Source organism: Rhinoderma darwinii, chromosome 1 (assembly GCF_050947455.1).
Source record: "Rhinoderma darwinii isolate aRhiDar2 chromosome 1, aRhiDar2.hap1, whole genome shotgun sequence".
Classification (NCBI taxonomy): Eukaryota; Metazoa; Chordata; class Amphibia; order Anura; family Rhinodermatidae; genus Rhinoderma; species Rhinoderma darwinii.
The window spans coordinates 606755147-606894761 of record NC_134687.1 but is presented as its reverse complement, the minus strand read 5'-3'; the positions used below and the strand labels follow the sequence as shown (position 1 = coordinate 606894761).

At 45.5% G+C, this 139615-nt stretch overlaps 1 protein-coding gene and 1 long non-coding RNA gene across 2 annotated transcripts; one reads left to right on the top strand and one right to left on the bottom strand.

Moving 5' to 3' along the window:
* Positions 1-74057: 74057 nt before the first annotated feature.
* Positions 74058-135029, top strand: PMAIP1 (phorbol-12-myristate-13-acetate-induced protein 1). The gene is made up of 3 exons (XM_075854972.1): positions 74058-74195; positions 132355-132526; positions 134368-135029. The coding sequence occupies exons 1-3, from the start codon at positions 74145-74147 to the stop codon at positions 134478-134480; spliced, it is 336 nt and encodes a 111-aa protein (XP_075711087.1). The 5' UTR covers positions 74058-74144; the 3' UTR covers positions 134481-135029.
* Positions 83309-86268, bottom strand: LOC142747303 (uncharacterized). The gene is made up of 3 exons (XR_012881713.1): positions 86195-86268; positions 84429-84562; positions 83309-83512 (listed from the first exon to the last, which is right to left on the bottom strand). It is a non-coding gene; the product is annotated as an uncharacterized LOC142747303 (long non-coding RNA).
* Positions 135030-139615: the final 4586 nt, after the last annotated feature.

Below are 139615 nucleotides of genomic sequence, written 5' to 3'. Positions count from 1 at the left end.
GCAGCCTGGCCAGACGGAGCTAGCTCCCGCCCTCTGTCTATTTATACCTGCTTTTCCTGTTCCTCCTTTGCTTGTGATTCTTCTCGTGTGGTTTCCTGGCCCAGCTACAGCTTCTATCTATTTGATCCTGCTCCATACTTACCCTGGCTTTCTGACTACTCTCCTGCTCTGCGTTTGGTACCTCGTGCACTCCTGGTTTGACTCGGCTCGTTCACCACTCTTGTTGCTCATGGTGTTGCCGTGGGCAACTGCCCCTTTCCCTTTGCTTTGTGTTCCCTTGTCTGTTTGTCTCGTGCACTTACTGAGCGTAGGGACCGCCGCCCAGTTGTACCCCGTCGCCTAGGGCGGGTCGTTGCAAGTAGGCAGGGACAGAGATTAGGGCTAACTTGTCCGTTTCCCTACCCCCGTCATTACAGTTTCCTTTCTAAATCAACCAGCGCTGGATCAAATTTCTTCTGTTCTGTTTACATAGTCAATAGTCATACAGCAATATAGGAATAGGAGGGTATCACTAGGCAGGTTTGCTCTAGAGGTCTAGGAAAGTTGGGTGACAAACCCATTAGGAATCTCTATCCCCTTTCCGACATTTGACATACATTTACATCATAGTTGGTAGGGGAGGGTATGGAGTGAGTTCACGAGGTGGGCCTGCTCCATACAGAGAACGTGTCAGCTGTATATTACAGCTGAGACCTCACTCTACCGGTTAGGATCGGAGATAAACCGATCTTGGGCATTTAACCACTTAGATGCTGTGGTCAATGGCAATCTAAGCAGTTAAATATAGAAGCGGTACCCTCACCACATCAACCACTCCCCCTGTGATGTGATCACGGGCTGCCGATGGTTGTCATGGCAGTCCGGGCCTAAAGAAGGCCCCAAGGTCTTCCATGTTTTTCCTTCTTCCTTCTTTAAGCCAGCCAGAGGCAGGGCTTAAAAGGAGGACACAAAATGCACTATACACTGCAATTGCAGTGAACCGTACCAGCGATCTAACGATCGCATATTCAAATCCCCTAGTGGGGGGGGCGTGGCCAGCAGTCGATGGCGCCGGTCGCATAAACTGAGAGCTCCGCGCCCTGCCACGCAGATCCAGCAGCCTACAGCGGGGAAAGGTGCCTCATATGGGGAAAAAAAGACCCCAAGGGTCTAGACTCACCCCTGCAGCACAGCACCAGGTCGCCGCCGCTCCACCAACGATCGACGGCTACTTTCTTCGGCGGCAAGCCACGCCGCTCCCTCAGCCGCAGCCATCTTGGACAGCCTCGTGTCAGAAGGAAGGGGAGATGTCCGAGCAGGGAGAGGAGACAGTGCCCCACGTACAGGGTAAGCTGAATAGCCGGATGGCTAAAGTTCACCCTCCCAGCTCCCCTAAGCTGTCCTCCACCTCGTCCTGTGAACAGCAGGGAAGGGGGTCCCCTATCCCAGGAGCAATGGAGGCCAGGCCACGAGGAGCATCAGCTCAGTCAGAGGCCCCAGTACACCTGCTTGAACCACCAATGTCACAGCCCTCAGCACAAATGGCCCTACAGATTTGGCCTGCACCTAAACCCCAACGGCCCACGATCCAGCAGCCGGGGAGGAGAGACGATCTGGGGGATACACCATCTTTGACCCCCTATGCCCAGGCCCCTGTATATGCCTCAGATTCTGACCTGGAGGATTCAGCCTCACTTCCTTCAGATGTGCCCCCTATGTGGAGGGAATGTTTCTCACAGTTGCCCACTAAAGAGGACTTTAAGAGTATGATACAAGAAGTGAAGGCAGCTTTTCGTTCAGAATTGGCGGGGGTGTCGCAGCATATACAGCAGATTGCTACGAGGGTGGAGGCTCTAGAAGATGACCACGATGCCACTAGGCGCCATGTCTCTGTGATACAGTCTTCAGTGTCCTCCCAGCTGGCGTCCATTAGAGATATGCAACTGCATCTAGAGGATTTGGATAACAGAGGTCGCCGTCATAATATAAGGATAAGGGGCATACCGGAGCCCTCGGGGTCTGAAGATCTTCCCATCGTGTTAGAGACTATCTTTAACGACCTTTTGGGTGCACCCCCGTCTAATCGGATACCGCTTGACAGAGCGCATAGAGCACTGAAACCAAAATCCATTACATCTCAGCCCAGAGATATCATCTGCTGTGTCCAGGATTTCCGCACTAAGGAGGACATTATGCTTAAAGCCCGTCAGCGTAAAGACCTGGAGTATGCCGGTGTGCCGATTCAGTTATTCCCGGCTCTCTCCTGGATTACGTTACAGAAAAGACGTCTGCTTCGTCCGCTTCTCGCAGCCCTACGGGACCACAATATTATTTATCGATGGGGGTTTCCGTTCTCCCTTACAGCCCGAAGAGATGGTGTTTCTGCAACCCTGAGGTACCCAGGGGATTTGCCTCATTTCTGTGACTCCCTTGGTATACCAACGCCCAAGATGCAGAATTGGGAGACTCCTTTGCCGCCTTCGTCTCCACCTCCAGTCTGGCAGTCGGTCCGAAATAAGCGGAGGACCTCTCCAAGACGACAGTCTAACCGAAGTTCACCAAGACCTGATTTGAATTGATGGACGCTGCGCAGATACACGGCACCTCCGTAATATATGTGAAGGAGCCTGGTCACCCATACCAGCTGCTCCCTTCGCCAGTTGCACTATCCTAGGCTAAAAATGCATTTAGGATTATATTTCTGATTTTATGTTGTTTCTCTTTAATTCGTTAACGTAAATTGTGGCAGGGCGCGATTGCCCGGGATACACTTGGCTCTTTCACCCCCTTTTTGTTTTTTCTCGGCCTGTACGTATTTATACGTACTTTTGTACTAGGTTCCTCGACTGTTGAGACCCGACCTCTTTTTTTGATAGGGGTAATTTGTTTTGCAGTTCTCCCTCTGTTTTTAGAGAGAGTTGCAAAGGGTAATATTGTATTACCAGTTTTCTTTTGCTTTAATATCACCCGCCCCAGGGTATAGTATTCTCCCTGGTAGTATTTTCTGAGTGTGTTTGAAATTCATTGATCTCATGCATTTCTTTTTGTTCTCACTGCAGATATGTGTATTGTCTCCCTGGTACGTCTTTACCCCAGTGTCTTTCCCTCCCCTCCTACTTTCATCCGAAATAACACTTGAGACGACAGTGAATCCTCCAAGAACCTCCAAGGTAGAAGGACGCCGTAGAACACTGCTTGCTTTGAAACCGACAGGGGACTGGCCCCGACATAACTGTGAGCTGTATACATCCGCACTTTCCACATCATTCTTTGCTCTTTCATACATCTTTGACCATGGTTAAATTTGTCACACTTAATGTCAAGGGTCTCAACTCCAATGTGAAGAGACGCTTGCTTCTCAGGGAGTTGAAATCGCTTGGAGCGGAAGTTGCTTTTCTGAACTTTCCAATTTGCCCGAGGGGCGTATCCTGCTGTGTACTCTGCCTCGTCAGGTCGCAAAAGGGAGGGGGTGGCCATTTTGATAGCAGCTTCCTGCCCCATACAAGTTCACACCTCACATCTAGATCCGAAAGGCAGATATGTTATAATAGAGGGGACTTTGCTTGGACAGCCCATTGTTTTATGTAACGTTTACTCTCCTAATACCGCACAGATTCCATTCCTACGTAGACTCCTTTCTAAACTCCAGAAGCTTCCTAGGGGGGCATGGCTGGTGGGAGGAGATTTTAATGTCCCGTTCTCCACGTCCATGGATAGGGTCTCTCTTACACACGCTACTCCGACGCCCACCCTTACAGGACTTTCTACACGTTTTAGGCAACTAATTAGAGAGCACCAGCTCTATGATTTGTGGCGAGTGGATCACCCAGGTGATAGGTCTTATACCTTCTTCTCCCATACGCACAGCACTCATACACGCTTAGATTACTTTTTTGGTAATGTCCCTGCCCTCCGTGCGCTCCAGGGGGCGAATATAGACCCCATCTCTTGGTCAGATCACGCACCAGTTTCTGTGTCCCTACAGATAGGGAAACCAAATACGAGAGTATGTCATTGGCGCTTAAACGAAACTTTGATTAAGTCCCCCGCTCTTAGGGACAGCCTGGCCGGACATATGCGGGAATTTTATGCACTTAATGAGGGATCGGTTCCTTCAGTATCCACTCTTTGGGAGGCGCATAAGGCGGTGATGAGAGGGCAATGCATAGTAATGGGATCTAGATTGAAAAGAGACTCTCGGGCCAAGCGGGTGGCTCTCCATCGGACAATTACTAAGTTGGAGAGAGAAATGGGGATTAAACCGGCAGTCCCGACACTACGGAAATTGATAGAGGCTAGAGCACAACTCAAGGACTTAGCTATGAAGGGGGTAGAAAAGTCATTACTATACACAAAAAGGAAATATTACGACAAAGGTAATAAGGCGCACTCGCTTCTGGCCAGACTATTGCGGGATCAGGCGACTGTTCGTACTCCACAGGCGGTTCGGGATAAGGCGGGCATACTCCAGCATCACCCAGACACGATAGCCACACTTTTTCATGACTATTATAAATCCTTATACCACCTGCCAAATACCTTACCACCTGATCCGGCTCGTCGGAGGGAAACGCTGCAAGCATATCTCTCTTCCTGTGCTCTCCCTAAACTGAAAGATGAGGAGCTTTCATCCCTGAATGCCCCGATCTCTGCGGAGGAATTGTTTGATATATTGAAGGACCTCCCTAGTGGTAAGGCCCCTGGACCAGATGGCTTTACATATGGGTATTATAAGACCTTTGCAGAGATCTTGGTTCCACGGATGGCTTCCTTATTTAATGAATTCCTACAGGGTTCTCCCATCCCTCAAACATTCCTGCATTCTCATATCACGCTGATCCCTAAACCGGGTAAAGACCACGCAGAGTGCTCCAATTACAGACCCATAGCCCTTCTGAATTCGGATCTAAAAATTTTCACCCGTCTTCTAGCTAATAGACTCAATGTTTGGCTCCCTTCTTTGATTCACAAAGACCAAGTGGGCTTTGTGCCTCTTAGGCAAGGAGGAGACAACACACGAAGGGCCCTTGACCTCATTGATGCCCTCCAAAAGCAAAAGGAATCGGCGATCCTTCTTAGTCTAGATGCAGAGAAGGCGTTTGACCGCTTGGGATGGCCATTTATGTTCGAAACTCTAAATTCATTTGGGATTTCGGGCCCTTATTTGACAGCACTGCGTGGTCTCTACTCCAAACCAACAGCGGCAATTAAACTCCCACACTCCACCTCCCCTCCGTTTCAAATCTGGAATGGTACACGTCAGGGGTGTCCCCTATCCCCACTTTTATTTGTGCTATGCATAGAACCTTTAGCAGCTCAAATACGGAAATCCAGGGATATAGCGGGGGTCCAGATACAAGATAAAGAGTTTAAGGTTTCCCTGTTTGCAGATGACGTCCTCTTGACTATCACTAAACCTCATACCTCCCTCCCTAACCTTACTACAGTTCTCCGTAGGTATGGGAGGCTGTCAGGATATAAAACTAATACATCTAAAACGGAAGCGCTCCCTCTTAATGTCCCACACCAGGAGCTCCAGCTACTCAAACACAACTACACCTACAACTGGAAGGAAACCTCCCTGACTTACTTAGGAGTTCAACTCACTCCCTCCTATACGTCGGTTTACAAGGCTAATTTCCCCTCTCTGTTTGTAGAGCTACGTCAGCTAATGGCCAGGTGGGATCCTCTTCCCATGTCATTTTTTGGGCGCATAGCGGCGGTCAAAATGACCTTGCTCCCTAAATTACTGTACTACTTTGAGACTTTGCCGGTAGCAGTACCTATGAAGGAATTGCGGGCCATGCAGTCTTCTATCCTCAGGTTCATATGGCACTCCGGCAGACATCGAATTCCGAAATCAGTTTTATTATCGGGTCGATCTGCGGGTGGGCTATCGGTCCCTGATGTGGTGAAGTACTACTGGGCGGCACACCTCCGTCGCATACCCAGCTGGGTGTCTTTAAGGGCGTACAATAAATGGACCGAAATAGAGAAGCTATGGATGGCCCCGGTCCACCCAAACTCCCTGTTATGGGGTGACCCACTGGTAATGCCGACTGCATCTTTATTGGGTCCCATGAGATTTCAAAGGGAGGTGTGGGAAACCTGTAAAAACCGCTTCCATTTGGCATCGGGTTGCCCGCCCTTGACTTCGGTACTCTACACTCCCACTATTCCGGGGGGCACTACCTCCCGAATAGTCCGATTGTGGACGGGAATTGAGGTATTTCACCTGGCTGATATGGTTGATCCCCACACGCAAGAGCTTCACCCGTTTTCATACTTTCAAAAACATCATAATATTCCCTCCGCTGCGTTCTTTCACTATCTTCAGGTTAGACATTACATGCAGCAAACTTTTAGATCCACGCGGGTTACTGCACCTACAAGCTTCGAAAGGTTATGTCGGTATGCTACCACCACTAGGGGGCTTATCTCAGCCATTTATGCATTATTGCTATCCCCGGAGGGTTCCCCTCCGCCTGGGCATAGATACATGTTGAAGTGGGAGGCCTTACTGAATAAATCCATCCCGCTCTCATTGTGGCAGATTATTTGGTCGCAAGCAGCTAAAACCTCCATCTGCACTGCATATAAGGAAAACCAATATAAAATCCTTATGTTTTGGTACCATACCCCTGCCTTTCTGCATAGCTTCAATCCGGGTATTCCGTTGGATTGCTGGCGATGTAGAGGTCAGAGAGGTGATCTGTTCCATATTTTCTGGAGCTGTTCACTGGTACAACAGTATTGGTTGGAAGTTAAGAACTTGGCATTGGCGGTGTTGCAGCAGGATATTCCCTTAGACCCTCTTCATTACCTCCTAAATGTTCCCCCTAGGTCTTTGGGGAAATCACCAGCTCGACTCTTTCGACACTTTCTCACAGCCGCTAAGACGTTGATAGCATGGAAATGGAGACAGACAACCCCTCCCTCCCACATCGACTTAGTAACTAGAATTAGGGAAATACGTACAATGGAGCATATGACGGCCTCTATGGACAATGAACTGGACAGGTTCAAAGTGGTGTGGGACCCGTGGGACAAGTATTGGATACAGGGAACTCAAGATTAGGTGGTAGGTGGAGCTCCGACTATCCCCCCCCCCCCTCACCCCCTTAAACCCCTGTGTTTTTTCCCAGATGTTTTGTCTGTCTATTGAAAGTTACTGTCTTACTATGTGAATTGCATGGCCCTTCATGCTGCTCTAAGTTATATGTATATTTTTGAAAAACTTTCAATAAAAAACACAGTTGAAACCAAATCCCCTAGTGGGGCTAAAAACAATGTAAAAAGTAGTTTAATAAAGTTTTTAAGAATATAAACGTTTAAAAAATGCCCCTTTTCCCATTTCAAAAAAAAAATTATGTCAAATTGGGGTACGTGGAACCACTAGGCCGCTCCGCCATACCAGAGAGGCAGCTGGCCAAGTCACAGCCTATGCAAAGTCTATACTAAAGTTCGTAACACAAGATTACCTGATATTGCCCAGATAGTGGCAGAGGCTTAGGCACGGATGGGGCTAGATTTGGCAGCTTGCACCAGACGTGGCGGATGATACCAGGGCTGGCAGATGACACCAGACATGGTGTATACCAGCAGGCGTGGCAGGTTGCGCCAGACGTGGTGGATGATGCCAGGGTTGGTAGATGACACCAGATGTGGTGTATACCAGCAGGCGGCACAACACGACTCCAAAACTAGTCAGGCTCAAGAACTACAGCACGGGAGACAGGATACAGTTAGCAGGGTACGGGAAACACTGGGAGAAGGATAACACTAAGGGACCATTTGCAATACGAACATGGGAAAACTACAAAAACGCTCAGGCAAGGAGTGAAAGGGCAGGGCCCTTTTTATAGTCCAGGGTGATCTGGGAAATAATTAATTAATTACATATGCACGCGCTGGTCCTTTAAGGCTGGGAACCAGCGCACGCCGCCTCGTGGAAATTGCAGGACAGAGCGGCCAGATGTGCTGACGTCTCTGGGGAAGGAGACGTCGGCTACACGAAGGAGGTCTGCGGATGCCAGCAGGTAAGGGGCGGCGGCTGCGGTCCACTACCTCGGCCATTATAATATCATTGCGTCCGTAACAAACCAAATTTATTTATCCCGCATGACGGACTCTGTAATAAATAGAAAATGGCAGAATTACTTTTTTTGGTCACTTCACCTGCTTCTCACCGCTCCTACGGAAAAATCTAAAGTTATCGTCTCAGAATATGGCAACACAAAACTTTTTTTTTTCAACAACTAGTTTTTATTTTGTAAAAATAGTAAAACATAAAAAATCTATATAAATTTGGTGTTACCGTAATTATATTGACTCTAAGAATAAAGTTAACATGTCGTTTTTACCACACGGTGAACGACCTAAAAACAAAACCTCCAAAAAACAATTGAGGATTTTTTGTGTTTCTCAGTACATCATATGGCGCCATTAAAAACGACAACTTGTCCCACAAAAAAAATTATACCATTATATTATTCTTATGTAGAATGCAAATATATAGGCCTAAATGGGCTGTCTACAGTGGACATTCACTTTTGTTAGAAGAATAACTAGCTGATTAAAAGATGTCGGGCTGTTGAGACCCCCAGTGATCATCTGTAACCTGTGGTGGAATTCCAGCAAGTGTTTAATTCCCCTACAGCGCCACCACAGGGGAAATAAAGCATTACGCAGTTCACATTGAAAACATTGAAAGCATGTAATGCATAGATGTGTAGGGTCCTCCAGAGCAAGAGGCGCTTTTTCTGGCTAACAGATGAGGGTCTAAGATAGGAGACACTCTCCCCTATTCTATATCGGTTGCATACTTTCCAAAATTACAGTTGTTGCGATTGGAGGCCCCATTGTATAGGACACCTCCAATAGAGATTAGATTGCTGCGATGACAAAAGCTGACGAGAGTGTACAACCCCTACATGCCAAGGCTTGGGCTTTTCATGGCGACCAATATGATTTCAATTGTCATATGTTAGAAAATTGAAGCAAATATCTGATTTCTTGCCTCAACCAATACAACAAATTTTCTAAAATTTTTATAACTCTTACAGTGTTTTGGTTTACCCCCTTCTGGAGAAAACAATGTACTGCAGCACATTCTAATAATTGTAAATTCAATACAGTATTGATGTTAGGTACCAAAGAAAAATGTTTTATCATCTATTTGTCTTTTAGATAAAATATCTTCTCGATAACACATTCGCTTTTGTTTTTTACTTCTCTTTGAGATTTGGTCTCATAATGGCACATTCATCTATTCCACCTCTATGATCAAGTTCACTAAAGCAGCCCAATGATATTTGTTTGAACTGAATGGCGTGACCATCTTTTCAATATATTAATAGGTGCCTGCAACTTTCTATTTGTCCTTCATCGCCTCACTATTTTCAAGATCTCTGCTTGCTGTCAGTAAATGGGATCATTCTTGCTTACATCCAGGCTGAAAAGGTCTGCAGACCTAATATGTCTCACAACTCAGGGTTTGTTACAATTGTATCCAGACAACCATCTTTGAGCTAAACAGCCTGGACTCCAAACTGATACATTGTAACAAACTATCAGGACACAAGAGAAATGTTTGCTGCTGATGTATTTAAAGGGATTTTAGGACATTAAGTAATGTCATAATCAGTTGGCCCTCCACAGCGTCTGCATGGGAGCAGCAGTGTGCAGAGAAAGTGCTGAAGGGGTCTAGATCCCTTTACTTTAGGGATCAGTGGGAGTCCTATCCCGGACAGACCCCCATTAATCGTGAATATATGGCATATCCTAGTGATCATAAAATTTAAATACTGCTTTGTTTCACAGAGGATTACCTACCGTGTTTCCCCGAAAGTAAGACAGTGTCTTACTTTCTTTTTATCCCCAAAAGCCCCACTATGTCTTACTTTCGGGGTATGTCTTATATTGGAAAAAAATTGTCGAATTATTATTTATTTTTTTTTCACAAACTTTATTTAACTGTTTTACATTTTTTTTTTTAGTCCCACCAGGGGACTTCACTATGCGATGTGCCGATCGCATATATAATGCTTTGGTATACTTAGTATACCGAAGCATTATTGCCTGTCAGTGTAAAACTGACAGGCAACCTATTAGGTCATGCCTCCGGCATCGCCTAACAGGCAGATGCTGAAGGCAGACCTGGGGGTCTTTGTTAGACCCCCGGCTGTCATGGAAACCCGACGGCGACCCGCGATTTGTTTGCGGGGGCGCCGATCGGGTGACAGAGGGAGCTCCCCCCTCTGTCAAACACATTAAATGCCGCTGTTACTATTGACAGCGGCATTTAATGGGTTAAACTGCCGGAATCGGCGCACGCTTCGATTCCGGCAGTTGCAGCAGGAGCCAGGCTGTGTATAACAGCCGTGCTCCTGCCGCTGATCGCGTGGGTACAGTCTCAGTACCCGCGCCATCACAGGACGGCGCGGTGACGTATGGAGAGGGGGGCGGCGCGGAAGTGGGCAGGAGGCGGCAATACCCCCGTGTTTCCCCGAAAGTAAGACATATGTCTTACTTTCGGGGTACGGCTTATATTAGCCGACCCCCCTGAAACCCCCGATACGTCTTACAATCGGGGGTGTCTTACTATCGGGGAAACACGGTAGACTGGATATAATTGAAGAGGAAATGAAGTATTACACACAGGGTCAGACTTTGATTGGTGTGTTCTGCAGTACCTTCTATTAACCCCCCCCCCCACCCCACCCCATGGTATACTATATACTGTAGTGCCCAAATCACACTGCCTAATCAATAAATGTAGAAAATTAGGCTGCGTTTTCATGGCTCTTGGCATCAAGTGCGGGATAAATGGTAAAAACTTTAGGTGCCCAGGCCATCGGGGCCAATGGCGACCCCTTTAATAGTGATAGTCAATGCCCAAGAGCACTGATTATTTAGCACCCATGCAGTCCTGACTGTAGCCATTCTTTACACTGTCTTATAGTGGGGGGTTCTGAGCAGGAGTTTACCTAAGGGGCACACCACTAAATTCTTCATTAGGGGGAACCCTACCTTGGTTGCGGATCACCAGGCTCCAGTGTGCATCCTGTGAGCTCCTCATTAAGCTGAGACGTCTAGCTCCCCCTTCAGCTCTTGTTTTCTTTTTTTGCGCCTGTCTGGAATGTTTTGGAAATAAAGCGAAGTTATTCATGGAATCTGTGATCCAATGTGACTTAAAGACATGAATAAAATATCCTGCAACATCTGCACATAGTATACTCGAGGTTTTACTACTCTGTGAGTATTATTCACACATATAAGGTTCATCTTCCTGTACGGAGCAGCTGCTTACAATATATAATACATTCCTTATCTGTGGCAGTAAAGACGCATGTGTTTTTTTTTTTAAATGAATCCCAACATATTCACTCGCGCAAGAGCTCTGTCTCTGAGCTCTACAGGCAGTTCATTACCACCTCAGGGCTTGGTTTTTGCTCTGATATGCATTGTCAGCTGTGAGACCTTATATAGACAGGGGTGTGTCTTTCCAAATCATGTCTAATCAAATGAATTTACCACAGATGGACTCCAATCAAGGTGTAGAAACATTTCAAAGATTATCTAGAGAAATGGGAGGCCCCAGAGCTAAATTTCAAGTGTCATAGCAAAGGGTCTGAAGACTTACTGAATGCACTGTACATTGTAGAATTTATTTTATATACATTTTTTTATATGAAATAATTTTATTTTAATTTCATTGTTTTTTTTTATCATTGACCTTAATAGGTGGCATAACTTTATTGTACAGATCATTAAGTCCACACGTAACAGAAATGCCACGTTTTTTTCCGGCCGGAAAAAACATAGAATATAGTAGCAGCATAGTGGATGAGATTTAACAAATCTCATCCAGACGCTGCGTAAAAATTCAGAGCAGAAGTTGACCTGCGGTGCGTATTTTTCAGACCGCAGCATGTCAATTCCTGCTACAGAAAGTGTGCAGAATTGCTGCGTTTTTCATAGATTTCTCCATCTTCTAACATTGGTAAAAATGCAGCAATTTACACACCGTTTTCTGCCGCAAAAACAACAGGAAATGGTGCGTTTTTTCGGTAGCGGAAAGCCTTTTACTTTCAACAGAATTGCTGCAGAAATTTTTTGCACCAATTCCGTTGTGTGTGGACAAGCCCTAAGAGTATGGGGGATACCAAATATGTATAGTATATGTTTTAACTGTTTATTGACATTCATTTAATACAAATTATTTCTATAAATACATATTTATTTTATTGCATTTTTTGTTTGTAAGGTCCCTTGTACACATAATTGCTGCAGATTTTCCATCCGGCTTTGCAAACAGAAAATGAATCATATCACAGTAGCAGCAAAGTGGATGAGATTTCTCATCCACATGTTCCTTCAATTTTCTGTGTAGACATTGACCTGCGGTGCGGATTTTTAAAAATACAGAATTTCATTTTATGCTGCAGAATGGTTGCATATTTAGTCTGGAATTTACCTATTGAGTTCAATAGGGAAGTAAAATTCTGCAACAAATAGCAAGCCTTGCGAGTTCGCAGCAAAAATCGCAAGTAAGACGTTCTACTGTCATACGAAAAAAAAGTCTATACTTAGCGCTCCTGGCGTTCCTATAGCGACTCTTCCCTCCTCCCCAGTCAGGTCTCAGTGCTGCCAGCCTACTGGGATGACTATCATCCCATGTGACCGCTGCAGCCAATCACATGCTGCAATGGTGGTCCCAATGGAGAAAGCGTCATCCCAGGAGGCTGGCAGCACTGCGACCTGCCCTGGGAGAAGTGATGCGATGCTATGGAACACCAGGGGGAGGTAAGTATTTTATTAAAAAATGTTTCCCCTCATCTGGTGTCCACAGCAGCAAATCTGACCCGTGTGCAGGAGACCTTAATATTAATTTTAAACTTTTTTTTAACTTTAATGTAATGTTATAATTTGCATATGACATTAAACTTTCACCTGTACATGTAAATTGCACAGGCATCTGTTAGGGCACTAATACTGGACAGCTATGGGGGCCTTTGTTTAGCCACAGGCTGTCAGTATAAAACCCTTCAGCATTGATCTGGATGCAGGAGTTAAACCTCCGGGCTTGGAGTTTTGTCTGATCCTGCCACAAATGTCTGTAGTGGGAAAACATGTGTCTAAGCTGTGTACGTTTTAGACAGCATAAACTTATGCAAGGCAGGAAATGCGCCAAATTAATCAAAGTGGTGCATGCTGTATGATAAATTTGGCACATCTAGCTAGACATGTTAGACACTTTTCTCTTCCTTATACCACTTATTGGTTGGCTTAGTTTAAACCAGTTTTTTAAGCCAAAACTTTGGCGCAATTTTAGTGCACGGGGGGGGTCACATTTTAAGCCATGCCCATTCATGCTATGCCATGACCCCTTTCCCACTAAGTCACTCCCCCTTGATGGGGTTGTGCTAACCCTCTATTGATAATGAAATGACTCTGCTCACTCTGTCCCTGTATATACAGCAAACTACAGAAAACAGGAAATATCAGCTTATTGCAATAAATTTCACTGGGTGCGTGTAAACCGCGACGGCACACGGACACACTTCCGTGTGCCGCGCGTGATGCGAGCTACAGTAGTCAAAACTATGAATGAAAACAGAAAAGCACCACGTGCTTTTCTGTTTACAAACATACAGACAGAGTGTCATAATGATGGCGGCTGCGCGAAAATCACGCAGCCACGCATCATATGCCGCTGACACCCACGGAGCTTCTATGGACCTTTTGCATGTGCAAAACACCGCGTTTTTTGTGCGCGCAAAATGCACACGCTCGTGTGAATCCGGCCTTAAAGTAATTGACCACCTCATGTTTCTCAGTCATAATGGACAACAATTAGTTGTGCAGGTTATTACGGCTGCGCCAATACCAAATACATTGAGACTTATTTTAATGTTTATTGTATAAAATGTGTATGTCTATATACAGATAGTACACAGGCAGTTGTTAGGACATACCTAAGTATACCCTAACAACAGGAAATATGGTAAGACCCTGGGCTGTCTGCTCATATATAGTATGTCACTCAATCGCGCCACAGGGAGGCGATCCAAGGGGCATCCCACCCTTCTCATTTTCCCCTTGAATCCTGCTGCCAGATTTGATCACAGCATTCAGGGGAATAGCGGCGAAGATCAGAGGTTTCTCTCATCTCCGTCGGGGATGCGGCTGTGTAATACAGTCATCGCCCCGTTCCTGACAACAAGTGCGCACGCGGTCAGCATGAGGTGACGTGGCCGGCGCTGCACTAATGAGCGGCGGCGCAGGCACTGAAGACAGATCATGGGGGTGTTTTGCGATGCGCCCGCCATGTTCTGTCTTCAGTGCCGCCGCTCATTAGGGCAGCGCCGGCCGCATCACCTCATGCTGACCGCGCGCACTTGTTGTCAAGACTCAGGAGCGGGCCAATGGTTGTATCACACAGCCGCAGCCCCACTCTCATACATTCATGTGTTACAATATTGAGCTGTGCGGCCGCACAGCTTAGTATCGAAATATATGAAATAACGGTATCGAACCGTTTGAGGGTGCACGGTATCGAAACAGTATCGAAGTTTCGATGCATCTTGCATCCCTAACAACAACACATGGCCATTAACAGCCTATTTGACAGTTGTGCCGAACATGGTGCCTGGCGCGGTTGTTGGCCACGTCACTGCCGGTGTTGCTCCGTGTGGCCTTACTCTAAGTGGGAATGATCTGATATTCAATATAAAATGTTTCTTTAGTACAGAGCACAATTCCACTATTCCCAGATACGCTTGTAAAAATATCAGCTGTTTTTTGTCCCCACTAGAGGGCTGATCTGTATATATATTTCCTGTTCAGGTCAATGGGAGGAATATAAAGCCATATACAGCTCGCCCCCTACTGGTGACAGCAGGTAGCAAAGATTTTTAGGCAGGTTTAGTAGACTTACTGAGCACCAGAGCCTCTGAAAAAATATTAGGAAAACTCTGCCAACAATTTATACTGTTAGTCTTTTAGAAACACATTGTAATTGCAAGTACACTGGGGGCATCTACAACTTTTCAGGGAGGGATGCCAATATCGTCCACCACCTTCCGTCTGTCCAGCCCAAATATATATATATATATATATATATATATATATATATATATCACCATAGAATGAAGCTGCAATGCTTCAGCCAAATTCCATTTACGGGTCAGAAGCAATAATCACTAAATATAGCGAGATAACATGAACCAGCTGCTCCAACCGTAATCATTTCAACACAAAAGAGCTGATAGAAGTAAATTCACCCTCAGTGTCATGCAAGTAACTCCTATGTATTGAGTTCAGACCTCATCCTAGCAGATAAGCTATGAATAGCTGCATTTCTTAGTTTCCCCATGGGGTAGTACACGTGTACATGTGGTTTATGTTGTCTATAGTGTATATTTATATACGTATGTAGTAATATTGTTTTTGGGGAGATGAGGAGAAAAAGTGATAAAAACACCAAATTTTTCTACTGGAATTTCATGTAGTCGTAAACAAATTCCTCCATGCTTTATACTGCAGGTCTGTGTAATCAGATTTATTGCTGTGTGTCAGATTTCCTATAATAGATATCTATGAGTGGTTAAAGGAACAGTGTTACCACAATTTTTTTTTTAATATGTTAAAGATATTAGTGCTTTATTAAAAACGTTTGGATTAATTTGTGTGTTTGTGTGTTACTTTTTCTTATTTTTACACTTTTTCTTCCCTATGGGGGCTGCCATTTTTTTTTCCATTTCTGTATGTGTCGATTAACGACACATACAGACATGGAATACGGCAGCTCCAGTCCCATAGGGATTGCGAACGGGGCCCGTTCCATCCACTAACAAGTACGCTGCTGTGTGGGAACGGCGCATGCGCCGCTCCCACACAGTTTAATTTGAAATGCGCGCCGTCCGGCGCCATTTTCCTGTGGACCGGAAGTCGCGGCCGGACAGTAAGATTACTACTTCCGGTCGCGGCTTCCGGACTTGTGCACATGGAGCAGCGGCAGCAGACGGAGCGGACGGGCCGGAGGGAGCGGCGGCGACTGGAGCAGGTAAGTGATTTCTATGTATGTTTGTGTTTCAGTGTGTGTTTACTACTGTATGTAAACCTACTACACTGTGTGTTAGCTGAAAAAATGGTTACACACAGTGTAGGAGGTTAGACCGTTCAAACCCCTCGTTTCTCCCGGCACTAGCCAGGATAAAGGAGGGGGGGATGCTGAGAGCTCACTAGAGCGAGGGATTTTTACCCAATTTTGCAGCATAAAGCAATGTGGTTGCTTTACCACATGCAATGCTGCAATTTTGGGAATGGCTCCATCTAGTGACCAGCAATGGGAAATTAGAATCCAATTGAATCCAATTTATAATATTTCCTGACTCGTGAAAAAAAAAAATAAATTAGAACAATGTTTAATCACCTACACACTACATGTTTAACTAAAAAAAAAAAAAACATGTTTTGCTGGCAACACATTCCCTTTAAAGCTCTGTATTCATGAGGAGCACTCTCCTCCAGAATACATTGGACACATACAGTGAAGGAAATAAGTATTTGATCCCTTGCTGATTTTGTAAGTTTGCCCACTGTCAAAGACATGAACAGTCTAGAATTTTTAGGCTAGGTTAATTTTACCAGTGAGAGATAGATGATATTTAAAAAAAAACAGAAAATCACATTGTCAAAATTCTATATATTTATTTGCATTGTGCACAGAGAAATAAGTATTTGATCCCCTACCAACCATTAAGAGTTCAGCCTCCTCCAGACCAGTTACACGCTACAATTTAACTTGGTGCCTGCATTAAAGACAGCTGTCTTACATGGTCACCTGTATAAAAGACTCCTGTCCACAGACTCAATTAATCAGTCTGACTCTAACCTCTACAACATGGGCAAGACCAAAGAGCATTCTAAGGATGTCAGGGACAAGATCATAGACCTGCACAAGGCTGGAATGGGCTACAAAACCATAAGTAAGACGCTGGGTGAGAAGGAGACAACTGTTGGTGCAATAGTAAGAAAATGGAAGACATACAAAATGACTGTCAATCGACATCGATCTGGGGCTCCATGCAAAATCTCACCTCGTGGGGTATCCTTGATCCTGAGGAAGGTGAGAGCTCAGCCGAAAACTACACGGGGGGAACTTGTTAATGATCTCAAGGCAGCTGGGACCACAGTCACCAAGAAAACCATTGGTAACACATTACGCCGTAATGGATTAAAATCCTGCAGTGCCCGCAAGGTCTTCCTGCTCAAGAAGGCACATGTACAGGCCCGTCTGAAGTTTGCAAATGAACATCTGGATGATTCTGAGAGTGATTGGGAGAAGGTGCTGTGGTCAGATGAGACTAAAATGGAGCTCTTTGGCATTAACTCAACTCGCCGTGTTTGGAGGAAGAGAAATGCTGCCTATGGCCCAAAGAACACCGTACCCACTGTCAAGCATGGAGGTGGAAACATTATGTTTTGGGGGTGTTTCTCTGCTAAGGGCACAGGCACTGGCGTAGCTATAGGGGTCGCAGCGGTCGCAATTGCGACCGGGCCCCGAAGCCAGGGGGGCCCACGGCTCCCCGCACCACATCAATAAAAAGTTACTATAGTAACTCGGGTCCCGGGCCCCTGTTACTATAGTAACATACTTTACTTACCTTCCTGGTTCCGGATCGCAGCGGAGGTCCTGACGTCAAGCGCTGTGCGCAGCGCATGACGTCACAGCGCTATGCCGCCGCGCACAGCATCGAGACTACAGAACTCCCGCCGCGGCCGAAGAGGAAGGTAAGGTTATCCCTGACTGGCGGGACCCGCCAATCAGCTGTTTTGAAGGGGCCGCAGCACTCGTACGAGAGCTGCTCCCCTTCATTCCTGTCACTTCATTCCGGTCACACTGTGAATCGGTGTCGGCGATTCACAGTGTGGGCGAGTAGTGAAATGAAGGGGAAGCAGCTCTCGTACTGCGGCCCCTTCAAAACAGCTGATTTGCGGGTCCCGGGCGACACATCAGCTATTGATGGCCTATCCTGTGGATAGGCCATCAATGTTTAGGGACTGCACAACCCCTAAGCCTACGATGTAGCAGGCTTAGGGGGCCCATGAGACAGGATCACAGATTGTGTGATCCTGTCTGCTGGGCCCTGTATCTAAGCCAATCACATGGTAGGCTTAGATACATGGCCCATGTGTGATCCTGTCTGCTGGGCCCTGTATCTAAGCCTACCACACTGTAGGTTTAGATACAGGGCCCCAGCACACAGTAATCTTATACTGTATAAGATTACTGTCTGCTGGACCCTGTATCTAAGCCTACCTTGTGGTAGGCTTAGATACAGGGTCCCACAGACAGTATCACACATGGGCCCTGTATCTAAGCCTTAGAGTATGTGCACAGACACTAATTACGTCCGTAATTGACGGACGTATTTCGGCCGCAAGTACCGGACCGAACACAGTGCAGGGAGCCGGGCTCCTAGCATTATAGTTATGTACGACGCTAGGAGTCCCTGCCTCTCTGCAGGACAACTGTCCCATACTGTAAACATGTTTTCAGTATGGGACAGTTGTCCGGCAGCGAGGCAGGGACTCCTAGCATCGTACATAAGTATAATGCTAGGAGCCCGGCTCCCTGCACTGTGTTCGGTCCGGTACTTGCGGCCGAAATACGTCCGTCAATTACGGACGTAATTAGTGTGTGTGCACATACCCTAACACATGTGTTACTAATCGATTTTTGTGTGTTTTCTTACAGGTTCGGTCGTTGGACTACGGCGGATTCCAGGACTACTTCGATGACAGCTTTTTTTTTTATTAATAAAATGGTTAATGAGGGTTGTGTGTTTTTTATTTTTATTTCAATAAAATATTTTTTCTATGTCTTTGTGGTTTTTTTTAAACTATATTACTACCGCCTTAGTAATGGCCGCCGGCTGATTGACAGCTTCCATTACTAAGGCGGGGCTTAGTGTTAGCGGATGCAGAGGCTAACACTAACCCCCTTTATTACCCCGGTACCCACCGCCACCAGGGGTGCTGGGAAGAGCCGGGTACGATCCAGTACCTGACCATCTGTAGTGATGGTCGGCCACTGGGGTGGCCGCAGGCTGGTATTATCAGGAGGGGAAAGGACAAAAACAGTGGCCTTTCCCACCCTGGTAATGCTAGCCTGCTGCTGCTTTATTGTATCTGGCTGGTTATGAAAATGGGGGGGACCCCACGTCATTTAAAAAATAATTGGAAAGAACGATGTCGGGTCCCCCCCAATTTTCATAACCAGCCAGATACAACACAGCAGCAGCAGGCAGCATTACAAGGGTGGGAAGGGCCACTGTTTTTGGCCTTCCCCAGCCTAATACTACCAGCCTGCGGCCACCCCGGTGCCTGCCCGTCACTACAGATGGACGGGTACTGGTTCGTGCCTGGCTCTTCCCAGTACCCCTGGTGGCGGTGGGTACCGCGGTAATAATGGGGGTTAGTGTTGGCCTCTGCACCGGCTAACATTAAGCCCCGCCTTAGTAATGGAGGTTGTCAATCAGCCAGCGGCCATTACCAAGGCGGTGATAATAAAGTTTAAAAAGATACAAGCACATAGAAAAAATATTTTATTGAAATAAAAAAACACAACCCTCATTAACCATTTTATTGAGAATAAAAAAACGCCGTCATTGAAGTCCTCGTATCTGAAGTCCAACAACCGAACCTGTAAAAAAACACAAACACACAAAAATAATCAGTAACACATAAAGAAGCAAAATTATTATTCTTGCCTATCCTGGTCCAGCGCTGGAACCGCAATGTCAGCGAGCTGAGCCCTGTATCTAATCCTATCATGTGTGATACATTCTGCTGAGCTGTGTATCTAATCCAATCATGTATGATACTGTCTGCTGGGCCCTATATCTAATCCGATCATGTGTGATACTGTCTGCTGAGCCACTGTATCTAATCCTATCATGTGTGATACTGTCTGCTGAGCCACTGTATCTAATCCTATCATGTGTGGTACTGTCTGCTGAGCCACTGTATCTAATCCTATCATGTGTGATACTGTCTGCTGAGCGACTGTATCTAATCCTATCATGTGTGGTACTGTCTGCTGAGCCACTGTATCTAATCCTATCATGTGTGGTACTGTCTGCTGAGCCACTGTATCTAATCCTATCATGTGTGATACTGTCTGCTGGGACACTGTATCTAATCCTATCATGTGTGATACTGTCTGCTGAGCTGTGTATCTAATCCTATCATGTGTGATACTGCCTTCTGAGCCACTGTATCTAATCCTATCATGTGTGATACTGTCTGCTCAGCCACTGTATCTAATCCTATCCATAGTTTATAGGGTCGTAGTGCTATAGATATGCTATGCTGTCTCATATACACACTTTTTTTGGGGCGGACACATATGTATTGGGGCTATTTCCCGGACATTTTAAGCCCAGAGGGTATGTTCACACGGCAGCGTCCGTTACGGCTGAGATTACGGGACTGTTTTCAGGAGAAAACAGCACCGTAATTTCAGCCGTAATGGCTTGTACTGGCGTCTTTTGCTGCGTCCATTACGGAAGTAATTGAAGCTGGTTTTCCATGGAGTCCATGGAAAACGGCTCCATTTACGTCTGAAGAAGTGACAGGCACTTTTTTACGCGCCGCCTTTTGACAGCGGCGCGTAAAAAAAAAGACCATCGGCACAGAACATCGTAAGACCCATTCAAATGAATGGGCAGATGTTTTCCGACGCTTTTGAGCCGCATTTTCTGACGTAATTCAATGCTAAAACGCCCGAATTACGTCCGTAAATAGTGTGTGTTTGAACCCAGCCTTAGTGACGCCCCGGCTGCTAGTGCTGCATTGTTGGGTCACTTAGGAGACCCAGCGATGCAGCTGAAAGCGGACCGTCGGCCATGAGAAGTTTGCGGGGGGGGGGGGCCCAGTAAGAATTTTTGCATCGGGGCCCATGAGCCTCTAGCTACGCCCCTGGGCACAGGACTACTTCACCCAGTGGCGGATCCCCATATGGGCGTTTCGGGCGGTCGCCCGGGGCCCAATGCTTGCAGGGGGCCCATAGCTTCCCACACCGCACACGAGTGAAACAAAACTCTCCAGGGCGCAGGGGGAGTCAATTGCGGCCAGGGAACCGGGCACAGCACATCAGCTGTAGAGAGCAGACTGTCAGAGAATGTGATGGGCAGGTGCTGGAGTCTCCCTGACAGTCTGCTCCTCTGTGTAGCTGTACACTGTCCCTCCTGTCTAAACCTCCAGCAGCTGCCTGATAACGGCAAAACTGAAACTAGAGGGTGAAGGACCTGTGGTGACGTCACAGTCACATGATTAAGGTCCTGGAGGCTGCCAGAGACAAGCACCGCAGAGGAAGAGACTGGTAAGTAAGTGTGTGTGTGTGTGTGTGTGTGTGTGTGTGTGTGTGTGCGTGTGTGCGTGTGTGTGTTAATGTAAGTCTATATAGTGTGTGCTGTGTATATAGTGTCTATAATGTAAGTCTATGTAGTGTGTGTGTGTGTTTATGTGTGTGTGTGTGTCATAATGTAAGTCTATATTGTGTGTGCTGTGTATATAGTGTGTGCTGTGTTTATAGTGTCTATAATGTAAGTCTATATAGTGTGTGTGGTTTGAATATATAGTATTTGGTGTTAGTGTGAATTGTATATAGGGTGTTTAATCTCACATTTTTTGTGTGCAAAATAATTTTCCACCCATAGAGCCCTCTGCAGTAAGTCAGATGCTCAGAACCCCCCCCCCCCCCCCCTGCAGTATAATCTCCCCCATGGAGCCCTCAGTAGTTATTATACTGCAGGGGGGGGGGGGGGCAGAGCGTTTGATTGACTGTTCAGGGTTCTATAGGGGAATAACTCCTTCCCCCCCAAGAGCCATAAGGGCAGATTTACACGAACGTGTAATACGTCCGTGCAACGCGCGTGCTTTTCACAGACCTATGCAAGTATATGGGGCAGTGCAGACTGTCAGTGATTTTTGCACAGCGTGAGTCCGCTGCGTAAAACTGACGACATGTCCTATATTTCTGCGTTTTTTGCGCATCACGCACCCATTGAAGTCAATGGATGCGTGAAAATCACGCATGCCACACGGAGGCACCTCCGTGGGACGTGCGTGATTTGCTCAACAGCAGTATAACTATGATTGCAAACAGAAAAGCACCAGGTGCTACAAACATACAGAGTGTCATACAGAGTGTCATACAGAGTGTCATAATGATGGCGGCTGCGCGAAAGGCACGCAGCCTCGCATCATATGGTGATGACACACGGAGCTGTTAAGTGCCTTTTGCGCGCGCAATACGCCGCATTTTTTGCGTGCGCAAAACGCACACGCTCGTGTAAATCCGCCCTAAGTGTCAGACACTTAGACCCTCCCATAGGGCACTCAGCAGTCAGTCAGATGCACTGGGGAGGGGTGTCTGACTGCTTAAAGGGTAACTAACGAAACTTTTTTAAAAAAATTACATGTCATATTGACATGTCAAATGTTCTAATCGGTGGGGGTCTGGGCACTGAGACCCCACCAATCGCTGAAACAAAGTGGCAGAAGCGCTCAGGTGAGTGCTTTGCCACTTTGTTTCTGATCGTCTTTCCTCTGATAGCCAAGCATGCGGTGTATGGGCACAACAGAAAGTCTATGAGTCCGTACACCGCGCCGAGAAAAGACAGTCAGAAATTAAGTGGAACAGCGCTCACCCAAGCACTCCCGCTGCTTTGTTTTAGTGATCGGTGGTGGTCTCAATGCTCGGACCCCCATCGATCAAAATTTCTGACATATCACTCTCACTATGACACGCCAAATGTTTTTTAAAAGTTTAGTTACCTCTTGGGGACTGAATTTATTGGTTTGAGTTAATGTATGGGCCTGGGTCTTAATTTGCTTAGGGGTCTGGGGTATAAGACAATTTATGGTGTTTATTTCTGAATTTTTATGTTGCTATAGACGCTGAAAATGGCTACAGAATCAAGGGGAAAAGATTTCTCATCAGGAAACTCTGCAGTCATCAGGAGAAGTCGCCATAGCGGTCTGTGTCAGATGGAGAAGAAAAGAGAACGACCCATCAGTGAAGACATCTCCTGTGAGTCATTGCATTTATAGATCTGTCACCTCTCCTGACATGTCAGTTATCGGAAATCCTTGTATTCCACATAAAGTCTTTGTGTACCCAGGACTAATAGACAAATGCGTATTACCATTCCCCTTGTCAGGAGGATGTGTCCCTACACAGTGTGATACTGTCAGCGATGGTTGGAGACTGTCAATATGTAGGGACACAGCCCTTTGACAAGGGGAATCGTAGCACTCATTTGTCAATGCTCACACAGAAAGGTGGTGTTTAATATAGACATGACGTGGCAGGGCGGTGGTGGACAAGGGGGCCCAAGCTTGTGGAACAGCCCAGGGCCCATGGTTTACTTAATCCGCCACTGACTTCACCGCATCAATGGGAGAATGGATGGAGCCATGTACCGTCAAATCCTGAGTGACAACCTCCTTCCCTCCACCAGGACATTAAAAATGGCTCGTGGCTGGGTCTTCCAGCATGACAATGACCCGAAACATACAGCCAAGGCAACAAAGGAGTGGCTCAAAAAGAAGCACATTAAGGTCATAGAGTGGCCTAGCCAGTCTCCAGACCTTAATCCCATCGAAAACTTATGGAGGGAGCTGAAGATCCGAGTTGCCAAGCGACAGCCTCAAAATCTTAATGATTTACAGATGATCTGCAAAGAGGAGTGGGACAAAATTCCATCTAACATGTGTGCAAACCTCATCATCAACTACAAAAAACGTCTGACTGCTGTGCTTGCCAACAAGGGTTTTGCCACCAAGTATTAAGTCTTGTTTGCCAAAGGGATCAAATACTTATTTCTCTGTGCACAATGCAAATAAATATATATAATTTTGACTGTGATTTTCTTTTTTTTTTATATATATAATCTATCTCTCACTGGTAAAATTAACCTAGCCTAAAAATTCTAGACTGTTCATGTCTTTGACAGTGAGCAAACTTACAAAATCAGCAAGGGATAAAATACTTATTTCCTTCACTGTAACTATCGGAGGGATTTTTCACATGTCAGTCTAAATCTCAACAACATTAGAGTAAATGGCGCCTAATTTATTAACAGACGCTAGTCAGTGTGCCAGAAAGTCAAATCTACACAAGCTATGAGATGGAGAAAGATTTGCGTCATAATTTCCGCCAGCTTCTGGTGTAAATTATAGTAAATTTGTCTAGCTGTATATAGCCCTGCCCCTTTTGCTAAGCCACGTTCCCTTTTAAAAATGCAGTTAAAGTGGAAAAAGGTTACATTTTTGGCACAAAATAAGCGTGCGTCAAAATTTGCGACTATTTCATGCCACTAAAGTGTTATACACATGATAAAAGATTCCCATGAGTCTGGTATATACTTTGGTTGCTCCTATTAGCCAAACGGCACAATATTTTTTGTGTCATTTTGACTAATAGAAGGATGGTCCTGTCTCTGTAATATACTGCCCTTATGTAGGGCAGTATATTTAGCTGACAGATCTACTTTTATCAACAGAAATTGTACTTAGAGCATATATCAAACCATCAGGTATGACAATGATTAGAAGAAATCCAAAAATATACCTGATGTAAAAAATAACACCAAGTAGACAACAAAATAAAATATGTAAATCTTTATTATCCCATACGGAAGAAATTACCCACAAAAAACATACATTTAAAATACACAGAACTAAAAACACCCCAGATGGGAATGTGCACCAAGTCCCATGAAAATGACCATATGTTATAACAAGATGACAGCATAAGACATACTAGTAGAATAGTCAGAAGATCCAATATCTAGAATGATCAACTATAAACGGCAAGATATGCCTCAATAATTATGCAAAAGTGCATCAAAGTCTATCAAGGTCTAAATAGATCGTCATTTACCTGAAGTGGACATGGTAAAAGGAACACACTCCGATCCGAGGACCACCTCGACGCGCGTTTCGCTTCCTTCGTCAGGGATAATAAAGATTTACAGATTTTATTTTGTTGTCTACTTGGTGTTATTTTTTACAACAGATCTACTTTTAGTCTGGAAAAAATTTCCAAAAAAACAATTGCATTTTTTTTCTGTTTTGTGTAATCTAACAGGGAAATTTAATCATGCGACAATCCCTTTAACCCCATAACGCTTTGGCCACTTTTGACCTTCCTGAGAGAGCCTCATTTTTTAAAATCTGACTTCGGAATGCTTTTACCTATCCAAGCGATTCTAAGATTGTTTTATCTTTACACATTGGACTTTATGTTACTGGCAAAATTTGCTCGATACATTTAGTATTTAATTGTGAAAAACATCAAAATGTAGCGAAAAATTGCAAAAATTAGCATTTTCTAAATTTAAATGTATCTGCTTATAAGACAGGCAGTTATATCACACAAAACTGTTGCTAAATAACATCCCCCACATGTCTACTTTAGATTGACATCGATATTTTGAACATCCTTTTATTTTTCTAGGACGTCACAAGGCTTTGAACTTTAGCAGCAATTTCTCACATTTTCAGGAAAATTTCAAAAGGTTATTTTTACAGGGGCCAGTTCAGTTGTGAAGTGGCTTTGAGGGCCTTATATATTAGAAATCCACAAACTTCACCCCTCAAAGTATTCAAAACAGCATTTAGAAAGTTTCTTAACCCTTTAGATGTTTTGCAGGAATTAAAGCAATGTAGAGGTGAAATGTACAAATTTAATTTTTTTTTAAATTCATTTTTAATCCATTTTTTTGGCACACAGAAAGTTTTACCAGAGAAATGCAACTCAATATTTATTGCCCAGATTCTGTCGTATTTAGAAATATCCCACATGTTGCCCTAGTGTGCTAATGGACTTAAGCATCGGCCTCAGAAGCAAAGGAGCACCAAGAGGATATTAAGGAAATTATCTAGAGGTATAGTGAGCATTTTGACCCCACAGGTTTATTGCAGAAATTATTGGAATTAGGCCGTGAAAATTAAAATCTAAATTTTTTCAAAGAAAATTTAGATTTAGCTAATTTTTCCACAAGGACTAAAGGGGAAAAAGCACCGCAGCATTTGTAAAGCAATTTCTCCCGTAGTAAAACAATACCCAACATATGGCCTTTCATGGCTGTTTGAACACACGGCATGGCTCAGAAGGGTAAGAGCGCCATTTTGCTTTTCGTGCTCAAATTTAGCATGAATGGTTTGCGGAGGCCATGTCACATTTGCAAAGCCCCTGAGGGGACAAAACAGTGGAAACCCCCCACAAGCGACCCCATTTTGGAAACTACACCCATTGAGGAAATTATCTAGAGGTATAGTGAGCATTTTGACCCCACAGGTTTTTTGCAGAAATTATTGGAAGTAGGCCGTGAAAATGAAAATCTAAATTTTTTCAAAGAAAATGTGGGTTTAGCAAATTTTTTCTCATTTCCACAAGGACTAAATGAGAAAAAGCAGCAATACCCCACATGTGGTTATAAATGGCTGTTTGGACACACAGCAGGGCTTAGAAGGGAAAGAGCACCATTTGGCTTTTGGAGCTTAAATTTAGCAGGAATGGTTTGCGGAGGCCATGTCACATTTGCAAAGCCCCTGAGGGACCAAAACAGTAAAAAAACAAAAAGTGACTCCATTTAGGAAACTACTCCCCGTGAGGAATTCATCTAGTGGTGTAATGAGCATTTTTACCCCACAGGTGTTTCATAGAATTTATTAGAATTGGGCAGTGAAAATAAAAACAATCCCTTTTCTTCAATAAGACGTAGTTTTAGCTAATTTTCTCAACAAATAAAGGAAAAAAAGAACCCCTACAATTGTAAAGCAATTTCTCCTGAGTATGGCAATACCCCATATGTGGTCAAAACTGCTTTTTGGGCACATGGCAAGGATCAGAAAGAAAGGAGCGCCATTTGCCTTTTGGAGTGCAGATTTAGCTGGATTGGTTTCTGGTCGCTATGTCGCATTTGCAAAGCCCCTGTGAGACCAAAACAGTGGAAGCTTCCCAGAGGTGACCCCATTTTGGAAACTACACCCCTCAAAGTACTCACCTAGGGGTGTAGTGAGCATGTTAACCCTGCTGGTGTATTGCAGAAACTAGTGTGTACTCGATGTTGCCGAGTGAAAATGGGATTTTTTTCCATAGATATGCCAATATGCGGTGCCCAGCTTGTGCCACCATGAAAAGACAGCTCTTTAATTATTATGCTGTGTTTACCGGTTTTAGAATCACCCTACATTGGGCCCTAATCTTTTGCCTGGACATTTGACAGTACTCAGGAGTGAAAGTGTACCATGTAAAATTGAGGCCTAATTTGGCGATTTACAAAGTATTGGTTCTCAATTGCAGAGGCTCTGATGTGAAATAATAAAAGAAAGCCCTGAGAAGTGACCCCATTTTGGAAACTGCACCCCTCATGCATTTATTAAGGGGTGTAGTGAGCATTTTCATACCTTTCATTCCATAAATGATTGCGCTGCGCATGGTGCAAAGTAAAAGTTTCAAATTCTGCCTAGATATGCCAATTCAGTGGCAAATATGTTGTGCCCAGCTTATGCCACTGTAGACACACACCCTAAAAATTGTTAAAAGGCTTCTCCCGGGTATGGTGATGCCATATATGTGGAAGTAAACTGCTGTTTGGGCAATCTGTAGGGTTCAGAAGGGAGGGAGCACCATTTGGCTTTTGGAGCGTGGATTTTCCTTGGTAGTAGATTTGTTTGAAATTTTACTGATATTTCAGTTTATAATGTGGGGGTACATGTAAGCTGGGCAGAGTACATCAGGGGCATAGTGAGGTGGTATAATAATGGGGTAAACAATAAAATGATCCATAGATGTGCTGTACGCTGTGAAGCAATCCTTTCTGCAAAGACCAGTGTCGCTCTGATAAATGTCCTTCCTTATCCCCCTTTTGGTCCACACTCCAAACCTTTGCAATTTGGGTAATTTTTGGAAGTGTTGTCCTGGTATAATACAGGCGCCCTCGCTTCCAGCAGATATGTTTGGGCCCCCCCTTCCTGGTTCCCTAATTTTAGGGCCTTGATAATTCGCCTTTTGAAACAGAAGAAATGTTCCCCTTAGAACCGCATATTTTTTATTTCCTGACTTATTGGAGCCTTAACTAATTTTATTTTTTCATAGACGTAGTGGTATAAGGACTATTTTTTTGCGGGACGAGCTGTAGCGAGATGTTGTGAGAACCATAACGTTTTAATTTTTTCATCGATGGAGCTGTATGAGGGATTGTTTTTTGAGAGACGAGTTTTAGTTTATAAAGGGACCTTTTTTGGATACATGCAATTTTTTTGATCACTATTTATTGCATTATTTGTACAGCGAAGTAACCAAAAAACAGAAATTCTGGTATCGTTTTTTTTATTTTTTTTACTCCATTCACCGCTTGGAATAAATAACAATATTTTTATAGCTCAGGCCATTACGATTGCGGCAATACCAAATATTTATGGTTTATTTATTTTTTTCAATAATAAAGGACTTGATAAGTGAACAAGGCGATTGTGTTTTATTTTGTTACTTGAAACTTTTATTACATGTTTTAAAACTTTTTTTACACTTTTTTTTTATACTTTTTTTGACACATTTTTCTAAGTCCCACTAGGGGACTTGAAGCTCCAACTGTCTGATTTTTTTTTTCTAATACATTGCACTACCTGTGTAGTGCAATGTATTAGATCTGTCAGTCAATCACTGACAGCAAGCCAGATAGCCTTCGCCTCCCGGCGGGGCCTAATCGGCTTGCGTAATGGCAGAGCAGGAGGCCATTGTTAGGCCTCCTGTTGCCATAGCAGCAGTCGGCATCCCTCATTGCATGGCAGGGCTGCCGAGCTGCTAGCCACCTCTAAGATGCAGCGATCGCTTTTGATCGGTGCATCTAAGGGGTTAATGGCAGGGATCGGAGCTAGCTCCGGTTCCTGCCATTACAGGTGTATGTCAGCTGTAACATACAGCTGACATCCACCGCTGATGACGCTGGCTCAGCTCCTCCGGGCGGGGCCTGAACGTCTTCCATGCTAGGCAGCCTGGGAAGCCAGTATTAGCCCTCCGGTTTCCATTGCAGCCACCGGAACCCCGGCAATTTCATTGCTGGGGTGCCGATGAGCTGCAAACTCCTTAAATGCAGCGATCCCTTTTGACCGCTGGATTTAAGGGGTTAATGGCGGGGATCTAAGCTAATTTCGGTCCCCGCTTTTACAGCCAGATGTCAGCTGTAATATACCGCTGACATCCGGCGATTATGGCACCGACTCAGCTTCTGAGCCGGTGCCATCCATTTGTCATATGGAAATAGCAAAATGCGGGATAAGTTTTCCCAGAATCACAAACGATCACCTATCCACAGCATAGGTAAAAATGTTCTGAACGCTGGAGTTCCAAACGCTGGGACCCCCACCGATCTTGAGAACGAGGGTCCTGAACCCCCAGATCCTCCTCATTGCACACCCCGCAGTGAGGAGGGGCTTGAATGGAGCGATGGTCAAGCATGTGCCCACCGCTCCATTCACGGTCTATGAGAATGACGGAAACAGCTGAGCACTATACTCGACTATTTCCATCATTCCCAGACATTAAATAGAGTGGCAGCGCACATGTTCTTTCAATGTCCTACTCACTTCGGCAGAGCAGTGAGGTGGAAATGGGTTCGGTTGGTGGGGGTCCCAGCTTTCGAACCTTCAGCGATTAGGAAATTATCAAATTATTTTCTGTGGTTATGTGATAATTAATAATTTTGGGAAAATCCCTTGAAGGACCTCCTAGAGTGCAGTATTAGAAACTACCAAATTCCGCTATATTTGGCTGTACATGTGTGGTCACTATAGTCGTGACTGAAGATAGCATCTGGCAGAGAGAAACACTAGACCTAATTTAATAGTATAACATCACAGTATAACTTTGCTCCCTCTAAGGTGAAACAGTTAGCGAGAAATAATTATACACAAAGCTACTTCTGTTTATACGGTATCTGGTAGGCGCGATTACCAGAGAACATATGGTTAGATCTAACTGCAGCACATATCGTATTCTCACTATCATACATACAGCAAGGATGGCCAAATCTGGACTGTACCATTGTGACCCACGTTACATGGCAATCAGTAAGAAATTAAAAATTAATGTGAAATAAATATTTCACTGTGACATGGTAAAAAGGTAAATGGGTTATACTCCCCTGCTCTCATCTATAAAAAATGAAAGGATATGAAGAATTTAAGACTTTTGCAACATTTTTATAATTGCTAATATGCATTTAAATGCAAAAAAAAAAAAGCAGAAAGAAATAGAGCAACTTTGCAAAAAGTCGCAATTAAAAATCTCCTACCGGTTTGTGTATTCACCAATCCGACAAAAGCAACATGAATCTACATACCCAAATGAAGAGCCTATCAAGAGTAAGATATATGTCTAGCTCTATGGGTTGATTCCAGGGTGTTATACCCTATCAGCATCAAATTAGGATAGATAGAACCAAAAAGAGAAAAATAAATGCTGAGAGACAAGTATAGAAAGTTACAAAAATGCTTTATTAAATACAAAATACACCATATAATGATAAAAGAATCCATAAACCAACAATAAAAAACACGGATGCTCGGCTGAAAATGTAGTGAGATATATATAAAATGGTACATGCGGATTTCCCATATAGGTGTTTTACCAAAACATATGTGCTGCCATAATAGATAGACCAGATATATGTGTGATTGGTTTGTGTATTTAGCTCGTATGCAGACCAACGTGTCTCCATGGTTACAGACTACAAACATACCCGGTGTTGTCTGATCCTGCAGTCATGTGCTGCCCTATCCCCTCTGCAACCTCCTTTTTGATAACCTACAGACAAAAGAAGAGGAAGCAGAGGGAATGGGATAACACATGACTGCAGGATCAGACTACACAGGATTTGTTTGTAGTCTGTATCCATGGAGGTCTGAATGAATATTTTACTCCCAGACGTCACCCTACTGGCTCAGGGGCACCGTTATACCTGCAGTTGGCTGACCTCAACTGCAACCACTCCCCGGGACACCACCCAGCAGGAGCCCACATTGACCACTCCCCAGGACACCACCCAGCAGGAGCCCAAATTGACAAGACTACCAACCATAATAAATTGGGGAGGGACCATACCCCCTATGAATCCCCCCCCCACAGTAATTTACCACCAATTCCAAGGACCCCCAATCCGCCACACGAACATACTTAGACACCTTTAAGTATGCGAGCCCCCACCCAACAAGAGGGCCCTTTCGATACCTTCCTGCAGGCGCAGAGTCCACAGGTCGATCCCCACGGCCGTCAGGTGCACACCATCACCTAGCCAATAATTACCCTGGCCATCCTCGAAGTCATAATGACGCACGAAGACCCCCCGTTTCTCACCACGAAACCCGAAACTGCCCGATTAACCTTAACCCTGGCTTTATTTAACCGCGGCACCGATCTTGCATGCCGCCAAACATTCCGCGGGACAATCTCCAACCACACCACCTTAATACCCTGGAAAACGGACCATAACCTGAGTAGATCGTATTTTATATCCCTGATCAATTCCCGAAAAGGACGACTACCCAAATCGTTACCCCTGACGTGTAACACCAAGACATCCGGGGCCCTGTCCATCAGCGCAAACCGATGCACGTCCGGAAACACCCGACTCCACAGCATCCCCCTACTCCCCAGCCACCGCACGACTACATCCGCCCGCCGAAAACCCAACTGCCACCCGTCCGGACGAACATCCGCCCGCTCCGCCCCCCAATGAACGTAGGAATGCCCGACGATCCACACCAATCGGCCCACGGGTCCTGAAAAATAAAACCACTGATTAACAAAACGAGTAAGGATGCAAGCGAAACATGGAGGAGGAGAGAAAAAACGATGAGGGGGGCAGGAGGGAGTGTAGAGAAGGAGGGATTACGACTGGACTATCATATAAAATGAGGGCGCACATACAGCTGGAAATGGCAGGAATCCCATCGACCTATCCGCTTTACCACTTCCTCCCCCAACCCCCATGCCACCGCCTCCGTCGCTGCCCCAATCCGAAAAGAATGGGGGGAAAAGAAAGCCTCCTCCAATCCCAACTGCCGCAGACACCTACGAAAAACCCACGTAAACTGATACCGGGACATAAAGGACCAATCCTCATGACACAACAACTGTCCCCTATGCACCATTGAAACCTCTCTGAACCCTGCAAAGCAGGCGACCGGGCACATCCTGACCCCCTTGGCCACCCCCAACACGACTCTCTTACCCCGACCCCCTTGATCCGTCTTAGACCGCCGGATCCAGAATTCCACACTCCGATCCGTTACCAACACATCTTCCATTCTCAACCCCCCAGGCCTCCTTGTGCTGGGCGCCACCAGCTCCCCGACCCTCAGGGCCCCAAAAAATGCCCACGAGAACGCCAACCTATACAGGGTCACCTCGTAGCTGGAAAAACAAATGTCACACAACACCCCCCACAACTGTTCCAACAACATAAAAGACACTGGGCACCGCCGATCCGGCAACGTCCTCCCTCTCCTGTACCCCCTCAGGGCCTGGCCGACCAAAAAACTTTTTGCAACATCCGTGTACCCCCGGACCTTAAAACCAAAAGCCAGGGCTGCCACAAAACGATTTACCTTGGTCACTGACCAGCTCGCGATAGAGACTTGCCCCAAAAAAACTAACAACGCCACCACCCGATCATCATCCGTCACTACACCCACCAGAACTGCCAACCAACTCTCCCACTCCCGCCACGCCGAATCATAAGCAGCCCAAGTACCCTGAGCAAGTGAAGCCTGAATCAAACCTCCTGCGGCTCGTAACCCAGCCCCCACAGCCATTCTGGGCAAGCGATCCCGTCCTCCTCCGCGTACGGAGCCACCATCCTGAAACGCTCCCACTGCAAGCGAGAAAGAGAATCTGCGATGTCATTTTTGATCCCTGGCACATGAACCGCCACAACCCAAGCGTTCAAAGACAAGCAACGTAAAACCAAGTGCCTCAACAGCCGGACGACCGGGGGGGATGACGCTGACACGTTGTTAATAGCCCCCACCACGCCCAGGTTGTCACAATGGAACCGTGCCTTGCTGTCCGGAAACCTCTCACTCCAAATTTCCACCGCCACTACTATGGGAAACAGCTCTAGGAATGCCAGGTTCTTCACCAAACCCAACTCCGCCCATTCCTCAGGCCACCGCGCCGTGCACCACTGACCCCTGCAGTAAGCCCCAAATCCCACGCCCCCCGCAGCATCTGTAAACAACTCCCAATCCACGCTGTCAACCACCGGGGCCATGATCAAGGACCTCCTATTATAACGATGTAAAAACTCAAACCAAACTGCCAAATCCGCCCTCAGCGCCTGTGTCAGACGAATAAAATGATGAGGGGCTGTCACCCCAGCCGTTGCTCCCGACAGCCGCCTGCTGAAAATCCTGCCCATGCAAGCAAAGTTAAGCTTACCCAACAATGACTGTAATGCATGCAAAGTGATCTTACGCAAATGCCTAGCCCGGTCCACCTCCGCCCGTAGCGCTACCAATTTATCTTCCGGGAGCCGACACTCCATCCTCAAAGAATCAATGGTGATTCCTAAAAAGACCAGACAGGAGCTAGGTCCCTCCGTTTGTTCTGGGCCAAAGGCACACCGAACCTCTTTGCCACCCATTCCATCGTGCTCAACAATGTAGCACAAACCAAAGACCCGCCCGGACCAACACACAGGAAATCATCCAAGTAATGTATGACCGACGAGACCCCCGCAACATCGCAAACCACCCACTCCCGGAAAGAACTAAAAAACTCAAAATAGGCACAGGAAATAGAACACCCCATAGGGAGGCAGCGATCCACAAAATAAGCCACGTCCCAATAACATCCTAACAGCCGTATGCTCTCAGGGTGCACAGGGAGGAGGCGAAAGGCTGACTCAATATCCATTTTTGCCATTACTGCACCCACACCGTAGCAGCGCACCCACGCAACTGCCGCATCAAATGACGTGTAAGCCACCGAGCAAAGTTCCGGAGAAATCCCATCATTAACCGATCGCCCCCTCGGGTAAGATAAATGATGTATGAGCCTAAACTTATTCGGCTCCTTCTTAGGCACCACCCCCAGCGGTGACACCACCAGATCCGGTAAAGGGCAGCTCTCTAACGGACCTGCTATGCGCCCCAACTCCACCTCCTTCCGCAACTTATCCCCTACTACCCCTGGATACTGCAACGCTGAACGCAAACTACGCAAGGTAAACGGCACCTTGTGAGCAGGGGCAGGGATACGGAAACCAACCCGAAAACCATCCAACAACAAACTTGCCCTGGACCTATTAGGGTACCTATTTAGAAAGGGCTCCATGTCTTCCCACCTCACCGGTGTCCGGGCCTTGACGAGCGCCCCCGGCCCCTCGTCCTTTTCCCTTCCGAAAACATTTAACCGCTCCGTGAGAGATCCCCCGCAGGAGGAGCAGCTATGTTTGAACTTATAACCCGGTCCGAACTTACACTGGCCCTCATTAAACTGCCAGCAGAACCCGGATTTTCCTCCTGCCACCCCTGCTTCCCCCCAGAAGGCAATGAGGGGCCGGCCACCCCGGCCCCACCCTCTTGAAAGGACTGGCCAAAACGCACTGGAGCCATGACGCGCAACCCTAACCCTATGTCTTTGTTATCCCACCTAATGTCAGGCCTCACTGCCTTCCGCTGTCGGAACTGCTCATCATAGCGCAGCCACGTCTGCCCGCCGTAAACTCGATGAGCCTCTCCGATAGCATCCATATAACAGAAGAGGCCGGAACAATGTTCCGGCGTCTTCTGTCCAATTTTGCTTGCCAAAATCGCAAACGCCTGCAACCAATTAACAAAAGTTTCGGGAATCAACCGATACCAACGTTTTTCCTCCTTCTCCTTCTTGCTTTCCAACCACTTCCCTTTATCTAAATTGAACTTCTCCAATGGCAACAATGAAAAAATTTCCACATATTCATCCCTCCATATTTTTTCCCTTACTTCCGGTTTCAGATGCGCCCCCAATGGGCCCTCAAAACAAACATAGACCTCGCCCTTCGCTTTATCATCCAACCGCACCTCATCCACTGCCCCATCCTTTTCTGTCTGCACCGACACTGCCACGCCCGATTCCCTAGACACCACCCCAGCTCCACATAGCGCGCTATCCACCACTGCAGGCCCCGACGGCCCCACCCAAGCTGCAACCGGGGGCGGGGAACCCATCGCCCCCCCTCCGCATCGCGCCAAAAGGTCAAGCACACAACACAACAATTCCTGAATCTCACCCCCACCACCCGTACTTCCTTTAATCCCCCCGCTACACACCGGCAACCCCGTAGGCGAAAGTGAATCCCCACTCCCCGAAATACAGCTGGCAATGAAAAAGTAGGAGACAGCGACTCACCGGGCTGCGCAGGTGCTGTGTCCCCACCAGCCGGGGCGAAGGATCCATCCAGACGTTCCTCTTGGTCACCGAACTCCCAGTCCTCCACTTCATCCTGCCCAGACGGCCCAGGACAAGCGCCGCACGCATGACATCCCCGACCTTCTGATGGAGCGCTCCGGACCTGCGCCGATGAACTGGGCCTCTCCGCCCGTCTGTTGGGGGCATCGTCCACCCCGCGGCCTGCAGGTAGCCGCCCTCCTGCCCGCCGCGTGGCACACGCCTGGAATTGGTTGCATCATCCTGGGTACAGGTGGGAAGCCCGAGTGGAGCATAGCCAGCACGGCCCACCCCAAGTCCTGGGTCCTGTCGTCTGGAGGCAGAGGGAGGTCCTAGCTGCACGGGCGCCTGCCCTACCACCTCCGCTGAGCCAGGCCGGCTTCCAGGATACCTCTCAGACGGGGCCATCCTGCTCACGGCAGCCGAGCGAGGAGCCCGGCCTGGAGTGTCCCTCGTGGGGCTCCTTACCCTGCGCCTGGCTCGCGGCATCACTTCCGGGCTCAAGCTGACCGCCGCCAGGGAGGAGAGGACGGCACCGCCCGCACCCCGGATCCAAACACAGCCGCGTCCTCCGTACTCGCCCCGAACCAGGGGGCTCCCTATCCTCCTCTCCTCGTCTGCTCACCGCCGAGCTCGGAGCCCCAGACAGGGGGCCGGAAAGCCCCAGCCCCTCTGCTAGCCAGGCCATGCCTCTTTCTGCTACTGCCGCCCGGAGCTGGGTAAGTAGTGCATCCATTGTAAAGTCCTGGACGAGCTTCCCGTGCTGCTACAAGCTTCCCTGTGCTGTTACTAAAGATGGCGACACCTTCCTCTCTCCTACCCTTAAGTAACCTCGCCCCCCTCACATTCGCCCCCTCCTAACCACCCCCCCCCCTAACTCCTTAACTGCTTCCCTTCCTAACATCCTTGATCATGGTGGCCTCCCCCTATGGCATTCTGCCGGGTCCAGCCTGTACTGTTTAGTAATTAGAGGGAGCTTTCGGGAAACATTTTGTAGACGTGTTACAGCTTTACATATATTTATGGTCTCATCTTCAGTGTCTATGTGCTCCTGGCTTCACCTTCGGTGTCTATGTGTTCCGGGCTCCTGGTCTCATAATCCAGTGTCTACGTATTCTTTGCTTTTGGTCCCATCTTCAGTTTTTATTTATTCCCGACTTCTGGTCTATGGTCTGTGTGAATGTGCTACTATTATCTGGTCTCATTTTCAATGTTGAAGTGCTCTTGGTTTTTAGTTGGATCTTTGGTTTCCATTGTTCCTGGCTTCTGGTACCATATTAGGTGTCCATGTGTTCCTGTCTTCTAGTCAATATTTTCTTTGATTTTGGTCCCATCTACAGTATTCCTGGCTTCTGGTCCATCTTTAGTTTCCATATATTGCTATCTTCTGGTCCATCTTTGGTGTTAATGTGTGCCTGTCGATTGGTCCCTTCTTTGGTGTTAATACGTTCCTATCTTCTGATCCATTTTTGGTGTCCATGTATTTCTATCTTCTGGTTCATCTTTGGTATTCATGTGTTCCTATCTTTTAGTCCATCTTTGGTGTTTATGTGGTCCTATTTACTGGTCCCATCTTTGATGTAAATGTGTTCTTATCTTCTGGTCTCCACTTTGGTGTTCATGTGTTTTTATCTTCTGGTCCCATCTTCTTGTTTATGTGTTCCTATTTTCTGGTGTATCTTTAGTGTCCATGTCTTTCTAGCTTCTGGTCCATCTTTGGTGTTCATGGGTTCCTATCTTCTGGTCCCATCTTTGGTGTTCATGTGTTCTTATCTTCTGATCTAATCTTTTGAACTCTTGTGTTCCTATTTTCTGGTCCAACTTTGGTGTTCATGTGTTAGAATCGATTGGTCCCATCTTTTGTGTTCATGTGTTCTTATCTTCTGGTCCCATCTTTGGTGTTTATGTGTTCCTTATCTTCTGGACCATCTTTGGTGTTGTTGTGTTCCTGGTTTCTGGTCTCATCTTTTATTGTCTATGTGTATATGTCTTCTGGTTCCTTATTTAGCATCCATGTGTTGCTTCCTTCTGGTCTTAAAATTTGTTGTTCTTTCATTCATGGCTTCTGATCTCAACTTTGGGGTTCATGTCGTCATGGCTTCTGGGCTCATCTTTGGCATTCATGTCATCATGGCTTCTGGGTTAATCTTTGGTGTCTACTTGTTCATGGATTCTGGCCTCCTCTTCAAATTACATTTGTTCCTGGCCTTGGGTCCTACCTACCACGCCCATGCCCCAATATTATCTCAGACGTCTAATTCCCATATTCCAAAATGTGTAAAAAGTAGTATTAGACCATGAGGTCATAATGGATGAGTGTGATCAGTAATTTTATTATAAAGTACTAAAAATCAATCACCAGTTAAAATTGTCTTTTGTTTGCAGTTTATTTTGACTGAAAAATAATATAAAACAGTTATGCAAATTAAAGATACGAGTCGTTTCCTCTCTTCCATGCCACATATCCCCCCTCCTTGGAATTTATTTGTTCTTACGTCTGTGTTTTATAATTCGAGGCATCCTACAGGGATGTTTCACAAGATCCTTGCATTGCAATCTCTGAGGAATGTGTAAAACAACACCAGATAGCTGGAGGGAAGACTGAGGATTCTAATGGAACAATCCTAGGACATCTCTAGGAAATGTACAGTTTTTATTAAACTTCTGGTCTCATTTCTTCTCTTCTCCACAGTCCAGTAAAAGCTGCTGACATTTTTTTTTTGTGTATATTTTAGGACTTAGAATTCTTTATATTTTTAATAGGTAAACAATGCAGACAAAGGTCATATGGAAACTATATAAGGAGTACCATGCTCAGGACCCCCCTCTCTATTAGGAGTAGAGCCACTAAGTAAGAAGAGCTCCCGCTCTGGCAGACTCGGCCATGTAATATATGGTTGCCCATTTACTTCAATGGCCAGCATGTGTTCAGCAACTGCATGGTCACATACCTTAAGGGGTGCAACAATCTGGAGGACACTACAAAGTAGTCACTCTTATCAAGATATAACCAGAATTAAATACATATTGTTGGCTGATGGAAAGGCATGTGGTTGGAGGCAGACAACAGTTGCTGGCACTCTGGAGTGGCACTCATGGACTGGCAAAGTGTATCAGTAGCCATGAACACAACACTATAGGGTTTGTTGAACGAAGTGAGCAACACTAGAAAGGCTTTGGTTTAAATTTGACACGTGCAAGGTTTCCTGACATCAAACATTACTTCCTGCGGCCTCTTGCAAGACTTTTCCTGCATCTGAACTATGGCTTTCCTAAAGCTCGGTGCCACAAACAGGACTGGCATCCCATACAGTATGGTGCCCAAATAATAATATAAAGCATTAGCAAAGTAACCCTTCCATACATTTGCCTAAATAACAATGCTATACAGTGCAAACACCACCACCACCATACACTGCAAAAATACTATATTGTACAGTGCCTAAGTAGAAATGGCACATAATGACTGAGTAAATACCACCATACAGTGCTAAAATAACAGCACCATACATAAAGCCATCTAATAACAATGCTATCCAATGTCTAAATAATAATTATACACAATTAATAATAAGATTCATAGTGGGTTCAAGCTTCAAGTGTAAGGGCAGATGTGGTACCCACTTTAGCAGGGGCACAAAACACACCCCTTAGGCCGGCCCTAACTACAAAAATTAAAAAAAAGTACAAAAATATAGTCCTTTGTATCACAAAATAAAATAAAAATCTGCCTGTACTAAAAAAAATGCAATTTTATCTGGTCATTAACAGAGGTACTGAAGTGGTTAAAAGGGACAATGCAACCCAGCAAGGGGTGCCCCATGAAATGTGACAAGGTATAACCTTTTCTTAGTAGCTTTGTAATACCAGTACACAAGAGTTTGCCCCCGGGTGACGTAGCGACATCACATGTGATCATTTCTTTGCTCCTCGTATTCATCATAATGACTAGTGTGTGTTTTTTATCAAACAATAGGACAGATGGGCTGATCACAGGGCAGGTGAACCAGCTGAAAGTTTACATTTTCCAGAGCAATTTTTGAAGAACGTGCTCAGCTTTGACTAATCAATTGATTACACCGTACAGATGAAACCACATGTTTCCAAACACACAGTCATATTTTACTGACAATTCAACAAAGAGATAAATTGTGTTTTTCTTGACACCCTCTGTACTTTTTGATAAATGACCCCAGTAAGTATAAACACAGTATGTGATGAAAGATAAAGTGTATCCTTGTAAGTAGTTGCAAGATGAAATTTACTGAAGACTACAGGCCCTTTTACACCGGCCAATTATCGGGCAAATGAGCGTTCAAGGAACGCTCATTCCCAAACATTGCCCTGTGTAAACAGGGCAGCGATCAGCCGAGGAACGAGCAAAGGCTTGTTCATCAGCTGATTGTATCGTTTATGCAGCCGAAAATATTATCGTTGTCATCAGCACAGGAAGACGCTCTGCCGACATGATAGGAATGAATGAGGACGAGCGATCGGAGTAATGAGCGCTCGTCCCCATACATAGCACGTTGGGCCGTGTAATAGGACCCTTTGGTTGAAAGTGGACACTTGTCTCTAGTTATTATGACGTTTTAGGCTTCATTGATTAACAAAAAAAATGACCAGCTAGGATATACAGTCAATATTATGGGTCACAAACCAAGAGGGACCTCATCATGTCACTAGTCCATGCTACTACACCTCTGCAGCACAGGCTAGTAGGTTGTACTTAAAGATCTTGGTCCCCAATGTCAAATCTATACCAGCGCCGCCCAATTGTTGTAGACCATTTATAGTACTGCAATATTTTTATTTGACAGAGGGATTTCTGCCATAGGCACCAGGTCCTTAGTGCAAGTGCAACCTCTGCTAAACCCCTAGGTGCATTGTTCCCCCATTCTGAACATGTATTCATGGAGACAAGGCAGCCATGACCCTTGGACAGATACCACGGACCTATTATGTAATGGTGTGGTTGTGGGAGGAGGAACTCTGCTCATGGCCACACCACCCTCAAGTGATTGGGCCAACATGACCTAAGGTCCTACTGTTCCCATTCCTAATAGTAGTTGTAGGGGTCATAGGCCCTTCTAATATTAGCAATCATGCAAAGAAAGGAGAAACATTAGAAAGAAAGAAATTGAAAGTATAATGTGAAGAAAAAGAAGAGGTCATGTTAAAAGGTTTTCATTAGTAATAATCAGCTTGTCTTGAGACGTGTTCAGTACATCTTTGGCAGTGTCTTATCTATAACCCAACATCACTTAAACAATAGATTTAGACTGTTCACCATTTTGTTCCATAAACATGCTATTCTAACGTAACATGCCCATCCATCCCAAATTCCTACGGGGGGGACCTGACTGTTTTTGGTTTCAGTTCTCTACTATTTGGCATCTGATGTCTCCACCGTATAGATGTTGTTAATGTTAATCTGTATGACACGCGACCAGTTCATGAACTCTAAAATGAGACATCAGCATTGTATAATTGTGTTTTGGTTTCTGTTAATCTTACCAAACATGGCGAACCTGCTTGTCACTGATGTCAATTCTTGCATTGTAAATTTTTGAAAATCAATAAAAATTGAGTGAATTCTAACTTAATGTGTCCTCATCTCTAACTGTGCCTGATAAACCTGTCACCCAAAATTCAATCTGAACTACGGAGCTGATGGTTGGAAAGCTGATGCAGTTTGAGGTGGCACCTTTCAGTAAGAGAGCCTACATGAACAATAGATCTCACAATTTATCTTTTATGGTCATCCACAATAAGATGAGAAAAAATACTCTATGGAGTTTTTCCCTTATATAAGGACAAAATGACTTCTTGGGACTTTTCTTTTTACGTCTTCTGTATCAATACAATAATGAAATATTCTGGACTTGATGAACTTGTATCCTCATCCAACCTTACTAATAACAGTGACCATACAATCAAATCTGAACAGACAAAGGTATAACTTAAAAGCTCCATGGCCCAAATGCAAAATCTGTAACAGTGCCCTCATCTACCATGTGCCATAAATAATACTGGCGTCTTCTTATGTAGCACAGGGGCCTTCAGGCCCCCTAATGTAACAGGGTTCGGATCCAACAGATCTATAGCTACACCCTGTTAACAGAGCTATATCTGGATGGACTTTACATGTTTCTTCTGGATACAAATTTGTATCTATTTCAGGTTTGATTTCTATCTTCCACTGAGTGAACACTTTAAGTAAATATGTTGGAGAACATTTTATAACTATCTGTGCGGCAGAGAGGTTTATTGGACAAAATAGCGGCTCAGCAATGTCAATTACGGCATTGTGCCCATAGTTTCAGTGCTAATAGAGCGATACTAATTTGGAGCTTGCAGGGTTGGACTGGCCCACCAGAGAACCAGAGGATCCTCTGGTGAGCCCAGGCTCTAACACACTAATGGGTCTTAATGGTTTAGCAGAGGACAACCCTATTTGGAGCTCTTTGGGGGCCAATCACTTGCCACTAGGGTCTATTATTTATGGGGTGATTCACAAATAACCTAAGAGACCTTATTGATATGTCCTGTGCGTACAGTGATAACATCAAGGACTACGATAAAATGAAAAGTGGACATGTACATATTCTATGTAAATGGAGGGAGGGCCCTCAGAATCATCTCCTCTGGTGGGCCCAAGGAACCGTAGTCCGACGCGTGGAGCTTGTATGTTCTGTCCATGTTCAGGTGGGTTTACTCCACGAATGTAGTGTCACATTCCAAAAACTTGACATTTATTACTTCCAATGAATTTGACCATTGAATGTATGTGTACGAGATGGGGAAGTTAGATTGTGTGGGTCCTTGATCCAAGGACTTATGGGAATGAGTACGTTCTAAGAGTTGTGGAATATATTGTCTCGGCACTTGGTTTTTCTTCCTTAGTATATCTAGGTTTTTGGCAAACTTTGGAAACTGAGCATCCTAGTACCCAAGTATCTCTGGAGCCCCTTCCCATACCCTACCTTATGTGTAAATAAGATTATGTTGTCTCAGTAACAGTTGAAGCCATCTGGGATATTTGAGGATATTCTCATATGTCATGGTATTGGAACGTATAGAAATATATTAATAAAAGATACTTTATTTCATGTTAGACAAAAAAATGCATTTTCGTTTTAGCAGACATTTAACTCGGAATATCACACGGAAAGGAATGTAGTCCATAGTGGCCAATATGTTTTCCTCAACGATACAATATTTATGTATTGTATTTATTCGGCTGATTGAACCCAGATTTTGGACAAGAGTTAAGAACAAGTCTATCACGGCAGTTTTGCTAATAGAAAGCAGCTTCTTTGAATTTCCTCAACATAGTGGCATGAATTAAAAGGGTTGTCTAGGATTAGAAAAAAAGTTTCTACTTCGGCTGTGTCTGGTATTGTAGTACAGTCCCATTCACTTGAATGGACTACCCCTCTAAAAGGAACCTGTCTGCTCCTTTATATTGTGCATAGGGAGTGTCTGAAGGACGGGGGGAGTCCGCATCTTATGATTTAGCTATGTCTTTCTTATACACAGGTGCCCAAAATTGTACACTATTTTCCATGTGTGGTCTGATATGGAGTTATACGTTTATTCTCATTAAGATATTCCAGGATAGTATCTCTTAGAAAACCTTTAAATAATTTACCCACAGTCAAGATCCCACTTACAGGCCTTGGGTTGTAACTATAAGGAGTAATAGATTGCAGTTGTACACAGGCCCTGGAGCCTGAGGGGCCCAAAAGGTCCCGCTGCCCTATAGGAAAAGTCCAGTATAATAAATGACGATTGACAGTAGGGGGAACCTGTTACGGGTTTTGAAGTGGGGCCCAGAAACTTCAAGTTACATCTCAGTACAGGTCTATGGTTTATGGGCCCACTTACCGACTCCTTTTTGAATATTGCCACCACATTTGCTATTCGTCAGTTCTGTGGAACAGATCCTGTCGTTATAGAAGAAGAAGACATTTAATAGATTGATATTTTCCCTCCTCCTCCTCCACCATTACACCCACATTGTTTCTGAGAGGGCCAATATTTTCAGTGTTAAGTTTCATTGCCCCAACGCAGCATGTGCATTATATAAATCTAGCATCTACACAGACAACACTTGTGGCCTTCTAGTGTGGACTATTTTCAGATAATTTCCTACCTTGAACATGGAGTCGGACTGACTGACCAGATGATCCTCTTGTGGGCCCTGGTTCACACACAATAATGGGACTCAAAGGTTCAGCAGAAGACAATCCCATTTAAAGCCTAGGCAATAGTAGTCACGGGTCCCTTATCAACCACCAAACATAATACAATGCCTTTGGTCATAGACCTTCAGGCACTGTCCTTATGCCCAAATGATGAGTCAATCTCTAGTCTATATATATATATATATATATATATATATATATATATAAGAAGTTGCTGCAGAGGAGTCTGGCTTTAAAGTAATGTTAAAGACAAAAATCTTGCTCCGAATATGCCACAGATTTTACCCTTTGCATTGCAAAAGGTGTAATCCACTGCATTCCCACAACATTTGATTTCCACAAGGATATTTCCACTACATGTAGAAAAGTTTTCAAACACCCCATCCACATGCAATGTACTGCAAATTGTCGTAGATTTTTTGTTGCAGTACGTTTTTCTGTGACGTTTTAAACCCTTCATTGTAATACCTCAATGCAATAACATATGCATCATGACGGTACAAGGGCGACAAGGGGCCACACAAACACCCTCCTATGTAATAAATATACCACGACTGTCACAGCTTTATTAGATGTTTTCTTTTACAGAACCTGAGACTATATAAAAACAAGTATAAACATATTATAAACATAATTAACATATTAACATTATGTGGCTAAGTCCTTCACAACCTCCAAAACATAAATAAAGCAATACCCTTAAATCACTAGCCATGACCATATAAGCTACAGTGGCGTCACCACGGATATGCTAAAGCACCACGCTTCCCAGGGTCCGCCCCTTAGAGAAGCCCGAATCCATCACTTTAAAATAAAACCAATATATTGTGTCAAAGACAGCAATATATAAAAACATAAATACCGTTGCCAAGGACCCGCCACAGCATGAAAACTTGACTCCTTAAGTTTTCATACGCCGCCACACTTGAAAACCCAACTCCAGGCTTTCCTGGAGACCAAAATTAAAAACATCCAGGCCCACATCCGTTAAGTGAACCCCGTCCTTACCAATGTAAGATCCACAATCCTCCAACAGTCGGTGATGAACTACCAACCCACCATTTAAGTGAACAAACTTGGCCACTGTCTTATTAATCTTAACCCTGGTCCTATTCAGCACCGACACTGGCAGCGCATTGCGACATTTTACCCACTGTACAATTTCGGACCAGATAATCAAAAGCCCAGGATGGGCATCTAAAAAAACATAAGAAATCCCTCTTAATGTTCTTAATGAGGTTCCGCATCGGATAGCTTCCGATGTCATTACCCCCCATGTACTATCAAAATATCAGGTAGACCCCAGGACCTAACCACATCCTGAAACAAAGGCCTTACCTGATCCCAGGTCAGGCCACGAACTCCAAACCAGTGTACCTCCACCTTATCCTTATCTAGACCCAAATACCTACCAGTCAGACGCACAAGGGTACGCCTTTCAGCCCAGTAAATATAGGAATGGCCAAGAAGCCAGACCACACATTTTGCAGAACATGAAAGTAAAAGTAATTTAGGCAAACATAACAAAAATGACCTCCCCACCCAAAATAAACCCAAGATAAAGAAATCAACATTCCAGCAAATGCTGCCTAACATAGGAACGAAAGCGGCTGGACTCCCAGCGGCCAATCCTCTTAACTGAAGCAGTGTCAAGCCCAAAACAAGAAGCCTCAGTAGCGGCTCCAATCCTAAAAGAATGAGAGCTGTAATCCAGATGTGAAAGGCCCAAGCCCTGTACGCCTTTCTTAAAGACTGCAATAAATTGATATCTGGACAACGCTGAACCATCCGCATGCACCAGAAAAGAGGAATAACCCTGTGGACGCACTGCCATGAAACGCAGAAAACACCCCACTGGACACGATTCCCTTTCATGAATTTTAGTCAAACAAATCTCAAAACCTTTTCCCTTCCTGTCAGTTTTGGAATGATACAACATTATTCTCAACACACCATCTTGAAAAACCACATTGGTTACTTGAATACCGCCCTGCACCCGCTTTGAGGGACTAACTAATTCGCCAACCCTGAAAGGCCCCATAGAAAGCCTAAGAGAAAGCCAATTGAAACAACAACCTCTCATAATCTGAATGCGATATCCCGCACAACTCAGAAAAAAGGCCCTCCAACATTGCAAAAGACATCGGCCTGCGCTTATCCTGCCCGACGTGCCCTTTCAGAAAACCCTGCAGAGCCGTCTTATCAAAAAATGCTTAGTAACATCCGTACAACCAATCAACTTAAAGAAAAAGGAAAGTGCCGCTACCGACTTAACAACAGAGGAAGCTGAAGACCCATTCTCCATAAGAGATAACAGAAAACAAAACATCCCCTCTAAAGCACTAAAAGGACTCCCTTGACTACGCCAAGAATCTCCCAGCTGGAACCAGCTCACTCAGATCTTCGTACAAGAATCCCATGTAGCAGGGGCCAGCAAATGCTTCGCCCACCATATCAGACGAGCGATACCACCATCCAAAGTTGTTCGTGGCAAGAAACCGGATCCCTCTCCGCCTCCGGAGCTAGCAAATGGAAACTATCCCACTGTAATCGAGATGAAGCATCCACAATGTCATTGGAAACACCGGGAACATGATGAACCCTAAATAGAATGTTCCATCTCAAACACAGCAGGACCAACTGACGTAACAATGTGATCACTGGGGGGAATTGGCGGACAAACTATTGATAGCGCACATGACTGCCATGTTATCACAGTGAAAAAACACCAACCGATTGGATAAAAGGTTTCCCCAAATTTCCACCGCAACTAGAATGGCAAACAACTCCAGAAAACAGAGATTACCCGTCAAACCACACTCCCTCCACACTAGTGGCCAAGTACCAACACACCATTTTCCCTGAAAATACGCCCCGAAACCGATAGAATCGGAAGCATCCGTACACAGTTGCTTCTCCACATTCGAAACTCGCGTTGCAATCCATAATGATCTGCCATTATATTCCACCAAAAACTAATCTCAAACCCTCAAATTCGCCTTATGCTCCTGGCCGAGGCGAATAAAATGGTGGGGACATCTAACACCAGCAGTTGCTTGCGCTAAACGCCTAAAGAAAACACGGCCCATTGGAATAATTCTACAGGCGAAATTGAGCTTCCCCAACAAAGATTGCAGGAGCCGCAGGGTGATTTTTGTTTTCACCAGAGCCTCCTGCACCGTTGCCTGCATATCGACAAGTTTCGCCTCATACAACCTATATTTGATTGCATGGGAATCAATTTAAATTCCCAAGAAACAGAGCGTTGTGGTTGGTCCCTCAGTTTTTTCATACGCCAACGGAACCCCAAAGTCAGCGAAAACATCCATCACTGCCTGTAACAATATTGCACACTACGGCCCAGCTGCAGGGCCCACACAAAAGAAGTCATCCAAATAATGAATAACTGCTTAAGCACCAGCTCGTACACGGGCCACCCACTCCAAAAACGTGCTGAAGCCTTCAAAATAGGCACAAGAAATAGAGCACCCCATAGGGAGGCACCTATCAATATAAAAAAGGCTATCAAACGAGCACCCAGCAAGTGCATGGATTCTGGGTGCACTGGCAAAAGGCGAAATGCAGACTCCACATCCACTTTAGCCATCAGCCCCGCCGTCCTAACCAAACGAACCACCTCTTCGAATGACGTATAGGAAACCTGCGTCAAAGACTCATCAATATCATCATTTACCAGAGAACCCTTCGGATAAAATAAATGATGTATAAGCCGAAATTTGCTCGCCTCCTTCTTGGGGACAACCCCCAGCGGGTAGACATGCAAATTGGAAATAGGAACATTAGAAAAGGGGCCTAACATTCTTCCCAACAAAACTTCCACCTCCAACTTGTCTCCTATCTGGATGATCCCGCACCGAACGCAGTTTATTAGCCATCAAAACACCCACCCCCTGGGAAAATGGAATCCTAAATCCATCCCCAAAACCCTTCAATAACAGCTATGCCTTCTCACTGTCGGGGTACCTCTTTAGCCAAGGCGTCATAGCGTTCACTGGACTCACCCCCTTTAGCAGAACCATCACCTGGCTTCGTCGTGCCTCCTCGTGTCCGCTTAAAACACCTGAAGACGGGGTGGTTACCACCCCGACACTCGGCACATTCGTGTCTAAAGACACAATTAGTTCCCCATTTACAGGTGCTCTCGTTGTAGAGCCAGCAGACCCCTTGACCGCTCCCGGCCGCTGCACCACCGATGAAGACCGCTGCTCCCGACGTTAAGCTCCACGTCACTCCACAGGCCTACTGACTTTGCTGACCTCGCGCCAACTTGACACCCGGTGGACCGCACCTCGGCCTCTCACTCCGGACTTCTCCACAGCTGCCGCCGCTCCCGACACAGCCATTGATCCAGCTGCCGACACCAGGAACACCGTCACTGCTGCCAGCCACTAGGACTGCCACACCAGTGACCACCACCGCAGGAACAGGTAAGGGGGGAGACAAACTCCGTCTGCGCCGGGGAAAAGGGGACGTAGAGGGGCTCAAGCGTTCAGGTGGCTGGGAACGCCGGGCCCTGGGGGGACGCCCTGCAGAGGATCCTGCTAAAGCCCCTAGCTGCTCCTGGACCCACTCCAGCCCCTTATCAGCTGCCTGCTCTCTAACCAGAGCAATTAACTGCTCTAAACCCTCCATCACAACTCTAGGCCCTAAGACTGACAATAAAACTGCTACACTGACACTGGCTGCACACACCTTTTCCTGACAACATTTTTCAAGCCATCGAATGGCTTCCCTGCTTATCCCCCTATATATACATCCCCTAACTCCACCCCCAATGCTCCCAACCCCTAGCAACAATTCCTAATTCAAACCCACCTACCAACCTATAATCAAAATACCCCTCTAGGTGACTCCTTGCAGGCCCAGACCCGTCATGACCGCCCTCTGCCCAGCTCTGCTTAGCTCTGGGCTCACATTCTTCCACTAGGTGACCTACTTGAACGGACTATGCATTCTTAACTTAGTGATGAGATCATACAGTGATAAGTTCATCTGAGTTTCTAGACAAACCAACCGGCTTATTCTTTATTGTACATAACACGTTGAGCTCTTTGTCAGTCATTTAACTTATCACCTTACATCTCCAGCCAAAGCCTTCCCCAAAATCTCACTCATTGCGCCCGGCTTCCATTAACACGCCATTGTTTTACCGAAGGTGGAAGGTTTAACAGCTCTGGAAGACTGACTTTAATATTCTCCTCATTTGAAGTAGTCATTAACGTAACATTTAGTGTAAACATACGATCTTTTCCAAGACGTATACTGTTTATTTCCAGATTTACATTGCTGAAGTGCGAAAAGACAAGCTTGATGTATTTAATGATGTTAAACAAATTTTGACCAGTCAGCTTTAATTGGGCCAAATTTCCTTCCAAGAACAAGACGTCTTCAATGTAATGTTTATTGAAGTTTTTTCTTTTTTTCTTAAAAGGGTATAAGACCCAAGACAATTCTCGGCTACTTGACTGCTGTGCACTAAATCCATATGTTAAATGAATATGCAAGAACAATGGCATCCATAGAATATTGTGTAGTATTAGTGACCTTTGCCTCATTTATCAAAATTGTCTAAGAAAAATCGGCCTAGCTTTTCTTAAGGAGCACCCCCCCCCCCTTCAATCCCTTGAAACTATAATAATAATAATCTTTATTTATATGGCGCCAACATATTACGCAGCACTTTACAATTTAGAGGGAACATGAAACAAACGATATCAGACATTACATAGTGACAAAGTTCATTTACAATTCAAACCTGAGGAGTTAGGACCCTGCTCGCAAGAGCTTACAATCTATGGGGAAATAAAGGAGACACAAAGTGTAACAGTGTTTGTTCTGTACAATGGTCCGGCCATTTTTATACACATGCGGTGGTAACATAAAGCTGCATGAGCCGGTCACCAGCCAGTATCCGTGTATGACGGACATGAAGAGAAGGAGTGTGAGGGAATCTTATTCTGATGACTAATCTAAATGGAGGGCCATGGAAAGGAGTCAGATTAGGGAATGTTATAGGCCTGTCTAAATAGATGTGTTTTCAGGGCACGTTTAAAACTGGATATTGGGAAATAATCTGTTTGTCTGGGGTAGCGCATTCCAGAGGACGGGTGCAGCACGAGAGAAATCTTGGAGACGGGAGTGGGAGGTTCGGATTATGGAGGACTTTAATCTAAGGTCGTTGGCAGAACGTAGAGCCCGAGCAGGGTGGTGGACAGAGATGAGGGAGGAGATGTAAGGAGGTGCAGCACTGTGGAGAGCTTTGTGGGTGAGAGTAATAAGTTTGAATTTAATTCTGAAGGGGATGGGCAACCAGTGCAGTGACTGGCACAGATTAGAGGCGTTGGTGTAGCGGTTGGTCATAAAGATGAGCCTGGTTGCTGCATTGAGGATAGATTGGAGAGGGGAGAGTTTAGTGAGGGGAAGACTAGTAATGAGTTACAGTAGTCAAGACGAGAGTGAATCAGAGCAACAATGAGCGTTTTGGCGGTTTCCTCCGTAAGAAAAGAGAGGATTCTGGAGATATTTTTGAGGTGAAAATGACAGGAGCGTGAAAGTGATTGAATGTGAGGAGTAAAGGAAAGATCTGAGTCAAAAATAACCCTGAGACAGCGGGCGTGCTGCTTAGGAGTTATGATAGTGCCACACACAGAGATGGAGACATCAGGTTTACGGAGGTTAGTAGATGGTGGGAACACAAGGAGCTCAGTTTTAGAAAGATTCAGTTTTAGATAGAGAGCGGACATAATGTTAGACACAGCGGACAGACAATCACTGGTGTTTTGTATTAGAGCAGGGGTGATGTCACGGGAAGAGGCATATAATTGGGTGTCATCAGCGTAGAGATGGTAGTGGAAGCCAAATCTGCTGATGGTTTGTCCAATAGGGGCTGTGTAGAGCGAAAAGAGGAGCGGACCTAGGACTGATCCCTGAGGAACCCCGACAGTAAGGGGAAGAGGAGAAGAAGTGGAAACTATAATGAGCAGGGCCGGCCTTAGTTTGGGTGGTGCGCTGTGCAGAAATTTCTACTGAAGCCCCACCCCATATATGCTTCCCACGCATAAATGCCAAACGGGTCCATACACTTCTTTGTCCTTTTGCCATTCACCGGGCAGGTATACGTTGGTATACCTATATATTTTTTTTTTAACTGTATAGAAAAGGCCTTCTGTGGTTTTTCTAAATAGTTGGCCACTGCAATAAAATAATGGCCTATGGACAACGTATGCAACTGTATAGTATACAGTTGCATGCCACAAGAATTTAAGATATGCAACCTCATATGTTGCACACCCCTAAGGCCGGTTTTGATCATGAGCCACTCTAAAGAGAACCTATCATCTCTCCTGATATGTTTGTTCTAGTAAATACTTGGATTCCCATCGTTCCTCTCTTATTCCTCCTAGAAATGTATGAATACATTGACAATTGGGTGTTACCAGTTGGAGGCGTGTCCCTACACAGACTGACCATGTCCAATCAGCGCTGACAAAGAGAGACTGTGTAGGGTCACGCCCCTTTGACAAGGGGAATGGGGACACCCAGTTGTCAATTTATTCATACATTTCTAAGATGTTCTATGAAAAGATGCTCCGAAATTGTTATTTCTCTTTAAGGCCTAGTTCACACAGATTTTTTTGTGACAGGCAGAAAAAAAATGTACCTCAAAATTCCTTTAGGAATTTTAAGGCAGATTTTTAATTGCCAAAATTTTTGGACGCTTTTTTTCCCGCATTTTGAAAATTTAATCTAATGCAAAAACCGCTGGCAAATTCGCTGCAAAAAAAAACGTTTTATACGTGCGCTGCTGTTTTTTTCTGCCTGCTATTGATTCCAATAAGAGGTCAGAGGCGGAAACCGCTCAAAGAAAGAGCACGCTGGCCAAAAAACCTTTGGGAAAAAAAACCCACCTCTGCCTCCAATTGAAATCAAGCGGGGGCGATTTGGCGCTGATTCTGACGCTGTTTCCGCGTCAAAATGAGCCAAAAAAAACTCTGTGTGAACTGACCCTAAACTGCATTTTTTATAATACAGTTCCATATATAAATGGATCTCCCTTGCAAAGGAAGCCAGAGTCCCTGCTGATCTCTAGGCTCATGGTGGAGACACTAGAAACAAGAGGTAATTTTCTCTACTTGACCAAATACAAAATATTTCTCCTCCACAAGACAGAAAACTGTGTCTCTAGTGCCACCTATAGGTGATTACCTTGTAAGTTAAAGTTCAAACCTTTATGAAACCTTGAAATATGAGTCGTCTTAACCCCTTCCCGCCGTAGCCACTTTTAGATTTTCATTTAAATGTTTTCCTCACCACCTCATACATTTTTTATTTTTCCCTCGATATAGCCCTACGAGTAGGGCCAGCGTTAGGGGGGGGCAAACTGGGCAACTGCCCAGGGCCCTATCCTCCCAGGGCTCCCTGCTCACTATAGCCCACGCTGCCCAGCACATTACATTTATGGGCCAGACGGCATGGGCCCCCTCATGCCTGGTGGCATCACTAGCACTGGGGGCAGAGCCGGTGCTAGCAACTGCCACATTCACTTGTATCTGTGTCCTCAGGACGCCAGATACAATTAAATAGTATAGGCTGCAGGCCACGTTAGGCCTGTAGCCTATAAGACGCTGGGACGGAGTCCCTGCGCAGGCCAGCGTGATGACGGCATTACACTGGCCTATGCACAGGTCCTGTCTGGAGACAGTGGAGTGGCCGTCTATTGCGGGAACGGGGCTAGGTAAGTGCAATTTTTTGGGGGTCTGGCTGTGTGGGCAATCTATTGGGGGGCTGTGTGGTGCTATCTACTAGGGGGGTTGTGTGCCGCTATCTACTAGTGGGGCTGTGTGGCACTATACAGGGGAGGGCTGTGTTGCACTATCTACAGGGGGGCTGCGTTGCACTATATAGGGTGGAAGACTGAGTGACACTATCGACATGGGGGTTGTTTGGCAACATACAGGGGGAGAGCTATGCAGCACTATCTATAAGGGGGTGTGGCACTATCTACAAGGGTGCATGTGTGACACTATAGATCGGGAGGGCTGTGTGGCACTATCTATAAGGAGGGTGCTGTGTGACACTATTTATAAGGAGGAGGATGTGTGTGTGGTGCTAGGTACACGGGTGGGCTGTGTGTGTGGCACTGTCTACAGAGGGCTGTGTGTGGCACTCTCTACAGGGGGCTTTGTGTGTGACGCTATCTACAGGGGGCTGTGTATGTGGCTCTATCTACAAGGGATGTTGTGGCGCTATCTACAGGGGACGCTGTGGCACTATGCAGGGGGCAAAAATGGGGTATTAGTACTGTGGTGGGGCACAAAGGGGGCATGGATACTGAGGGGCCACTTTTATTGTGTCGAGCACTGAGGGATCATTATTACCATCTAGGGCACTGTGGATTACATGTTTGTTTAGTGGATGGGGTATAGGTGGGGGGAATGCTGGAAAAGCGGGAAACCAACATGTCTGTGTGTCAAATTCTGCAGAGACGAGTCCTGTCTGTAATAAGTCATCACAGTGGTCTGAGCCGGATAGAGAAAAATAGGGAAAATGAACGACTCTAATCACAGAAGACATCACCTGTGAGTCACTGGATACAAATGTGCTGTAATCACTTATATCGTCTGCAGAGCTCCTGTGTATAACTGGCATCTACCACTATATGTTCACTATATGGTGGTAATATTATATGGTCTTCAGAGCTCCTGTGTATAACTGGCATCTACCACTATATGGTCACTATATACTGGTAATACTGGTCTTTGTATAGTGGTTTTTATTCAGTAACAGTATGGGGGTATCATTCAGTCACTATGTGGTTATGGTGTGGTGGTATTAATCACTAACAGTATGGGGGTATTATTCAGTCAGTATGTGGTTATGGTGTGGCGGTATTATTCAGTAACAGTATGGGGGTGATATTCAGTGACTGCTTATGGTGTGGCGGTATTATTCAATAACAGTATGGGGGCGATATTCAGTGACTGTGGTTATGGTGTGACGGTATTGTTCATTAACAGTATGGGGGTGATGTTCAGTTACTGTGGTTATGGGGTGGCGGTATTATTCAGTAACAGTATTGGGGTATTATTCAGTCACTATGTGGTTATGGTGTGGAGGTATTATTCAGTATCAGTATGGGGGTATTATTCAGTCTCTATCGTTAAGGTGTGGCTGTATTATTCAGTAACAGTATGGAGGTATTATTCAGTCACTATGATTATGGTTTGGCAGTATTATTCAGTAACAGTATAGGGGTGATATTCAGTTACTGTGGTTATGGTGTGGTGGTGTTATTCAGTAACAGTATGGGGGTATAATTCAGTTACTATGTTGTTATGGTGTGGAGGTATTATTCAGTAACAGTATGGGGGTATTATTCAATATCTATCGTTAAGGTGTGGCTGTATTATTCAGTAACAGTATGGAGGTATTATTCAGTCCCTATGTGGTTATGGTGTGGTGGTATTATTCAGTAACAGTATGGAGGTATTATTAAGTCACTATGATTATGGTTTGGCAGTATTATTCAGTAACAGTTTGGGGTGATATTCAGTGACTGTGGTTATGGTGTGGCGGTATTATTTGGACCTTATATTGTGTTATTATTGGTAATTTTGGTCTTATAATAGTGAGTTGTGTTCAGTAACAATATGCAGGTAATATTTAATCTGGTATAGCGGTATGATTTAATAACTGTATATGTATATAGATAATCTTTTTGTGTGAAAGGGGGGACATATTTGGGGCTTGCAATACTCCTGGATGCGCTAGAAATCAGCGATGCAGTTCTCTACACACTGCCTTCTGTATTGACTGCATTATTGATACAGTAATTCAGCATTTGGGGCCCCACTTTTTTTTTAATTCTTTATTTTCAAGGCTAACAGCCAAATTTTTACAGAAAAAAAGAATACAGATAAACGTACGTACATACGGGAGGGTGATATACATGTATAAGGTTAGGAATGCATAGAATTGAGTATTACTACTAAAATTTAGTCATGTATAACAACCTCATTATTTCTTGATTATAGTGTTATACACTCCCCCCCCCCCCGTGTACATAAGAGGTAGTGTAGGACACAATGAAGGAGGAAAGGGTGAAGGATGGACAAGTGGGTGGAGGGATAGCTGCTCCCTCCGGGGACATCCCCGCCGCCCCAGGCCGCATCCAATAAGGACTACTCACCAACACTCGTCTGTCCCAGAATATCTTTGTAGGAGTCAGAGTCCTGGAATATAATCCACGGAGCCCAAGTGCGGCAGAATCTGGCATGATTATCATGAATGCTCGAGGTCAGATGCTCCATGTGCATTATATCGTTAACCTTGGAGACCCAGAGGGACAGAGTGGGAGGAGAAGAATTCTTCCAACGCAGGGGAATGCAGTGTCGAGCCGCCATCACTAGATAGTGCAGCAGGGAGCGTTTGTAGGTGTTTGCTGGGATATCACAGTGATGGAGAAGGAAGAAAGCCGCGTCCATAGTTAAGCTGGTATCTGTTACCTCGTAAATCACCCTTTTAACCCCATTCCAGAATTCTGCAAGTAGCGGGCAAGACCAAAAAGTGTGAAGGAGGGTACCATTGTCCAGTCCACATCTCCAGCAGAGAGGAGATACATTCGGAAAGATCTGATGCAGGCGAACCGGGGTCCTATACCAGCGCGAGAGTATTTTAAAGCTAGCCTCTTGGTAACGTGAGCTAATTGAGGTTTTATGAACAAGAGAGAGAATGCGAGAGCATTGGTCTGTGGTTAGGATAATACCCAGATCCGACTCCCATTCAGAAATATATCCAGGCGCCGGGAGGTCAGGCGGGTTCAGTAGGAGGTGATAGATCGTGGACAATGAATGACGAACCGGCTCAGCGCCCACGCACAGGTCTTCCAGTGGGGACCTCGGAGCTAGGAATAGCTCCGAGTGTGGTAAAGAAGAGTAGAAATGGCGGAGTTGAAATATGCGCCAGTAACCCAAAGGAGGGAGTTCAGGCATCTGCGTCAACTCCTCAAGGGAGAGCCACTCCGAGTTCTTAAAAAAATGCTCTGCCCTAAATACCCCCTTCGCTGCCCAAGACTTGAACACCGAGTCACTCAACCCCGATGGAAAAGATGGGTTCCCCAGGATCGGAGACATGGGGGAGCAAAGAGGCAGGAGGTGTGAACGGACCGCTACAAGGGCACAACATCTGAGCGTGGGACCGATCGTGGGGTGATGGTGTAGGGATGTGAGAAGTCCGCGTTTCAGCCATGGAGATACCTCGAGAGGGACCGTCGAGAAGCTTTGTTCAATACCTACCCATGCCTTAAAAGGGGCGTGTCTACACCAGTCCACTATGCGCACCAAATGAGTTGCGTTGTAATACAAACGAATGTCAGGAAGAGCCAGACCTCCCCACTTCCGGGAACGACACAGAAGCAAACGACTAAGGCGTGGATGTTTGCCATTCCAGACAAAAGATATTTGTATGGAGTTGATCGCTTTGAAGACTGAAGATGGCACTGCTATAGGAAGGGCCTGGAATAAGTAAAGTAGTCGTGGTAGGACATTCATTTTAAAAATAGTACATCGGCCCATCCACGTAAATGAACCTCCCGACCACTTCGCACAATCCGCTTTAATCTCAGTAAGAAACCTCGGAAAATTCAGGTTAAATATACCCTTTAAATCTGCCGGGATATATACTCCCAGGTATTTAAGCGCCACCGAGTTCCATTTAAAACTAAAAGATTGTTCTAGCGTAGATAGCATGGGGGCGGGGAGGGAGACATTCATGGCCTCTGATTTGGCAAAGTTTATTTTAAAATTGGAAAGGCTTGAGAAGCGACGAAACTCCTGCATCAGATTCGGGAGAGAGGTGACAGGGTTGGTCAGAAAAAACAAAAGGTCGTCTGCGTATGCTGCCACCTTATTGACATGGGAGCCCTCCCCTAGGCCTTGAATGTCTTGGTTGGCACGAACATGCCTTAGAAATGGTTCCAGTGTCAGGATAAAAATCAGGGGTGAGAGTGGGCAGCCCTGGCGTGTCCCATTATGGATGGCAAATTCTTCAGAGACAATGCCATTCACCCGGACCCTCGCCGAGGGGCAAGAATACAAAGACATGATCCAACTCATCATCTGAGGGCCCAGGCCAAGTCGGAGTAGTGCTTCCTCCATGTATGCCCAATTGACTCTGTCAAAAGCCTTTTCAGCGTCAGTTGTCAAGAGCATCAGTGGAACCCGGGACAGCTTAGCCTTATGTATAAGGTTGATCGCTTTCGTGATGTTGTCTCGAGCCTCTCTGCCCACCATGAACCCCGCCTGGTCAAGATGAATGACCCCACTGAGCAACGGTGCCAACCGCATTGCCAAAATCTTCGCAAAGAGTTTAATGTCAGAGTTGAGAAGCGAAATCGGCCTGTAGCTAGCACACTGAGAGGGGTCTTTCCCTGGTTTGGGAATCACTGCAATGTGGGCCCTGAGTGTATCTGGTGGAACGCGAGCTGAGGAGGAGAAGGAGTTCAAGGACACTAAAAAATGTGGGCTAAGGGTAGCGGAGTATTTTTTATAGTAGGGGAGTGTGAATCCATCAGGCCCTGGGGCCTTACCATTAGCGGAGCTCTTAAGTGCATCAGCTAGTTCTGGTGGAGAGATTGGAGCCTCCAGTGCGCCTAATACTTCCTCTGACAAAGAAGGCATGCCTGAGTTTGCAATATAGTTTTTGATACGTGAACGGAAGTTGTTCGCCATCGTGACCGGGTTGGTGGAGTCTGTGTTGTATAGGGAGGCATAAAAGTCGCGAAACTGTGAGGCTATGTCTAATGGCAAGTTAGCCCGAGTAGTGGAGGATGTTGCAATAAAGGGTACGTAGGTACGCGCTTGCTGGAGTCTCAGTGCCCTGGCCAGAGACCTGCTGCATTTATTCCCATATTCGTAGAAGTGGCGCTTGCATTTCGATAGGGTAGCTTTGGCCTTAGACATTAATAGAGTACGGAGCTCTTCTCGTTTCTGGAGTAGCGCGACTTTACATGCTAATTCATGGGAACGCTTGTGAGTAGATTCTAACACCTTAATTTCCGAGAGAAGCCGAGCAGTGGTCACCGCACGTTCCCTTTTTAACCGAGCTCCATGTTTAATAAAGGTGCCACGTACAACACACTTGTGCGCTTCCCACAGTACACGTGGGTTTGTGTCTGCAGGGGTATTGGCCGTGAAGTATTCCTCAAGTGTACGCTGCACATCTGAAGATACCAAGGACTCATCAAGAAGCAACGGATTGAGCTTCCACTGAGATTGGTGTAATATCGGGGCTTGCATTATTACGGATAGCGTGACAAGTGCATGATCTGAGAAAGAAATTGAGTCAATATCGGCAGCCTGTAAAATTGGGAGTGAGCAGTGTTTGACAAATATTAGATCGAGTCTGGAGTAGGTGTCATGGACAGATGAGTAAAAAGTAAAATCTTTATCACCCGGATGTAATAGGCGCCATGTGTCCACAAAATTATGCTTGTGAAGCGAACGCTTAATACGGCGCAGTTGGGAATGTGGAATTGATGATGTCCCCCTTGAGACATCCATGTTAGGCTCCAGTGCAACATTGAAGTCACCTCCCAGGACAATGGTACCCTCCTGAAACTCCTCTAGCTCATCCAAAAAACCGAGCAGAGCTGAACCTTGACCCACATTGGGTAGGTAGAAGGAAACAAAGGTGTAGATCTGTGAATTAATGCTGCCCTTGAGTAGTAGCATTCGCCCCATCCCATCACTGCGAGAGTCCAGAAATTCCCACGGAAGAGAACGAGACAGGAGAATACTCGTCCCCCTGGATTTCGGGTCAGGAGAGAAACTATGATAGGCATGTGGAAACCATAGGTTAGACATCTTAAAAGGTTTTTGTTCACTAATGTGCGTTTCCTGCAGGAAAGCTACATGTAAGTGTCTACCTTTCAGCATGTTGAACAAAATGGATCGCTTCCCGGGACTATGTAACCCCTTGACATTCAACGAGCCTATCCGAAGGTCAGTCTGGGAGTGGTGGGCCATGTCCCCGGTAGGTGATGGAAACAAAGGAGGGGAGGGAAAGAAGACACAGAGGAGTAGGGGGAGAGACCAGAGAGAAAAAAGGAAAAAAAAAAAAAAAGGAAATTGACAGAGAGAGAAAAAAAAGACCCAAAGGCCAACACCCACACGGCACGGAGACCTGTGGAGAAAAGGTTAATAACAAAACGGGAACAAAGAAAACCAATGAGGAGTGGGGGGGGAGCCCCATGCAGCAAGAAGCACAAAACTTTGAACAAAAACTCGTCCGATGTCCACCAAATGGCGGGCAAGGGAGGACATAACATTTTGTTACCTGGCCCTACAAAAAACACGGCCATATAAGCCAGCTTAACCCTTCATCTGAAAAGCTGCGAGAGAAGAACACTGTAAACCCAGAGCGACACTATCTGTGACCTGTGATATATAACATTAAACTCCACTTATTGGAGGACCCGGAATACTAACACGTCCTATTTAAAAGGGTGGGGGTGGGGGAGATTGAGGAGAAGGGGGGAAAAGAGGAGGGGGGGGAAGGTAAGAGGAGAGAGGGGGGGAGGGGAGAGGGTATGAGGAGGAGGGGAAGGGGAAAGAGGGTGGGGAGAGGAAAGGGATAAGTAAGGGACTCCTCAGAAAGAGCCCTAGTGTGACATTCAACAAGATACAGATAAAGCAAATTGGATCACAAGTTATCATCAATACTAACAATATGTCGTAACACGAGCAATTTCCTAACAATTCACGAGGGGGAGAGAGGAGGGGGGGGAGAGGGGGGGGAGGACAAGGAAGGAAGAAGGGTAAACTGTATGTCGGGTCATATCTACAGTTCTGCAGGCATCTGTGGAGTCTTTGGTGACAGTTCACTGTCCACGGAAGTCTCAGAAAGAACCAGGACTGCACACAAAGTTCGGTTGAGAAAAGGCACTTCTCGGAGGGACTGTCAGAACAACCTGCAACAAAAAAAGAGACGCTAGGCGCTGTGCAGAGCCCAGCGCTATAAACTGTAGATCAGATAATGCCACGGAGATTTGAGGATACTTCTGAGGGTAATCCACGTCAGGCCTCGGGCGGTAGTAGTAGCGAAAGGTCCGGCTGAGACCTTAATGACTCTCGGAGCGGAGGTCTGTCGAGATGTTGGCTAGGGCGCCGAGCGCGCCGGCGTTGCGATGGTTCCGGCCTGTCCAATGCCAGCCAATCCGGGACTGGAAACGACTCGATCTACAGGAAATTGAATAAGGCCTCCAAATCTGAGAAATGGCGCAAAAGAAAGGTGGCTGATTCTTTCCTTACGACCACGTGGAACGGGTGACCCCATCTATAAGTGGCTCCCGCAGCTTTGATCTTCTCTAGTAGTGGATGCAGGAGGCGCCTCATATAGAGCGTGCGTGGGGAGACATCTGGATATATCGTGACCCTGCATTCATCCACCGTGACCGGGCCATGTGACCACGCGCCTTGAATGATTAAATCCTTGTCCGAGTAGTAATGTAGTCTACACAGAACATCACGAGGGTTGGCTGGGTCGTTCGGACCAGGCCGAGAAACCCTATGGACACGATCTAGCAAAAATGTCGCTTCCAACGGCCTGTTAGTGACCGTGTTAAAGATGGCAGTTATCCTGGCTGGAAGGTCATCTCTGGGACCCAGGTCTGGGAGGCCTTTCAGACGGATATTATTCCTGCGACCCCTGTTCTCCTGATCGTCTAACTGTAACGCCAGAGACTGTATATGCGTTCTGCTGGAAATGGCTGCCTGCTCCAGAGCTAGCACTCTGCTGTCAATATTGGAGACCGCTTGGTCTGTGTCGGTAATCCTAGTGTCCACCCTATCCACTTCTTGCTGTAAGGCAGCGATATCTTGGTGGGACTGCTCAATTCTGGTCACCAGGGAATCTAAGTCCTGCCTGGTAGGTAAAGCTTGGATCAGTTCCCTGAGCAGATGTAAATCTGCATGCAATGCAGGCTGTAAAGGGACAGAATCAGTATCTGGGCTTCTGGGCAGGGACACGGTGGCTGGTTGAAGTACAGGGCTAGATAGGACAGGGGACACGTGCGGTACCTCATAGCTGCTAACCCCAGGCTGTGGTGCGATCCTCTATCCCTGCGCTTGAGCTCCTGCTGCTGCGTGCTGAAGGCCCGTAGATCTGCACGTGGCAGGATGCAGTGCCGGGTCCGCCATGACACCTGGGAGTTGAGAAGCAGACGCCGCTGATAGGAAGCGCTCCATGCTAGCACTCCGCGTCTGCAAGCTAGGTAGGGAGCGGGAGGGTGTAGTGCCTTGTCCCCTGCGTTTTGCTGGCATCTCCTGCCGGTTTTAGACGGGCTCAGGCTGCTATTAAGCACTTCGCTGCACGGAGCTCCCCCGATGTGCGTGCTTACTCCGCCATAGCTAAGCCCCGCCCGGGGGGCCCCACTTTTAACTTTGCCCAGGGCCATACCTTGACTAAAACCGCCCTGCCTATGAGGGCTTGATTTTTGCAGGACAAGTTGCAGTTTTTGATGGCATCATTTATTGTACTATATGGCGGATCATCATAGGGCATTTTGGGTGGCCGCCTGGGGCCCGAGGCTCCCGGGGGACCCATGGCTGCCCAAAGTACAATGTCGTTTTGACGCATTTTTGCTGCAATTTTGCTGCGAATCGTGCAAATACTGCGACGAAACGGCATTGTATATGTCCTGCAAAGGACCTTTAGACATAAGGTCACATGACCTCATCTCTGAAGTTCTTACTACTGTTTAGAGACCTACTGGTCACATGACCGCAGAACCATGAGCAGCAGCAAGACTCCACAGAGAAGACTGAGGTGAGCTGCTATGTAAGTATAAGGGATGGATTTGTTTAAGGGGTCTGTATTTAGGGGGTCTGGTCTGGGGACTGTATTTAGGGGTCTTGTTTGGGGACTGTATTTAGGGGGTCTGGTCTGTATTTAGGAAGTTTGGTGTCTGTATTAGTTTAAGGGGTCTGTATTTAGGGGGTCTGAGGTCTGTATCAGTTTAAGGCGTTTAGGGTCTGTATATTTAGGGGACTGTGTTAGTTTAAGGGGTCTGGGGTCTGTATTAGTTTGACGTCTGGGGTCTGTATTTAGAGGGTCGGTATTTAGGGGTCTGGGGTCTGTATTAGTTTATGGGGTCTGTATTTAGGGGGCCTGGTCTAGGGTCTGTATTAGTTTAGGCGTCTTTATTTAGGGGTCTGTATTAGTTTTGGCGGTCTGGTCTGCGATCTGTATTAAGGGAATCAGGTTTGTGGTCATTATTAGTGTAGAGGGTCGGGTCTGGGGTCTGTATTTAGGGGTCCTGTCTAAGGTCTGTATTTATTTAGGGTGCTTGTTCTGGGGTCTGTAGTTGTTTAGGGGGGTCTGGCCTGGGGACTGAAATAGTTTAGAAGGTCTGGGTCTGTATGTATTCTATCATCTAGTCTGGGGTCCAAATTTATTAGTCTGATTAAAAGGGGTTGTCCGGGCACATTGGTAGGTCATCAGTATAAAAACCGGTCCATGCCCAGACAACCTCTTTAATGTATGGTTCTGGGCCTTGGTGTCTAAATTTGGATTCTATAGAGGCTGGAAATGGCTGCAGAAGTGATGGGTAAAGATGTCTCATCAGGAGAAGTCGCCATAACGGTCTGCGTCACATGGAGAAGAAAAGAAAACAACTCCCATCAGAGAAGACCTCACTTGTGAGTCACTGGATCTATAGGGGATCTGTTACCTCTCCTGACATGTCTGTTGTAGGAAATCCTTGTATTCTACATATATTTGTGTACCCAGGACGAATAGACAAATGTGTGTTAACATTTCTATTGTCAAGAGGAAGTGTGATACTGTCAACGATGGTTGGAGACCGTCAGTATGTAGGGACACAGCCCTTTGACAAGGGGAATCGTAACACCCATTTGTCAATGCTCGCATAAAAGCGTGGTGTTCACTATAGACACGGCAGAGCGGTGGTGGGGAAGGGGGGCCCAAGTTTGGGGAACAGCCCAGGGCCTATTGTCTACTTAATCTGCCACTGCATATAATGTACTAAAAAATGGGAAAAAATTATTTATGGGGTGGAAAATGAAAAAAAAAAACAGATTCCTCCATTGTGCTTAAGTTTTATGGCATTCACCATGTGATAAAAACTACATGTTAACTTTATTCTGCAGGTCAATAGGATTACGGCGATACCAAATTTATGATTTACTACTTTTACAAGGGAAAAACTAACTGTAAAAAATAAAATTTATTTTGAGTCACAAATTCTGAGAGCCATAACTTCAGCGCTTATTTTTTTTTTGTGGGATGAGCTGTAGTTTTTAAGGGTATCATTTTGGGGTACATGCATTCTGGCATTTTACCTTTTTTACGGAATTCACTGTGCGTGTTAAATAATGTCATATTGTAGTAGTTCAGACTTTTATGGATGCAGTGATACCAATTGTGCTTATTATTATTTATTTATTTTATGATGCTTTAGGGAGAAAATGGGAAAAGGTTTTTTTTGCACTTTCAATATTTGTTGTACATAAAAAAAAAGCTTTATTTACATGATTTTTACTAGTCCCCTAGGGGACTTGAACCAGTGATCGTTGGATCGCTAGCACTATATACTGCAATACTAGTGTATTGCAGTATATTGTGTCTTTGACAGGCTTCTGTTAGGTGTACAAATATGACAGACCTGGGGACCTTCAATCGGGGCTGATGGGCTGTCATAGCAGGTCGCTATTTAGATGACGCGGTCGCTATTGACTGCGGCATCTTAGGGGTTAAATTAGTGATATAGCGCTCGAGGGCGATGCTGCTTGTTACAGTGAAGTGTCGACTGTAAGATACAGCCGACACCTACGTTGTGTTGAGTGGGCTCAGCCAGTGAGGCCACTCCATACTTCCCCTATCCAGCTATGACGTGAGTACACGTCATACGTCGGGAAGGAGTTAGTAGCCAAACTAGAGACACCCATCTGTAGACAGAACTGTTTCGGAGTTGTTGTTTCTCATCAGTACAGAGCAGGTTTCTGGTTGGCTGAGTGAAAAGGCATCTCAAAGCTGCCTAGATAACATTACCCAATCAATAAACTAAGGAATGTAGCTCTATCATGCAGCTCTTTTTCTATAGTTACAACCACGATTCGTGGGATGGTGGGTGCAAAATCTGGATGCCCAGGCCATCTGGGCCATTGGCAACCCAGGTCAATAGTGACAGTTGATGCGCCCTGCGCAACCCTACAGGTCGCATACTCCTAAGACCGGCCCTTTAAACAATCCCTTTTTACACCTTCGCTACTCTAACATGCATGATCGGACAGGCTCACTGGTGTACCTGTGCCCAAAACACGAACCTACCAATACAAACTAAGCCTAACTGGGCCTACACCTTAAAAAAAACCTGACCACCCAATCAAAGCTCCGCCATATTTTGCCCTTTATATGGCAGCCCATCCCTCTTAGGGTATGTTCACACGATGAGAGGCATTTACGTGTGAAAAGACAGACTGTTAACAGCTGCCTCGTTTCACACGTAATTGCTCCTCCTCGTAATTTACGAGGCGTCTGAGACGCTCGTAAATCTTGAGCTGTGCTTCATTGAGTTCAATGAAGAACAGCTCAAATTACGTGGCAAAGAAGTGCCCTGCACTTCTTTGCCGAGGCAGTCCATTTACGCGTCGTCGTTTGACAGCTGTCAAACGACGACGCGTAAATTACAGGTCGTCGGCACAGTACGTCGGCAAACCCATTCAAATGAATGGGCAGATGTTTGCCGACGTATTGTAGCCCTATTTTCAGGCGTAAAACGAGGCATAATACGCCTCGTTTACACCTGAAAATAGGTCGTGTGAACCCAGCCTTAAAGGGACATGCCCACGCAATCCAGGACACTTGTACTACTCATTATAGAGCCTATACAGAGTTTGCTACATTGCTGGTTGCAAAGTTTAGTCTCAAAAGAATGCCGTGAATGCTGTGAGATGCCTTATTCCAGGGCTTTGTCTTTCACACATATCACATGTTGGGCGTTTTCATTCTATGTACAGTATTTGTTTTAGTGTATCATTACATCTGTTTTGATTCTTCTATCAGATCCAATTGAATGTCTGTATTATATGAGATATTATGATACATTTCAGTTCTCATGGTTACTATGGGCTATAGCAGTTGTTTATAACCCCAGAGCTCAAATAAGTGGAGTGTTTTGCTCCATGTGTTTCTGTATATCTCAGCATTGCCAGTACTCTTATCTAATTACAGCAAGAAAAACGCTCCGGTCCATGATAAACCTCATATAAGACATAATAATAATGATAGAAAACTATAACAATATACAACAAAAAGAGCAAAGAAAACATCTAAGACCATAATAATCATAATAGAGGGGAAAAAATGTGTTCAATATCTCTAGTTACCAGCATAATAAATGCAGTGTTAATCACTATTATGCAGCAGGCGCCGCTTTTTGAAAATCCTGGGTTGACACCATGCAGATTGGGTCAAAGTTTCAAAAATTCCATACCAAAAATAGAAATAATTTCTTGAAATCCCATCCATACAGTGCAGGACAAAAATCCACAATTCATACGTCCACAGCATGCCCTATCTGTTGCAGATTTTGCATGACCTTTTGCTCATGTTTAAACTAAATAGGAATTCTCATACAAAAAAAAATTTACAATGCAGATTTCGTAAAGATATCTAGGAGAATCTTTTCATAAACATCCACGTCATCTGAACACCGCCTTATTTTGTATGTACATCTTTGCCATGGCAAAAAAATATTTGATATGTTCTATGCCGTTCACTGATTCTGTATTGCTTCATTTATCTGCTTTCTCTGATATGACTGCTTGGGAAACTGCAGGTTCAGACCTCAGTGGGCGTTCCCTATAAAGCATTTCTCTTCCCCTCCCTTCTGCCATTACTCCAGCCATTGCGCCTATACCTGCTCTTCCCTCATCAGAAAGTTAGCAAGATGCAGGAGAGTATTCCAAGTCTGCTGGATCAGGCTACTCACAGGATTATTTTGTTATCTGTAACCATTGTGCAGCAGCTTCGTCAATAAAGTACACAAACAGTAAGTTTGCGTAGGACAGATATTTTAAACATAGACTATTTGCAAAGTTGCTTCATCTTTTATTTTAGATGTATTGGAGCAACAACAACAAAAAAGTTATTGTGAAGCTATACATACTGTAGCCATAATTACGATTTACCTTCTGCCAAACCTCCTTATCTCTTATCTGCCCTAAGTTCAGTGTTAGTTCTGTACTCATTTAATTTCTCACACCCTAAGGCCGGGTTCCAACGGAATAGATACGCTGCGTAAAAATCACGCAGAGTCTGACCTCGAACCTGCAGGACATTACGTCCAAAAAATCGCACCACAATGTCGTGCAATTTTTCGGATGGAAATTCCGCTGTGGAAGAAAGCCGTTCATACTTACCCGACCAGGGCCATGTAGATGAGCGCCGATCAACAAGACAGCTCGTTGATCAGCGCTTGTCTGCTCCTTTCACAATGAGCTGGTATGGGGATGAGTGCTCATTACTCCGATCGCCGGTCCCCATACATATCTATCAAGTCAGTAGCACCTCTCCCTGTTTACACAGGAAGATGTGCTGCCGAAAATGATAATATTTTAGGCAGCTAAACTATACAATCAGCCGACGAACAAGCGTTTACTTGTTCATTGGCTGATCGTTGCCCGGTTTACACTGGGAAATTATAGGGAAAGAGCCTTTTGTACCCGATAATTGGCCAGGGTAAAAGGGCCTTTAGACATGGGTCAGCTGTTTAAATCATAGTAAGATTGGCACTGTGACAACAGCAGAAGAGGGGCAACAGTCAGAATAAGTCCATCTCATTCTACATTATTATTCACATTAAATTTAGACGGAGTAAATACTTATTTGACAAGTTTTTCAGCATCCTTGTGTCTATAGTTAAATATCACCCAAGCGGAACACAAATCCAGTTCTGCACGCACCACATTGATTTAAACCGTGACAAAAAATAAAAAATATTTATATACAGTGAAGGAAATAAGTATTTGATCCCTTGCTGATTTTGTAAGTTTGCCCACTGCCAAAGACATGAACAGTCTAGAATTTTTAGGCTAGGTTAATTTTACCATTGAGAGATAGATTATATTTTTTTTTAAAAAAACAGAAAATCACATTGTCAAAATTATATATATTTATTTGCATTGTGCACAGAGAAATAAGTATTTGATCCCTTTGGCAAACAAGACTTAATACTTGGTGGCAAAACCCTTGTTGGCAAGCACAGCAGTCAGACGTTTTTTGTAGTTGATGATGAGGTTTGCACACATGTTAGATGGAATTTTGGCCCACTCCTCTTTGCAGATCATCTGGAAATCATTAAGATTTTGAGGCTGTCGCTTGGCAACTCGGATCTTCAGCTCCCTCCATAAATTTTCGATGGGATTAAGGTCTGGAGACTGGCTAGGCCACTCCATGACCTTAATGTGCTTCTTTTTGAGCCACTCCTTTGTTGCCTTGGCTGTATGTTTTGGGTCATTGTTGTGCTGGAAGACCCAGCCACGAGCCATTTTTAATGTCCTGGTGGAGGGAAGGAGGTGGTCACTCAGGATTTGACGGTACATGGCTCCATTCATTCTCCCATTGATGCGGTGAAGTAGTCCTGTGCCCTTAGCAGAGAAACACCCCCAAAACATAATGTTTCTACCTCCATGCTTGACAGTGGGGACGGTGTTCTTTGGGTCATAGGCAGCATTTCTCTTCCTCCAAACACGGCGAGTTGAGTTAATGCCAAAGAGCTCAATTTTAGTCTCATCTGACCACAGCACCTTCTCCCAATCACTCTCAGAATCATCCAGATGTTCATTTGCAAACTTCAGACGGGCCTGTACATGTGCCTTCTTGAGCAGGGGGACCTTGCGGGCACTGCAGGATTTTAATCCATTACGGCGTAATGTGTTACCAATGGTTTTCTTGGTGACTGTGGTCCCAGCTGCCTTGAGATCATTAACAAGTTCCCCCGTGTAGTTTTCGGCTGAGCTCTCCCCTTCCTCAGGATCAAGGATACCCCACGAGGTGAGATTTTGCATGGAGCCCCAGATCGATGTCGATTGACAGTCATTTTGTATGTCTTCCATTTTCTTACTATTGCACCAACAGTTGTCTCCTTCTCACCCAGCGTCTTACTTATGGTTTTATAGCCCATTCCAGCCTTGTGCAGGTCTATGATCTTGTCCCTGACATCCTTAGAAAGCTCTTTGGTCTTGCCCATGTTGTAGAGGTTAGAGTCAGACTGATTAATGGAGTCTGTGGACAGGAGTCTTTTATACAGGTGACCATGTAAGAGCTGTCTTTAATGCAGGCACCAAGTTGATTTGGAGCGTGTAACTGGTCTGGAGGAGGCTGAACTCTTAATGGTTGGTAGGGGATCAAATACTTATTTCTCTGTGCACAATGCAAATAAATATATATAATTTTGACTATGTGATTTTCTGTTATTTTTTTTTATATAATCTATCTCTCACTGGTAAAATTAACCTAGCCTAAAAATTCTAGACTGTTCATGTCTTTGACAGTGGGCAAACTTACAAAATCAGCAAGGGATCAAATACTTATTTCCTTCACTGTATATATATATATATATATATATATATATATATATATATATATATATATATATATATATATATATATATATATATATATATATTACAAAGAAAGGATTAAGCATACATTTTAAGCACAAGTGTTTTTGAGGGCTCTTTTTAATGGATCCTTTCTTTTTAGGAAGTTAAAGGGGTATTCCAGTTTAAAGAGGCTCTGTCACCAGATTTTGCAACCCCTATCTGCTATTGCAGCAGATCGGCGCTGCAATGTAGATTACAGTAATGTTTTTATTTTTAAAAAACGAGCATTTTTGGCCAAGTTATGACCATTTTCGTATTTATGCAAATGAGGCTTGCAAAAGTACAACTGGGCGTGTTGAAAAGTAAAAGTACAACTGGGCGTGTATTATGTGCGTACATCGGGGCGTGTTTACTACTATTACTAGCTGGGCGTTCTGATGAGAAGTATCATCCACTTCTCTTCAGAACGCCCAGCTTCTGGCAGTGCAGATCTGTGACGTCACTCACAGGTCCTGCATCGTGTCGGCACCAGAGGCTACAGTTGATTCTGCAGCAGCATCAGCGTTTGCAGGTAAGTAGCTACATCGACTTACCTGCAAACGCCGATGCTGCTGCAGAATCATCTGTAGCCTCTGGTGCCGATGTGTCCTCGCTCGTCTGACACGATGCAGGACCTGTGAGTGACGTCACAGCGTGATCTCTGGAGAACACGGCTGTGTCTGCACTGCCAGAAGCTGGGCGTTCTGAACAGAAGTGGATGATACTTCTATACACAACGCCCAGCTAGTAAAAGTAGTAAACACGCCCCGATGTACGCACATAATACACGCCCAGTTGTGCTTTTACTTTTCAACACGCCCAGTTGTACTTTTGCAAGCCTCATTTGCATAAATACGAAAATGGTCATAACTTGGCCAAAAATGCTCGTTTTTTAAAAATAAAAACGTTACTGTAATCTACATTGCAGCGCCGATCTGCTGCAATAGCAGATAGGGGTTGCAAAATCTGGTGACAGAGCCTCTTTAAGCAAATAAAGATTATAAGTAGCATACACATATGATCCATAACAATGTACCAGCCACAAATTCCCCTGTATATTGTCTGACACAATTTACCCCTCCCTCATTATTCAGTGCCAGAGCCTTTACCTGTGGCACCAGCCGTGACAGAAATATCAGATAAATTCTGGGTTTTTTCCACTACAAATACGGCTCTTATAGCGTCTGCAGCGAGGTCAGAATTGTTTCCACTCGTTAACCCCGTCATAACACAATAGGGACAACGATCACAAGAGTAATTTTTTTGCTCTTCTGCCATTGTTTTAGGGCCACGTTCCAGTTCCCGACAGTGAATTCGTTTTCACTCCTCTCAAAGGGATTCTGCATGTTATGAGAGGAATGCTGGCAGCAAATAATGAAGGGACACCAGAAATCGGGAGCCAAACAAAGATGTTGTCATGAATGTACAGATGTAGCCAACTTTATCTGGACTCTTAAAGCATTAAATACAAAGAGGCAAGAAACTTTAACTCAACTTTTTTAATGAGTTTTCAATGACTTTTGTTGTGTGATATCACGCTGCAGCAAGTTATCAGAGTCAAGAAAAACTTGGCTACATATGTATAAAGGATTTTATACTCTGCGAGTTTATGGGGAATATTCCCCAAGAGGAGATTTGCCATTCAAAAATTTCAGAAAACTGGCGACATATGCCAGCCAAATTGGTTGTATTTACTGTTGTTTTGGTCTAGATTTTAATTTTTTTGTTGGGGGGGGGGGTGCAGTCGTCATATTAGTGGATTAGCTCATGATATAAGGAAAAGGTATACAATTAATGCCAGTTATAACTCTATCCAGTCGATAAAAACTGCGGCCTCCCTGTTCTAGTGTTATATTCAGCTATAAAATGAAGTTTGTATATATTGTGTTTCTGTTTTTGTAGCAGGAACCATTACCTGTAATGAAATAAGCAGTGTAGAGGAATAGACCGGCTGTATATCAATATCAGATATAATGTAATAATAGTGAAGACCCGTATGTGCTTTTACCAGAAGTAAATGTCTCCCTCTTGTGACTGAAAAACAGTTAGCCGCACAACCAGAATTCGGTAACTAACAATACCGATTTATTCCATTCCTCACATCACAAAATGAAATATTTTGATTAAAAAAAAAAAAGTTTGGGGCAGAGGGGGTCTTGATGCCAAATCTAAAACAGGGGTCGCCACTCACCAAGTATTATTAGAATAGAAATAAATACGGGCGCTCCCTAGGGCAATATCGTTTGAGTTCTTTAGAACAATGGAAAGAACAGTTAGAATATTACTAACCTGGTAGAGTTGTGCTATCCAACGGCACAACTTTATGTGGTGCTTGTATGGAGGATTATCCGCTGCAGCCGTGGACTAGAGCTCCACAATTACCACCCCCCGGGGAGTAGATATGTGGAATGGGTACACAGAGGATCAAAAAAAATCTGTATTGATGTTGAAGTTGAAAAGAATTAGATCCAAATAAACTTCCGTAAAATAATTTTTTATTCGATACTGCAAAGCGTTTTAATCCACACAATGGGGTCTTTGTCACTCATGTGTATAATTACATAAGCACTTGCTTAAAAGTGGCGGGATAAACATATTTAATCTAAATCAAGAATAAATATAATATGAAAATCACCTAAACTCATTTAAAGTCTCGTGTATATATATATATAGAACATCTTATACAAACTTGGTTGTTATAATTGATCGGAATTTAAAAAGGTCAGAGAAAGGACCTTTGACCTAGCTTTCTACATTGCGTTTCTAGGCTATTTGCCTAACCTGACATTCTATTATTCTGACACTGCTTCTCCTGCTGCCCTGACTTATGGTGGTCTCCACCTCTCATGCCCCCGGACCTGAGAACAGGCAGGGTGGAGGAGTAGGTATACTTCTTTCCCCACACTGTACTTTCCAGGTCATTCTCCCTGTCCCCTTACTCACATTTCCCTCTTTTGAAGTCCACACCCTCAGACTCTTTCACCCTTTTTCCCTCCGAGTGGCAGTCGTCTACCGCCCCCCGGGCTCACCCCGCCAATTCCTGGATCATTTTGCTGCCTGGCTTCCACAGTTCCTATCCTCTGAAACACCCACTCTCATCATGGGTGACTTCAACATCCCCATTGATAGCCCAATCTCCTCATCTGCCTCCCAGTTTCTATCTTTAACCTCGTCCCTAGGTTTGTCATAACTTACTAACTCTCCTACACATGAAGACGGGCATTTGCTTGACCTGGTCTTCTTCCGTCTCTGTTCAGTTTCTGACTTTATTAACTCTCCTCTCCCGCTCTCTGACCACAACATTCTCTCCTTTACTATCAAACATTCTCTGCCTTCTCAGGTCATGCCTACGTATCAGACATACAGAAATCTACATGCCATTAACACTCAGAAACTCATAGACAGTCTACAGTCCTCATTGTCCCCTATCTCTTTGTAAGGGGGTCGAACACTGTACTTCCCCTTACGTAAAAGAACTGAGTAAAGTAAGTGACCACAATAGATGGCCAGCCGGATCACAGATAAGGGTGTGTGTGCAGTGCTTAGATATGCCAGGTGCAGTGGCGGATTATCATGGCAGCCCGAACCGCACATCATCTCCTAAATCTATTCAGCGCGCTAGCGCTGCTAACTGCCGAAGATGAGGAGGAGCAGGGAATTGGCCGGGAAAAGGGTAGGACATGCCTCCCTGACAAGTGCGGGCCGCCGCCATTGAGTAACAGAACAGCGACGGACGGCTGTTCTGTTACTCCAAAGCAGCAAGAGAAGAGCCGGGTGGGCGGTCACCGGCGCTGAGGTCAGTACAGGCTTATCCTCCTGCCAAACTGGTTCCCGACCGCTGGCTGTATTTTTACCGCCAGCGGTCAGGGACGGGTCCTTAAAACCCGAGCCATAGACTTTCTACGGCTCGGGTTTTAACTTGCTGCCCGCGCGATCGGGCAGCTGAATGTCGGGTCTCCGGCAGTCAGTGACTGCCGGGGACCCTGAGGAGAAGATAGGAGCAGCTTTCGCTGCTTCTGTCTTCTCTGATCTCTTTTACACAGCGCTCAATGAACGCTGTGTAAAGGAATAGAGACAGCAGCAGCTGCGCTGTCTCTATTCCTCCCGGTGATCATGTGACTGGTCACATGATCGCCGGGTGCCGTTAGTGGCAGACTGTTGCTGGGTCTTACTAGACCCAGCACAGCCCTATTAGTGACAATCGTCACTGTGAGAGGGCTGATTTCCCCTGTAACTGGGGCTGCTGTGCAGTCCCAGTTACAGTGGAAAAACATGGTGTAAAACAAAGAAAAAAAATATATAAAGTTCCCCAAAGGTCTTTTTTGACCTTTGAGGAACAGACCATAGTAATAAAAAATAGTAAAGTGCAAAAAAAAATTAAATAATAAATACACATAAAATACCCACCCCCAAAAAAAACGTTCCCCCCCGCCAATGATTGTTGTAACGCTAGCGCTGACCCAATTACCCTTAAAATAGACATGTAATATATTAAAATTTACGATAGACAATGATGATTACAAATAAAAGGTCTATTTTAGGGTAAAACTATGTTATTACCCCAAAAAAATAGCTGAAACGTAAAAAAGCTTATTTTTTTACTATTATTTTCAAACTTTATGAATAAAAATTCTAAAATAGCAAAAAAGGTGTGTATAAAAACGCTAAAAAAACGAAACCTGCATTGTCTACGGAAAAAACGTCGCAAAAATCACGTCGGTTTTATTTTTTTTTAATAAAAATGTGTGTTTGGGGCAACTTTGTAATTACGTTTTATTAAAAAATATTTTCACTTTTTGAGATATAGCTGCTTTGTATCCTGTATCCGTCAGGTCAGCAGGACTGACGGGATCAGTGAAACGGGCCCTGCGCTAAATTATAATCTTAAATGTGATAGATTTGAGGTGGATCCTGCGTGTCACTGATCCTGTCAGTCCTGCTGACCTGACGGATACAGGATACAAAGCAGCTATATCTCAAAAAGTAAAAATATTTTTTAATAAAATCAATCAATCACACTGATACACACACATACTATATATATATATATATATATATATATATATATATATAGATATATATATAATTATAATATAAAGTTTTTAAATGTGTACATAACCTTGTGGCACTATATACAAGGGGGAGCGCTGTGAAGCACTTTATACAAGGGGGAGCGCTGTGAGGCACTATATACAAGTGTGAGCGCTGTGAGGTACTATATACAAGGGGGAGCGCTGTGAGGCACTATATACAAGGGGGAGCGCTGTGTGGCACTATATACAAGGGGGGCTGTGTAGTGCTATCCACAGTGGTATGTGTGTGGCGCTCTTTATAGGGGGGGCTTTTTAGTGCTATTTACAAGAGGGGGAGGGCTGTGTGGCGCTCTCTACAGGGGGGCTGTATGGCACTATCTATATGGGGCTGTGTGTAACGCTCTCTACGAGGGGGATGTGTGATATATAGAGTGGGCTGTGTATGGCGATATCTATGGGGGTGTGTAATATCTACAGGGGCTGTGTGTGGCACTATGTACAGGGGGCTGTGTGTATGTGGTGTTTTACAGTGTGTGGCATTATTATATTCAGGCGTGCAGTGTTTGGTGCTATTATATTTAGGGGTACGGTATGTGGCACCATGATAACTTTATTTTCGTTTATAGGTATGGAAATGTTGGAAAAGTGAGGAGACGTCTGAGTGGCAAATTCTGCAGAAATGAGTCATGGCCGGGAGAAGTCGTCATGAGCGCTGGACCGGATGGAGAAGAAAAGAGGAAAAAAACTACTAGAATCTGAGACGTCGTCACCTGTGAGTCACTAGATTTATAGAGAATCTGTCACCTTTCCTGACATGTTTATTATAGGAAATCCTTGTATTTCACAAAAAGTCTTTCTGCAGTCCAGGACTGATAGACAATTCCCCTTGTCAGGAGGTTGTGTCCCTGCACAGTATGATACTGTCAGTATGTAGGGACACCGCGCTGTGACAAGGGAAATCGTAACACTGTTAATGCTTGCCCAAAAAGGTAGTGTTAAAAATAGTTACGGCGCGGCAGGGCGGCGGTGAGGAAGGGGGGCCCAAGTTTGGGTAACAGCCCAGGGCCCATGGTCTACTTAATCCGCCACTGGCAAGGTGGGGCGGGAGCCACCAAGGACTGTAAATACCCAGATTGCTAAGCAGGGCTAAAGCCACGGAGTACTGCTCGAACTGTATGCCAGACGGGGCGGGAGCCGTCAATAGCTGTAATCAGCTGGATTGCCAAGCGGGGCGGGAGCCGCTGAATAGGCCTAAGGGCTGGATTGCCAAGCGGGGCGGGAGCCGCTGAATAGGCCTCAGTGCTGGATTGCCAAGCGGGGCGGGAGCCGCTGAATAGGCCTAAGTGCTGGATTGCCAAGCGGGGCAGGAGCCGCTGAATAGGCCTCAGTGCTGGATTGCCAAGCGGGGCGGGAGCCGCTTAATTGATATAAATGCTCGATTGCCATGCGGGGCACAAGCCGTCAAGGGCTGGTAATGACCAGGTTGTCAGCCAATGGATATAGTTGCATTTATTAAGAGACTGTGTTATTGCATTTGTAACGTTCAAGAATTCTGCCTCGCCAAGAGAGTTCATCCCCAGTAAAGTGTGAACATTGAATCAACTGTGTCTGCTACATTCTTGTACCTGTATAAAGGAGCCTGCAATTTCTCCTGGTGTGGACTATTTAGTTGCAAACTAGACTTGATAAGTTAGCCCCATGCGGCTGTGGCCCCCCATGCACCCTCTAACACTTGGCGTAGTCGGCAGGATGAGTCTCCATGGATCAACCCCTGCATCTGCATCATCCATGAGTGACAGTGTTCCTGAAATTTGCTGAAGATGTTGTGGGCTGGCTAGAAGAACTTGCAGCAGAGATTGCCCAGCTAAAAGAGGCAAGTACAAGAAGTGGAGGTTGCGTCCATGACCCCAGAGAGGAAACAGTCAGCCCTCATAGTGGCTGGAGGAGTGGTTAGCTTGGACATTTTGCCAGAAGGTGTAAGTCTCTAAAAGGTCACAGAAAACATGTTGCTCCAATTGAACAAAAAGACCTTGCTGTGGGGCTAGCAGCACAGACTTTTGCTCAAGGCTCTGTGACGGTTACAGGAGCACCTGCCAGGCACGGCTTGATGGGACAAACTGGTCGGCAGGCAAGCTCAAAGGACGGTCAGGCATTGGAAGAAGTGCAAGCTGTCCGTATGCAAGGGTCAGTAAAGTAGTTCAATGCTCACAGGGGATATGGATTCATAAGCCGGAGCATCACTGATAAAGATTTATTTGTCCACCGAACGGCTCTGAAGCAAAGCGGTATGACCAAGTGCCCTGGCAGTCTCGTAGAGGGAGAGACGGTAGAGTTTGTGCTAGTCGAAGGAGAAAAGGGTGACTTTGCTATTGATGTTACTGTTCCAGGAAGGGCCCCAGTTAAAGTGAACGGGTTTGACTCTCACCAGAAACGTCCACGTCTGTATTCCTATAAGCCGAAGAAAGTGGCTACTGCAGAGAGTTTGAGGGCCAAAAGTTATGCAGTAGTCGGCAAGTCCAGTCAACAGACGACTCACTCAGAACTTTCTTTACAAGTACAGCCAGAATCCGACAAGCCCAGTCTGGTGAGGGCCAGCAGAAGACCTTCCCGTCAGGTACCAACATCAGCACTGAAAGATGGTTCTGTGTGTGGCAAGGCGGTGCAGTGCCATCAACTCAAGGGCTCTGGTCTTGGCTTCTGTGTCCGGCCCAGAGAGGGGCATGCCCGGCCTTTAGCAATTGCTTCTCAGTTGGTGGAGCCCATAAAGGAAGTTGAAGTGGAGTCAGGTCCACAGAGATGGGAGATGGTTGTCCCAGCATCCGTGGCAGAAGGACTGAATGCCTGGTGGACAAGAACTGTGTGTGCAGGGGACTGCACTCGTTAAACCCGGGGAATATGTAAGGGGGTCGAACACCGTACTTCCCCTTACGTAAAAGAACTGAGTTTATGCTTTTTATTAAGTCTGTTCCATTGTCTATTTGTTTTGCCTTGTATGTATTACATGTGTATCAGCTGTAATAATTTACTTTGGCCACTAGATGGCTCCATACTGGCAGGAAGATATAGAAAGCAGGAGGGAGGAAGTGACGTGCAGTGCAGTGTGACTGGAGAAAGACTGAGAGGGGCTGCTCAGAGTGTGTGAGCGAGGAGGCCCAAACACTGGCACCATGGAGTAAGGCCTAATGCACACGACCGTAAAAACTCCCGTTATTACGGGTCGTAATCACGACCCGTAATAACGGGCTGATAGACTTCTATTGGCGACGGGTGCCTTCCCGTTTTCTCACGGGAAGGTGCCCGTTCCGTTAAAAAAGATAGAACATGTCCTATTTCTGGCCGTAATAACGGCACGGACAGTCCATAGAAGTCTATGGAGCTCTCGTAATAACGGGTGGCTACATGTGTGCACCCGTCATTACGGCAGCGTTGCTAAGCGACGTCAGTAAATAGTCACTGTCCAGGGAGCTGAAAGAGTTAACTGATCGGCAGTAACTCTTTCAGCACCCTGGACAGTGACTACCGATCAGTATAAACCTGTAAAAAATAAAAATAAAAGACGTTCATACTTACCGGCAACTTCCTGCTTCCTCCAGTCCGGTCTCCCGCCCGTTGCCTTGGTGACGCGTCCCTCTCGACATCCGGCCCGACGTCCTGGATGACGTTTCAGGCCATGTGACCGCTGCAGCCAATCACAGGTCAATCACAGGCTGCAGCGGTCACATGGACTGCCGCGTCATCCAGGGATGTCGGGCTGGATGTGAAGAGAGGGACGCGTCACCAAGACAACGGCCGGGTAAGTATGAATTTCTTTAACTTTTATTACAGAAAAGGCTGTCCCTTCTCTCTATCCTGCACTGATAGAGAGAAGGGGCTGCCGATTAGTGCAGTGCTATTTTGCCGCCAAAAACGTGCTCGTAAATACGGGTGGAATACGTGTGACACCGGACCCATATTTACGAGCACGGGTTCGTAAATACTGGTGCAAAACGGGTGGAATACGTGTGACACCGGACCCGTATTTACGCCAGTATTTACGGGTGGGAAAAAATACGGTCGTGTGCATGAGGCCTAAGCGGGTGAGCTGCAATATACACACGTGGCAAGGGCTCGAGTGAGGGACCTGAAAACCCTGAGTACTGAGCGGTGCTGTACAACTAGGTCCGTGTAATAACATGGGGATTCAAGCCAGTTTATGGAACACATGGAGCGGTGAGCAGAAAAGACTTGTCCTCCCCTTTTATAGCCAAAGACTGGTCTGAGGACACGAGTAAAGTAAGTGACCACAATAGATGGCCGCCCGGATCACAGATAAGGGTGTGTGTGCAGTGTCTAGATATGCCAGGTGGGCTGGGAGCCACCAAGGACTGTGAATACCCAGATTGCTAAGCAGGGCTAAAGCCACGGAGTACTGCTCAAACTGTATGCCAGACGGGGCGGGAGCCGTCAAGGGCTGTAATCAGCTGGATTGCCAAGCGGGGCGGGAGCCGCTGAATAGGCCTCAGTGCTGGATTGCCAAGCGGGGCGGGAACCGCTGAATTGACATAAATGCTGGATTGCCATGCGGGGCACAAGCCGTCAAGGGCTGGTAATGACCAGGTTGTCAGCCAATGGATATAGTTGCATTTATTAAGAGACTGTGTTATTGCATTTGTAACGTTCAAGAATTCTGCCTCTCCAAGAGAGTTCATCTCCAGTAAAGTGTGAACATTGAATCAACTGTGTCTGCGACATTATTGTACCTGTATAAAGGGGGCCTGCAATTTCTCCTGGTGTGGACTGTATATTTGCAAACTAGACTTGATAAGTTAGCCCCGTGCGGCTGTGCCCCCCCCCCCCCCCCCCCCATGCACCCTCTAACATCTTTTCTCTCCTATCCCAATCTGGCCGCCAAACATTATAATAACACTCTCAAAAACGCATTGGAAGAAGCAGCCCCCCCCTACACTCCGACCCACACGACAAAGACGACGACAACCCTGGCACACGCGTCAATCCCGCTTTCTTCAGCGGTGCTTGAGATGCGCCAAACGTCTGAGGAGAAAATCGCATTTGACTGCAGATTTCCTCCATTACAAATTTATGTTGTAAACCTACAACTCTGCCCTTCACCGCGCCAAACAAGTCTATTTCACTTCTCTCATCTCCACACTATCTAATAATCCAAAACGCCTCTTTGATACTTTTCACTCCCTCCTTAGTCCTAAAGTGCAGACGCCGATCACAGATCTCTGTGCTGAAGACCTGGCCAATTATTTTAAAGTTAAAATTGACAACATCCGGCATGATATTATCTCCCAGTCCCCTAGTAACATCGATCCCCTTCCCTCCCGCACTCCCTCTTCTTCACTCTCAGCATTTGACCCAATAACTGAAGAAGAAGTCTCGAGGCTCCTCTCTTCTTCTCGTCCTACTACCTGCCGTAGAGATCCTGTCCCCTCACACCTCCTCCAGTCCCTCTCCCCAGCTGTCACTAGTCACCTGACTAAAATATTTAACCTCTCTCTTTCCTCTGGTATCTTTCCCTCCACTTTTAAACATGCCATTATAAACCCATTACTGAAAAAAACAACTCTTGACCCATCCAGCGCTGCTAACTACCGACCAGTCTCTAATCTGCCCTTCATCTCCAAACTCCTGGAACGCTTGGTCTACTCTCGCCTTATCCGCTATCTCTCTGCTAACTCCATTCTAGACCCCTTACAATCTGGTTTCCGCACTCTACACTCCACAGAAACTGCCCTTACTAAAGTCTCAAATGATCTCTTGGCGGCTAAATCGGACGGTAAATCCTCTCTCCTGATTCTTCTGGATCTCTCTGCAGCCTTTGACACTGTAGACCACAAACTCCTACTTAACATGCTCCACTCTATTGGCCTCAAGGACGTGGCTCTCTCTTGGTTTTCCTCCTATCTCTCTGATCGCTCATTCAGTGTGTCATTTGCTGGTTCCACTTCTTCTCCTCTTCCCCATGCTATCGGGTTTCCTCAGGGATCAGTCCTAGGTCCGCTTCTCTTTTCTCTCTACACAGCCCCTATTGGACAAACCATCAACAGATTTGGCTTCCAGTACCATCTCTACATTGATGACACCCAATTATATGCCTCTTCCCGTGACATCACCCCTGCTCTAATACAGAATACCAGTGATTGTCTGTCCGCTGTCTCTAACATCATGTCCTCTCTCTATCTGAAACTGAATCTTTCTAAAACTGAGCTCCTTGTATTCCCACCATCTACTAACCTCCCTAAACCTGATGTCTCCATCTCGGTGTGTGGCACTACCATCACTCCTAAGCAGCACGCCCGCTGTCTCAGGGTTATTTTTGACTCAGATCTTTCCTTTACTCCTCACATACAATCACTTTCACGCTCCTGTCATTTTCACCTCAAAAACATCTCAAGAATCCGCTCTTTTCTTACTGAGGAAACCGCCAAAACGCTCATTGTTGCTCTGATTCACTCTCGTCTTGACTACTGTAACTCATTATTAGTCGGTCTTCCCCTCACTAAACTCTCCCCTCTCCAATCTATCCTCAATGCAGCAGCCAGGCTCATCTTTATGACCAACCGCTACACCAACGCCTCTAATCTGTGCCAGTCACTGCACTGGTTGCCCATCCCCTTCAGAATAAAATTCAAACTTATTACTCTCACCCACAAAGCTCTCCCCGGTGCTGCACCTCCTTACATCTCCTCCCTCATCTCTGTCTACCACCCTACCCGTGCTCTACCTTCTGCCAATGACCTTAGATTAAAATCCTCCATAATCTGAACCTCTTACTCCCGTATCCAAGATTTTTCTCGTGCTGCACCCGTCCTCTGGAAAGCGCTACCCCAGGCAATCAGATTCGTTCCCAATATCCACACTTTTAAATGTGACATGAAAACACATCTTTTTAGACAGGCCTATAACATTCCCTTATCTGACTCCTTTCCATGGCCCCCTTTTAGATTAGTCAGAATAAGATTCCCTCACACTCCTTGCACCGTACTGTATTTCATGTCCGTCATACACGGATACTGGCTGGTGACCGGCTCATGCAGCTTTATGTTACCACCCCATGTGTATAAAAGATGGCTGGACTATTGTACAGAACAAACACTTTTAGGGTATGTGCACACACACTAATTACGTCCGTAATTGACGGACGTATTTCGGCCGCAAGTCCCGGACCGAACACAGTGCAAGGAGCCGGGCTCCTAGCATCATACTTATGTACGACGCTAGGAGTCCCTGCCTTGCTGCAGGACAACTGTCCCGTAGTATAATCATGTTTACAGTACGGACGTAATTAGTGTGTGTGCACATACCCTTACACTTTGTGTCTCCCTTATTTCCTCATAGGTTGTAAGCTCTTGCGAGCAGGGTCCTTACTCCTCCTGTCTGAATTGTAAATCTGCTTCGTCACTATGTAATGTCTGATATTGTCTGTTTATGTTCCCTCTAAATTGTAAAGTGCTGCGTAATATGTTGGCGTTATATAAATAACGATTATTATTATTATGTTTCCATATTTCATCTAGTTAACCATTAATTCACAGGCTGATCAATGTGACATTTTTCTCAAGAAAAAACCTATTTAGAGGTTAATTAGAGATGAATCTCTGACTCCTACGTATAGTTTTAAGGATCTACAGCCGTTGTCTTAGTTGTTGTCATTGAAAACGCGCTCCTTAACCCCTTAATGACCGGGCCATTTTGCACGTTAATGACCAAGGATTATTTTTTGTTTTTTCACGGTCGCATTCCAAGAGTCGTAACTCTTTTTTTATTCCGTCAACATAGCCGTATAAGGGCTTGTTTTTTGCGGGACGAGTTGTATTTTGTAATTGTACCATTTTTAGATGCTTATAACATATTGATTAACTTTTATTAACTTTATTTTAGGAGAGAATTGAAAATAAGCAGCTATTCCAGCATTAATTTTCACGTTATAAATTTACGCCGTTTACTATGCAGCGTAAATAACATGTTAACTTTATTCTATGGGTCGGCTCGATTACAGGGATACCAAATATGTAAAGGTTTTATATGTTTTTTCTACGTTTGCACAATAAAAACCCTTTTAGAAAAAAATTACTTGTTTTTGCATCGCCGCATTCCAAGAGACGTAACGTTTTTATTTTTCCGTCGATGTGGCCGTACGTGGGCTTGATTTTTGCGGGACAATGTGTAGTTTTTATTAGTACTATTTTGGGGTACATAGAACTTATAGATTAACTTTTATTTTATTTTTTATGGGGGGAATGGGAGAAAAGAGAGAATTTTGACGTTGTTTTTTGCGTTTTCTTTGGACGCCGTTCATCCGGCGGTTTAATTAATATGTTCATTTTATTGGTCAAGTTGTTACGAACGCGGGGATACCATATATGTGTATGTGTGATTTGTTTTGACCGTTTTACTAAATAAAACCACTTTTTGGGCCAAAAAAGTAGTTTTATTTGACTTTGACTGTAATTATTTATTAATTTTTTTCACAAACTTTATTTAACTGTTTTACATTTTTTTTTTTTGTCCCACCAGGGGACTTCACTATGCGATGTGCCGATCGCATATATAATGCTTTGGTATACTTCGTATACCAAAGCATTATTTCCTGTCAGTGTAAAACTGACAGGCAACCTGTTAGGTCATGCCTCCGGCATCGCCTAACAGGCAGATGCTGAAGGCAGACCTGGGGGTCTTTGTTAGACCCCCGGCTGTCATGGAAACCCGACGGCGACCCGCGATTTGTTTGTGGGGGCGCCGATCGGGTGACAGAGGGAGCTCCCCCCTCTGTCAAACACATTAAATGCCGCTGTCACTATTGACAGTGGCATTTAATGGGTTAAACTGCCGGAATCGGCGCGCTCTTCGATTCCGGCAGTTGCAGCAGGAGCCAGGCTGTGTATAACAGCCGTGCTCCTGCCGCTGATCGCGTGGGTACAATCTCAGTACCCGCGGCATCACAGGACGGATATATCCGTCCTCCTGCGCGAACTAGCAGCTGCTGAGGACGGATATATCCGTCCTTCGGCGTTAAGGAGTTAAAGGGAATGTGTTGCCAGCAAAACATGTTGTTTTTTTTTTAGTTAAACAATTAGTGTGTAGGTGATTAAACATTGTTCTAATTTTTTTTATTTTTTTCACGAATCAGGAAATATTATAAATTAGATTCTAATTTATAATATTTCCCAGCACTGGTCACTAGATGGAGCCATTCTCAAAATTGCAGCATTGCATGTGGTAAAGCAACCACATTGCTTTATGCTGCAAAATTGGGTAAAAATCCCTCGCTCTAGTGAGCTCTCAGCATCCCCCCCCCCCTCCTTTATCCTGGCTAGTGCCGGGAGAAACGAGGGGTTTGAACGGTCTAACCTCCTACACTGTGTGTCGCCATTTTTTGAGCTAACACACAGTGTAGTAGGTTTACATACACTAGTAAACACACACTGAAACACAAACATACATAGAAATCACTTACCTGCTCCAGTCGCCGCCGCTCCCTCCGGTCCATCCGCTCCGTCTGCTGCCGCTGCTCCATGTGCACAAGTCCGGAAGCCGCGACCGGAAGTAGTAATCTTACTGTCCGGCCGCGACTTCCGGTCCACAGGAAAATGGAGCCGGACGGCGCGCATTTCAAATTGAACTGTGTGGGAGCGGCGCATGCGCCGTTCCCACACAGCTGCGTACACGATAGTGGATGGAACGGGCCCCGTTCGCAGTCCCTATGGGACTGGAGCTGCCGTATTCCATGTCTGTATGTGTCGTTAATCGACACACACAGAAATGGAAAAAAAAATGGCAGCCCCCATAGGGAAGAAAAAGTGTAAAAATAAGAAAAAGTAACACACAAACACACAAATTAATCCAAACGTTTTTAATAAAGCACTAACATCTTTAACATATTAAAAAAAAATTTGGGGTGACACTGTTCCTTTAACAATCTTCGTCCAATTCAATCTAAATGAAGAGAGCGGGGAGTAGTTATTCAATCTGCCTCAAGGGGTCAACCTCCGTAAAGCCAATCAAGGCCCGAGCACCGTCTGACGTGTTTGTGTGGGCTTCTGCTTCTTCCGCTTTCTTCTTCTTCTTTTCTTTGCATTCACACTTGATTTTGAACAAATCACAGAAAAAGAACTATATTAATTTAAAATCACTGAACAGGCCATACTTGCTCATAAGGGCAGGTACACATACCACTTCCCAGCAGGACGCAAACAAACCACAGTGCTACATAGAGGGAGATTGCCCAGATGCAATATACTGATGAACAGCTACTCTCACGCCTACTATTCATGAGGGGGGTGGCTGCTTAGTATTATCATTGCAGAAAAAGAGAAACTTGATCCAGTGCTGGGATTAAAAGGAAGTAATATTCCAACTTTATTCCAAATATATTAAAAAGTCCTGCAACACGCCATGAGTAAGGACAAGTGATTTGTCTGAAACGCATAGGCCTGCTATCTGATGCATTCACCCCTTTGTATATCGACTTTTTAATATATTTGGAATAAAGTTGGAATATTACTTCCTTTTAATCCCAGCGCTGGATCAAGTTTCTCTTTTTCTGCTTTGATTATCATCGTGTACCGCCACGAGGATCTGTGCCCTGTCCGGGCTCGGACATAGGATCGGTGAGCTGGAGGATTCTCCCTGATTTACAGATGTAGCCAGTGGCGGATTAAGTAAACCATGGGCCCTGGGCTGTTCCACAAGCTTGGGCCCCCTTGTCCACCACCGCCCTGCCACGTCATGTCTATATTAAACACCACCTTTCTGTGTGAGCACTGACAAATGGGTGCTACGATTCCCCATGTCAAAGGGCTGTGTCCCTACACACTGACAGTCTCCAACCATCGCTGACAGTATCCCACTGTGTAGGGACACATCCTCCTGACAAGGGGAATGGTAACACGCATTTGTCTATTAGTCCTGGGTACACAAAGACTTTATGTGGAATACAAGGATTTCCGATAACAGACATGTCAGGAGAGGTGACAGATCTATAAATGCAATGACTCACAGGTGATGTCTTCACTGATAGGTCGTTCTCTTTTCTTCTCCATCTGACACAGACCGCTATGGCGACTTCTCCTGATGACTGCAGTTTCCTGATGAGAAATCTTTTCCCCTTGATTCTGTAGCCATTTTCAGCGTCTATAGCAACATAAAAATTCAGACATAAACACCATAAATTGTCTTATACCCCAGACCCCTAAGCAAATTAAGACCCAGGCCCATACATTAACTCAAACCAATAAATTCAGTCCCCAAGGGGTAACTAAACTTTTAAAAAACATTTGGCGTGTCATAGTGAGAGTGATATGTCAGAAGTTTTGATTGATGGGGGTCCCAGCATTGAGACCACCACCGATCACTAAAACAAAGCAGCAGGAGTGCTCGGGTGAGCGCTGTACCACTTAATTTCTGATTGTCTTTCCTCGTCGCGGTGTACGGACTCATAGACTTTCTGTTGTGCCCATAGACCGCATGCTCGGCTATCAGAGGAAAGACGATCAGAAACAAAGTGGCTCCTCACTCACCTGAGCGCTTCGGCCACTTTGTTTCAGCGATTGGTGGGGTCTCAGTGCCCGGACCCCCACCGATTAGAACATTTGACATGTCACTATGACATGTAATTTTTTTTAAAAAGTTTCGTTAGTTACCCTTTAAGCAGTCAGACACCCCTCCCCAGTGCATCTGACTGACTGCTGAGTGCCCTATGGGAGGGTCTAAGTGTCTGACACTTAGGGCGGATTTACACGAGCGTGTGCGTTTTGCGCACGCAAAAAATGTGGCGTTTTGCGCGCGCAAAAGGCACTTAACAGCTCCGTGTGTCATCACCATATGATGCGCGGCTGCGTGCCTTTCGCGCAGCCGCCATCATTATGACACTCTGTATGTTTGTAGCACCTGGTGCTTTTCTGTTTGCAATCATAGTTATACTGCTGTTGAGCAAATCACGCACGTCCCACGGAGGTGCCTCCGTGTGGCATGCGTGATTTTCACGCACCCATTGACTTCAATGGGTGCGTGATGCGCAAAAAACGCAGAAATATAGGACATGTCGTCAGTTTTACGCAGCGGACTCACGCTGCGCAAAAATCACTGACAGTCTGCACTGCCCCATAGACTTGCATAGGTCCGTGCGACGCGCGTGAAAAGCACGCGCGTTGCACGGACGTATTACACGCTCGTGTAAATCTGCCCTTATGGCTCTTGGGGGGGGGAAGGAGTTATTCCCCTATAGAACCCTGAACAGTCAATCAAACGCCCTGACCCCCCCCTGCAGAATAATAACTACTGAGGGCTCCATGGGGGAGATTATACTGCAGGGGGGGGGTTCTGAGCATCTGACTTACTGCAGAGGGCTCTATGGGTGGGAAATTATTTTGCACACAAAAAATGTGAGATTAAACACCCTATATACAATTCACACTAACACCAAACACTATATATTCAAACCACACACACTATATAGACTTACATTATAGACACTATAAACACAGCACACACTACATAGACTTACATTATGACACACACACATAAACACACACACACTATATAGACTTACATTATAGACACTATAAACACAGCACACACTATATACACAGCACACACTATATACACAGCACACACTATATACACAGCACACACTATATACACAGCACACACTATATAGACTTACATTATGACACACACACACACACTACATAGACTTACATTATAGACACTATATACACAGCACACACTATATAGACTTACATTAACTAACACACACACACTTACCAGTCTCTTCCTCTGCGGTGCTTGTCTCTGGCAGCCTCCAGGACCTTAATCATGTGACTGTGACGTCACCACAGGTCCTTCACCCTCTAGTTTCAGTTTTGCCGTTATCAGGCAGCTGCTGGAGGTTTAGACAGGAGGGACAATGTACAGCAGCACAGAGGAGCTGACTGTCAGGGAGACTCCAGCACCTGCCCATCACAATCTCTGACAGTCTGCTCTACAGCTGATGTGCTGTGCCCCTGTTCCCTGGCCGCAATTGACTCCCCCTGCACATTCCCCCCGCCTCTAGAATGCGGCCGGCAGCAGCAGCCCTGGAGAGTTTTGTTTCACTTGTGTGCGGTGTGGGAAGCTATGGGCCCCCCTGCAAGCCTTGGGCCCCGGGCGACCGCCCGAAACGCCCATATGTGGATCCGCCACTGGATGTAGCCGTCTTTACCTTGACTTTTAACGCATTAAATAAACAGTGGCTAGATCCCTTATCTTGACTTTTTCAATGACTTTTCAATGGCTTTTGTTTTGTAATATCACGCTGCAGCAAGTTATCAGAATCAAGTTAAAGATGGCTACATCTTGTACTTCTATTATCATTGCACACAGATATAGCTTCTATAAGTGTGCCAGACACGTGGTTACATGTAGTGCACCATTCTGGCATACAGCCTATTAGTTACGCCCATACTATTATATCAGGCGGGCTACCCAGCACCTTCTAAGTGTACCACACAGAGTACAGACACACTATTCTCCCCCAGCACTACAAGGCCTGGTGGCTGCATCCTGAAAAGATATCCATGATAAACGATAAATATCTATGATAAATGTGAGGTATTAGTTGACATTTTGGCCAAAATACGCACGCTCGCAACCCGCGTCAATGGTTCCCATCGTATTGCGAGTCCCTACACTTCTATTACAAATGAATCACAGAAAAATAACTATCTTAATTTAAATTCACTGAATAGGCTAAACTTACTCACAAGGGCAGGTACACACACCACTTCAAAGCAGGACGCAGACAAACTCTTGATTTTGGTTTCAAAATACTGACCAAATCAGCAGGGTGTGAATAAGACAAAGAAACCACCAATAAAATAATGAGTATATATTAAAACACACTCTGGCTGGAAAATTATTATGATAAAATAAAAAATAATTATTTATTACAACATTTCCTTCCTAAAGGTTTTGCTTATTATTTTGAATATGGATCAATTACAGAATATACATTGCACATCCACATCTTATAACAACTAGCTCACATGATATAAGCAACCTACTGGCCAGAATTACAGAATTATATCTGCACAAGTTAAACCACTTCATAGTAGTCGCCATAGTAGTCTTTGCTGTCGCCATAGTAGTCTTTGCTGTCGCCATAGTAGTCTTTGCTGATGTTGCAATAATATATAGTCCTATAAATACACATACCATCCAAATTGGTACATTGGTAATTCAAAGAGGGAGCTACAGGTTTGAATCAGTGAACATATTGGAGATATTCACAGGGGTGATGTTAGGCTGTATTCCCACGAAGCGCAAACTCTGCAGAATTTTTGCAACGGAATTCTATGAGGAAATTCCGCAGTATTTAGAGTACCAGCAAAGTGAATGAGATTTGAGCAAAATCTCATCCACACACTGCAGAAAAAATCTGCAGAAAAAACATTCATAAATTGAACATAAATTGAACATAAATCTTCTGCATGTTAATTTATGCTGAGGATTGGTTGCTCTTTTATTGCAAGTTTTCCCCATTGAATTCAATGGGGATGTAAAACCCGCAACAAATAGCCAAGTGTTGAGACTTTTGTGGTGGAAACGCTGCGATTCCGTTGCAAAAATGACATAAAAATTTGTTTAAAATGAATTTAAAAAAAGTTACGTCTTCTTTCACACTGGCGTTACTATACGTTTACCTATCTTGCGTCAGAGGAAGAGAGGATCGATACATTAAATGGAAAGCAACGGTTCCGTTAGAATTACCATTGATTTCAATGGTAATTCTTTTGTGAATTGCTTTCCGTCTGTCTCCATTCGCTAGGTTTCCGTTTTTTGAAAGGAAACAAAAGCGCAGTCTGCAGAATCCTATCGAACGGAGACAAACGGAAAGCAACTGAAACAAAAGAATTACCATTGAAATCAATGTTAATTCTAACGGAACCATTGCTTTTCATTTAATATATCGATCCTCTCTTCCTCTGACGGAAGAGAGGTAAATGTATAGTAACGGTAGTGTGAACTTAGCGTAATACTTAAAACCCCCTCTGTTGTCATAATGGCGCTTTCTTCTATTGTCCGTCCAGGCCGGCCTCCTGGGGTGACGCATCATCGCATGTGACTGCTGTAGCCAATCACAGGCTACAGCGGTCACATGGCTTGCAGCATCATCCCAGGAGTTCGGACTGCACGGACACCAGAGGGTCACGTCACCATGACAATGGCCGGGGGTAAGTATAGACTTACCACAATTTGGTGTCGTTTTTCAGGTGAAATATGCAGCGGGGTTCTAGGTTGGATATGCCGCGGCCTTAAAAAGCCTTTCACATCATACTTTATTCATTGCCATAATAAGTCCATATCGGACTTCACTTCATTAAAGAAAATAGGTTATTCACTGTTATGTGACATTTTTAAAGTTTTCTCAGATTGTTAAGGTCTAGTTCACACAGATTGATTTAAATGGGCATGCCACTTTTTTTTCCACGTGCAACCAAAAGCTGTCCGGGGGTGGGGGGACAGCTCTGCCTCCCATTGAAATCAATGAGTACTGACTTGGGCCGCTTTTTGGCTCTGATTTTGACACGGTTTTCATAATAAGTCACGCAATACATTTTTCATGTGAGTTGCTTGTAATTTCAGCTGTGTGACTTGTATGTCAATTCCAATTATTCCCATTTTCAAAACAAGATCAAATGTGATTCTTACCCCGCAAGGAATAGAGATGACTTATGGCGGTGATGTTCTTACATGAGATTTTATTCATTCCTATGGGGAAAATAATTTACGATGTATGATTATTGCAGAATCTTCCCACATGATTGGATTCTCTATCATTCTATTGTCACAGTCACATGATCACAGGAAATCATCCTAGTCCTGAATAAATCAATGAGGTGCCGCATACAATGTATATGTTAGTAGAGTGACATTTCTGATATTTCTTAATGATACTTCTCTTCCACTAGAAGACTACAGTGGAGTATACTGATGAATTGTGAGAAGTGTCTGTGCTTTCAACCATCTAATTGATGATTCCTTTTGTCAGGCATTGGTATTCGGGTGGTCTATGCCACCAAAGGTTGCCCCGATCAAAAAGACATCTGTGACCCAACCATGTAGCACTAGGAGCCAGGGGTGTCGCTAAGGTCTTAAAACGTCAGGGGCTATAACCTCCATACATATGTTGTCGTCCCCCCCAAAAAATGTGTATGGGTGTATGTATTAGTGTATTTATTGTGTATATATAGTATATACATATATATATGTATGTATGTATATATATATATATATATATATATATATATATATATATATATATATGAGCACTACGACCCTATAGCTATGGATAGGATTAGACACAGTGGTTCAACTGACTTAATCACATATGTTTGGATTAGATACAGTGGTTTACAAGACAGTATCACACATGATAGGCTTCGATATAGGGCCCAACTCGCTGACATTGCGGCCCAGCACTGGACCCAGCAAAGGTAAGTATAATAATTGCTTTTCTTTTTTATGTTACTAATTTTTTTTGTGTGCTTGTGTTTATTTACAGGTTTGGTTGTTGGACTACTTTAGATTCGAGGAATACTTTGATTATTTTTTTAATTCTTAATAAAATGGTTAACAATTATTGTGTGGGGGGTTTTATTTCCCCAATTTATTTTTTCTATGTCCTTGTATTTATTACCACCACCTTAGTAATAGTCACTGGCTGGGTGAAAAAGCTAGCCCTAACCCCCATTTGTCACGATCTAGGGGTATGCGGACCCACTAGGCCGCTCCGCCGTAGCGGAGAGGTAGCTGGCCAGGTCACAGTATATGCAAAGTCTATACAAAAGTTTATAGCACAAGGGTACCTGAGATAGTCCAGTCAGTGGCAGAGGCTTTGGCACGGATGGGACTAGACGTGGCAGGTAGCGCCAGAAGTGACGGATGATACCAGGAGTAGCAGATGACACCTGATGTGTTGTATAGCAGCAGGTGGCACAACACATCCCCTACACTAGAAAGGCTCAGGAACGAAACACGGGATACAGGATACAGGTAACAGGGCACGGGAACACTGGGAGCAGGCTAACACTAAGGGACCAATTGCAATACGAACATGGGTAGACGACAACAACACTCAGGCAAGGAGTGAAAGGGCCCTTTTTATAGTCCAGGGTGATCTGGGAAATAATGAATTCATTAAGTATGCGTGCCCCTTCGTGGACATTGCAGGACAGAGCAGACATTGCAGGACAGAGCGGTCGGATGTGCTGACGTCTCTAAGGAAGGAGACGTCGGCCAGTGGAGGAAGGCATACGGTCGCGGCCGTCAGCAGGTTAGTGGAGGCAGCTGTCCACGACCGCGGCCATTACACCATTATTACCCCGATACCCCCCGCCACCAGGGCTACCGGGAAGAGCCGGGTGTGATCCAGTATCCGACTATCTGTAGCGATGGACAGGCATTGGGGTGGCCACAGGCTGGTATTATTAGGCTGGGAAATGCCGGAAACCTTGGCCCTTCCCATCCTGGGGATGCATGCCTGCTGCTCTGTTGTATCTGGCTTGTTATGAAAAATTGGGGAGACCCCACATAGTTTTTTTCCAATTATTTATTTATTTATTTATTTGAAATGACGTGCAGTCCCCCCCATTTTTCATAACCAGCCAGATGCAACATACGTAGAAGCAGCAGGCTAGCATTAGCAGGGTAGGAAGGCCCACTGTTTCTGGGCTTTTGCAGCCTAAAAATACCAGCTTGCGTTTGCCCCAGTGCTCGACCATCACTACAGATGGTCGGGTACTGGATCGCACCCAGCTCTTCTCGGTAACTCCTGGTGGCGATGGGTACTGGGGTAATAATGGGGGTTAGTGTTAGCCTCTGCACCGGCTAACACTAAGCCCCGTCTTAGTAATGGGCGCAGTCAATCAGTCAGCGGCTATTACTAAGGCGGTAGTAATAAAGTTTTAAAAAAAATACAAAGGCAACGACAATATTTTATTGAAATAAAAAAACTCACACAACCCTTGTTAACCATTTTATTGAAAATAAAAAAGCCGTCCTCGAATCCAATGTAGTCCAACAACCGAACCTGTAAAAAAAAGCACAAACCCCCCAAAAAAACACATGTGGTAGGCTTAGATACAGGGCCCATGTGTGACACTGTCTGATGCACCCAGTATCTAAGCCTACCACATAATAGGCTTAGATACAGGGCCCCAGCAGACAGTAATGTTATACTTACCCTCCTCTTCGGCTCCGGGCGTACCTCCGCTGCGTTCGGAAACGATAAGGGTAAGTAGACTGTTACTATAGTAACAGGGGCCCTATGTAGTTTATTACATAGTCCCCAGTTACTATAGTAACTTTCAATAGACGTGCAGCAGCGGGGGGAAGCAGGCCCCCCTGGCTTTGGGAACCGGTCGCACTTGCGACCCCATGCCACCCTTATAGTTACGCCACTGTAAGTAACATAGTTACATAGTGAGTAAGATGAAAAAAAAAACATAAATACATCTAGTTCAACCTAATATTCTGCAAAAAAAAATTAAAACAACCCCTATGAGGCAGGAGACAATTTTCCTTCCCCATTCCAAATATAGCGATCAGAATAAATCCCCAGCAATCTAGTACAGATCGCTTGTAACATTATATCTTTTAAGAAAAGCATCCGGGCCACTTTTATAATATTTCAATGAATTAACATCCTGTGGCAGGGAGTTCCATAGTCTCACTGCTCTTACAGTAAAGAATCCCCGTAAATTATGATGGTGACACCTTCTTCCATCTAGACGTGGTGGATGCCCCCTTATTTACAGGCCTGGATATATATATTGTCAGGGTACCTTCCTTCTCCCTGTTATCTCACACCGAATAACCAACTCTGTAAATTGAAAGCTGAATGCATTCATGGAAAGAAGTACACCACACAGACAAATGCTGGTAGACATCTTTCTCTCCATCAGACAAGAGGAGAACTGCCCTTTATTCAGAACAAAGAAACACACAGAGAAAAGACACATGCCCCTCCCTAGAGATGTGTGACTTGCTTAAATCCCATTGGCTCCTCAGCTGTAAGTTCTCCTGTACATTCTTCTGCACACTCCTCTTTGCATTCCAGGGGGCGGTGTCTTCCATAGGCGTGTTATGCTTGCTATTTGTGCTCCATGAATCCAATTTCTTTGTGTAATATACTGAATATATATATATATATATATATATATATATGTAAGGATAATATTTTTCAAACAATATACATGGTAATGATCCCTGACAATATTATACATAGTTATTACAGTAGGTCTTCCCTGAACTGTATTTTTTTTTATACTAAATAACCTCCATTTTAATAGTATTACTGGGTACTCCAGTCCACCCATTCAATTTATTTGCTTACCCACTTCTGAACCCACCCCAGTTCTGCTATGTATTCCTTATACACAAGTGCCCAAATCTCTACACAAAAGGGGGGCGGATTTCTTATTTGGTATATACAGGGCAGATTCTAGCTTTCCTGCTACCTGTGGCCAAAATTGAAATGGTGCCCCCCGGGCTGTGCATTAGCAGACTCCTCCAATCCCTTTTGATGCGTGGTTGCCTTGTACATCGCAGGCATGTGCGGTGCATCGATGAAGTCAGGCAGAAAACACCTTGTGCGTGCCCATGCAATGGCTCATCCGAGAAAGTTGGAGGAGACTGGTAGTGATGTTTAACAGCCAGGGGGATGTCAATCAAGCATGGAAAGGTGGGTTTGTATTTATGACTGAGTGACTTTTCAGGATAGCAGCACTGCCACATGACCCTTTATAGTGTAATTAGCATACAGCGTGCGTCGATTTTAACCCCTTAATGACCAGGCCATTTTGCACGTTAATGACCAAGGATTATTTTTTGTTTTTTCATGGTCGCATTCCAAGAGTCGTAACTTTTTTTTTATTCCGTCGACATAGCCGTATAAGGGCTTGTTTTTTGCGGGACGAGTTGTATTTTGTAATTGTACCATTTTTAGATGCTTACAATATATTGATTAACATTTATTAACTTTATTTTAGGAGAGAATTGAAAATAAGCAGCTATTCCAGCATTAATTTTCACGTTATAAATTTACGCCGTTTACTATGCAGCGTAAATAACATGTTAACTTTATTCTATGGGTCGGCACGATTACGGGGATACCAAATATGTATAGGTTTTATATGTTTTCCTATGTTTGCACAATAAAAACCCTTTTAGAAAAAAATTACTTGTTTTTGCATCGCCGCATTCCAAAAGCCGGAATTTTTTTATTTTTCCGTCGATGTGGCCGTATGTGGGCTTTATTTTTGCGGGCCAATGTGTAGTTTTCATTAGTACTATTTTGGGGTACATAGGACTTATAGATTAACTTTTATTTTATTTTTTATGGGGGAAATGGGAGAAAAGAGAATTTTGCCGTTGTTTTTTGTGTTTTTTTTGGACGCCGTTCATCCGGCGGTTTAATTAATGTGTTCATTTTATTGGTCAAGTTGTTACGATCGCGGGGATACCATATATGTGTATGTGTTATTTGATTTTGACTGTAATTTTTTTTTTTGTTTCACAAACTTTATTTAACTGATTTACATTTTTTTTATAAGTCCCACCAGGGGACTTCACTATACAATCTGTTGATCGCATATATAATGCTTTGGTATACAGTGAAGGAAATAAGTATTTGATCCCTTGCTGATTTTATAAGTTTGCCCACTGTCAAAGACATGAACAGTCTAGAATTTTTAGGCTAGGTTAATTTTACCAGTGAGAGATTGATTATATTAAAAAAAAAACTGAAAATCACATTGTCAAAATTATATATATTTATTTTCATTGTGCACAGAGAAATAAGTATTTGATCCCTTTGGCAAACAAGACTTAATACTTGGTGGCAAAACCCTTGTTGGCAAGCACAGCAGTCAGACGGTTTTTGTAGTTGATGATGAGGTTTGCACACATGTTAGATGGAATTTTGGCCCACTCCTCTTTGCAGATCATCTGTAAATCATTAAGATTTCGAGGCTGTCACTTGGCAACTCGGATCTTCAGCTCCCTCCATAAGTTTCGATGGGATTAAGGTCTGGAGACTGGCTAGGCCACTCCATGACCTTAATGTGCTTCTTTTTGAGCCACTCCTTTGTTGCCTTGGCTGTATGTTTCGGGTCATTGTCGCGCTGGAAGACCAAGCCACGAGCCATTTTTAATGTCCTGGTGGAGGGAAGGCGGTTGTCACTCAGGATTTGACGGTACATGGCTCCATCCATTCTCCCATTGATGCGGTGAAGTAGTCCTGTGCCCTTAGCAGAGAAACACGCCCAAAAGATAATGTTTCCACCTCCATGCTTGACAGTGGGGACGGTGTTCTTTGGGTCATAGGCAGCATGTCTCTTCCTCCAAACACGGCGAGTTGAGTTAATGCCAAAGAGCTCAATTTTAGTCTCATCTGACCACAGCACCTTCTCCCAATCACTCTCAGAATCATCCAGATGTTCATTTACAAACTTCAGACGGGCCTGTACATGTGCCTTCTTGAGCAGGGGGACCTTGCGGGCACTGCAGGATTTTAATCCATTACGGCGTAATGTGTTACCAATGGTTTTCTTGGTGACTGTGGTCCCAGCTGCCTTGAGATCATTAACAAGTTCCCCCCGTGTCGTTTTCGGCTGAGCTCTCACCTTCCTCAGGATCAAGGATACCCCACGAGGTGAGATTTTGCATGGAGCCCCAGATCGATGTCGATTGACAGTCATTTTGTATGTCTTCCATTTTCTTACTATTGCACCAACAGTTGTCTCCTTCTCACCCAGCGTCTTACGTATGGTTTTGTAGCCTATTCCAGTCTTGTGCAGGTCTATGATCTTGTCCCTGACATCCTTAGAAAGCTCTTTGGTCTTGCCCATGTTGTAGAGGTTAGAGTCAGACTGATTCATTGAGTCTCTGGACAGGAGTCTTTTATACAGGTGACCATGTAAGAGCTGTCTATAATGCAGGCACCAAGTTGATTTGGAGCGTGTAACTGGTCTGGAGGAGACTGAACTCTTAATGGTTATTAGGGGATAAAATACTTATTTCTCTGTGCACAATGCAAATAAATATATATCATTTTGACTATGTTATTTTTTAATTTTTTTTTAATATAATCTATCTCTCACTGGTAAAATTAACCTAGCCTAAAAATTTTAGACTGTTCATGTCTTTGACAGTGGGCAAACTTACAAAATCAGCAAGGGATCAAATACTTATTTCCTCCACTGTATATAGTATACCAAAGCATTATAGCCTGTCAGTGTAAAACTGACAGGCAACCTATTAGGTCATGCCTCCGGCATCGCCTAACAGGCAGATGCTGAAGGCAGACCTGGGGGTATTGTTAGGCCCCCAGCTGCCATGGAAACCCGACGGTGACCCGCGATTTGATTGCGGGGGCGCCGGTGGGGTGACAGAGGGAGCTCCCTCCCTCTGTCAAACACATTAGATGTCGCTGTCACTATTGACAGCGGCATTTAATGGGTTAAACTGCCGGAATCAGAGCGTGCTTCGATTCCGGCAGTTGCAGCAGGAGCCAGGCTGTGTATAACAGCCGTGCTCCTGCCGCTGATCGCGTGGGTACAGTGGCAGTACCCGCTCCATCACAGGACGGATATATTCGCCCTCCTGCATGAACTAGCAGCTGCTGAGGACAGATATATCCGTCCTTCGGCGTTAAGGAGTTAAATGTTGACTTTTTAAAACATTTTGCTGCATCTGAAAAAACATACAGGGGAATGTTTGGAAATATTGTCAGGTCATGTATTACTGCATGTGTTAAGGATCTGCCAGGCACAGCTTCTGTATCCACGCCCATAGGTAATCAGTCTGCACCTGCTTCTATGTCTGTGAGACTGACTCCATCTTCCACCACTCAGAATGGCAGGCTTAGGAGTGGGAGAGCCTATCGCAGCCTGGCCAGACGGAGCTAGCTCCCGCCCTCCGTTTATTTATACCTGCCTTTCCTGTTCCTCCTTGCTTGTGATTCTTCTCTGTTGGTTTCCTGGCCCTGCTGCAGCTTCTTGAACACTTGTCCCTGCTTCGTATTGACCCTGGCTTACTGACTACTCTTCTGCTCTGCGTTTGGTACCTCGTACACTCCTGGTTTGACTCGGCTTGTTCACTACTCTCCTGCTCTGCGTTTGGCACCTCGTACTCTCCTGGTTATACTCGGCTCGTTTACTACTCTTGTTGCTCACGGTGTTGCCGTGGGCAACTGCCCCGTTTCCCTTGTTCTGTGTTTCCTTGTCTGGTTGTCTGTCGTGCACTTACTGAGTGTAGGGACCGTCGCCCAGTTGTACCCTGTCGCCTAGGGCGGGTCGTTGCAAGTAGGCAGGGACTGAGTGGCGGGTAGATTAGGGCTCACTTGTCTGTTTCCCTATCCCTGTCATTACATAATCACAAGCCTAATCACAAGCCCATATACCTACTCTACCCTGGTCCCTCACACCACTATGGACCCCCTTGAGACCCTGGTTCAGCAAATGCAGGGTCTCTCCCTACAGGTCCAGGCCCTGGCTCAGAGGGTCAACCAGCCTGATGCTACCATGGTAGTGCCCCTCACCTCACCTCTTGAACCCCACCTCAAGTTGCCTGACCGGTTCTCAGGGGACCGGAAGACTTTTCTCTCCTTTCGGGAGAGTTGTAGGCTCTATTTTCGTTTAAAGCCCCACTCCTCAGGTTCTGAGAGCCAGCGGGTGGGTATAATTATGTCCCGGCTCCAGGAAGGGCCCCAAGAATGGGCCTTCTCCTTGGCTCCTGACGCCCCTGAACTTTCCTCCGTTAATCTTTTCTTTTCTGCTCTCGGACTCATTTATGACGAGACTGACAGGACTGCCTTTGCCGAGAGTCAGCTGGTGACCTTACGCCAGGGTAAGAGACCTGTTGAGGAGTATTGCTCTGACTTTAGGAAGTGGTGCGTAGCTTCTCGGTGGAAGACCCTGCCTTAAGGTGCCAGTTTAGGTTGGGTCTGTCGAACGCCCTGAAAGACCTGCTAGTTAGCTATCCCTCTTCTGACTCCCTAGACCAGGTTATGGCTTTAGCGGTACGACTTGACCGACGTCTCAGGGAACGACAACGTGAACGTTTATGTTTTTTCTCCTCTGACTCCCCCATGATGTCTCCCGAGGTTCCATTGCTTCGTTCTTCCACGGAAGACTCGGAGGTACCTATGCAACTCGGGGCCTCCGTGTCCCCCCAACAACGTAGAGAGTTCCGCAGGAAGAATGGTCTCTGCTTCTATTGTGGGGATGACAAGCATCAAGTGAACACCTGTCCTAGGCGTAAGAATAAGCAGCCGGAAAACTTCCGCGCCTAAGTGATCATCGGGGAGGTCACTTGGGCGCACAGGTATTTCCCGTAAATATGAAACATAATAAAATCTTGCTTCCCTTTCAGGTCTCTTTTGGTGGTAGGTCTGCTACCGGCAGTGCCTTCGTGGATTCAGGGTCGTCTGCTAATATCATGTCTGTGGAATTTGCTATGTCTCTAGCTATGCCTTTGATTGATTTGCCTAAACCTGTCCCGGTAGTGGGTATCGACTCCACTCCTCTTGCTAATGGTTATTTTACACAGCATACCCCTGTTTTTGAACTCCTTGTTGGCTCCATGCATTTGGAGCAGTGCTCTGTACTGTTGATGCAGGGATTATCGTCCGATTTGGTTTTAGGCCTTCCCTGGTTGCAGTTGCATAATCCCACGTTTGACTGGAATACTGGGGATCTTACAAAATGGGGTAATGAATGCTTGACGTCATGTTTTTCTGTTAATTCTATTTCTCCCCCTGAGGAGGTGAACACGCTACCTGAGTTTGTTCAGGACTTCGCTGATGTTTTCTCTAAGGAGGCCTCCGAAGTGTTACCTCCTCATAGAGAATACGATTGCGCTATCGATTTGGTACCAGGAGCTAAGCTCCCTAAGGGTAGGATATTTAATCTCTCTTGTCCCGAACGTGAAGCCATGAGAGAGTATATCCAGGAATGCATGGCCAAGGGTTACATTCGCCCCTCTACTTCTCCGGTAGGTGCTGGCTTCTTCTTCGTAGGGAAGAAGGATGGTGGTCTTAGGCCATGCATTGACTACCGTAACTTGAATAAGGTCACTGTAAGGAACCAGTATCCCCTTCCTTTGATTCCTGATCTCTTTAATCAGGTTCAGGGGGCCCAATGGTTCTCTAAGTTTGATCTACGGGGGCGTATAACCTTATCCGCATCAAAGAGGGGGATGAGTGGAAGACTGCGTTTAACACGCCCGAAGGTCATTTCGAATACCTCGTCATGCCCTTTGGGTTGTGTAATGCTCTCGCAGTCTTCCAGAATTTCATAAATGAGATTTTAAGAGATTACCTGGGGGTATTTCTTGTAGTGTACCTTGATGATATACTTGTGTTTTCCAAGGACTGGTCCTCACACATTGAGCATGTCAGGAAGGTGCTCCAGGTCCTTCGTGAAAACAAACTGTTTGCGAAGACCGAAAAATGTGTGTTTGGGGTGCAGGAGATACCATTTTTGGGTCAAATCCTCACTCCTCATGAATTCCGGATGGACCCCGCCAAGGTCCAGGCTGTGGCGGAATGGGTCCAACCTGCCTCCCTGAAGGCGTTACAGTGCTTCTTGGGGTTCGCTAATTATTACAGGAGATTTATTGCTAACTTCTTGGTCATCGCTAAGCCTCTTACGCAAGGGTGCTGATCTCCTCCACTGGCCTCCTGAGGCTGTCCAGGCTTTTGAGGTCCTTAAGAAGTGCTTTATCTCGGCCCCGGTGCTGGTTCAGCCCAACCAAATGGAGCCATTTATCGTGGAGGTTGACGCGCCCGAGGTGGGAGTGGGGGCTGTCTTGTCCCAGGGTACCAGGTCCCTCACCCATCTCCGTCCCTGTGCCTACTTCTCCAGGAAGTTTTCGCCCACTGAGAGTAACTATGATATTGGCAACCGCGAACTCTTAGCCATTAAATGGGCATTTGAAGAGTGGCGCCACTTCCTGGAGGGGGCTAGGCACCAGGTAATGGTCCTTACCGACCACAAGAATCTGGTTTTCCAAGAATCTGCCCGGAGGCTAAACCCGAGACAAGCTCGATGGGCGTTATTTTTTACCAGATTCAATTTTTTGGTTACCTATAGGGCTGGGTCTAAAAATATTAAGGCTGATGCACTGTCGCGTAGCTTCATGGCCAGCCCTCCTTCGGAGGAATATCCTGCTTGTATTTTGCCTCCAGGTATAATCATTTCCTCTATTGATTCTGATTTAGTCTCCGAAATTGCGGCTGATCAAGGTTCAGCCCCCGGGAACCTTCCTGAGAACAAGCTGTTTGTTCCCCTGCAATTCCGGCTAAGGGTACTTAGGGAAAATCATGACTCCGCACTATCTCGTCATCCAGGCATCCTGGGTACCAAGCACCTCATTGCCAGAAACTATTGGTGGCCTGGGTTGCCTAAAGATGTTAAGGCCTACGTCGCCGCTTGTGAGGTTTGTGCTAGGTCCAAGACTCCCAGGTCCCGACCAGCGGGCTTACTACGTTCTTTGCCCATTCCCCAGAGACCTTGGACCCATATCTCCATGGATTTTATCACCGATTTGCCTCCATCTCAAGGCAAGTCGGTGGTGTTGGTTGTAGTAGACCGCTTCAGTAAGATGTGCCACTTTGTGCCCCTCAAAAAACTACCCAATGCTTAGACGTTAGCTACCTTGTTTGTCAAACACATCCTGCGTCTCCATGGGGTCCCTGTCAATATTGTTTCTGACAGAGGGGTACAATTTGTTTCTTTGTTTTGGAGAGCCTTCTGTAAAAAGTTGGAGATTGATCTGTCCTTCTCCTCTGCCTTCCATCCTGAAACTAATGGCCAAACTGAGAGGACTAATTAGTCTCTAGAACAATATTTAAGGTGTTTTATCTCTGACTGTCAATATGATTGGGTCTCATTCATTCCCCTCGCCGAATTTTCCCTTAATAACCGGGTCAGTAACTCGTCAGGGGTCTCCCCTTTTTTCTGTAATTTTGGGTTTAATCCACGGTTCTCCTCCGTTTCACCTGGTAGTTCCAACAATCCCGAGGTAGAGGTCGTTCATCGGGAACTGTGGACAGTTTGGGCCCAGGTTCAGAAGAACCTAGAGGCGTCCCAGAGCATATAAAAAACTCAGGCAGATAGAAGACGTTCTGCTAACCCCTTGTTTATGGTCGGGGATCTGGTGTGGCTATCGTCAAAGAACTTGCGCCTTAAAGTCCCGTCCAAGAAGTTTGCTCCCCGGTTTATAGGGCCGTACAAGGTCATTGAAGTCCTCAATCCTGTCTCCTTCCGACTGGAGTTGCCCCCATCTTTTCGAGTACACAACGTGTTTCATGCCTCCCTCCTTAAACGCTGCTCCCCGTCCTTGGCTCCCTCGAGGAAACCTCCTGTCCCCGTTCTCACCCCTGAGGGGGTAGAATTCGAGGTGGCCAAGATTGTGGACAGCAAGATGGTCCAAGGCTCCCTCCAGTACCTGGTCCATTGGAGAGGATACGGGCCTGAGGAGAGGACTTGGGTTCCCGCCCGGGATGTTCACGCTGGGGTATTGGTCAGGAGGTTCCACCTTTGTTTCCCCAATAAACCAGGTCCATCTAGAAAGGGTCCGGTGGCACCTCATAAAAGGGGGGGTACTGTTAAGGATCTGCCAGACACAGCTTCTGTATCCACGCCCATAGGTAATCAGTCTGCACCTGCTTCTATGTCTGTGAGACTGACTCCATCTTCCACCACTCAGGATGGCAGGCTTAGGAGTGGGAGAGCCTATCACAGCCTGGCCAGACGGAGCTAGCTCCCGCCCTCCATCTATTTATACCTGCCTTTCCTGTTCCTCCTTGCTTGTGATTCTTCTCTGTTGGTTTCCTGGCCCTGCTGCAGCTTCTTGAACTACTTGTCCCTGCTTCGTATTGACCCTGGCTTACTGACTACTCTTCTGCTCTGCGTTTGGTACCTCGTACACTCCTGGTTTGACTCGGCTTGTTCACTACTCTTCTGCTCTGCGTTTGGCACCTCGTACTCTCCTGGTTTGACTCGGCTCGTTTACTACTCTTGTTGCTCACGGTGTTGCCGTGGGCAACTGCCCCGTTTCCCTTGTTCTGTGTTTCCTTGTCTGGTTGTCTGTCGTGCACTTACTGAGTGTAGGGACCGTAGCCCAGTTGTACCCCGTCGCCTAGGGCCGGTCGTTGCAGGTAGGCAGGGACTGAGTGGCGGGTAGATTAGGGCTCACTTGTCTGTTTCCCTATCCCTGTCATTACAGCATGGTGGCAGTTCAAGGGCTTAAAACCATCTGACAGGTTCCCATTAAATATACAATGAATTGCAACAATTCCATCTGCCCTGCAATTAGTTTTATTATAAATATATCCTATATAATTACAGCTGCAGAACCAATCTCATACATATATACAGTACCAGAACCAAGCTCAATACAGATATACAGCACAAGAACCAAGCTCAGTACATATATACAGTACCAGAACAAGCTCGATACATATATACAGCACCAGAGCAAAGCTCAGTACATATATATATATATATATATATACAGGGTGGGCCATTTATATGGATACACCTAAATAAAATGGGAATGGTTGGTGATATTAACTTCCTGTTTGTGGAACATTAGTATATGGGAGTGGGGAAACTTTTCAAGCTGGGTGTTGACCATGGCGGCCATTTTGAAGTCGGTCATTTTGTATCCAACTTTAGTTTTTTCAATGGGAAGAGGGTCATGTGACACATCAAACTTATCGAGAATTTCACAAGAAAAACAATGGTGTGCTTGGTTTTAGTGTTACTTTATTCTTTCATGAGTTATTTACAAGTTTCTGACCACTAATAAAGTGTGTTCAAAGTGCTGCCCATTGTGTTGGATTGTCAATGCAACCCTCTTCTCCCACTCTTCACACACTGATAGCAACACCGCAGAAGAAATGCCTCCCGATCTGACCCCCTTAGACTTTTATCTTTGGGGTCATCTGAAGGCAATTGTCTATGCTGTGAAGATACGAGATGTGCAGCAACTGAAACTACGGATACTGGAAGCCTGTGCTAGCATTTCTTCTGCGGTGTTGCTATCAGTGTGTGAAGAGTGGGAGAAGAGGGTTGCATTGACAATCCAACACAATGGGCAGCACTTTGAACACATTTTATAAGTGGTCAGAAACTTGTAAATAACTCATGAAAGAATAAAGTAACGTTAAAACCAAGCACACCATTGTTTTTCTTGTGAAATTCTCGATAAGTTTGATGTGTCACATGACCCTCTTCCCATTGAAAAAACTAAAGTTGGATACAAAATGGCCGACTTCAAAATGGCCGCCATGGTCAACACCCAGCCTGAAAAGTTTCCCCCCTCCCATATACTAATGTGCCACAAATAGGAAGTTAATATCACCAACCATTCCCATTTTAGGTGTATCCATATAAATGGTCCACCCTGTATATATATATATATATATATATATATATATATATATATATATATATATATACACAGCACCAGAACCAAGATCAGTACATAAATATAGCACCAGAATCAAGCTCAGTACATAAATACAGCACCAGAACTAAGCTCAGTTCATATATACAGCACCAGAACAAAGCTCAGTACATATATACAGCACCAGAACAAAGCTCAGTACATAAAAAAAGTACTAGAACCAAGCTCGGTACAGAAATACAGCACTAGAAACAAGCTCAGTACAGTACAATACAGCACCAGCACAAATGCAGCTCAACTTAGTACAACCCCTGCGTACAGGTTTGTAATGCGTAAAACTACAGCTCCCAGCATGGCCCAAAAAATTGTAAATATATGCTGGGAGTTGCTGTTTCACCCAAAAAATCATAACACCTATCATCTCGCTGCAGATCATACAGTGATTACAGTAATGATTAGAGGCAGATTAAACATTTACATTGAGTGACTCACAGGTGACGTCTTCACAGATTATAGTCGTTCTTTTCCTCCATTCTTCTCCATCCGGTCCAGACCTCTATGATGATATTTCTGCAGTTTGCCGCTCAGATGTCTTCAGCTTTTCACCTTTCAAACATTTCAAACCTATAAACGTAGATAAAATTCTCATGGTGCCACAAATTGCGCCTCTAAATATAATCACACTATAGGCTGCGCCCATGACTATAATAGCACCATACATTCTGTCACACACACACGCACACACAGTGCCCCCCATAGAGCCCCCTGTAAATAGTACCCCCCTTAGAGCCCCCTGTATATAAGCCGCCCTGTAGACAGTACCCAGTGTAGACATTGAAAATCTATAAATAGTAAGGTACATACCCGGTAATGACAAACCAATGTGATATGGATACTAGGTACCACTTCAATCTACAACCAATCTCTATAACCAAAGTTCCAAAATTCAAATAACAAAATGAGAATATAAATATCTTTATTAACCCCTTCCCGCAACTGGGCGTGACTGTACGTCTGGAATCAAAGTGATTTCCGGCACTAGGGTGTACAGTTACGCCCGAGCTTTGAACTGTCACCATGTCGAAAGAAAAGGTGACAGCGTCCTGATCGCAACTGTCACAGCAAGATGTCTGCCCCAACGCGCGTTTCGGCGCAAATGCCTTCGTCTGGGCCGAAACGCGCGTTGGGGCAGACATCTTGCTGTGCACTCAGTCCTGGACTTATCATGGGTATGTTCAATTGTTGTAATCTGCCTTAACATCGCTTTACTTGTCAGCATTGTCTATCTCCTGCTGCTATTTTCACACGCATTTGTTATTTATTTATTTTTATACCACTCTATATGGCACATGTTTATTTAACTTTGTTCAACTTTTGTGGGCAGGATTTAGCTTGCAGACGCATACAGTGATAGGTTATGCCACTAGGCATTTATTATTAATTTCTTGTCTACATTACTTGTTCACCTTGTGAGCTGCATGGCTCGTATGTCTTTTTTAACCTGTTGGTTTGTGGATTCTTTTTTAATTATTGTATATCTACATGTGATCTTCAATAAAGTATTTTTCTATTTTCTTACACTTCCAGTCTATTGGCATCTTTTTCTTTAGGTTATATATATATGCTTTGGATGCTTTGTGGGTACACGCCCCAGGATCTAGCTCACACTTGATCATATGTTTGCTGACGGCTGCATTGCACTTATCTTGGGCTGACCAGATCCATGCTGTGTCTTTCGGTTATATTAGACCAACATCTATGCGGAACAATTTATCTCCCAGAACGCCGACTCTTAGAGAAGCCAAAATTGGACCCCCACAAACGCAGTGGAATTGTGGAAGTTTTGGGGCTTATTTTTAAGTTTTGGTCTCATAAAAAAGCCCAGTATTAGAGACTATTGGTCCCCTGATATTTTATATAATACCCCCCTTTACCGCACAGTAATAACAAGTAAGCGATTCGAAGCCATCCTAAAGTTCCTGCATTACCCCCATAGGACCCAAATTTTGATAGGCTGTATAAAATAAGACCATTAATTGCCCACTTCTCCCAAAGTTTTTCCCAAGTTTATACCCCCCAACAAAATATTTCAGTGGATGAATCATTAGTGAGCTTCAAGGGTAGACTGCACTTCAGGCAGTATCTACCCAATAAAAGAGCCCGGTACAGCATAAAACTGTATAAACTCTGTGAAAGTGCCACCGGTTACACCTACTCTTTTAGGGTTTATGAGGGGAAAGACTCCTATATAGATCCCCCAGAATGCCCCCACTTCCTAGGAATTAGTGGAAAGATCATATGGGATCTTATTCATCCTTTGCTTGGCAAAGGATATCATCTTTACCGTGTCCACTTCCTGCTCGGCGCTCTGCGCGCCGCTCCAGGCCGCCAGTGCGGCTCTCCCCCTCTGGCAACCAACGAGTCTTCCCCGATTCTGCCAGACAGGTCGCGCATGCGCAGTCCTGCACCGCGACGTAACCCTCGCGAGGCGGGCTGGATGAGGATGTGATCCCCCCGTCTCCAGGCTTAACGTCTCCCACCGGTCTGGGAAGGGCTAGGCCTCGCCCAGCGACAGCGAGGAGCACATCTGCCTCCACTGCAGCTCTAGGTACTACGGCAGCGTCGGGCTCGGTGGGGTCGCAAAGGGGGGCTCCCCTTCCATCAACACTCAGGATGGGCGCACGTAGCAGCTCAAGGGGTGCGGCCCCGCAGCACATCCCCCCAGGTACTGTCGCCGGAGGCTCGCATGAAACTTCACCTCCCCCGCTGAATGATGGGGATGATTGTTCCCTGGGCGATAGTGAGGAGGATTTTTTCCAATTTGAACAGGATCCGCCGAGGGTGAGGCAACAGGCACCACCACCTCCACCGCCTCAGCATCCATCCGTTACTGCCCTGGTAGTTCCTCCGGTTTTGGGTCCAGGTTATGTGCTAACGGAAAACGTTGAGCGGGCTTCGTCTGTTAGCTCCAGGGGCACCAACCGGACTCGCCGTTCCCGTTTTCGGCGGTCATCCAGACGCCGCTCATCTCAACGTTCGCACAGACGTCGTCGGTGACACCGGAGATCATCATCGAGCTCTCGCACTGGGTCGTCTCGCAACGGCAGTCCAAGGGGCAGCCAGGACAGACGTCGCCATAGCACACGCTCATCCAACCATCGGCGTGCGACGAGTTCAAGGACGGTGGAGGTTCCAGTAGCATCTTCCGCACCTGTTCCTCCCCCACCCCCTTCGACGGCCTTGGTCCCGGCATCAGCATCTGGTCACGGTGAGTATGATTGTCTTCGTGCTTAGGGTTCAGGGGTTACAGCTGATGTTGATATAGTTAATGTGTTGCGGTCCCTGTTGGCGGGCAGGCCAGTTGCCCCTACCACCCAGGCCTCGCAAGCGGAGGCTGGGAAAACATTGGTGGAGGTGTCTACGTCTATGGCAGGCCCTTCCTTGCCCGTCTTCAGGGATACTTATTTTTGTGGTATCCCCCCACTTGGTGCTCACTTGTCTGATGATACCAGGGAAAAAATAGCGCGAAATGACTACGTTGATATTTGGTCCTTGGTATCAGTGGATTCGGCGACTGTCGACAAGGAACAACGTTTTGAAAGGGGGGGTTCCAGCAAAGCCAAAGGTGGCGAGAACTTTTAATAATTGGTTGCAAGCTTTTGCAGTCTTAGGTTGTGTAGCCTCCCAGAATTGCCCCGAGAAATCCTTCCAGCTTTTTGTATACCTAGACACGGTTTTTAGCGCTTATAAGTCACATGGGGGTTCGGATTGGGTAGGCGAATGGCGCAAAAACCGGAAGTGGGCTGGGACACAAAGGCCACGGACGTTTGGTTACGGCTCATGATGTCCCAGCGCCCCTTTCAGCCAGCGGCCCCTTCCCCACCAGCGTTTGGCGGTTCTTCCCCAGGGGTTGGGGCCCACACCGTTAAGCGTACGGGCTCATGCTGGCTATTCAACGAAGGCCACTGCAAATTCTATGCATCATGCAAGTTTAAACACGAGTGCCCTTTCTGTAATGCCGCCCACCCAGCCTTACGTTGCAACCGTTGAAGCGCTCAGGTCCCGCGTCCCAATAATACGAGCAGGGCTGAGGACCCCAATACGCGTATTAGAGATGTCACCATGGCTAGACCGGTACCCCAAGATAGGGGAAGCCGCCCTGCTTAGAACAGGTTTCACATTTGGCTTCTTTATCCCTTTTGTTCCCAACCCGGCACCTTCGGTGTCGGGCAATTTGAAATCGGCGAGGGAATTCCCAGCGGTAATCAGAGATAAGTTGGGAAAAGAGTTGGAGCTGGGCCGGATGACCGGCCCCTTTTCGGAATTGCCATTCCCCAACCTGCGGGTATCCCCCTTAGGCGTAGTTCCCAAAAAAGAGCCTGGTGAATTCAGTTTAATCCACCACCTGTCATATCCAAAAGGAAGTTCAGTTAACGACGGGATAGATAAGGACCTGTCTGCCGTTTCGTATGTCTCCTTATGGCTAAATCCGATGCGGAATCTGCGTTTCGTTTGTTACCTGTTCACCCTGATTGTTTCCATTTGCTTGGCTGCCAGGTGGATAGTCAATTTTACTATGATATGTGTTTACCCATGGGTTGCTCCATTTCTTGTTATTATTTTGACGTTTTTAGTTCTTTCTTAGAATGGGTTTTGAGGGAGTTAACGGGTTGTCCTACCACTACACACTACTTGGACGATTTTCTTTTCGTAGGGCCCTCCACGTCCACGCGTTGTCAACTTTTACTTGACTCTTTCCGTTGTTCGGCTGTCCGTTTTGGCGTTCCCCTCTCGGAGGAAAAAACCGAAGGCCCAACAACGGTGTAATCTTTTCTAGGAATCGAAATTGATTCTGTGGAAATGGTGTTCCGTTTGCCAGTTGATAAGGTTGTTAAACTAAGGACTCACTTGTCCGCGGCAATGGTTGCAAAGAAGCTACAGCTCCGGCAGGTCCAATCGTTATCGGGTCTGTTGGTGTTTGCGAGCAGAGTGATGCTGATGGGTCGTATATTTTCACACGTTTGTCCTTAGCCATGGCCAGTGTTCGGTCCCCCACGCACTACGTGTGCATTACGGCAGCTCTTAGGAGTGATTTCCAGGTGTGGTTGAATTTCGTATCCGATTATAATGGGCACACGTGCTGGATGGCACCGCCGGTGTCCAACCACGAGATTCAATTGTTTACGAATGCGGCAGGCTGCGCGGGTTTCGGGGCCATACTGGGCCGTTCATGGTGCGCTGCCCCCTGGCCTCAGTCCTGGCGTGACCGCGGCTGGTGTAAAAATTTGACGCTCCTTGAAATGTTTCCCATTATAGTTGCCATCGGACTATGGGGGGGAGTGTTGGCTAATTCGTCGGTAGTGTTTTGGTCTGATAATTCCAGTGTCGTCCATGCTATTAACCACCTGACTTCTTCTTCCCCCCTGTTGTTGTGTTGATCCGGCGTCTGGTGTTAAGATGCCTGCAACACAACATCCAATTTAGGGCTCGCCATATTCCTGGTGTTCAAAATAAAGTCGCTGATGCTTTGTCGCGTTTTAATTGGCAGGTTTTCCGTTCACTTTGCCCGTAGGCGGACACGGCGGGGGCCAGCTACCTGGATACGTTGTGGAGGATGCTGGATCTCAACTGGTCCCCCTCGTAAGGTCGTCTCTCCCCCCGTCTACTTGGGCGGCATACGGTAAGGCGTGGAACGAGTGGCTGGATGTTGTTGGCGAGCGGGCCCTGGGACCCGATGAGGCTACCCTCAGAACTTATGTATTGGCTCACTTATCCAAATTGTTAGAGAGAGGGGTTTCGGGAGCAGTTGCGCAGCGACGGCTTACCGGCCTGGCTTTTTCCTTTAAGTTGCGTTCTTGGCCGGATGTTACTAAATCTTTTTTCATAGCCCAGGTGTTGAAGGGATGGAAGAAATCAGCAGTTAGATGGGAATCCAGACGGCCTGTCTCTTACCCCATTCTACTAAAATTATTGCAGGAATTAGCCGGTGTTTGTTCTTCCCCGTTTGAAGTTTCTTTATTTAAAGCGGCTTTTGTTTTGGCCTTTTTCGGTGCCCTACGCATTTCCGAATTGGTGGCCATGTCAGCCACCCGCCCCGGGGGTCTACTAGTTGACGATGTTGTCTTATCCAACTCCAGCATTCGTTTCCGTATACGGAAATCCAAGACGGATGTCTTTGGCAAAGGCTGTTGGGTATCCCTGCGGCCCGTACCCGGGCCGGCCTGCCCAGTTCAAACTATTGCTCAGTACTCCCAGTGTAAAGGATCTGCCAGGCACAGCTTCGGGGTTAACTCCCAAAACTAATCAGTCAGCACCTGAGAATACATCCCTGAGACTGACTCCTGCTTCCACCATTCAGGCTGGCAGGCTTAGGAGTGGGAGAGCCTATCGTAACCTGGCCAGACTCAGCTAGCTCCCGCCCTCGGTCTATTTAAGACTGCCCTTCCTGTCCCTCGGTGCTTGTGATTCTTTCCTTGTGGTTTCCTGGCCCAGCTACAGCTCCTGCTATTTTTGATCCTGCTCCATACAGACCCTGGCTTACCGACTACTCTTCTGCTTTTCGTTTTGTACCTCGCACACTCCTGGCTTGACTCAGCTCGTTCACCACTCTGGTTGCTCACGGTGTTGCCGTGGGCAACTGCCCCTTTTCCTTGCTTGTGTTCCTTTGTATGTTTGTCGTGTTTGTCGTGCACTTACTGAGCGCAGGGACCGCCGCCCAGTTGTACCCCGTCGCCTAGGGCGGGTCGTTGCAAGTAGGCAGGGACAGAGTGGCGGGTAGATTAGGGCTCACTTGTCCGTCTCCCTACCCCCTGCCATTACACCCAGGCTCGTTTGTCCGGTTCCCAATTCCTATCCCATTTAGATGGCAAACCCTTCACCAGGTTCCAGTTTTCGGCGATTTTTAGGTCCACTTTATCCAGGGCGGGTTTTCCCCCGAAGGAGTTTGGGACTAATTCATTTCGCATCGGGGCTGCTACTACGGCTAGTGAATTGGGCCTACCCGACGAAGAGGTTGGGCGTTGGCGATCTGAATGTTTTGCTGGTTATATTCGTCCGGATTTGGTTTTGCATTAATGTTGCTTCTTGATTACAGGTTCTCGCCCCGCAATATGGATCCTTGGGCACTCATATGTTTTTTGGGCGGAAAGAAGGGCTTCTATAAGACCAGGCGGTCTCTCGCTGGGCGTGTTGGGAGCTGATATTCACTGGAGAGGAATTCGTGGCCTGAGGTGGCTGGAGGTACTGCCGGAGGTTTTGGCTATCAGCAGACAGCGAGCAACACCAACGGTGCTAGTGATCCATGTTGGGGGGAACAACCTTTGTTCTGTCCGTCTAGGGGAAATGATAGCATGAATTCAATTGGATTTAGAAAGGTTCACGTCATTCTTCGTTCAGTTGGTATTGGTTTGGTCAAGGTGATTCCCCGTGCGGAGTGGCAAGGCGCACGTAATCTTAATGCCATTGAGAGGGGGAGGCGCCTGTTAAACACCAGGGTTTCCAGGTATGTCAGAGCCGGGGGGTGGTGTAGTTATTAGGCATAGGATGTTAGAAGGGGATAATAGGTGTTCTCTGCTGCAGGACGGGGTGCACCTCACTGATATTGCGTTGGACATCTTTTTGTCAGGGCTCCAGGATGGGATGGAGGAGGCTTTGTTCAGGCTGACCGGGGGTCATGGGGGAGTAGGTATACGCAGTTGAGGATGCGCATCCTCCTCGTGGTGGTATTTTGTTATATAAGAAGGGACCTACATGCCCTGCCTTAGGCGAGCTGGCATACGGGTATAAGCGGTAATCTGTTTATTGTGAAAATATTGGATAACAAAATAGTAAATAAAGCTGTGGCCAAACCCCTGGTCAACCCACGTTAAAGGTTCAGTCGGTGTTGGTTGATTTATTTGTAGGAGCAAGGTAAATCCACCCTAGCCTATACACGATAGTTGTGTGCGCGCAGTCATCAAGACCCTGATAGTTGCTGACCAGGAAGGGGAGGGCAGTTCATCTGGTTCTTCCATCAGCGGGATAATTCCCGGCCAGCATTTCCACACAGAAATGCCCCCCACTGAAAAAAAAACAGAAGCCCCAAAAAAAATGCTGTGTGTGCGCTCATACCTTCCAACTTTTGAATTCGGAAAAGAGGGAAGTTATTAAGCCACGCCCCTAACCACACCCAATATTCTGCATAAACACATCAAATCACTGCCTTTTCTTTCTGCAAATAACAAGCGCACATTCTCACTGCGGATCTCTAGACTGTCTGTATATCACAGATATTATATTTCAGGTTATATCGTCTTTGTGTTACTTTTCCTATCTGGGGTATAACATTTGCCCATCACGGCGGCAGCAGCTGCAGGACAAACCAAAAGGCTGGAAACAATGAAAGTCAAGAGGGAGACCCTGTGGTGGATGACTTTTCAATTGACAGGTAGGCAGAGTTACATGATGGGGATTTTTTTATGTCCAGTTGTGTAACTCTGCTACCAGTCAATGGAAAAACCATCCACCAGAGCCCCCTGTAGATTGCTCCACACACAGCCCCCCTGTAGATAGCTCCAGATGCAGCCCCCCCTGTAGATAGCTCCAGATACAGCCCCCTGTAGATAGCGTCACACACAGCCCCCCTGTAGATAGCGCAACACAAAGCCCCCCTGTACATAGCGCCAGACACAGCCCCCCTCTACATAGCGCCAAACACAGCCCCCTGTACATAGTGCCAGACACAGCCCCCCTGTAGATAGCTCCACCCACAGCCCCCCTGTAGATAGCTCCCGATGCAGTCCCCTGTAGATAGCTCCAGATACAGCCCCCTGTAGATAGCGTCACACACAGCCCCCCTGTACATAGCGCCACACAAAGCCCCCCTGTACATAGCGCCAGACACAGCCCCCCTGTACATAGCGCCAGACACAGCCCCCTGTAGATAGCGCCAGACACAGGCCCCCTGTAGATAGCGCTAGACACAGGCCCACTGTAGATAGCGCCAGACACAGCCCCCCTGTAGATAGCGCCACACACAGCCCCCTTGTACATAGCGCCAGACACAGCCCCCTCTACATAGCGCCAGACACAGCCCCCTGTAGATAGCGCCAGACACAGCCCACCTGTACATAGCGCCAGATACAGTTCCCCTGTACATAGCATCACACACAGCACCCCTGTAGATAGCGTCACACACAGCACCCCTGTAGATAGCGCCACACACAGCACCCCTGTAGATAGCTCCACACACACAGTCCCCCTGTAGGTGCCACATTGCCGCCAGAGAGGAGAGCCGTAGAGGTAAGCTTTATTCACACAACAGGGTCCGAGTGTCAGCCGATAAAAATGGCCGTATTGAGCCATTTGCATCCGTTTTTTTCCCTGTCCGTTTTAAAATCGGATGAATTTCATTTATATTTGTTCCCACACACTGCCCTCTGTAGATAATGCCACAGCCCCCCTGGAAGGTAATGCCACCCAGCCCCCTGTAGGTAATGCCACCCAGCCCCATGCAGGTAATGCCACCCAGCCCCATGCAGGTAATGCCACCCAGCACCCTGCAGGTAATGCCACACAGCTCCCTGTAGGTAATTCCACACAGCCCCCTGTAGGTAATGCCACCCAGCCCCCTGCAGGTAATGCCACCCAGCCCCCTGTAGGTAATTCCACACAGCCCCTTGTAGGTTGCACCCATCCCCCCCTTCCAGGAGAAGTCACTGACTTCAATGCCCATATATGGACAGTGTAGTCACTGACTTCTCCTGGAGAGGAATCCCTGGCCACAGGATCGGGATTCCGCTTCAGAAGTGAGTGACGTCACTGTGTCCATATATGGACAGTGTGGTCATTCACTTCTTCTGTAGCGAAATTCCCAGCCACAGGGTCGGGGATTCCGCTTCACAAGTGAATGATGTCACTGTGTCCATATATGGACAGTGTATACAGGAAAAAATAAATGTGCCTAAGACACACTGAAAACCAATTTCCCAACTACTAACTGATAATATTAAAATATAACTTTTATTATTTTGCCATTAAAGATGTCCATGAGGACACACACGATGAGCACGAATGGTTAAAATTCGGAATCCCGGCTGGACTTAGGTGCGCATGTGCGTTCGACACATCCAGATCGCAAGTGTAAAAAATCGGCTAAGTCCAGCCGGGATTCTACTACGCATGCGCGCTCGGCACATTCTAAGTGGCTCCACATACATTCTCCGCATTGGCTAATTCATATGCCAATCTCACAGTACGGAGGTTCGGTCTTCAGATAGAGTCCCTATTGGTCCTCACACAGGTGAATCCTGTTGTGACGTACATCGTAGTCTTCAAAAGGAGGAAAAATTTGAATGCGCGCTCACTAGCCCCGTTTTGATCCCCTGAGGACGCTGTGTCAACAGCGAAACATGTCGGGGGGGCTAAAATTATCCTTTTAAACAGCCAGGTTCCATTAGCATTCACAGCACGCTTATTATTGGTGTACCTACGTAGGCTCAGCAGTCTGCAGCTGCTGTTCTGACACATTCAGATCCTATCACTCCATACTCTGTCTGGCAACGATGCAGATAGAGTCTAAACAGAGCGTGTGCTAAATTAACATTGGCTACAAATTTTAACCATTCGTGCTCATCGTGTGTGTCCTCATGGACATCTTTAATGGCAAAATAATAAAAGTTATATTTTAATATTATCAGTTAGTAGTTGGGAAATTGGTTTTCAGTGTGTCTTAGGCACATTTGTTTTTTCCTGTATTCACTATATACCTGCCAACTACTAGGGTCTCTCCAGTATTTGTGTTCATATATGGACAGTGTGGTCACTCACTTCTCCAGTAGCGGAATCCCCGGCCACGGGGTCGGGGCTTCCACTTCAGAAGTGAGTGACGTCGCTGTGTCCATATAGGGACAGTGTAGTCACTCACTTCTCCTGTAGCGGAATCCCCAATCCCCGGCCGGGGATTGGGGATTCCCACTCCTACAGGGAGCAAAAAAAGACCCTCCTCCTCCTCCTCACATGAACCCTGAACTCTGCACTGTGAGGAGAAGGAGGAGAGAGAGAGCGCGAGCAACGGAAGACACGGCCGTCACTTGGGACACATACGGTGATGGCCGTGTATTACCCAGCCCCATAGACTTCTATGGTAGCCGGGCGAAAATAGGGCATGTCCCATTTTTTGACGGCCAGGTTTTGACGCAAGTCCCGGACCGAACACAGTGCAGGGAGCCGGGCTCCTAGCATCATACTTATGTACGATGCTAGGAGTCCCTGCCTCTCCGTGGAACTACTGTCCCGTACTGAAAACATGATTACAGTACGGGACAGTTGTCCTGCAGAGAGGCAGGGACTCCTAGCATCGTACATAACTATGATGCTAGGAGCCCGGCTCCCTGCACTGTGTTCGGTCCGGGACTTGCGGCCGAAATACGTCCGTCAATTACGGACGTAATTAGTGTGTGTGCACATACCCTAATACATTTTGCTATTTGGAAATGTTGTGTTCACAAACTTCGTTTTTTGTGTAATATTATTACTCTTTATTTACCTCCTAGCAGAGGCGTGACTTGAAGTTTCTTGGCCACAATGCACAATCTGTAAAAGGATCCCCATCTACCATGTGCCATTTATAATACTGATGGTTTTTCTTTCATGTGGCAGAGGGGTCTCTGTGCTCCTTCAGGCACTATGATTCTGGTGCAACTGTTATCTCTGCACCCTCTAGCAAAATAAGGAAGCAGACCCCATGCATATTATGTGAAGGGGCTTCCACCACTGTGGTCCGACCCTGGATTGAATGATGCATTTAATAAGGAGATACACCATTCAGCCATAACATTGAAACCACTGACAGGTGAAGTGAATAACAATGATTATCTGGTTACAATGACGCCTGTGAAGGGGTGGGATATAACAGGCAGCAAGTGATCAGTCAGTTCTTGACGTTAGTGTTGGAAGAAGGAAAAACGGGCAAGTGTATTGATCTACGCGACTCTGACATGGGCCAAATTGTGATGACTAGACGACTGGGTCAGAGCATCTCCAAAACTACAGATCTTGTGTGGTGTACCCGGTATGCTGTGGTTAGTACCTACTAAAAATAGTCCAAAGAATCACAACCAGTGAACCACTAACAAGGTGATGGGCCTCCAAGGCTCAGTGACACTCCCCAACTGGGGAATGAAGGATAGCCCGTCTGGTCAAATCCCATAGAAGAGCCACTGTACCACAAATTGCTGAAAAAGTTACTGCTGACTTTGATAGAAAAATGTCAGAACACACAGTACATCACAGTTTGTGGTTTCATAGCCACAGACTAGTCATAGTGACCACTGTCCACCACCAAAAGCACCTCTAATTGTCACGTGAGCATCAGAACTGGACCATGGAACAATTGAGCAATGGAAGAAGGAACCTGGTCTGATGAATAACGTTTTCATTTACATCATGCGGAAGAACGTGTGCATGTCACTTACCTGGGGAAAAGATGGCACTAGGATAAACTATGGGAAGAAAACAAGCCGGTGGAGGCAGTGTGATGCTCTGGACAATGTTCTGCTGGGAAACCTTGGGTCTTGGCATTTCTGTGAATGTTACTATCAGGGCCGGCCTTAGCTTGGATGGCGCCCTGTGCAGGACTCTCTATTGCTGCCCCCTACACAAACCAAAAATGAACCACATATATAGACACGCTGGAACATATATACTGTACATACATAAATACAGATATTTAGACATACAGGCAAATATACATACACACATCTGGAATATATACATACAGGTAAATATATAGACATACAGACACATATACACACACACACACACGCACACACACCGGCAGATAAATACACAGACAGGAACATATACAAAAAAGGCACATATATACAAGCACAAAGACACATTCACAAACAGACCCATATATACCCAGTACAGATAATGTCGTAGATTTCATGTGCAGCCCCATGTAACACCACAGATAACACACAGTGATAACTGAGTACAGATAATGTAGTAGATGTTACCTGTAGACCTATGTAACACCACAGATAACACACAGTGATAACTGAGTACAGATAATGTAGTATATATTGCCTGCAGTCCTATGTCACACCACACATAACACAGTGATAACTCTCTAAGTACAGATAATGTAGTAGACGTTACCTGCAGTCCTATGTAACATCACAGATAACACAGTGATAACTCTCTGAGTATAGATAATGTAGTAGACGTTACCTGCAGTCCTATGTAACACCACAGATAATACAGTGATAACTTTCTGAGTACAGATAATGTAGTGGATGTTATCTGCAGTCCTATGTAACACCACAGATAACACAGTGGTAACTCTCTGAGTACAGATAATGTAGTAGTGTTACCTGCAGTCCTATGTAACACCGCTGATAACAGAGTGATAACTCTCTGAGTACAGATAATGACGTCGATTGTACCTGCAGTCTTATGTAACACCGCTGATAACACAGTGATAACTCTCTGAGAACAGATAATGTAGTGGATGTTATCTGCAGTCCTATGTAACACCACAGATAACACAGTGATAACTCTCTGAGTACAGATAATGTAGTGGATGTTATCTGCAGTCCTATGTAACACCACAGATAACACAGTGATAACTCTCTGAGTACAGATAATGCAGTAAATGTAAACTGCAGTCCTATGTAACACCGCTGATAACACAGTGATAACTCTCTGAGTACAGATAATGTAGATGTTACCTGCAGTCCTATGTAACACAGTGATAACTCTCTGAGTACAGATAATGTAACAAAAAGTAGAAAAAGAAACCTCCAGCTCACTTTTTTTTTTGTGATTTTGCTCGGATGAACCCGCAGGGATCCTCGCGTCGGCACATGAAAAATAGCCATGATTAAGGACGCGAGAAGTGTCTGAAACGCGTAGGCTCACTTCACCTACGATATCTCTTCTTACACTGTAGGATTTTACAATTTAATCAAGTCCTATTTTTAGACTTTAAAACAATTAAACTTGGAACGAGTTTTCCATTTTATATATGCACGCTGGATCCAACTCTCCTTCCTCTCTACAGATAATGTAGTATATGTTACCTGCAGTCCTATGTAACACTACAGATAAGACAGTGATATCTCTCTGAGTACAGATAATGTCATAGATGATAACTATACCCACAGACACATATATACACACACACACAGAGGCATATCTATAAGGGCAGCAGAGTATATAAGGGGCAGGAGGGTATATAAGGGGGAGCAGGGTATATGTGGCAGCAGGGCATATAAGGGGCAGAAGGGTATATAAGGGGCAGCAGGGTATATAAGTGGCAGCAGGATATATAAGGGGCACCAGGATGTATAGGGGGTAGAAGGATATATAGGGGCAGCATGGTATATAGGAGGCAGCAGTGTATATAAGGGGCATCAGGATATATAGGGGGCAGCAGGATATATAGGGCAGCAGGGTATATAGGAGGCAGCAAAGTATATAAGGGGCAGCAGGATATATAGGGGGCAGCAGGGTATATAAGGGACAGCAGGGTATGTAGGAGGCAGCAGGTTATATAAGGGGCAGCAGGTTATATAAGGGGCAGCAGGTTATATAAGGGGCAGCAGGATATATAGGACATCAGGGTATATAAGGGACAGCAGGGTCTATAGGGGGCAGTAGGTTATATAGGGGGCAACTCGATATATAGGGGCAGCAGGATATATAGGGGGCAGCAGGGTATAAGATATCTTTGTTTTATCTGTTCTACTTTAATATTGAACACACACTTTTACAAAGAGACATAAACACATGCAGAGAGACACACACACACACACTGTAACATACACATACAAACACAGAGACACATACTGTATACCCACTACACATACACACACTGTAACATATACACATACAAACACAGAGACACATACTGTATACACACACAGACACACACACACACACACACACACACACAGACACACACACACACACAGACATTCACCATCTCTCCATTCTGACAGGATCACAGGAAGGACGGGCTGTGGGTGGAGCTTCCTCTGCTCCTCGGCTGTTATTTACTCGGTGTGTGTAACTAAGAACAGAGCACAGAGTAGAGGCAAAGCCCAGTGGCGCCCCCTACATGCTTGAAGGGGGCGGCGCCCTGTGTGCTCGCACACCCCTAAGGCCGGCCCTGGTTACTATGACACCTGCCACCTACCTAAACACTGCTGCAGACAAGTACACCCCTTCATGACAAAGGTATTCCCTAATGGCAGTGGTCTCTTTCAGCAGGATAATGCGCATGCCTCACTGCAAAAATTGTTCAGGAATGGTCTGAGGAACATGACAAAGAGTTCAAATATCGACTTGGCCTCCAAATTCCCAAGATCTCAGTTTGATCTCGCATCTGTGGGATGTGCTTGAAAAACAAGTCCGATCCTTGGAGGCCCTAACTAGCAACTTAAAAGCTGTTTTGGTGGCAAGAGGGGGACCTACACCATATTAGGCAGGTGCTTTTAATGTGATGGCTAAACAGTGTATATAAGGTACACAGTAATGATAATCATCAATGATACTCGTTATTTCTGTAGTACCAAAGAATGTAAGGCCAGGGGGCCTTAGGCCTAGGGGCCACATGGGATCACGGCTCCCTTATTATTATTTAAGTGGTATGCTCCTGTTTTTCCCTCTCAAAACCCCCCACCCCCTTATGGGGATTTTTGGTACTTACCCACACCTCCGAACCGTCCCGGATTCAGCGGGACTCACGGATTCCAGGCGGTGTCCCGGGCAGCCGAGGGTATGTCCCGCTGTCAACTGTATCTGCGTCCTCAGGATGCAGATACAGTTGAACCCAGTGCTGAAGCATGGAACCATCAGCTCCCTGCTTCAGAATTAGTTCAGAGCGGAGGAGCAGAGGGAGCTCCTCCGCTCCTCTAGGACTCCCTAGGCACAGCGCTACTTTAAGCGCTGTGCTCGGGGAAGCCCTTGACGTCACTGTCCATATATGGACAGTGATGTCAGTGGCTACTGATTGAGCGGAATCCCCATTGCCGATGATCTGGCCAGGGATTCCGCTCCTAGAGGAAACCCCTGAGGTCGCTGTCCATATAAGGACATTGATGTCAGGGGCTCCTCCTGGAGCGTAATCCTCGGCCAGAGTTGATAACGAGGATTCCGCTCAAGGAGTAGCCACTGACGTCACTGTCAATATATGGACAGTGACATCAGGGCTTCCCTCTAGGAGCGGAATCCCAAGCCTATGGATTACGCTCCTAGAGGGAGTCCCAATGGCGCTATCTACAGGGGGTAGTGCTATCTACAGACGGGGTGGCGCTATCTTCAAGGGGGGTGTGGTACTATCAACATGGACACTGGCACTATACAGGGGCACTATCTACATGGGCCCTGTGGCACTACCTACAAGGGCATTGGCACTTTATATGTGGGCACTGGCACTATGGGCAGCTTTGGGGGCATTATACTGTATAAGAGCAGCTAGGGGGAATTATAGTGTATGGGGGCAGCTTTAGGGCCATTATGCTGTATGGGGGCATTAAGCTGTATGGGGGTAGCTATGGGGCATTATACTGTATGGGGCAGCTATAGGGCCATTATACTGTATGGGGGCATCTGTGTTGGCATTATACTGTCTGGGAGCATTATACTGTATGGGGCAGCTATGTGGGCATTATGCTGCATGGGGCAGCTATGGGGCATTATGTTTTATGGGGAAATTTGTTTGGGCATTATACTCTATTGGAGTTCACTGCTTTATTTAAATATCTTTGTTAGTTTTCCCCAGAGTATGTACTTATTTCATCACTGATTGCGATCTTTTAGGGATATAGTGTTTATTCAAATATCGATGTTACTGTATATTGGTGAGTAAGTAATCTCTGCATGTATTGATAGATGATGCAGATGTGAATATTTGTTACTAGTGCATTGTGCACTTGCATTGTCACTAGCACCTCGGTAATATAATGGTCGAGATATATGTACAGAGTCTGCCTATTATTGCTCTAGTCTCTATATAGTTGTGATATCTGGTGTGGTATTATTTTATATTGTTTTGGTTATTTTTATTTATTTATGTTTGTATTTTTATTTTTGTGTTCATTCAGCAACCCCATATAGCCGTGCTGCATTTATTGCAGGTGAATTGATATTTGCTGTATAGCACGGTCGGTGGTGTGATTTCCAGGTTGTTGTGCTGAAGTACTCTCTGTCTAAAAGGAGTTTCCTACAGCACACTTGATAGTGCAGTTGCAGTAGGAGCCCTAATAAGGGCTATTAGCTCGTACCAGTTACCAAGTATAAAGCCCTACGCGTTTCATTACTAAAGGTAATTCATCAGGGGCCTGCAGATTTACACTGTCTGATAGTTAGAGCGAACAATGTCTAAGAGGCATCTATTCATGCCTAACGTGGGTCCAGATTGCTAGCCGCCTGTATTGGGCATCTGTAAGGGGATTATTGTAATGTCTGTGGCTGCGGGCTGTCAGCTCCGTTCTCCCCCTGACAGCCGCAGCCACGAGTCAGCAAGCGCTGGCCCCAGCCTCCTCCTCAGGAGAAGCCAGCGCTCGTGTCGACTCACCACAGTCGGATCCCGTAGGGGCAGTGCGCGCACCGGACCTCGTTCATGAACCTTGACCCGTGAGTACTCTGGACTATAAGAGGGGTCCAGCCCCCTAGTTCGATACCTGAGCTTTGTTGTGTATTCCTAGTCTGTTTGCATATGGCCCTCTAGTGTTTCCTGCCCCAGTGTTTCATGTTCCTGTATCCTATAACTTGTATCCTGATCTAGTGCCGTGCTGTGTTGTATACCACGCCTGTTCTGCTTCTCCACACCTGACGTCCACCTGCTGCCAAGCCTGCCTTGCTACTGTCCGAGCTGCCACAGGTACCCTATACGAACTATAGACTTTGACCTGCGTCCTGTTGGCCAGCTGCCTTACCGCCAAGGCGGTATGGCCCAGTGGGTCCACAGACCCTCCGTGACAGTAAGCTCAGGCCATGGACCCCGCTGTTCGATCCAAGACCATGACGACGTCACAGGAGATGCGGACGGATTTGCTGGACCTCCAGTATTGACAGGACCAACTCCTCCAGGCTTTGAACATTCTTGTACGTCAGCAGGACGAGCTGCCGTTCCTCCTCCTACACCTCCTGGCATTGTTGATCCTTAGACTACACCTCCTGGCAGTGTCGACCTGCGTTTTTCCTTTCCTCTTCCGGATCGCTATGACGGAGACGCAGGTTCCCGTCGTGGATTTTTGAACCAGTGCCAGATCCATTTCAGCCTGTATTCTAGGACATTTTCATCTGACGGGGAGAGTTTCGCTTTCATCATCTCTCTCCTCACTGGCAAGGCTCTTGCATGGGTGAACCCTATCTGGGAGAGAAAAGGACCAGAGACCCGTGACTTCCAAGCCTTTCTCCGGACTTTTCGAATGGTGTTTGAGGAGCCTGGACGGGTCTCATCTGCAGCGGCTACCTTGATTATACTATGCCAAGGAGACACCTCCGTGAGCGAGTATGCCATCCACTTCCGCACCCTGGTGGGAGAACTGTTATGGAACAATGAGGCCCTGGTAGCTGCATTCTGGCATGGACTGTCTCCTACAATTAAGGACGAACTTGCCGCTCGAGACCTGCCATCTACCCTGGATGACCGCATCCTTCTGTCCGCAAGGATTGATATGCGGATCCGAGAACGCCTCCAAGAGGTTCGTCGGGAGGGAGACCCTCCTAGTCCGGAACCTAATTTGCAGCAACCCCTGCTGTCCTCAGACGTCGATCCTCCTAAGGAGTCTGTGATGATGGACCGGGGTAAGCTATCCACCCAGGAGAGACAACGCAGACGCACCTCGGGACTTTGTCTATATTGCGGCCTTGGTGGCCATCTTGTGCGCCTGTGCCCCCAAAAGCCCCAAAGCCTAGGGTTGCTAGGAGTGACAACCCTGGGTAAAAAAGGACTTCCGTCCAAATTGTCCTTACCCGTGACCATAGTGTCCGGCGAGAGAACGCATCAGGTCTCTGCGTATCTGCACTCGGGATCCACTGCTAATTTCATCCGTAGGGACCTGGTGGACCTTCTTCAATTGCCTACCACCCCTATGGAGAGCCCGTTGACAATTGCTTCAGTGGATGGTCTACCCCTGCCAGTCCCAGTCCCAGTGCCAGTCCCAGTTATTGCTGTGACCAAACCACTGAGGCTCCAAGTAGGGGCTCTCCACTCCGAAGTGCTGTCGTTCTATGTCCTACCCAGAGCCGTTGACCCTGTGTTGCTGGGCCTGCCTTGGCTCCGATTGCATGCCCCAGTCCCGGACTGGAATTCTGGAGAGGTTCTCCAGTGGGGCCCCCGAGTGTCACAATCGTTGCCTGGGACAGATTCATTCGGCTCAGCCTCCTCTGCCTCCACATCGGGCGTATGACTGTCCTATCGAGCTGGTTCCTGGTGCTTCCCTTCCCCGTGGTAGGGTATATCCTCTCTCTCTGCCAGAGACTCTATGTCCGCCTATGTTAAGGAGAACTTGGAGCGGGGCTTCATACGCAAGTCTTCCTCCCCGGCAGGAGCCGGGTTCTTCTTTGTCAAAAAGAAGGATGGTTCTCTTCGTCCCTGTATAGACTACTGGGGTCTCAACCAGATCACGGTGAAAAATAAGTATCCATTGCCATTGATCTCAGAATTATTTGACCGTATACGTGGTGCCAAAATGTTTTCCAAGTTAGGCCTGCGGGGGGCTTACAACCTAATCCGGATTCGCCAGGGTGACGAATGGAAGACGGCATTTAACACCCGGGACGGACACTATGAATATCTAGTAATGCCCTTCGGCTTGTGTAATGCCCCCGCGGTCTTCCAGGAGTTTATTAATGACATTTTCTCTGACCTCTTCTATGTTTGTGTAGTAGTCTATCTTGATGACATCTTGATTTTTCTCCAGATCCTGTGACTCATCAGAAACATGTCCGTCAAGTTTTGCTGCGGTTAAGGGAGAATCATCTGTACGCCAAATTGGAGAAGTGCGTGTTTGAGAGAGATGCTCTACCCTTCCTGGGCTACATCATCTCGAATAGAGGTCTCAAGATGGATCCTGAAAAGGTAAAGTCCGTCCTGGAATGGCCACGTCCTCAAGGCTTAAGGGCCATACAGCGCTTTCTGGGATTCACCAATTTTTACAGACAGTTCATCCCAAACTTCTTTTCACTGACATCTCCTATTTCTAACATCACCAGGAAGGGTATGAACGCCAAGGAGTGGACTCCTGAGGCAGAGTCTGCATTCAATACCCTGAAGAGTGCCTTCACGTCATCCTCTACCCTCCAACATCCAGACGTTTCCCTAAAGTTCTCGTTGGAGGTGGATGCCTCTTCTGCCGGTGCTGGTGCACTCCTGTTCCAAAGAGGTTCCAAGGGCAAGTCTAGGGTATGTGGATATTTCTCCAGGGAGGACTTTTGTGCGCATGGCTAACCGAAGGAGAGTCCTCCGCTGGGGACCCGTAAGACCCGGGATTTGATTGCCTGTCATTTCTGGTGGCACACGCTGCCCAAAGATGTTATGGACTTTGTTTCCTCCTGCTCTGTGTGTGCAGCTAACAAGGTCGCTCACTCCAGACCCGCTGGTCTGCTCCAGCCATTGCCTGTGCCCGATGCTCCCTGGCAGCATATAGCTATGGACTTTGTTACTGTCCTGCCTCTCTCTGCCGGATGCAGTACTGTCTGGGTGGTAGTGGATCGATTTTCGAAAATGGCCCACTTCGTTCCTCTGACCGGTCTTCTCTCTGCTCCTCAACTGGCCAAGCTGTTTATCCAACACATCTTCCGCCTGCACGGCTTGCCACAGCATATTGTGTCTGATCAGGGGGTTCAGTTCACCTCGAGGTTCTGGAGAGCCCTCTGCGGATTTCTAGGTATGAAGTTGGACTTTTCCTCGGCCTACTATCCTCAGTCCAATGGACAGGTCGAGAGGATCAATCAAATCTTGGAGAACTACCTGCGTCACTTTGTCTCTATATAAAGACACTACATGTCTATATGCAAACTTACCCCTGAGGAAGCCACTTTGTGGCACTACGCGTGGGGCTTTCTATCCCTTTTCTCCCCCATATAGCTTGAGACACAGGACATGCTGATCTGATGCCTAATTGATGCAACATTTTCACACACTTTTTTCAAGATTATATGCATTGCATACCTGCTCTGGGGGCTTAGGTGAGGGTAAGGAGGTAGCTATTTGCTAGCCACTTATTATGGTGGTATTCCCCCTTCAGTGATCTATACATGGCATTCTTTATGCTATTTTAAATATTTTTAACCTTTATGTAGTGTTTTTGTATTCAATAAACAGAGATTTTTTCGTATACTCATATGGCTATTTCTTGATAGCTACATCTTTTGCCTTATACATACCCATTTGTTTTGCTTTATTCACAGTAGTTTACAGGGTATGTGGCAGGATATATGCAGTGCCTGCCAGTGATATACATTTGTCTCTAGGCACCATAATGACTGGGTGCAGTTCAGGGGCGCAACTAGGAAAAACTGGGCCCCATAGCAAACTTTTGACTGGGGCCCCCCCTCCCCTGGGTGTCACACAACCCCCCCCCCCCCTTGTAGATAGTGCCTTTTTTACAGCCCCCCCTGTAGATAACGCCATACAGCCCCCCCTGTAGATGGCGCCATACAGCCCCCCTGTAAATAGCGCCATACAGCCCCCTCTGTAGATGGCGCCATACAGTCCCCCCTGTAGATGGCGCCATACAGCCCCCTCTGTAGATGGCACCATACAGTCCCCCCTGTAGATAACGCCATACAGCCCCCTCTGTAGATATCTACACCTACAGTGTGAAAAGACAAAAGACATGTATCCCCTCTCCACAGGATAGGGGATACATGTGTGATCGCTGGCAGCGATAGGGAGAACGGGGGACCGAAAGTCCCCCAAGTTCTCCATGACTAACCTCTGACTTCCGGGGTCTGTGTCGGCAGCTCAATAAAAATGAAAGGAGCGCTGGTCACGCATGCGCACAAGCAGGACCGGCGCTCCATTCATTTCTACGGAGCTGCCGACAAAGACCCCAGAAGTCCGAGGTATGTGATGGAGAACTTCAGGGGACTTTCAGTCCCCCGTTCTCCCTATCGCTGCCAGCGATCACACATGTATCCCCTGTCCTGTGGATATCCTGTGGATAGGGGATACATGTCGTTTGTTTAATGGCAGTGCGGGGAGATACCTCCCTGCTCTGCCGTAGTGTTCAGTGGTGTCGCGCTGTAGCAGCCATGGCGGCTGCTAGCGGAGCCTCCGGCCATGGTGGGGGCCCGTGCCGGCGGGCGACACGGGCCCCCTCATGCCGCGGGCCCCGTAGCAGCCGCTGCGGCTGCTATAGCGGTAGTTACGCCACTGGTGCAGTTGCTTCCGTGGGCTGAATTCTCTTACAACAATCATACCAGCGAGTCCACAAGGTTCTTCATAGTCCCTGACCAACACCCATGAATACCTCTCCCGGTTCCTCATTCATCCAAGGTACCAGCTGCTGACACGGCCTTTAGGGACTTTGTACAGATTTGGCGGCAGACTCGATCCTCCATCCTGCTGGCAGATGACCGAATGAAACGGAGGGCGGACACAAGGAGAAGAGAACTGCCTCAGTTTCTTCCTGGCACAAAGGTCTGGCTGTCCTCCAGGAACATTCGACTAAGAGTACCGTCATGCAAGTTTGCTCCCAGGTTCCTCGGACCATTCGAGATCCTACAACAAATCAACCCTGTCGCCTATCAGCTTCGGCTGCCTCCTACCCTCAAGATCCGCAACTCCTTCCATGTATCCCTCCTGAAGCCAGTGGTCCTGAACTGCTACACCAAGACTCCTAGCCCTGTGGTTGTCGCCAGCGGCCCTTCAGACACCTTTGAGGTTCAAGAGATCCTGGACACCAAAAGAGTGAGAGGAAAGACTTTTTATTTGGTGGATTGGAAGGGATTTGGTCCTGAAGAGAGGTCTTGGGAGCCAAAGGAGAACCTCAATGCCCCTGCTCTTCTGAAAAAGTTTCTGCCTCGCTCTGGTCCCAAGAAGAGGGGGCGTAAGAGGGGGGATACTGTCATGTCCATGGCTGCGGGCTGTCAGCTCCGTTCTTCCCCTGACAGCCGCAGCCACGAGTCGGCAAGCGCTGGCCCCAGCCTCCTCCTCAGGAGAAGCCAGCGCTCGCGTCTACTCACCAATGCCGGATCCCGTAGGGATCCTGAACTTAGTTCGTTCCTGAACTTTGACCCGTGAGTACTCTGGACTATAAGAGGGGTCCAGCCCCCTAGTTCTATGCCTCAGCTTTGTTGTTGTATCCCTAGCCTGTCTTGCAAATGGCCCCCTAGTGTTTCCTGCTCCCAGTGTTTTCTGTTGCTGTTCCTGTATTCTGATCTAGTACCGTGCTTGCTGTAGCCATGCTGTGCTGTATTCTACGCCTGACCTGCTTCTCCACACCTGACGTCCACCTGCTGCCAAGTTCCTGCCTAGCCTTCCTTGCTACTGTCTGAGCTGCCACAGGTACCCTATACGAACTATAGACTCTGACCTGCGTCCTGTTGGCCAGCTGCCATACTGCCAAGGCGGTACGGCCCAGTGGGTCCACGAACCCCTCGTAACAACGTGTATTCCTACCCTAAGAGTATATTCACGTGTTGCAGCCATATTGCAGCTTTATTTAATTTTGTGAAAATTGCATCAAAATATGAACACATCCTAAACAAAATATGTGCCGGAGCGGGGTTTAGTTATAGTTTGCTTGTGTGGTGGGGGGGGGGGGGGGGGGGGACTTGGCTATAAGGCTAGAATTTTTGCATTAGGACAACATGCGCATCAATTTCAATGTTTCCATATCAGACATTTTGAAATGTTCGCAAGGTTGCGCACAACTTTTTTCTTCCCATAGTGTTATCTAGTCATTGTATGGTGGTATTATTCAGTGTTTGAATAATACCACCATACTGTGACTAGATAATACCACCATACACTGAATAATACCCCCATACTGTGACTAGATAATACAACCATACACTGAATAATACCACCACAGTGCCACACAGGCATCCTGTCCCAGCATCTTATAGGCTGCAGTCCTAATGTGGCCTGTAGCCTAGTGAATGGCAGAGCAGGGAGCTGATCCCTGCTCCACCTTAGTATTCAATTGTATCTGCGTCCTGAGGATGCAGATTCAATTAAATGTGACAGTTGCCCAGGGATCCGAGAAACAGGCCAACAATCCGGGGCTTGGGTGCTAGCGATGCCACTGGGTGTTAGTTTGTGACACTTTTTAAGGACATTTTTGTAGGACTGTTTTAATGGAGGATCATGTAAAAAAAGTAAACAAAAAAACAAAAACAAAACGTGATAAAAGTCTGTACATTAACATAGAGTCCAAACTGAAAAAAAAAGTCTTAAGTTGAAGAGCATACCATGCAGCTGCCGTGGAACCCCTGAGAAGAGGGGGCCCAGCTCAGACTAAGGCTGGAATTAAACATGCAGTTTTGTATGCAGTTTTTGAAGCCAAACCCATGAGCCCTCTATGCTCTATGTACGTCACTGCTAGGGGTGGAGATTTTCGAGTAAACATCATTTTGTTTCCCCTCCACCTACCACATAACTCAGTCACAAAACAATCTGCAACCTGATACCTTGGCCATAAAACTGAACTTTCTTTTTGAAAAGGAGCCACCTGACGTAGTCAGTGATCACTAAACGTCAGTGCAAATCACGGCTGTGTGTGTCAGGGGATGTCCAAGGGAAAGTTGTGAATAACCAGGAGCCCATACCAGCATTTTAGTGAAATGGTATTGTATTTTTTGCATTGGTCATATGAGTTGTCATACACTGGGGGAGATTTATCAATGACAGGTTTTTTGCAATTGTGAAATTACTGACAGTCGTTCATATGCAATTTCATGTGCATCCCCCCACCTACATAAATTAATATCCCCCCAACATTGCAATCGTATATTTCAATAATCACGTTGTGGGCCACAGATTCATAGAGATAGATAGATAGATGATAGATAGATAGATAGATAGATAGATAGATAGATAGATAGATAGATAGATAGATAGATAGATAGATAGATAGATAGATAGATAGATAGATAGATAGATAAGAAATAGATAGATAGATAGATAGATAGATAGATAGATAGATAGATAGATAGATAGATAGATAGATAGATAGATAGATAGATAGATAGATAGATAGATAGATAGATAGATCGATCGATAGATAGATAGATAGATAGATAGATAGATGATAGTCATACATGGCAACTCTACCGAAATGTCCAGGAGATTCCCAGAAATAGGAGAGATCTCTGGGACTCCCTTGAAGATGCAGGTAAATACCCTCACGTCCTCTTTAAACTATACTCTCTTCCGTAGTCCATTACTATAATTTTTTTTTAAACTTCTCTATGCCAACCACTTTTTCTCCCCACCCCTTCCCTACTGTGTCAATGCCAGGCTAGTGGTTTTGTCCTCTCTTTACCCTCCTCCATAACAGAGTACCTGTGCCCCCCACAGAGCTCCAGTCAAAGTTTGTGTCCTCCCTTTCCCCCAGAGAGCTGCTGCAAATTTCGTCTCCCCCATGCCGTTACTTCCTTACCCTTACAGGGGCCCTGCTGCTTTGTCTGCCTCTCCCCTTGTCTGCATCTCCCCTACCTCTTTGTTCCCTATCCAGAGACCCTGCTTCGTTGCATCTCCTTTCTGCCTCCCTACTTAGCCCCTGCCACCTTCCACAGAGGCTTGATCCCTGGTAGTTTGGACCAAACTGGTAGCCCAAACTACAGTACCATCAAGCCTCTATGTAAGGCTTACACATCAGATCAATTTACATGGAGGCACATTCACCACATACATGGACACGCTGACCACATAGTCACATTACATGCAAAATTTTTGGCCTCATGCCTCGCTCATTTATATAGGAAATGCCCCCAACTTACTGCATTCGAAACCCAAATAGTGCATGTCTTCCTTCAGCCCACCTTAAAATTAATAAAGACCCCTTAAACAAATACAGACACCAGACTTACATTAATAAAGACCCCCTAAATAAATACCGACCCCAGACCAGACTCCCGCCTTAAGCCGGCCATATATTAAGGGTATGTTCACACGGCTTATTTTCTGCCGTTTTCCGGGCGATAAACGGTCGACGGGCTGTTTTTTACGCGCCCGTTTCACAAAACGGCCGCGTAAAAAAAGGCAGCGAAAAAGAAGTGCATGTCACTTCTTGGGTCGTTTTTGGATCCGTTTTTCATGGACTCTATAGAAAAACAGCTACAAAAACGGCCGTTAAAAACTCAGTGAAAATCGCGACTTTGATTAAAAAAAACGCCTGAAAATCAGGAGCTGTTTTCACTTGAAAACAGCTCCATATTTTCACAAGTTTTTTGTCTTGTGTGTGCACCTCAGGGTATGTTCACAAACTTAACCAAAAACATCTGAAAATACGGAGCTGTTTTCAAGGGAAAACAGCTCCTGATTTTCATACGTTTTTTTAGCAACTTGCGTTTTTCGCTGCGTTTTTTGCAGCCGTTTTTGAAGCTGTTTTTCTATAGAGTCTGTGAAACACGGCTCCAAAAACATCCCAAGAAGTGACCTGCACTTCTTTTTCGCGGCCATTTTTCATATTGAAATCAATGGGCAGAAGTTTGGAGGTGTTCTGCTTTTCGATTTTTCGGCCGTTTGCGGCCCGAAAATGGCCGAAAATAGGCCGTGTGAACACACCCTTAAGATAACGATCGGCTGCAATGCATTTGTATAAACTATCCCACGGGCAAATTGCACAAGCCCCAGGAAGTCAGTTTTTTAAAACTCCCTGATCGACCAAAGCCACAAATAATCGGCCGATCATGTCACACACATGTAGTCTCAAAATTTTCCAACCTGGTTGATCATGTTATTGACCTATTTTATTTAATGTCTAAGGGCAGCTTTAATACAGACCCCCGACCTGAGTCCCCGATTAATACAGACCCCCTAAATAAATACAGACCCTAGACCAGACCCCCTAAATACAGACCTCAAACCAGACCCCTAAATAAATAAATATTTCCATTAATACAGACGCCAGACCAGATCCCCATAATACAGACCCCAGACCAGACTCCATAAATACAGACAACAGACCAGACCCCTAAATAAATACAGACCCACAGACCCCATTATTACAGAGCCCCACCCCATTAATACAGACCCCAGATCAGACTCTGTAAATACAGACCCCAGACCAGACTCCCTAAATAAACCCCAGACCCTATTATTACAGACACCCATAAATACAGACCCCCAGACCAGACTAGGAAAGGATGTCACATGAAGACACACACAAAGAAATGAATGGCCTCTTGCCTGACTGGGAGGCCAGCAGCAGGGGAGGAGGCGAAACAGAGGACACCAACTCTAAACTGGCGGGCCATGGAACGAGCGATGATGCGACGCACTGCATTTTTATTCTGGCACAGTTAGACGTCACCAGCACGGCCGCTCATTGGCTTACTTTAGTAGAGAAAACGGGCCTCGCAATGGGGCCTGTTCTTTCCACCAAAGTAAAAACATAGGTGGGTAGCAGCGACGCAGGGGCAAACGCAGGATTTTTAAAGGGGGGTTTCCAAACGCATACTTTGCAAGCCAAGTTATTTACGCTCCCGCTACCCTCTGGTTTTTACGCTACGAGTATTGGTTTGCACTTATTCACCAGCCTAGCATTTTATATTACAAGCTGTAATGAAAAAAAAGGATTATGCTAGTGGATATGTGCTGACCACTACCGGTAGTGTAAAAACCAGTGAATATCGTGCCACACTCAGCGCCCCACAATGCCCTATAGTGCCACAGTGTCTTTTCTAGAAAGTGGTACACGCTGCCCCCTGTAGTTAGTGCCACTGTGTCCCTTGGAGATAGTGCCACACACTGCCCCTTGATATTAGTGCCACAGTGCCCCCTGTAGACAGTGCCACAGTTCCCATGTAGAAGGTGCACATACCGCCCATGTAGGTAATGCCACACACCACCCATGTAGGTAGTGCCTCACAGTGCCCATGTAGGTAGTGTCTCAGTGTGCCCTGTACATAATGCCACAGTGTGCATGTAAGTAGTGTCACAGTTTCCCTTGTAGATAGTGCCCATGTAAGTAGCCCCACACACCACCCCCTTTAGATAGTGTCACACACCACCTTGTAGATAGCGGAACACACCCAACCCCTGTAGATAGCGCCACACACCCCTATAGATAGCGCCACACACCCACCCCATGTAGATGGCACCACACACCCACCCTCTATAGATAGTGCCACACACCCACCCCATGTAGATAGCGCCACACACCCACCCTCTGTAGATAGCCCCACACACCTACCCTCTGTAGATAGTGCCACACACCCACCCCCTGTAGATAGCGCTACACATCCCCTCTAGATAGTGGCACTCACCTGCCTCTGTTCCCATGTCGTCTTTTCCTCCAGCGTTGCAGGACTGGTCACCTGTGACCAGGCCTGCTCCAGCGGAACGACACAGCTGGTGCGATGACGTCATTGCGCCATCTGCCTCACAACAAAAGCAGGGAAAGGAACCGATTGTTCCCTTGCTTCGTTAGAGCCTTCAATTGTATCCGCCTCCTAAGGACGCGGATAGAATTGAGTCGCTGTCACAGGGGGCGTTTCCGTGCAACTGGAAACCCACCCCCCAGCGATGGGCCCCCTTTCCTTTATGATTTGGTCCGGGCCCCTGACTGCAGTACCGCCAATACTGCCCAGATAATGGCCCAGATCTGCACGTCTGATCTGAGGTCTGTATTATGGGCAGGAAGGCACAGAGTTTGTTACCCCTTTACCCTGTTCCCATCACTTGTAGGAGAAGAGGGCAGCATTATCCTCTAGATATTTCCTCCTTACTTGTATTTAATGGGTCTGTTCTGGGTCTGTTTTTAGAGGGTCTGTTTTAGGGGTTTGCATTTATTTAGGTGGTCTGTTATCTGTATTTAAGGGTTTGAAGTCTATTTATTTAGGGAGTCTGGTTTGGGGTCTGCATTTATTTAGCGGTCTGTATTTAGGAAGTCTGGTCTGGGGTTTATATTCCCTTCAGGGTGTGATGAAGGGGGGTTTTATGTACTATTTGTGAATCAAAGGCCATAGACTGTGGGACGTGTCCTGTATATAGAGACAGGGCATAAGGGAAAAAATGCTACTATGACTCAGATAGTAAATATACTGTATACAGTTTATACTTAACAGGAAATAGAAATCAAAAACACAAGATGGAAAAGGAAGAAAAAAAGTAAACTTCCTGCACTTGTGTTTTTGGCCACGCTGGATGCTGGTGTGATGGAGGCGGCAGCGGCTGAGGAGATAGGCCTGAACATGTTATGAGATGACTGCTACTTCCTCATTCACTTTCCTCCTGTCAGTGTAGGAATTACCCACGGGGTGGAGAGAAGCTCACAGATAATCTCCACCTTCCTCCACAGGAAGGATTTCTTCTCTGGATGCCAAGAAGAGCAGTTGTGTGTGCAGTGGTTCTTGTCACAAGTATCGTGGTACTACCAGTGGTCTGTGTCGCCTGCTCTGCCAACATACCCGCCTCAGAAAAAACAAGCATGAAGCCCGGGAGACCTTCCTGGAAAAAGCTGCCACCTGCAGGTAACTTGCTCCTTTATATTAATGTATAAGACATGCGGGGACTTTTAGTTCCCCCAAGAGATGAAGAAAGCTTGGTGGCTTTAGTTCTACGTTTAACCTATAACCAGTGGTTGTGATGAACGGTTCTACAGATGAAGCAGAGCCGAATTTGTCATTTCATTACTCCTTTAATACAGAGATGAGCTCTATGAGTTAAGATAATTCCATAGGATTAGCGTCAGTCCTATGTAAAATCCCCCAAAACATCATATGATATCACCCTGCTGTGCTACATTTGTACGTAGTGTTTATACGTGTATTTTGTATCCTGGCAGATTGTAATATTAAACACATGTGGCTAAAAACCTGTACAGACCTAATATTTCTCACAGCTGAGTCTCCGTTACAATTGCATCCAGTCTTGACAATCGTCTGTGAGCTAAAAACATCAGCAGCGCAAATCTCTCTCCTGTATCAGTGCAGGCAAAATTTATGTCAGGAGTCCAAACTTCCGCTCACAGAGGATTGTTTAGACTAGATACAAATGTAGCAAAGTCTCAGCTGTGGGAAGAAGATCTGTATGTTGTTTAAGCCTCTGTAAATTAAACAATGTTCTTATTTACTGACAGCAAACATAGATCTTGAAAATGTTTTAGAAAGTGAAATGTAAAGTAGATTAGAAAGTTGTAATACATTTTATTACACTGTGATTAAACGTTATTTACATTAATATGGAAAGTCCCTTTATGGTCACGGTCCCACACCGTGGATGTAACACAGCGAGTTTGCTGCTTTTTTTTTTCCAAACCAGGGATCATTTAGAACATTGAAGTCAGTGACGAACTATATTTAAGATTTTTTATTGATTAAAAAAAATCACTACATCAAATGTGACGGTACATAGATAGAAAGGAGAAAAAAAAAATATTTTTTATTAGATGCTGTGGCTTTAAATCTAATTTAAAGCCACATGTACCTCTTATGATGAATACTTTGTCTTAAATTAAAATGTAAATAAATCTGAAAATAAGATCTAAAAATTCACTGCCGACAATAAAAAATGTGGAAATTGTTTACTAATGATGCCATTAGACACAGCCTTATGATCTATAACACCACCACAAAAAAAAATGTTTGGTGGATTATATTCATCGGAGAGAATGATGTGGATTACTCTGGTAAAAAAAAAGATTGGCAGGTACATTAGATCTATATATAGGTCACCTGACTATCCTAAAATTTAGGTCAGTGACGTCACTTGTTTTTCCATTTTTTAATTGCTGTGACCCATTTATTCCGCGAGTGAAAACTGAGTCATGTATCTGCAATAATAAGTTTAGAATTATCCTTAGAAGACCTTGCCAGTTCTCCTTCATATACACTCATGAAGGGTGTAGACGGCAAAAAGCCACGATCTTGGTCAGGAATTTGAGTTGTCCCTGCTACATATTCCTATTAATCGTATAGGTCATGTACAGAAGTCTTCCAGTAGTATGGCTTCCTTTAGATTCTCCTATCGTTCCCATTATTAGTACACTATATGAGGGGTATGTCAATAAGACTCATAATAAGGGACACCTTGGTGGGGTCTCAGAGATAAGGCAATCACAAAAATAGTCTTTCATTTTGGTAGAGTTCCCCTTTAAATTTATTTAGTTAACTATTAAAGGGCATTTCTCCACTATGGCCACCATTACAGCACCTTTCCAAGTCTCCTGAAGGCCAAACATGTAGTGATTTGGGGATAGGCCAGTGTTATATTTTTTCTTTACTAAGCAGATTTTTGAACTGTGAGATCTAGATGAAAACTCCCCCAGCCTAATGTAAAGAATGATACTAATATCTTCTTCTTCCTGTGACAGACAAAGAAATTGTCGCTGAGGTAGCCAAGCAGCTGCGCTTGATCGGCGATAAATACAACATGAAGCAGAAAATTCTGAACGTTGTGACCAAGATTCTGAGTCCAGGAACCTGATGGTGTGTGACCACTTTGGATAAAAAAAGCAAAAAAAATGGGATAAAATGCTATATAAAAATATCAAAAAGGAATACAAGCTCTACAGGGAGGCACCTGAGGAGGCACGTGGTCACCCATTGGTCAAGTAGATAGGATGAGGACTACGTGCCACCATGATAAAAGCTGTTTTTATTTACAAGCCAATAAGTAAGGCATTACAGCGTTAATAATGAAGACTACTGGAGTGTATATAGAAGGAGCCTCGTCCATGGATCAAAAGTCACCTCTGTTATTAAACGTTTGTGAGGTTGTAGAGCAACGGCGGAATCGAAACTGTGGAGATCGCACTGGACTTTAGACTGGAGATTAACCATTAAACATCTACTACTGTACATTGTATTGAACTGTATATAGTCGCCGATACTGGTGGAATCTATAAAGAAAAATGATGACTACTGACTTGCATTTCAGCCTGCCATATGGATACAAGATGTAATCAAATATATATATGTAATTTATTTTATATAGTGTCAATGATTATATCGATGTTCTTAAAGGTAAACTCAACTGGAGTAACTGCATATATATATATATATATATATATATATATATATATATATATATATATATATAAAAGTTTCTTTATTCTGACCTTTCTTTGCAGAATCTGTTTGTTTCCCTCCTTTAAGCTTCCCCTTCCTGTCTGTTTTGCAGGGTGTTTTAGTTTAGGTTGCCTAGAAACTGTTTCACTTCCTGTCTGGGTGACCACCATTTGAGTACATGTAGATAAAAGAAATGGTAACAGGAAGTTTTGTGTACTTTACAACATGATGCTTTTCTATGTTGTATAAACTTGTTTTAAGTCCCTCGATACAAGGAAACACAAGGAATAATGACGATTTATTAGAGAACAAGGGGGAAGGTGCTATCTATGTACTGGGAGGGATGCCCGGGGAAATATTATGGAGGAAACCGAGATGGTCTAAGGTTAGAGGATGTTTACATGATAGTTTATACAGTGGTTTATATGTTGGTTGTGATATACTTAATTTATTAATACATTTCTACTTTAGTTACTATTATTAAAAGAATTTCTAATTTATTTTGTTAGTTCACTTTATGTTTTGCAATTTCTAAATTTTGTTTTGTATACTATTTAATAATGTTTCCATAATGTTTAAATAAAAAGCATTTAGTGGAAGTCCTTAAAATATGACTTATCCTTTTGTATGCCTTTCACATACACTCAAAAACATACTATATTATACCCCCTTCCCCAATATATACAGTAAAATGCATTAAATCCAATACCTGGTAGCCCAGAATTTCTGCTAATCTTGTTTTTGGCACAGAAGTATAATAGTTTTATATGACCAACCAATAAGCTAATTGGGAAAGAGGTTCCGGGAGTTGGGCAGGACATCAATATTAAAGTCCTGGAAGACCCCTTTAATGCAGCATTATTTGTAGCTGACAGGTGCCATATTATCAAATAGAGTTAGTACAGCAAAAAGTTGAGGGGATCGCGGCGCTCCTCCAAGACTATTATGAGGTGGTGAAGTGTAGATAGCCAACTGCACCCACTGTAGTCCCTTGGTACTAAATCCTTAGTACCTGGGACAAGGTGAGAGTCAGAAGGTGAAGAGAAAAAATTCAGCCGATACCCGTAATTACACTGCATTTTTTTCTCTTCATATTATCAAATACTTTTCATTAGAAAAGTACGTATATAGAATGTATTTGTAAATGGTGGGAAGGCTCCAGCAAAACAGCTAGAAATGAAATGTTAACATAAAATCTGCAACATTTGTTTGTTCTTCATGTTCCAGATGTTTTTGAAAATAATTTTGGATTATTAGATGCCGAAGTAAAATAATTTGCCCATGGAACAGGAATACACATAATTTTTTGGCCTTAGAGCCATATTGTACTACTTGAAGAGCCTTCAAAACAAACCTACAGCATAGTAAATGTCCCATATAGTGAGGTTTATTCATGAAAAACTTTACACTATTCTGAAGATTAGATTTACGAGACAAACCAGATAAAGATTGAGACTATGTCCCTCCTACCTCACAGAATAGCAGGCCATACGGTACCCACTATTTTGTCCATATGTGTTGGAAATATATCCAGATCTACAAGAAAGAAATTGTCAGACACCAGGGTTTATTATCCAAGTCAAAAATAGTCTAGTCAAAAAAAGATTAAAAAACAAACAAAAAAACAAACAGGGAACTAGAGGTCCAGGACTGGCAGCAGACAACATGGTCAGCAGCAGGGGTGGACATATAGCCTATGTGCCATATTCACCTGCACACGGGCTCAGAGGGCGTCATGAAATTAGATGTGATCAATAACAGGTAGATCCTGCATGTTGGGGACATGCAGCAGCAGTTTTCACCGAAGCCGTCAGCTCTGCTGTACTGCCGGATTCGGCTTTGATGATAAGATACATCTTCTATGTATACAGAATACATAGAAGCTGTCTCTCAAATAGTACAAAAAATTAAAATAATAACAATAACCTATTTAAAAAGTTGCATTAAATCACAATGCGTTGAATATAAATAAAAAAAGGTTACTTCAAAAAGGTGTACATTTCCTTTAACTGTCCCGGCCCACAAGTGATGTTAAAATAAACACCTTAGCTTCTCTACACCACCCGAGAAGTTATAATTAACCCTTTTACTCTTTTAGACTACCAGGGATGTCAACAAAATACAGATGTTACAAGAGACCCCGCTCTGTAACTTTACGAGTTGCTGTGGTTCCTAAACGCTTCCACTTTACAATAATATGACTCACAGGTGATGGTGGAACATCTAGGAGGGAAGAAATTTCAGGAACTGACATGTTACAATGGTGGCGTCCTATTACAGGACCACGCTGGAATTCAGTGATCTCTTTACAACGACCCGTTCTATCACAAATGTTTGTAAAGGCGACTGCATGGCGAGTGCTGGATTTTATACACCTGAGGGAATGGGACTGAATGATACACCTGAATTCAATGATTAAGAAGTGTGTCCCAATACTTTTGTCCATGTCCAGTTGTGTACATACAGTAAATATATAAAATACCATCTTGTTTCACAGAGAACAACTTAGTATCTCTAAAATAAAACTGAAGCTTACTCTTTATGGGGTTTTTTGGCTTTATAAAAAATAAGCGTAATCGTTGTATATACGGTATACATGTTCTGCAACTTTACAATATACGAGTGTTTCAAAGGATCACAATTTTCCAGATCTCAGTGAATGGAGCCAAAACTTGTTCTGATCATGTTAAAGTGACACAGATGCAGGACTCATTACAGTGTATCAGAGCAGCCGGGTTCCCACGGGTCGAATACGCGTCCCTCTGTTGACGTGTAGTCCGTCCGGCCTCCCGGGATGACGCTTCAGCCCATGTGACTGCTGCAGCCTGTGATAAGCTGCGGTCACATGGGATGAAACGTCACCCCAGGAGGGCGGCCTGGAAGAAGAACAGAAGATAGTGTCGCTATGACAACGCCCAGGTGGTAAGTATAAGCTTTTTTTTCTGATTTGCGATTTTTGCAACAGAATCGCTGCGATTCTGCCGCAAAATACTTGGCTATTTGTTGCAGGTTTTCCTTCTCCATTGAATTCAACGGGGAAAACCTGCAACATAAAGGCAACAAAAATGAAGCATAAATTGACATGATGCGTATTTAAAATCTGCATCGCAGTGTTTTTTCCGCAGCGTGGGCATGAGATTTTCTAAATCTCATACATTGCTGCTACTGTAAATGCTGCAGAATTACCGTACAGAATTCCGTTGCGGAAATTACGCAGCGTTTACGCTACATGGAAACCCGTCCTAAAAGAGCTGTGGATGTGTGAGAAGCACATAATCAGTATAGGGTTTCAGTGGACTTTTCCATTCATTAACAGCAAGCAGGGGTCTTCAAAAATGGTAAATAATATTGTATGTTTTTTTAGTTTATCTCTAGACGTCGCATTTTGCGATATTATTTCTTGACACGTGCTTCTACATTGCCTACTTTTATGTTATTATATGTCAGGAGCTGTTTGTATTGTTAATATAAAACAAAAATGGTGGAGAACTGAAACACAAAGAATTAGAACGTTTTAGAACATTTCATTATACAATATAAATGCTTCATTTACATAAAAGCAGAAAACCACTTTAACTCTACTAGGTTGAAAAACTCAGCTCTGCTACATCAGGATCTTACGTATACATCAAGGCAATGAATGAGGCAGAACTCGTGATCAAGCTAAATTGACATAAAAACGGAGAACTCTTGGCCAAATTAAAAAATACCTTTGGTATGTTCTTCTGTCAAGTTGTCACCCAATATGGCCACCATCCTAGATCCCACAGAAGCTGCCACCCAGCTTTCCTACGGTCCTGAATAACATATCTGCCCCATTCAGCATAAGCACAAGCACTGTGGCCCCTATAGTTATGCTTCGGCTATTCAGGAGTATAGGTGACAGCCCCTCAGGTAGCTGTAACGGCTTATTATTATTATTGGTTGTCACCCAGCTTTCCCAGAAACAGATATAGATGAAAAAAGACGGTGATGCAGGGACTTGTATTTCTACGTTCGTATGGATTTTGCAAAAGTGAAAGTGTCGGGGGATTTTTAGCCGCCGTGTGACTGCAGAGTCATTGTTTTCAGGTTATATATAGTTCTGTGTGTTTTCTGAATGTGCAGCTAAAAATAGTCCGCTGAACATGACCCTACAGGGCTGGATATAATGTTATTTATCATGTCATACGGGTGACATAAGTGACGCCATGCTATACTGGGTATTCCAACATTTCTGAGCCGTCTAATCATCCCCCCCATCAGTCAGGAGAGACTTTCCCCACGTCCAACCAGAAAGTGACTGATCGCATTACAAGACACCTACTAAACGCAATGGGTCATCCTTGTAATGTACGGCCTTATAGTACAAGAGCAGCTCTTTGTGAGGCCGTGTTCACATGGCGGACTTTTACACATATGACGACGCAGAAATACGCTTGAAAAACAGCTTCTTATTGATTTTAAACGGAAACCGACCGATTGTTCATACAGGGTTTTATTCACACTGGATTGACATTGTCATGTCACTTCTTCACGCAGTTTCCACGTGTATTCCGATGGGGCTTATCT

Bases quoted from the DNA above. Each gene is read 5' to 3' on its own strand.
- PMAIP1 (XM_075854972.1), top strand. From the start codon at position 74,145: ATGGAGAAGAAAAGAGGAAAAAAACTACTAGAATCTGAGACGTCGTCA. The intron at 74,196-132,354 runs GTGAGTCACTAG...CTTCCTCCACAG, and splicing joins AATCTGAGACGTCGTCACCT to GAAGGATTTCTTCTCTGGAT. The intron at 132,527-134,367 runs GTAACTTGCTCC...TTCCTGTGACAG, and splicing joins GAAAAAGCTGCCACCTGCAG to ACAAAGAAATTGTCGCTGAG.